The sequence below is a fragment of the Lissotriton helveticus genome, chromosome 11, assembly GCF_964261635.1.
Source record: "Lissotriton helveticus chromosome 11, aLisHel1.1, whole genome shotgun sequence".
NCBI classification, from domain to species: Eukaryota; Metazoa; Chordata; class Amphibia; order Caudata; family Salamandridae; genus Lissotriton; species Lissotriton helveticus.
This window is the reverse complement of record NC_136072.1, coordinates 188993606-189137784: the sequence shown is the minus strand read 5'-3', so window position 1 is coordinate 189137784 and position 144179 is coordinate 188993606. Positions and strand designations below refer to the sequence as shown.

The window sequence follows — 144179 nt, the reverse complement described above, 5'->3', positions numbered from 1 at the left end:
GTGGTGAGATATTTTAAAGAGAGACACAATAAAGATGTTAGTTTGTGGAAGTTTTACGTACTGAATAGAATCTCAGTGTTAGAGAGAGGGGCAATCAAACTCAATTGTTGTATAGATTGGAGTCCAAGATAATCAATAAATATGACACTAAGTTTCCAAATGGTTTAAATAGGGATGAAGAACTATCCGTACATTTGGGATAAACATTACTGTTCCAGGAGGTTGTTAAATTTCAGAAATTGGAGAAGTATTTCGACATCAGTTGTATGGAAAAGAAGTTTACAGGTTTTTAAGTAAAAGTGTAAGTTGATCTAATACTGTTTTATGTTTTTGTAGGTTATACAGGGCATGAAGAATGCAAAAGAGCTTATCTTTGGGAAACTGCCCCACAGCGGAGCAGTGTAGTACCCGCTTCAAGAAGGTGATGTTGCATACTGTTAGTGATGTTACGTAGCCCACTGGGGCAGAAATGGATTTCAATGTGGATTGCATAAATTTGCATATGGCCATTTGGGCAGAATTGTAAGAAAATATTTTTGATAGAAAATATTTTTGAGGATGGTACAGAGTAGTTAGTTTGCACAGTACCCACATGGGTTAAAGTGTTAAAGTCGGTTAAATATTGACAGCATCATGAAATTTAAAAATATTGTATCACCTGCTTAATAATGATTAATGTGAATTGGTTGAACGCCAATGGTATAAAGGTATTGGGGCAATATAAGGAACTTTCCCACCACACAAGATGGCAGCCACAGTAAACACTAAACAACAAGTGCCCTGTAAAATGCTATCTTTATGGTGATGGATGATCAAATATATTTATGTTGCAAAATGGTGTACGTAAACTGACCCGTGAACAAGAAGCTTTCGCTTCTAAACGCATCGGGACGTTTTTCTTTGTGTTGCCTTAAAATAAAATTACGCTGAATGAAAGTGTGCCCTGACCGTCTTGTACAATTTTTACGGCAATGTGTGCGGAGTATTGAAGGGGTTTGCCATCAGGGCAGGGCCGCCTGCATAAGTGGCGAGGTAATCAGCATTTTGAAATAAGAATATATATATATATATATATATATATATGCCACGAACTCCGCCAAGTCCCGAAGAATCACCCTCAGAACAACAACGAAACCGGATCCACACGGATAGTTTTACAAAAATTAAAGTTTATTCCATCCTTTGTGCAGAGAACACGCCGCCATGACGCGTTTCGGGACCTCCGCCCCTTGATCACCCATCATTTTTAAAGTGCTAATACACAGTCAGCTGACACCATAGCCTGTGGAAATAAAAAACAGACTTCAGCCTGGTTCAGTAGCACTTATAAAATAAGATTTGTCCATTTCTAAACATCGTTCTATGGTCCAAATGTATTTCACATTCAACTATGGATTTAAAGATATACAACTTAACACTTTAAAAGGGAAAGTAGTTCCTTCTTTGCGTTTGTTCAATTCAATGTTCCCACTTATACGATAAGGTCATTTCCATATAAATAAATTGATTAAAATACATCATCAATTAAGAGACTAAGCAATTCATATATAGCAGGTTAAAATCGTATAAAAGAATATATATATATACAATTTCTACATATTGTGCAAATTTGCTGTATTGTGTGCAAACCGCGCAAATGGAAAGACCTCGTTAATCTAGTAGGGAACACATAGTATGGACCATTTTATCAAAATTGTGCCCAAGTGGGCATTTCGTGCTACAAATAACCACTGCCTCCACACTGCCATATCATGGGTTCAACAGCTGGTGCACTGAAAAAAGACTTTATCACAATCATCATTGTGATAAACAAAACCCTATTACCCAGTGAAACAATATTTTGTTGTTGTTCCCACCACCATAAAACAGAGTTAAAAATCGGAGGACGACTATCTACATGTCCGACTCATTTGCATCTTAGTTTATTTGCAGTAGCTCATAGCCTAGAGGCCCAGACGGTTTGTATAATTAGATCCCTAATAAAGACAAGAATGTAAGTCCTCTGTTTGATTCAAACCGTTCGGGGTTTTGGAATTCAACTCCAGTATATAACGAGTTTCTAGAACTCGCAGCTGGGCCTCTCTATCCCCGCCTCTACGCAGGGCGGGACCATATCAATGGCATAGTACTGCAAACATCCTATGTCTCCCCCATGATCAGTGTTAACATGCCTAGCAACAGGGTAAGCCTCATCCTTGTTAGTAACCGCTCTAAGGTGCTGAAGAATGCGCTTGTGAACCTGCAACTTCGTGCTGCCCACGTAGCGCAGGCCACAAGCACATTCCAGCACATAGATGACGAAGTCTGATTTGCAGGTGATTTTCTTTTTGATTTCTTTCACCTCATTATTAAAGGCAGTAGTATAGGTGGTTCTATTTTTGCCTATCTTACATGCCTTGCAGACCGCACATTTGAGGAAGCCCTTGCTCTTACCTAGCCAGTTGTCATTGGCTACCTCCGGGCTACTCTTCACTAACATGTCACTCATAGACCTGGCTCTACTGTATGTTATGGCCGGTCTATTGGCAAGGGTCCCCCCAAAAACCGGATCACCCTTGACTACCTGCCAGTTTTTGCGAATGATGTTTAGTATTGCTTTGTGCTGTCTGCTATATGCTGTTATCAATCTAGGTTGACCAGACTTCCTCTCCAAAGTTAGTGCAGGATCAGCATCCGCTGATTGGCTGTGCCCTGCAGTTAAATTTGCACGCCTCATGGCACTCTCCACCATTGGTTGCGAATAGCCTCTTTCAATGAACCTCTTGCTGCTGGCTTTCTGTGCTCTCTCACAGCTTTCGTCTGTGCTGCAGATTCTCCTGATTCTCAGCATCTCCCCATAGGGGATGCTGCGAATCAAATGTGCTGGATGGTGGCTGGTGGCGTGTAACACTGTGTTACCTGCTGTTAATTTGCGATGTAGGTCCGTCACTAACCTGCCATTCATGATGCTCACCTCTACATCCAAAAAGGCAACCTTCGTGCTGCTAATATGGCCCGTGAATTGTAGGTTCAAATCATTAACATTGATATCAGTTATGAACCTAGTTGCCCCTTCCTCTGACCCCCTCCAAATAATAAAAAGGTCATCAATGAACCTGTACCAGGCTATGATGTTATTAGCCATGGTACTCTCATAGGTTCTTGCTAGGACCTGCTCCTCCCAAAGCCCCATATGCAGACAAGCATAGCTCGGGGAGAAGCAGGCCCCCATGGCAACCCCCCTCAGTTGCTGGAATACCTGTTTTTGAAACAAGAAGAAGTTGCTCTTGAGGCAGATTTCTGTCATCTCACTGACCATATTATTGTGCTGTAACATGCATGCAGGTCTACGCTTCAAATAGTGTTTCACCGCCCTCAGACCATCATCATGATTAATACTGGTATATAAGGAAGTTACGTCTAGCGTTAGTAATAAGTGATCTTCCTTCCACTCCATGGTTCTGATCTTATCCAAAAAGTCACCAGTATCCCTGATATACGAGGGAAGCGTCCTCACATGCTCCTGCAGGAAATGGTCAATGTATTAAGAGGTATTTTCAAAAGGACCCTGCCTGGCGGAGATAATGGGCCTCCCTGGTGGTTTGGTCACACTCTTGTGGATTTTTGGGATCATATAGAATACAGGGATCACAGGATAATTTGATTTGAGAAATTTTTGCTCATCCCCACTTAGTAATCCCATACCCTTCCATGCATACAGTCTGGTGTGGAAAGCCTCCCACGCCTGTTTAGCTGTTCGCCAATCGCTCCTACAATAACAATTCCTATCATTTAATTGCAGTAGAGCCTCTTCCATATACATTTGTTTAGGCCACAGGACAATGTTGCCCCCCTTATCTGATTGCTTAATGATCACATTATTTTCCCCCTGTAACTTCTTCATTAGACTTCCATAGGCATTATTACACTTTTTACTGTATTTAATGTCCTTTGTCTTAGATGCCTGATGCAGATCCTTTAAGTCAGATATCACCAGATTGTTGAAGACTTCTATGTTGTCATACACGGATATGGGGTTAAATGTCGATTTCGGTTTAAAACCCGTAGCCCCTGGGGCATTTGTTGTTAACACCTGTGCTATCTCAGTGTCCACCAGGGTTCCCCCTTCTATGTTCAAATCAACCAAGTCCACGTATAGATCCACCTCTCCTGCTAAACATGTACCCGTATCCAGATCAGTTCTGATGTTGTCTTGCAATGGTTTGCGCATCTTGAGTTTGTTCTGCAAGAATAGCTTTCTGAGTTTCAATTTTCTTATATACTTAAAAAAGTCCATTCTTGTTTGCGCATAATTAAATATACATGGGGGCAATAGGTCAAGCCCAATGATAAAGTTTTAACCTCATTGTCAGTTAAATGAACATTTGACAGATTAATCACAGAGAGTTGGTCGCTTACTTGTGCATTCATTTGCGGTTCCAACGTTTGCGTCCCCGACCCTTCGCAGGTGGTTTCTTCGTACCGGCGTGCTGCTCGACTTTTCCTCCGCCACTTGCGTTTGAGGTTTTGTTTCTGCCTGTTTTCATCCCAGCGGTGTGTGATCTTAGGGTCTGCCTGCGGTCGTTTCGTAGGCACTCCACCTCCTCTCCCAACGACCGCTTGGTAAACCCCACCGCCTCATTCGCATTGCGTTGATCATTTTCAGATTCACTGCCCGGTATAGAGCTTAAATTTGATTCAGATGTTGACGGGCTTATGTTCCTACTGCTGCTTTGCCCTGCACCTGCTGAGGGAGCGCCGGTCGATACCTTTGGTTGATCGTACTTTTTCGAAAAGGTAAAAATGCGGCCATTTTGGTAATCTAATTTGTCCCTCTGAAATTTGAAGGTTTTCCTTTTCTTGATTACCTCCTCTTCTTTGGTGAGTCGTTGTGTCATCATCTCACGCAAACGTTTTTCCTGTTCCGCGTCATTCAATTTTTTAATCTGTTCATTCAATTCATTTATTTTCACCCCCAATTTCTCTCCATCGCTCTCCGCATATTTGATCAAGATTCTTAATAATCCGCTCGAGTAGTCCAAGTTACATCCTGCCCACTCGATTAACATTTCTGGGTCCGGGTTTTCAAAGCTAGGGGCTAACAAACTCCTTAAGCCACGGGGAGCACGACCAACCTCTAAGTAGCGGGACAGTGATTTCTTCTCCCACCACTTCGACTGTTCCGTCCGCATGGCTTTTTCCAATTTTTTGAAGAGTTCTTTCATTGCGTTGGTCCCAATATTTGATGGCGTCACCAGTCCCTTGGGGTCGTTGTCAACAATAGGGGCTTTGTCGAACATTCCGATAGCCGCCTCCTCGCGGTTTCTGACCACATCAGCGGCGGCCATGATCTCTGCACTTCAAATGTTGGTAATTAACGGATGTGTGTTTGCACCCGGCTGTGTGTCACGAGGCTGTGAATAACCCCTCACACAATGCCGCTTCCTCCTTCAGTCCCGAATCCGGTTTCTTGCGACCCCTCACAGAGCCGTTGACTGCTCTTCGCGGCGTCGGTTCTACCACGGCCGTGGGAACTGCCTCGCCTTGCAGTGCAGTCGCTGCTCTAGGGGATTTCCGCTTGTCGGGGGCTGCTGCGGTTGCTCTTACCAGAGCTGTTGAATTTTGCTGGAAACCCGCAAACCTGCTTCCTTCCGCTTTCGCCCAAGTTACTGAAGGGGTCCGGTAAACACCCAGAAGCTGTCGGTGTAATAACGTGCCACGAACTCCGCCAAGTCCCGAAGAATCACCCTCAGAACAACAACGAAACCAGACCCACACGGATAGTTTTACAAAAATTAAAGTTTATTCCATCCTTTGCGCAGAGAACACGCCGCCATGACGCGTTTCGGGACCTCCGCCCCTTGATCACATGACATGGTCCGATTGTACACCCATCATTTTTAAAGTGCTAATACACAGTCAGCTGACACCATAGCCTGTGGAAATAAAAAACAGACTATATATATATCCAACTCCGTTGCTTATTCCTCATAGATGAGAGAAACGACCACGAGCCACCATTGATGTGCCTGAATAGTGGTTTATTGGGGATTGTACCCCCATCACGGGTTTCAGCCGATACCGGCCTTGATCACATGACAGCGCTGTGCTCTATAATCAACCCCGTTTAAAGTGACACATGCTGTGCAAAACACGAATATAGAAGAAAGACTTTCCGCATGGGCAATCGAGTAAATATGCTCATACATAAATTCAATGCAATACTTTGCACGTAACCCCTAGCCCTTCCTGACATTTGAATTTGAATATATACCTCAATGCAAAAGCACAAGATGTAATTTGTTTCCATTGTCAAAATTAAGGTAGAATACCTTTACTGTCTTTTCCCACAGTATTATTCTATCAATTCATGCAAAAGGTTGAAATTGTGAATAAAGTGCTAATGTGCGAAATTCAAAATAAACAACTGTGCTTTTTTTGATAAAGGGCATAAATGCATAACAGTATTTGTTTCAAAATTATAGCAGCAGAGAAAAAAAAAGTAAAAACTATACTTTTGTTCATAAAGTGTATAAATGCCTAACAGTACTTATTTCGAAAGTGTAGCAGCAACTGGAGAGAGGTCAATACTGGTAACCCTCCAGGAGGAAAAACACGATAAAATAGTTTTTTAAACCGTTTAAAAAAAAATATTAGCAATATTGGACCAAGTCTTGACGTACATACATCGCCCAGTATTAAGCTTAGTCAAGTGCAATTTTTTCAGATGAACCTAATTTATCTAAAATCATTTAAACACAAAAAATATAAATATTATCAAGACCCAAATGCAGGAGTATTGTGCTGCTAATCATCCGTAATGACCCAAGAATGTTGTTTCATTGTAGTATTCTCATAGACAAGGATACAGGTTCTCACTAGTATTTAAACCTTTCGGAATTTTGGTATCTAGGTTTAGAATAAAGTGAGTTTCTAACCTCCTGAGTTTTCCTTCCCTGTTTCCTCCTCTTTTGTCTACATGGACGGCGTCTATTAGAAAATACTTCAGATGTTTAAGGTCAATGTTGTGGGCTGACACCAACAAAAACCAACAGAGAGTCTGCACACACTAACAAAGTACCCAAATACAAATACAAGATACTAAGGAAAAGTTACTCATAAATGAGTTCCCATCAGTACACCATCGAGACCGCCCTTCATCATCTGGGATCTCTTTTGACACTTATGCCTACTGCTGTTAGAGGTGAAAAAACCTGCACTGGCCTGTAAACAAGCCATGTACCAGGAAAAACCACAGCAATTGTATAGGATGTGAAAGAAGGCGTGTCAGGTGGAATACTGAATAGCAGTGCAGTGAAAAAGTGTGGGTGAAAAGAATAAGAAAAGGGGTTCTAAAATTAGGTAGTGTTCAGGGACAACAAATTTAATAACCACCGTCACACTCCTAAATCAATAAAAACAGTGCAAATAAATGGCATAACAAATAACCAAATAACCACTTAATAGATGTATAAGGTCGACATGTTTCTGCAGTCTAAAAGAGTCTCGAGATCTCCTGCTGCTTCCTCAGGACCAAATAGTGCTACTGCTAGATAAGATCAAAATGACCCAAAATAAATGAACCATATCACCTGAATAGTGTAGGTAACTGTGTAAACATCTTCCCATCCTAAATATAAGAAGAAAATGTATAAGTATTCAAAAATAACAGGGTACTGTGTGAGGTATATACATAGCATGCAAGTAGTGCATACAAAAACATACAAAGCCAGTCACGTGTAATTAATGACCGGCACAGGGACTGTATAAGTCAGTCACCACTCAACAAATTGAGTATCCAACATAGGTTCACTCACCCACTCGATGGGAAGGAAAAGTGGGTTAATAGTCAATAATGCCCCTCGCCTGTTCCTTGATAATAAAGACTTCTGTAGGGACTGGTATCTCATCGCTTGGAAGTGCACAAGGGATTGGCTAGTTTTGATTATCAAAACTGCCAAAAAGAAAGCTGACGAAATAATGGTCGAAATTCAGACCCTGGAAGGTCAGATCAGGACTACTTTGTCTGGCAAGCTGTTTAATAAAGGACAAGATGAAGGGAACAAAACGAGCAAGGAACTGCGGGATTCCATCCTGGTGCAGAAACTTGAAAAATTCAAGAAAGACCTGGCTAAGTTTTCCGCAGAGACAATATATCCCTACACTGGTGACAACTATGTCCCTGTAGCTTTCAATAACAACGGACGTAGAGGGGGTTCCACCTATGGTACGTCTAACTCGGATGAGACATCTACCGATTCTGACTCTTCCAATCAGGGAAGCTATAAAGGGGGAGCGAGAGGACGTGGCAATAATAGGAGAAACAGAAGGGGTTACAATTCCTACTATAGCCAACCGCCCTGTCCCACTTGGTGGCAACCATCACCATGGGGCCCACCGTCATTTCCTCCGCCAGGCCCTTACGGACCACAACAAGCATTCCCAGATTTTAACCAGCAGCCTTTTTTAGGACAGGGCTTTGGACGCCCGAGAGGCCGGCGGAGAAGCCAATCACAAGGCCAAGTGCGTTGGAACCTTGCCCCAGCAACAATGGAACTGAGGGACGGCAAGAAGAACCCGCGGGAACAGGCGGGAACATCAGCCTCGTGATTAATTTGAGTAAACATCCCTTAACCCACATTGAAGAACAAGTCCTAAATAAAGGGCTGGGATATGTACAAACAAACAAGGGTGATCCTTTCCTCATACAAACCGAGATGGGGAAATTCTTTAGGAAAATCAGGCTCCACTATTTGTTTGCGAACAAAACCTCTATGTCTCAGGGAGTAGATACCAAGAACACTGGCCTTAAGAGACCTTCTACTTTCAACCCGAGTCTAGTCGGGTTGCCTTCGAAGGTACAGACATTTGAAGAGGCTGTGGACCATGATCTCAGACAGTTGTACCTCCAACCCCAAAACTGTTTTATTAACCTTTCCAAATTGGAACAGGATGCCGTTATGACACTGGCCAACTTGACGTCCGTGGTTATTAAACCAGCGGACAAGGGTGGGGCAATTGTCCTCATGGATATTGACACATACCGTGATGAATGTATGCGCCAATTGAATAATACCAGGGCGTATTGCCAACTGGATTGTGACCCTACTGAGAGACTAACTGTGGTCATCGGCCACATAGTCGAGAAAGGTCTTGCTGAAGGGTGGATTACACAGAAGGAATCAGAATACCTCTGCACTATCAATCCTAAGATGCCGTACTTTTATACATTGCCAAAAGTACACAAAATACAACGCCCCCCCCCCCAGGAAGACCCATTATTTCGGGCATTGGTTCGCTGTTGGAACCTTTGTCTACATTTGTAGATGTCTTCTTGCAGCCCATTGTGCGAGAAATGCCTACTTTCCTTAAGGACACTAACGATGTCCTTAGGATCTTGCCAGACATTGAGTTCAATACAGATCTTGACCTCCTAGTATCCTTTGATGTAGAGAGTTTGTACACATCTATCCCCCAAGCAGAGACACTGGAAGCTATTGAAGGTCTTTTGACCAATAGAGAACTTAATTCTATCACTCCAGTCAGTTTTATCATGACTTTGGCAACTCTTGCCATGACTGAGAATTTTTTCGAGTATGAAGAATCCATCTATCTGCAGGTTAGCGGGACGAGCATGGGAAGTGTTTTTGCTCCCAGTCTCGCTAACCTGTATGTCCATACTTTCGAACAAACACACGTACTCGCAGACACTAATCCCCATCTACAGTGTCTGCGAGTATGGAAAAGGTACATTGACGACATTTTTGTCGTATGGCGGGGAACGGTAGACGAACTACGTCTCTTTCATACATGGCTGAACGAAAGGAATCAATTCCTTAAATTCACGATGGAGTTTCATAAACATCAACTGCCATTCTTGGATTTGCTAATTTCTGCATCAGGAGGAGGCCTGCAGTCCGAACTATATCGGAAACCAATGGCAAGGAATTCCTTGCTTAACTATGAGAGTTTCCACCCAAAATCATTGAGGGATAATTTACCCTTTGGGCAATTTCTCCGTATCCAGAGGAATTGTTCAACCAAGCCAGCTTTTTGTGAACACTCCCAAACCCTTGAAGTCCACCTACGGGAAAAGAAATATCCAAAACATCTTATCAGTCGTGCGAGGAAACGGGCAGCTAACAATAACAGGGAAAGCCTGTTAGAAATACTACCCCAGAAAGTACAACAAGAGAGGATCACCTGTGTGAACACATACAGTACTCTGTCCAACAAAATCAAAAATATTGTTTCCAAGCATTGGAAGATCTTAAACACAGGGATGGATACAATACCTCCCCCCTTGTTTGCCTTCAAGAGAGGCCGTAATTTGAGAGACCAGCTGGTTCACACTAGACCGAAAACTGTAATTCCCCGAGCGGTCGGCACCCTATGGGACTTACCCGCAGTTAATGGACACCATCCTTGTGGTAGCTGCACGGCTTGTCCACAAACCAAGAAAACACTCACCATTGACATTGGCACCGACAGACCTTGGCAATTGAGGAGGTTCACCAATTGCAATAGTGTGAACCTAATTTACCTAATAACATGCCCCTGCAAGTTGAATTATGTGGGGATGACCACCAGAAAAATCAAAACCAGAATTTCTGAGCATAAGAGTTCAATACGTTGTGGAAAACAAGCAACGAAATTGACGAACCACTTCCTACAAGTGGGTCACCAGCCCTCAGACATCTCGTGGACTGTTTTGGACCAACCTTGGATACCTCCCTCTGTAACTGACATTTCTAAATTCCTCTTTAAGTGTGAACAGAAATGGGTTTACAGGCTTCGGAGTGATGTATGCGGGTTAAATGATGAAATTCCGTGGATGTCGCTATAGACAGGAGGCATCCTCCCACATACTATAGTTCTGTTTGAACACATCTTTATGAACTTTTTGGTCAAGTTTTGAACAAGCACCTGCACATAACGAGCGGTTGAGCCCGTGTGCATGTGTCATCTGAAACATATGTTTGAGTACGTCTCTAAATACTTCTCTAAATACTTCTTTAACACACTACATGTGGCATCCCTACCTGATGTAAAAATTTGCATTATTAAATTTGCATTGAAACTCATGTAATTAATGGTGGAAATGAAACTTAGTTTTCTTACTCATACATTGCTTTTTTACTCATACATTACTCTTACTTGTACACTCTCTACAATTGTAGTGGTGTAGTGTTCAGCTGGTTCTGAGAGTTTAGCCTGATGGTGCAACTTGATGGGTTGCACTTGTTGTGGGGACTACTTGCCCTGCTTCTTTAATTAAGGATGCCAGATCGCGCTTTTTACACCATGACGCTGACAGCGCCTAATATTGGGCTATAATGACCATGTAGGCAGAATTTATGAAGACCCGTTTTGCAAGGCGATAATGTGGGTCCCGGCCGGGATTCGAACCTATCATTATGCCTGCAAAATCCCTGTTGAACTACATTTCCCTAAGGGCAAAGCGCGCAGGTCGCGCTGCGGGTGATGTCACCGCGGCAGGCGGATGCCTGCACACGCCCCCAGCCTGACGGGGAAGCAGGCTGTTTACATTTAGACCACCCGGTACACCGAGTCGGTTCCTCCCTAAGACAGAGCTTGGAGGGACGACCGGTGTACCGACGGATAGGTGAGTGGTCCCGCATTTATTTATTTATTTACTGGTAACCTCCATTGTAGAATCTGAATGAGGCTAACTGGGTGCGCAGCGGGAGGGATTGAACTAGCAAGTACAATCTCGCCGCCTGTTCAGTGAAAATGGCTGGGGACAGAAACGAGTGCCTAGAGCTCTCACATCTAATACACTGAAGCGTTTCTGCCCTAAGACTAATGTGGAGTATGGCTAACGTTTGAATGGTGCAGGACCAGGGATAACAGTTGTGAGTGTAACTGTACTGCTATCGCGCCTAAAATATCAAATGCTGTAATCCTGAATGAGTGGCTGTGGCAGCTTACAGCTCCTTTGAATACACTCTTTGTAAACAGAGATGTAATCAGCCAGATTGTTGACTGCTTGGATTGTGTTGTTTGGCGCTAGAGGTGGCGCATGTCTGGACTGGTTTGCCCGGGAGTACCAGCAGGTGCTATTTACATCAATGATTATTTGTGTTATCTTCTTTGTAGTGCGGTGCATCCATCTACCTGAGCTCGCGCCAGGTGAGGTGGGGCTTTTCCTTCCCATCGAGTGGGTGAGTGAACCTATGTTGGATACTCAATTTGTTGAGTGGTGACTAACTTATACAGTCCCTGTGCCGGTCATTAATTACACGTGACTGGCTTTGTATGTTTTTGTATGCACTACTTGCATGCTATGTATATACCTCACACAGTACCCTGTTATTTTTGAATACTTATACGTTTTCTTCTTATATTTAGGATGGGAAGATGTTTACACAGTTACCTACACTATTCAGGTGATATGGTTCATTTATTTTGGGTCATTTTGATCTTATCTAGCAGTAGCACTATTTGGTCCTGAGGAAGCAGCAGGAGATCTCGAGACTCTTTTAGACTGCAGAAACATGTCGACCTTATACATCTATTAAGTGGTTATTTGTTATGCCATTTATTTGCACTGTTTTTATTGATTTAGGAGTGTGACGGTGGTTATTAAATTTGTTGTCCCTGAACACTACCTAATTTTAGAACCCCTTTTCTTATTCTTTTCACCCACACTTTTTCACTGCACTGCTATTCAGTATTCCACCTGACACGCCTTCTTTCACATCCTATACAATTGCTGTGGTTTTTCCTGGTACATGGCTTGTTTACAGGCCAGTGCAGGTTTTTTCACCTCTAACAGCAGTAGGCATAAGTGTCAAAAGAGATCCCAGATGATGAAGGGCGGTCTCGATGGTGTACTGATGGGAACTCATTTATGAGTAACTTTTCCTTAGTATCTTGTATTTGTATTTGGGTACTTTGTTAGTGTGTGCAGACTCTCTGTTGGTTTTTGTTGGTGTCAATTCTGTTCAGGGGATTCAACAGCTAGAGTCTTTAAACTACCCCTGGGACCTCCCTTCTGTGTTTAGCAATGTTGTGGGCTTCCTTGAAATGTCTGGTTACAGGGTAATTGGGATCTTGGTTGGTTATAGCCCTGCTATGGGGTAGTATACTTTTGTGCACCTGTAATTTTATGCTTCCTACATATTGGAGGCCACATGTGCACTCCAATATATGGATGACAAAATCTGTTTTACACGAAAGATGTTTACTACTTATCTGCATTTTGTCACTAAAAGGTGTTTAATATGTAGTTATACATATATCTATATATATATATATATAATATATATATATATATATATATATATATATATATATATATATATATATATATATATATATATATCCTCCCTCTCTGAACCTCTTATACAGAGATACAAAAGATTTCCCACAGAAAGTACAAAACTTATACTGGGGGAAGAACATTGGATGGGGTGCCTTAACGTAGAAAGCATGTACACTGGCATAAGATCGATTGGAAGCATGCAAACTTTTTTTCGAAGCATACACATGTTAGAGCATACATACATAATCTTAACACTGATCGAGATTTGTTTTAGCGAGAATGTTTTTATGTTAAAAAATGAGTGGTTCAAATAGCTACAGGAGACTTTCATGGGCACCTGCTTTGCACAGAGCTACGCAAATCTAATGGTGGGCTGATGGAAAAAGCAGGTGCTGTGGAGTAGGGAGATGGAACAATGGACCATTAAAGTCAATGTTTGGCTCTAGTGCATTGATGTTTTCTTTATATGAGAGGGCGGCGGACCTGACCTTAAAACTTTTATTACAAAGCTGAGCAACAATGATGTGAATCTAGGATTTACCATGCAACATAGTTAAAAAAACAGAATTGCTAGAGCTAAAACTAACAATAGTGAATGAGGCCTTGACCTCTGAACTATATAGGAAAGAAACCGCTGGGAATTCAATATTACATGCAGCAAGATGTCACCCACTTAGTTTTAGTTGGAGCATTCCATATAGTGAATTCCTCCGATCCAAGAGAAATTGCAGCTCAGAGGAGACATACCAAAGAACAAAAAATGAGATGATCGGTAGATTGAAGGCAAGGCACTATCCCTGCAAAGCGGCACAACAAGCTAACCAGAGAGCTAACACGATCAACAGCGAGGATGTCCTCTCCCAACCCCCACACTCCAAGAAGAACAGTGAAGGGGTGGAGATCCCATTATATTCATAACTAAGTACAATAGTCAATCTGGGAAACTGAAACTAATTCTGAAACGTAGATGGGACATACTGAGACAAGACCCCATTCTTAAGGATAAGATAGAAATAGTTCCCTCTGTCACTTTACAGAAAAATCTCTGTCTAACAGACATGTTGTTACAAAGCCATCTCACACCATGGGAGACCAATTGGCTCTGACAGGGAAAAGGATTCCGTTGTTGTGGACAATACACAGAATGTAAACATAGTGAAAATGTCCAAGAAGTCACTCTTTAGAGAATAAACAAAAATGGCGGATTCCCAAATTGATCAACTGTGGAAACAAATATGCTGTGCATGCCATAACCTGTCCACGTGGTAAATGGTACATAGGTTTCACTACTTTTACAGTAAAAAAAAGAATCCTGGAACTCTGGAGAACCATTTAAAAAAAAGACTACAGTTATAACACTGCTAAACATTTCCATGAAACAAACAATGGAGACTGGACACTGGTGAAATACTGTGGCCTAAACACAGTCCCCAAACACCTGAGAGGCGGGAACCACCTGTCTGCTTTACGCAGACAGACTAGAATCATGGTTGATCCTATAGGCTGGCTCCACTTTCCCACAGGGAATGAATAATGACGAGGAGTTAAATTCACACCTATGAATTTGAATTAGTTTCTCCCAACCCTGATTTGAGAAATTGTTTTAATGCAATGTATATATTCAGATTTTTAGTTTTGGAAAAGATTGTTCTGATAATCATTGGTTGAGGGACGGTTATTGGCAAGTCAATGTATTGATAAATCTTGATTATTATTGTGGGATATTTTGAACTTAAAGTTGATGTCCAACTGGTCATATTTTTACATATTTTTGTTTGATTACAGGACCATAATGACAAGAGTGACATGATCTTGAGTATACCCACTTATAGGGAGTTAAAGAGCACCAGGGAAAGTGGCTGTTCTGCGCAACAGTCACCTCTCCTTACCAAGAATAGTCTATGGTGGTGGGATAATGCAATACCGAGACAAGTGGCCGATTGCATGTCTTAATGATTATGTAAATTGAATAGCTACTACAGCAGTATGTCTTGTGTCATTTTGGATAATAATTGTGGGTACTTTGAAACTGTGAGACATTATGGATAACAGGTGCAATCTTGGGGTACTATACCTTGATTTATTTTAACTCAAGCCATGCAACATCTAACTACTAAATACCGTAAAAAGGAACACCCAGGCCAACATCACAGCAATTAAATAATTAAATGTCATGATGTTTAGATATCTAACAGCAACAAGATTGCGCAATACTTGATTGACTTCCACAATTGTTTAAAATGCCAATAGGCCATAGAAAAATTCAGCTTAAATTATTGATGAAATTAATTCTGTGATGTTATATAAACAGAAAGAAATTATTTGCTGAACAGGACATACAAAGGTAGAATCTTTTGCTTATGTTATTTTAGAGTTACGTTCTGCGTGGCGCTCAATTTCCTTTAAAGACTCGACAAAAAAGTAATGGTCATGTGACCAAGACCCAGTGTGAGGTCGAAAGCGTCTTGTTTTCTGCCAAATAAATACCTTTTCAATTTGAAATCTGGAGTGGTTTGTAACTTTCGCCGGACTGGTGAAATTGTACCTACTGGCAGTCGCCAGTAGATAGTTATAGTTACATCCTAGTTTCCATAGGAAAAGCATATTTTGTTTTGCCAATACCTTTGGGGCCCTTTAACAAATTTTCACAACATTTTCAAAACTAATACGACGCTCACTTCAGCTGCTATCTTGAAAGTTTCGGGAGATCTGTCAAGCAGGAGCCTAGAAGAATGGGGTGCTTTAAAGTGTGTTTTCACCATGTTAATTCCAATAGTACCTTTAGAAACTGCTACAGTCTGAACTGCACTGAACAGAATGACACCATATTTGATGGCAGAAAGGTAGATGTTGGTTCAAGGAAGTGTCTTTTTGTGATTTGGTGTAAATCCGTTCAGTAGTTACTAAGAAAAGCAAAGAAATTCCAAGTTGTATATATAGGGACACAGGTGATCCACGACCCCTCATGATCTTGTGTTGAGATCTGATTGCTGCCAACACTACAAACAACAGAAAATGTTTAAAAAAAAAAGAAAAGGAGGCAGGATAGAAACCCACTGACACCCTCGCCTCTTGGGGGGGGGGGCAATAAAGCACTTTTAAAAATAAAATTCAGACGGAGTCACGCTGGTTCTGCGACTGCGAAAATTGATTTTAAAAATGAAGCGCGATCTCCCACGCTTCGTTAAATATAGGCCTCCGGGTGGGCCAGGTCCCGGTGGCAATGTGGAAATGGAGGAAGGAACTGACACCGCCCACGGGCATTGTTGTATACAAATGTGGGGGTCCGCTCTGCCCCCCTGCTGCCCCGGGACTACCCCCTTCCACGGCACATACATTAATTAATACATTTAAGAAAAACAATACGGGTGAGGCCCTACAGCCTTGCAAACAAGTGCTCTGCTTTCAGCAAGTGAGAGCAAAAAATGCTCTTGTTTGCGGAAATCGTGTCGGTTTCCCTGCCCGCTGTGAAGTGAACAGGGAAACAGACACATTGCTTTGGTTCCAGGGAACTGCATATTCAGCAGCTTCCTGGGTCTCAAAGCAATGCAGGCTCCCACAGGAGGCGGGGAGCCGGCAGGTCCCCAACGAAATGGCCAGGCCCCAGGGGATGGCGTCCCAGGGGTGTTATTGGCCCGGGAAGGGGGGCCGCATTGGGGATGAGGTCTCCTTGCCTCCTGAGGGCTTCAAAACTAAAGTGGACTTTTCCCCCCAACCAGGAGTGCGCCAGGAGGCGTGTTTCAGAGTGGTGGAGAAAGGGTGTGTGGCCACAGACGACCTCTCAGCAATCCAGCTGTGTGGGTCTTACTGGAGGTAACAGGAGGGGTAGTTGGCCCCCAAGGACATCCTTGGAAGCCAACTACTCCTCCTGTTGTCTCCAATCAGTCCCACACAGGATTGCTGAGACATGGTAGGAGGCCACTCCCCCTTTCTCCACCACTCTGCAAATGCAAATTGTAGTGCACTACTAGTTGGGCATGAAGTCCACTTTACTCCTGAGGGACCTTGGGACCAACTTCCTTGTACTGCTGGTAAGTCCTACATAGCGGGATTCCTGAGAGCTGGTCGGAGGCCCAGCCCCCTTTTTCCTCCACTCTGGAAACGCAACTACTAGTAAAAAAAATCATAGACATTCCCTGGAAAAGACAAAGGTTACAGGGACGTTATAGTTCGGAATTAGCATTTAAAAAAACTCAGAAATTCACTGAAAAAGCCAACGGTTACAGAGACGTTCTAGTTAGACTCAGATTTCACTCGTACAAAACCAGAGAAATTCAGCAGTTATATTTAGCTGGGCTAACTATAACTCGCACCCCCGCAATGCACTGCTTATGACCTTACATATGCACAGCATCTCTGACGAGCCCATTCACACCGCTATAGAATCTTTTATACACCCACTGCCACTCCTACTCCCACACAAGTATTCACAAACTGATTCACAGAGCCATACCAGTACTTACATACCCATCCACTGATTCATAGATCTAAACATATCCACTGGCTCACCCATACAGCCACTCATACACCCACTCACTCACTAATACAGACAGTGACATAGCCACTCATACACCCATACAAATACTCACACTGAGTGAGTCACCCATAGAACTACTCAAACACCTAGACCGCACCCATAGTAAATCACACCCACTTACTCATACAAATTTAAACACGTAATCACTCACCTATACAGTCACTGTCAGAAGCATGCGCTCATCCATATAGCCACTTTCACATTCACTCACTCATGCATACAGTCACTCATATACCCACTCACCTATACTGCCTTTCACCTACCAAGTTACTCACCCATACTGACACAAGCACTCAATCACCAACACAGCCATATAGATACTTACTCACCCATACAGCTTCTCACACACACACACTCACTACCCCATACAGCCACTGACTCACCCACTCACTCATCCATACAGGCAGTCACACACTTCCTTACCCACACACATAGACAGCCAACCATAGAGATAGTCAACCAATCAATTACCCATATAGCCATTTGCATACCCACTAACATACTCATACACCCACTTAGACATCAACTGAGGGATACACAAATTCACACAACCAGTTACTTACCCATACATTCACTGAGACACCTATTCACTCACTTTTACAGTCAGTCACGTACCCAGACAGACATCCAGTCACTCATACACCCACGGATTCACCAATACACCCAAGTATATATATTTAACACTCATAAACATTTTAAAACACTCACAGTCACTGGATGATGTCATCAGTGATGTCATTTGAGATGTCATCAGTGATGTCACTGACCATGTCATGAATGATGTAATATTTTTTGTATGAGTAAAATCTTACCTTAACTATAACGTCCCTGTAGATTTTGTTTTATTTGTGAATTTCTAAGTTTAAAAAAAATTCTATTTGTTGACTATAATGTCCGTGTAACCTTTGTTTTTTTCAGTGAATTTCTAAGGTGTTTTAAATGCTAATTCCTAACTATAACGTCCCTATAACCTTTGTTTTTGTAGTGAATTTCTAAGATTTTTTAAACTAGCAGTCACGTTTGTAGGGTGGTGGAGAAAAGGGCCTGGACCTCCGACCAGCTCTCAGGGAGAGGACTTAGGAATTGCGTGGGACTTACCAAGAGGGGTTCTTGTCTCCCAAGGTCCATCTGGCGCCAAGGGGACTTTATCCCCCAACTAGCAGTGCACCGGGAGGCACATTTGCAGAGTGGTGGAGAAAGGGGACATGGCCTCTGACAACTCCTCTGCAATCCTCCTTTGTGAGACTTACTGGAGGTAACGGGAGGGGTAGTTGGCCCCCAAGGATGTCCTTGGGGGGGCCAACCACCCCTCCTATTACCTCCCATAATTCCTATACAGCTGGATTGCTTAGATTTGATATCAGGCCACACCCCCTTTCTCCACCACTCTGCAAACACACCTCCTAATGCACTACTAGTAGGGGGATGAAGTCCCCTTGGCTATTGCGAGTCCTTGGGTGTGAACTACCCCTCCTATTACCTCCAGTAAGTCCCACACGGTGGGTATGCTTAGAGGTTTTCGGTGGCCACGGCCTCTTTCTCCTCCATTTGCAAAAGTGCCTCCTGGCGCACAACTATTTGGGGGATGAAGTCCCCTTGACTCTTGAGGGTCCTTGGGGGCCAACTAGCCCTCCTGTAATCTTCAGTGAGTTCCACACAGCTGGATTGCTGAGAGGTGGTCAGGGGCCATGCCCCCTTTCTCCACTACTCTGCAAACGTGCCTCCTGGTGCACTGCTGCTTGGGGGATGAAGTCCACTTCAGCCCTGAGGCCCTCAGGAGGCAAGGGGACCTCATCCCCCTACCAGCAGTGCATCAAGAGGCATGTTTGTAGAGTGGTGGAGAAAGGGGCATGGCCTGCGACCACCACTCAGCAATACCACTGTGTGGGGCTTACTGGAGGTAACAGTTCGGCTAGGTGGCCCCTAAGGACCCTTAGCAGCAAAGGGGACTTCATCCTCCAACTAAGAATGCGCCAGGAGGCGGGTTTGCGGAGTAGTAGAGAAAGGGGGCAGGGCCTCCTGCGAGTTGACGACTTTTGATTTTTTTTCTCGTAAGGAAGGGGGGCTGTGTGGCCCCCCTTCCCATGACCCTTTTGGGCCCGTCCCCCGATGCCTGGCCCATTAATTTACATTTCAATAAAATAAAACACAGCCCCCCTCCCCAGGCTGATTGCGGCCCAAGAACCCATCGCCTGAGGCATGGCATGTCGTTGGGGACAACAGGGAGCTTAAAGGCCCCCACGGTCCCGGCCATTACATTTTACATCTAGGGAGCTGTTTACATGCAGCTTCCTGGTTGTAAAAAGCAAAGTGTACTCCTCTTTTAACAAGCAAGAGCAAAATGCTGGAGCCGGCCCTGGGGTGTGGCTGTCCCCAGGGCCATTTACGGCTACAGTAGGGGGACCGTGCAGCCCCCCTCCAATTTTGAAAATAGCCCCAGGAGGTGGTGGTCCCCGGGGCAGCGGGAGGCGTGTGCCCCCCACTCCTCTTATTTGCATATAGCCCCAGGGAGGTAGTGGTCCCTGGGACGTATTATAATTAAAAATAGCCACAGGGAAGTGGCGGTCCCCGGGGCTGCAGGGACCTGTATGGGCCCCCGCATTTTTATTTTTTATTGCCCCGGGACCTGGCCCACCTGGGTGCCTAAATTAAACAAAGCGAGTAAGCCCGCACTTTTTTTTTTTTTTTTACATTTTCTGCAGGATTAGTGGATCAACCGCAAATCCTGCCAAAAATAAAATAAAAAATGCTGTGGGACCCAATACATAGGACTAGGGGGTCAGGGTGTTTCTGCCCTGCCCCCTTTTCTTTTCTGTAAACGTTTTTGCTTGTGATTCGGTTCAACTGAGTCACAAGATGGCTGCCAACACTTCCTGGTTTGAAGTGTTGGCAGCCAATCAGATCTCAGGCACGAGATCAGGAGGGTTTGCGGATCCATCGTGGCCACAGTTGTATATCTGAGAAATCTTTACATTGCTCAGGAACTACTGAACAGATTTACAGCATTTAACAAAAAGAGTGCTTTCTGGACCAAGAGCTAACTTTTTACCAAATTTAGTGTCATTCCATTCAGCAGTTCAGGCTGTAGCAGTGTCAAACGTTTCCTATAGAAATTAACAAGGAGAAAAAGCATTTTGTGACCCCCCTTTTTTTCTGCCCCACTTGACGGATCACCCTGAAATTTTTAAAAGAGCAGCTGACGTGACTGGCCCATTGGTTTTGAAAATTTCGCAAATATTCGCCAAACGGCGCCAAAGTTATTGGCAAATAAAAACCCGCTCTTCCTATGGAACTAGGTCCTAACTATAACTACCTACTGGTGAACGCCAGTAGGATTTATATATATATATATATATATATATATATATATATATATATATATATATATATATATATATATATATGCACCAAATAGGCAGACTGCAACTCCAGTTCCCAAGAACGGAACAGACGACCAAACGAATCCAATATAAGGCAAAGAAGATTTTATTGAGGCAAACTTAGCAGCAAAGCGAACTGACGCGTTTCGGGCAGATGCCCTTGATCACAGTCAAATGTTTACCCACAATGCCTGGATTTTTAAAATGCTAGTGCACACCATGTATTTTTTCTATGTATTTTTTCTATGTAATTCAACATAGAAAAAATACTACTATGTTTGTATGGCACATCGGAGTTCAGAGGTAAGTAATAACCAAATCCAATGTTGATATCACATGGATATAAATTCTCAACTGAATAAATTCATTGATTATAGCAAGATTGTTTCAGTATATATATATATATGTATAGGGATGGGGTCCACAGGACCATTATAGGCTCAGGGAGAGGCCACATGGCGTCCGACCTTTAAAGTATAAAAACGGCTCTGGGGATGGGGTCAGCAGAGCCTACAGAGGCTCATAGAGAGGGGCCTGTGGCTCCCATTTATATAAATATAAAACAATCCCTGGGATCCCCAGGGCCTTTAAACAGCATGTGGAGGGGGTCCATGAGGACACCCTCTCCGTTAAAAAACAAACAAATACTGCCCTGGAGGATGGGGTCCCCAGAGCCTAGAGAGGCTCAGGGAGGAAGGCAAAGTTCCCCCTCCTCTTTATAATGTATATGGCCCTGGGAGATGGAGTCACCAGTGGCTCAAAAATAAAGCTCGGAGAGGGGGGAGGCATGCAGCTACCCTCCCCTTAAAAAACTAAAATATGCCCTAGAGAATGGGTTCCCCAGGGCCTTTTCAAGGCATGTAGAGAGTGCCACACAGCCTCCCTCTCCTTTACAAAAAATACAGCCTAGAGGGATGCGGTCCCTAGGGCTTTTTAAGGCTCGGTGTGGAGGGCCACGTGGCACCCCCCACATTTAAAAAATGTAAGGTCCCAGGGTATGAGGTACACAGGGCATAATGAGGCTCTAGGGTGGGGCGCCAAATTGCTCTTCCTCACTTTTTCATTGGTATCGCCCTCAAAAACTGGATCCCCGGGTGTCGGATACCACAATTACTGAGCAGAGAGTGACCAACCTGTGATAACCGGCCTGACAGGAATGATGCACAGTGCTTGTTCTTCCACCCCTCCTGATGCTCAACCAAGCGAGTTTTACACAGCACTCATTCTGGAGGAATACCAAGGGAAATGGGCCAATATTAGAAAATAGCCAACTGCTGACTGTATGACGGCTTCATCGTATCATCCTTTGGGCTCATCTGTCATCCTACTCTCAGTGTGCAAGTGCCTGTTTATTCGCATAAGAATACTTTAACACATTAGTTCTTTTTCTTCTAGTGGTTTATTCATGAGAATTAAACTAGTCTCTGTATTTGGAACACGCTGTGTGGTTTCCTTAATGTCCCTCTCTGGTTAGCACATACTGTGCGGTTACCGAATAATAATTTAAGTACATCATAATATAATATAGTATCTTGCATTTTTGTCCACCAAGTTATTTTACTGACATTCAATCATCATTCCTTTGTCTCAAATTCCTGACTTGCATGGCGCATGAAGGAGGTAAACATTAAATGTCCTTAGCTTTCTCTCTTTAATCTCTTGCTGATTGTCGAGAACTCTCACTGGGAAGTGTTAGGTTCACATAGGAGGATGATTTCCTGAATGCGCAGGGAAGCTGGGTGGTAGGAGAAACACGGGTTATGTCTTCACTTAGAGCTCCAATTGGCTACCAAAGAGTGTGATCCAAGGGAGTAGTATTTACACCCTCCTGAAATCAGAGATGGCTGCCACCATCGCATGGCTGTTTTCAGAACCTTCTGGCTAGTTCCAGATGGATTGCCATGTGATGTCAATGTCTATTTACTGGCTTGTTCCAGAACCTTCTGGCTTATTCCAGAACCTTCTAGCTTATTCCAGAACCTTCTGGATTGTTCCAGAACCTTCTGGATTGTTCCAGATAGATTGCAATGTGTTTTCAAAGTCTATTTATTAGCGATTAGTCGACAACCTTGCTTCCTTTTACCAACAGTCTTAAATTATGTTTGTTTGTTACTGTTCTAATACATTTGAACACTTGTGACTCCCCCCTGCCCTCAAAGCTTTGGGAAACACATTTTTCATATTCAAGAACATACGCAAAAAGACTAACCTCCTGGGATATTCTGTAAAACACCTGATTGTAAACTGGGTGCCACGGCAGTCCCCCCTTCCCCCCTCGTAATAAACACCATCTCAGAAGGTGACTTGGCTTGGTGGGATTCTGCCTGTGCAAGTTGCAAAGTAATTGTGGTGCATGGAGATGACCAGTTGGTTCTCAAGACCTTTCCTCTGGACCGAACTCTTTCCAGTCAATTAAGTAGTGGACCTGACCTCATATTTTCTTAGAATCAGGTTTACTCCTGAGTTGTGAATACTCAAGGTGTTTTGTAGCAGATTTTAGAATGGACTGTAGGTTCATGAGATGCTCCTGCACTAAAGGGTAATTAAAGGATGCTGGCCATTCATATGGAAGAATGTTGGGATGATAAACATTTGTACAATAGAAAGGTGAATAGCCCAAGGCAGTGTGTTCTGAATTAATATAAACAAACGTGTGCATCCACAAATGGCTGCTCTAACCTTCAGTATACTTGATTGCTAAATATCTAAGATACTGTTTTAATGTTTGATTTAAGCGTTCTGTTTTACAATCAGTTTCTGGGTGAAAGTCAGTAGATACGCGAGCATCTATTTTCATCACTGAACATAACTTTTGCCAATAATGTGAAGTGAATGAGTGCCTCAATCATTTATGATCACACTAGGAATGCCATGCAAACGTATAAAATTTTGTGAGAACATGTGTGCTTATTCAATAGCAGTATGAAATTCAGTCAAAGCTATGAAATGCCCCATTTGGTAGGGTGATCCACCATTACTAGAATGAGTGTGTTTTCTTGACTGCGAGGCATTTCTACGAAAAAATCAATGCAGACAGTATGCCACAGGCTAGGTGGAATGGGGATGGGGCATAGTAACCCGGCTGTTTTTTGTGTTTTGCCTTATCTTGAGCGCAAACTGCACAAGTTGTGATACGTTTCATATCAGACTTGAGTGAGGGGCACCAAAAATATAATTGTGCAGTAGCTATAGATTTTTGGATTCCCGTATGCCCCCGCCGCATTTTAGGATCATGTACCCAGGATAACACTTGACATTGCAAATCATGATTTGGGACATAGAGATTACCTTGATGGTATAATAGCCCATTGCACTCTTCTCTGACTGGGTCTGCATTTAACCACATCTCCTTATCAATATTCCATATGCGCTCTTTTAGTTTGGTTAAAAACTTATGAATGTTGTCAATGCGCATCACCTTATTACAAACCATTCCTGGCTTTGAGAGAATTAATGGTGGTTCATAAATTGGACATTATCTGCCTTCTACTTAAGTGACACAAGACCTTAAAAAGGCATCCGCCTTCACTTTCTGAGAACCTGGATGGTATTTTATGACAGTCAAAATACGAGAAACATAAGAACCATCAAAGCTGCCCAGGAGTAAGGGCCCTGGCTTTTTTAAGAATTGTAAATTCCGGAGTTTGGAATAAATTTCAATGGAATCCATTAAAACATTAGTTCTTTTTCTTCTAGTTGTTTCTTCACTAGAATTACATTAGTCTCTGGATTAGGCACACACTGCGTGGTTTCCTTAATGCCTCACTCTCGTTAGTACATATTCCGTGATTCACAGAGTAATAATTAGGTACCTTGTAAATAATAAAGTATCTTGCATTTTTGTCCACCACGTTTATTTTTTACTGATGCTAATTCATGATTCCTTTGTCTCAAATTCCTGACTTGCATGTGCGCATGAAGGAGTTAAACACTAAGGGGGAGATTTACTAAGCTTTTGCGCTGTGTTAGTGTCACAAAAGTGACACAAAAAGGCGCAAACTCTTTTTTTTTCTAATTTACTTTCCAGAACTTAACTTGATTAGCTCTGGAAATAACGTAAACCTAATGCAAAGCAGCTCATAGCGCTGCTTGGCATTACTTTGTGCCATGGGGGCCTGCCAAGGGCGGTGCATGGGAGTTCCCGTGCAACCACCAGAGGTTTCTCACGATAAAGCCAATTTACTAAACACAGTAAATTGGGTTTAGCAGGAGAAATCAAGGAAGTAGAAATGCTTTCATTTCTCCTTCCTTTTCCGACTTTGTGCAGCACGCATACAAAGTGGGAAAAGCTTTCCCTTGTGCCTAGGCATAGAAGTTTGTACAGGACGGGTATGCTTCCTGTACAAAACCTATGCTGGACTCAAGCACACACACACCCTAACGCTATGGTTTGTGGGTGGTGCACAGCAGCTGTAATCAGCACCAGGGCAAGGGAAAGGGGAGGAGAGAGCAATATCTTTGAAAATATGGTGCTATCATGCACAACACAGTGCAGTCTCGTGGGGGCTGCGCTGCACAATTTTTTTTTATAAATCTCCCCCTAAATGTACTTAGCTTTCTCTTGCCTCTTTTATCTCTGAACCAGACGGATTCCAATTTGCTGTCAATGTTTATTTACTGGCTTGTTCCAGAATCTTCTGGTTTGTTCCTGATCCTTCGGGATTGTTCCAGATAAGATTGCAATGTGCTTTCAAAATCTATTTATAAGCAATTAGTTGATAACCTTGTTTCCGTTACCAACAGTCTTAATTTGTTTGTTTGTTACTGTTCTATTACATTTTAACACTTGTGACTGCCCCCTGCTCTCAAAGCTTTGGGAAACATCATTTGGCATCTCCACGAACATACACAAAAAGACCAACCTCCTGGGGTGTTCTGTAAAATACCAGACTGTAAACTGGGTGGCCACGACAGTTCCTACCCCTTAAAAATCTCCATTTTAGCAGGTGACTTGGCTTGGTGGGATTCTGCCTGTGCAAGATGCAAAGTAATAGTGGTGTACGGAGATGACTAGCTGGTTCCCAAGACCTTTCCGGTAGACTAGATCGCATATTTTCTTAGAATCAAGTTTATGGTTAATTTTATATTCTACTTCACCATCTACTTCCATGGAAGCTGAGGTAGATTCTAGATGCATTTCCTCCCAGGTAGGATAACACAAAAGCTGTCTTGGTCTGTTCATCAGGGAACACCGTTTTGTTTACACAAAAAGTTAAGCTTATGTTGAATAATAAAAATCCCAAATTTTTTGGGATCCCCATAAAAACTTTGGGGGTGGCTAATGGAACTACAGATAGCTGAAAAACATGAATAGAACTCGTAGTCTGTGCAGGAGAAGGAAAAGCAGATTGAGATACCGCACCTTGAATTCCACCCCTTGAAGGAAACGTTGTGGTGTGATTAGACAATGTTTCAGAATCTACCATGGACGAAGGCAGAGTCTACGTTTTCGAGGTACCCCAGCTCTCCCACTACCTGTCTCTTTTACTCTGATGGGGTGAACCTGCCACTTCTCTTCAAATTATTCATAACTCCTCTCTTAAATCCTGACTTTCAGCCTATAGACTTGTACTAATTTTTGCAAACTGGTGATGGTTTCGAAAATAGTACTTAAAACTCATGGTGTCCATCGCTCAGGCTGGGAATATCAACGTGGTCAAGGCAATCTGTCAGATACCACAATTGCTGAACAGAGAGTGACTAACCTGTGATAACCGGCCCAGCAGGAACAATGTATGATGATAGTTCTTCCACATTCCCTGATGCTCAAACTAGTGAATTGTACACAGCACCCATTCTGGAGGAACACCAAGGCGAATGGGCAAAATAAGAAAATAGCCAACCACTGACTGTATGACAGCTTCATGGTATCACTCTTCAGGCTCATCTGCCTCTTAGTGTCTGAGTGCCTTTTAATTTACATTAGAATCCTTTAAAACATTAGTTCTTTCACTTCTAGTTGTTTCTTCACTAGAATTACACTAATCTCTGGATTAGGCACACGGTGCATGTCTCACTCTGGTTAGGGCAGCTTGCTCGATTCACTAAACAATAAAGTATCTTGCATTTTTGTCCACCAAGTTTGTTTTTACTGATGCTAAATCATAATTCCTTTGTCTCAAATTCCTCACTTGCATGTGCACATGAAGGAGGTAAACATTAAATGTACTTAGCTTTCTCTTGCCTCTTTTATCTCTTGCAGGTCGTCAAGAACTCTCTCCACAAAGCACAAGGTTCACAGGGGAAGATTTCCTGAATGAGTAGGTAGGCTGGGTTGGCAGGAGAAACATGGGTGTTGTCTTCACTGGAACTCAGATTGCCTAGCAAAGGGCTTTGTCCAAGGGAGTGGTATTTATACCCTCCTGAAATCAAAGATGGCTTCCATATCACATGGCTGGTTTCAGAACCTTCTGGCTTGTTCCAGAATATTCTGGCTTGCTCCAGATGGATTGCAATTTGCTGCCAATGTCTATTTACTGGCTTGTTCCAGAACCTTTTGGTTTGTTCCTGATGCTTCTGGCTTGTTCCAGAACCTACTGGCTAGCTCAAGATAAGATTGCAATTCAGTTTCAAAGTCTAGTTATAAGTGATTAGTTGACAACCTTGTTTCCTTTTACCAACATTCTTAATGTAAGTTTATTAATTACAGTACTATTACATTCAGCACTTTTACTCCCCCTTGCTCTCAAAGCTTTGGGAATCATCTTTTTGCCTCTCCACAAACGTACCCAAAAAGATCAACCCCCTGATATGTTCAATAAAACACTCGACTGTAAACTGGGTGTCCATGACACCAGGGCCTAATAAGGGTCAGGGAGGAAGGCTGCATGGCCCCTCTCCCTTTGTTACTTGTATTTGACCACACATGGGTTTCTCTGGGCTCGCAGACCAACCTTATGCTGCACACTGCAAATGCCGTGCGCAGTGTGGTGTTGGCTGCCTGCTAGGGATTTGACCGCAGGGACTAGTCACCCCCTGTGGCAGGGGGTTGGCTTTCATATGGTAATAAAATATCAGTTTACGTAAAAAAAAACCTTAAAAATGCACTGAAAACACGGATAATACGGCCTCGGTGCGGGTTGCGGGAGCGGTGTCGGAGTCGTTTCAGATTAGACGAGGGACCAGGCAGGGTTGCCCGCTCTCCCCCTATTTGTTCGCTCTCCTAGTGGAGCCGTTGGCTGCATGGGTGCGTATAGATGCGCAAATGAGGGGCTTTGTCTGGAACAACAGCTTATCGGATAGGATCGCACTTTACGCGGACGACGTCCTTTTCTTTCTCACCGATCTGCGGCGCTCGGGACCGCGTGTCCTGGAAATTATGCGAATCTTTGGGGAAGTCTCGGGCCTCTATCTGAACCTGCGTAAGTCTACCCTTTGGGTGCTGAATGGAGATACTGAGACAGACCATTGGTCGATGGGACTACAGGTGGCCACGCATGGCATAAAATATCTGGGGGTGTTTCTGTCCAACTTACCTAGCGTTGCCTGGGAACGCAACATACTGCCCGTTTGGGACCGAGTTCAGTCGGATATCAAGACATGGTCTCGAATGCCCCTCTCTATATTTGGTAGATCTGCAATCTTTAAGATGGTTGCGCTCCCACGTCTCCTCTATCAATTGCAGAACCATCCCTATCCAATTGCACCTCAGTGGTTCCTGCAGGTCAACTCGATCTTGGGCCGCTTTCTATGGGCTGGGGGACCGGCCAGAGTGGCACTACGTACGTGCTTCTTGTCCACCTACTGCGGAGGCCTGGCCACCTCAGATATATTGTCCTATTACCAGGCTGCTCATCTACTTATCCTGAACGATTGGTGGTATGGTGACAGTGGGGATCCAGCCTATGCCCTGGAACGCACGTTGATGGGTGACAATACACTCCACACGATTCTCTACTCGGCTCGCCTGCGCCGGAAGCTGCCGAGGGTCACGAGCCTCGTGTTTGCTGTCTGGCGGCAGGCTTTACGCCGTATGGGATGGTGGGGCTGATTGACCGCGGAGACTCCGCTGTGGCACAATGGCCTTTTACCCGAATTGTCGGCCTTATCTGGTTTTGAGGGCTGGGATGCAATTGGGATCTCGCAGCTGGGACACGTGATGTCTGGTACGACGCTCAAGTCCTTTCAAACGCTCAGCATCGAATCTAATATGCCCCAGTCTCAATTTTTTCGGTATCTACAACTCCGGCACGCACTCACGGCCAGTATTGCTGATGTGGATTCGCTCCCTGACTTTAGTCCTGTTGAGGCGAAAGTCTTTATGGGTGATCTGGGGGATAAGAAAGTCTCTCGCATCTACCAGACACTAGTCACTCATTGTTCCTCCACCCTTCTTCCACTGAAGACGACTTGGGAAGCTGATGTGGGCCCCCTTGATGAGGATGACTGGAGGGAGGCTCTGGAATCCCCTAGGGGAGCAGCCATTGCTATTCGATTTAGGTTAATCCAATTCAAAATTCTCCATAGGGCTTATTTCACCAGTGAACGACTGTGGAAAGCAGGCTTGATTGGATCCCCGGAGTGTTTGAGATGTGGAGCTGCGGTGGGCACTTTGCTCCACACGGTATGGTCTTGCCCTAGATTGGTGGGCTTCTGGAGGGGTGTGTGGGACTGCCTGTCTGAGGTACTACACTGGACCCTTCCTCGCACTCACCGGCTGGGCTTGCTTCACGTCCTTGAGGGGGTTGGTGGAAACACTTATAAACGTCACTTGCTACTCTTGGGATTGGTGATGGCCAAAAGAGACCTGGCCCGGGCTTGGAAAGATGTGAGAGCCCCTCCCCTGTGTGCCTGGAAAGCTGGAATGGACTTTTGTATGGGTCTGGAACGACCGATTTTTGAAGCACGTGGCTGCCCCCGCAAGCATTACAAGATATGGAAGGGATGGGCTGAATATAGAGGATTGATGCTAGACCCACCGGCAGAACTGGAGGAAGATCTTTAGTTGCAGGTTACTTGCAAGTTCTTGCATTGCGCCACGAATATCGCATTATGGTTACACGCTGAAGCTATCTGTACACACGTGCGTGGGGGGGGTGGGGGGGGAATGGGAATGTGAGGGTTGGGTAGTTTGGTTAAGTGGGGGCAGGGGAGGGAATAGCTGTATTCCACTTATAATTGTTTTGTCTTGACTGTTTAGCTGGACGCTTGGATTTATGCTGTACATGTGACACAATGCTTGGTGGTGTTCTCCTGACTGTGGGGAGCCACGCGTACTTTTTGCCCGATCCTGCTAATAAAATTGTTGTGAAAAAAAAAAATGCACTGAAAAAAACAAAGGTTAAAGTATTGTTGTAGTTGGGTATGATAAAAAGATCTGTTTTTATTACCCAAAAAACTTCGGGCATATTATCAAGCCTGGGCGATAAAATTATCTCCGCTTTATCGGCAGGAAACTGCCGCTAAAGTGGCTTGATAATATGCCCTGGAGAATTCCCATAGAAGCCCAGGTTAGATGTCTAACCTGGGTTTCTATGGAAAATCACAAGGGCATATTGTCATGCCCATTATCGCCACTTTAGCGGCAGTTTCCTGCCGATAAAGCAGCGATAATTTTATTGCCCAGTCTTGATAATATGGCCCTTAGAAATTCACTGAAAAAGGTTAAAGTAAAGATATAGTTAGGTGAATATGCCATTGACAATGTCAATGTTTTGAACCAATTTGTTTTAATTTTTAGTTCAGCAGTTATCTTTAGCAGAGCGAACTATAACTTGTAACCCTGCCTTGCACTGCTTATGACCTCACATACTACATTGACACTGTAGTTTGTCAACAGCAATGAACTTCCACGTTTGTGAATGCATGTTTTAATTAGCATGTCTATTAGACTTGGCATCTTTGGAGTGTTTTCTCATGTCTTTTTGGCTCTATCTCCTGTATTTTTAATGCTGTGCTGGATTTAGTTTTTGCTAGCTTAGATGCTTTGGGCACTTTGCCACTGCTGATCAGTGTCAAAGAGCAAGTGCTCACTGTGTAAATTATCACAATTCGTTCTCCCTGATAGGAATATTTGATTTACTGGTAAGTCCCCAGTAAAGTGCACTGAGTGTGCCAGGGCCTGGAAATCAAATGCTACTAGTGGGCCTGCAGCACTGATGGTGCCACCCACCTGAGTAGGCCTGAAAAGGTATCTCAGACCTGCCACTGCAGTGTCTCTGCGCATTATTAAACTGCCATGTCGACCTGGCAAGTGCACCCACTTGCCAGGCCCTAACCTTCCCTTTTCTTACATGCAAGGCACCTCTATGGTAGTGTGGAAAAGTAAATTTTGCCATGTTCTGTGTCCCTGCGTGTCCTCCATCTTATGTTATGTGTGCATGATTAAATATGCATATGTATCCCCCATGTTTGATTAAAGACGCAATTACAGTTGTGTCCATCACTAGTATGCCAGTTTCCAGTTCTCGTGAAAGCTACGAGTATCAGGCCTATGTAAAGTTACGTTGCCACGTTTCTCAGTGTGCACGTTATTTTATTGTAAAGTCCCCGTTTCTAGGCCTCAAAAGGGCCCGGACACCAGATTCAGCTCCTGTCTTCTGAGTCCTCGCTGAGGAGCGATACAGCCCCCACCTGTATCCTCGACCCTTCACTTACTTCCTGCCTCGCAGTGCCCGGCTCAGCCTGGCTCTGCCTCTGAGTCTGCCAAGAGTATGTTATGATTCTAGTTATCAGTCCAGCCCTCCTTCTCTGCATTCCTAAGCTACTGAATCGCATCAATAGTTTCCGTCATTGTCTAGCCTTTACGTCTCCATGTAAGAGAAATACTGCATTTAATGGTCATTTAATATTCTTCATCACGCACTACATGTAGAGTAATGCATGCACCATTCTTAGAGTCTGTTAGCCTTTACCCCGATAACTTTTGGATTCTATCAACATGTTCTCTAAACATCAGATACTAGATACTGTTTAGGTACATGTCGCCCTGACTCTCCAGACTTCAGTCTCTGCTCCTAGCACAGAGTTCATAGCCCCCAGCTTCTCCTAGTAACACGTCATTGTCAGTTTGCGCGCACCATTAGGTTAGAGGTCCCGGCTCCTTAGGTAGCCCCCTCCATGTTTCCGCCCCATTTATGACATATTCTGTTACGTTTGCATCACATGTCTATGTATACGCCCCTGTTACACCCATTTTCACCCTTATCTTTCGCGACTGCTATTGACCACACCCACTGCTCCGCCTACTGTAATTCATTGTAATGTAACTGTTTTAGTATATATATATTGGTGCACTGCTATTAAATGTTACCCATTCCCTTACGCCGATTCTGATCCTGCCCCCGGCAGCGCTGCCATCCTGTTCCCGTGCAGGTTGTCCTGTTCCTGTCCCTTATGCTGTATTAAACCTGCAAACTCCTACTACCTCGAATCTTGACTCTTATTTATTGAGCTATCTGTTATTGCTATGTCCAGTCAAACCTAGATCCGGTATTATTTATTTATATACCACATAATGGCGCCCGAATAGGGACTTGCCCTTTCCCCACGCGCCGGTGAAGCCACGCCGGCCCCCTGACCCTCTGCAGCCGTGACGGAACCATACCGTGCACGTGCAGATATTTCTGCTTCAAGTATCCCTCAGGCCCACGGAGGAGACGGAGGTGGCGGTCCAGCATCCAGACGAGGCGGTGGAGGAACGCGGCGAGTCCCGACCAGAGCCCAAGCCTAGAGTCCAAGGTCCGAGGTATCCGGAGGCCCACCCGTAACAGAAGTCCGAAGTTCATCCGTCCGGCGTCGAAGCAGTCCAGTCCAGTCCGAGGCCTTCCGTTCTTGCTGCCCGGTGAGTACCATTGCTGGGGTAGTATCTAGACAGGGTCAATCTAATTGACTCTGGTCCGTGGGTTGGTGGTACACAGACCCAAAAACGAAGTGTCCACTTCGGTGGATGCGGGTCCTGACGTGTCTCTTTATGAGACCGGTAAGTTTCGTACTGTTTTAGCAGTACATCTAGTTCCTGTTCTAGTCAGTTCTGTTCTCGAGAAATTCATGTATTCTGTTTTCAGTATTCCAGGTAGTATTCTGTTTGAACTGATATTTTAAATGTTCTTCATGTATTTTAATGTCGTGGTATGAATGTGGAGTAATTATCGTGTTCATTGTGTATTGTATTGTGTCTAGATTAACAGTTCAGTCATGCCGTTATTTTCCAGACTACGTCAGTTAAGAACTAGAAAGGGTCTGCTAGAAGCAGCAGTTCCTGTCCCGCCTAGGGACAGTCCAGGTCATTTTATGTATCAGAAGCATGGCATAAGTGCCATATTATATCTAGATTTATGGGTAGAGTATACCAAACAGTTAGAAGAAAAGTATAGATGGCCTGTATCAGGCACATGGGATGCCGAGTGCATCATGAGAGTAGAAGAAGCATTATGGAAGAAGAAAGCCAGACAGTCACAGAAAGATGCCATCGAGTTATGGCGCAAAGAATCTCATAAAAGAACCGAAAAAGAAATCAGAAAGTCAGAACTAAGTAGAGAATCCTTAGAACGAGCCCAAGAAAGGGAACTAATCGAGATAGGTGAACGAGTTAAAACAGAACAGTCAGACAGACAGAGGCATGCCCTTATTAAGGGTATGTATCCTCTTCTTGCCGAGGGCTTGCCAAAAGCGACCCCGGAGGCATCCAGTAATTTTCCGCCACCACTAGTTCCGACTAAGCTACGTCACAAACCGACCGCAGCTGATATTTTCATCTCGTCCTATTTGGACGACACAGTCCCAGAATATGCGAATCCTGTTCCGCCAGTCCCTGTAAATAATGTAAATCTAGCTCCTCCAGACACCGGGGCACCTCTTGCAGTACCTGCTACGGTACCCCCGGTCCAGCCTACATTACAATTTCCCGCCGCGCTAGTACGAAGAGTATCAGTCGACGATTCCAGTTTAGGGGCCGCAGGAGGAGGTCCTCCTGGTACCCCGCCACCGCACCAACGTAGAACGTTGGCCGAGTTACATGAATGTGCGTTACAGCGTACGCCCAAATTTAAGTCCGTTGCAGAAATCCGACGAGCTCTTACTGAATGCCGCTATGATCCAGTTGCAGGTGATGATAGTACAGTAATATATTCCATCCGTGTAAGACGGGTGACCGGGTATTTAGACACCCTACCAGATATGAAAGGAGATCTAGACAGAATATATCGTTTCATCCGTACAGGGGATGATCCAGAAAGTATTGGCGAAGCCATGTCTCAAAGGAAAGCTGAGATCCAGCTCATGTTATTAAAGTTCCTGATTAATTGTCTAATAAGAGAACAAGATTCCCCGACTAAAGATCAGGCCGAAATGAAAATCCTGACAAGGTGGAGTGATAATATAGCCGAGGGTAAACACAAGACTATCAGTAGTATAGAGAGTATGTACAAGAAAATCCGTAAAGAAATAATAAAGTTACACGAACAACGTAAAGCAGCACAAGTAAACGAGAAAGAAAATGACTCTTCTACTGAAGAGGTAGAGGACGAGAATCCCGCCAGAATAGCGTATGTAGGAAAATCTAGATTTCCAGACCGACATTCACGTCTAGACTACAAGAAAACTGTTCCTCATCCGGCACCAGAACAAGGTTCTCTAGAACAAGTATTTCAAGCTACCGATCACATTCTGAAATCACGAATCGGTTATAGCGAGTTAAGTACTATGCATGAACAAGAACTAGTCCGATCAGCGGTCCGATGGATTACTGATTCTACCACTTTTCCAGACGAAATAGTGGCACAAATGTTTCTGAAACTGCCTCCAGCCGAGCAACGACTGGTGGGTATGTATATGATCCAGCACCTCATTACTCTGTATGAGGGTCAACATTCTGATCCAGGTCCGTTACACGATGTCCTGAACGAGTTACTCCAGTATAGATGGAAAGGTTTAGGTACCGATTTAATTAGTGTTATTTTAGAACAGCGCCACAAATATAGAACGTTTTTGAACCCGCATTTTGTTCATGTCTCACCTCCAGAAAGTAAACCCTTTTACATAGACAGACAGAATCCGTTACGAGAAGTACACCCAGTTAGGACAACAGATGGTGAAATGCAACGAGTGTTTGTTTACACTCCGATTACAAAGATGGAACTCTTAGAGATGAAAAAGTTAATTCCCTGTCATGATAAAGATCCAGCAGGGTTCCACCGGGAATTAAAAGACATGCTCCGTATGGGAGAATACACGTATCCAGATATAATTAAAATGTTAAAAGTCTTATTGCCCGCAGGGGTATACGAGAAACTCAAGGAAAAAGATTGGGAGGTGGGAGAGAAAAAGATCGATTGGGCAGTTCTAGAAGCTGAAGATAAGGCACGAGTACCAGGTACCGGTCTAGGAGAGAAATGTAAAGAATTACCAGAATTGTTAATACAAGTTTTGCCAAGATTATTAGCCACTAAAAAGGAAGACTGGGATGCAATCTCAGCCTGTAAACAGAAACAAGACGAAGACACTAGTGATTTTTATTCTAGATTCGAGAAATGCTTTAGTATCAACAGTGGCCTCAAGACAAGTAGCGAGTCATACCCTCATCTTTTTGTTACTAAATTAGTCGAGAATTCAAGTCCACAAGTTAAGAATCGAGTTTTGAAAGTCGAAAGTACCTGGCAAGCTAATACCCCGTCCCAGATGTTACAGATGCTTCAGTATCACCAGAATAGAATCAGAGAAGAGCAAGATCATGAAAGAAAACGTATGAAAGACACGAAAATGAAAGTACTAGTTGCACAATCTATTCCACAAGACAGTCAGAAGAGGGGTACGAATCAAGCCAGTCATCCTGCAGTTCCCGTTAAAGGGACATGCAATTATTGTAAACAGCCAGGTCATTATATAAACGAGTGTGCAGTTCTGAAACACAATATAGCTACCGGTAAGACTAAAGAAAGACCACGTCCGCCTAGACAAGAACAAGTTTCACAGACTTCTCAGCCACAGAATGCACAACAGACAGTTCCAGCACCGCAGCCTATTGCTGCAACACAGCATGCTACACAGCAGATGTACCAGTATGCACAGTCCGAGTATCCAGAGTATCAGCCATATTCATGAAACAGCCTAGAGAGGGAGGTAGGCTTGCCTCTCATCGAGATACCTGTAGATCAAGAGGGTCCCTATGTTCATAGTCAAGTACTAGGGAAAGACAGAAAGTTTTTGATTGATACAGGGGCAAGTAGGACCACCATCAGCCACGCCGAAGTTCCAGGGGCTCCGCTCTCAGGCTCAAGAAATGTTTCCCTTGGATTTTCAGGAAAGCCTATTGTAAACGAGATATCTAAGCCAGTTACTTTAGAAGTGGGTCCATTGTCCCGCACTACTGATCTGTTACTTACGAAATCATGTCCAGAAAATTTGTTAGGCATTAAGACACTGAAAGAATTAGGTGCAGTCATATGTTGTTCCCCCGAGGGAATACGTTTGTTCTTACGTGACTTCAAGGGTCACTATGTATTACGAGATTTTGATCCGAGATTGTCCAATGTTCCGCAGCATCTATGGGCACAAGGTCCAACTGATGTTGGTTATATGCAAATCACACCCCATCGTGTGACTCTCAAGCCAGGTGTAGTGTTACCACGAATCAGACAGTACAGACTGCCACCTGAGGCTGTAACAGCCTTATCCAAAATTATTGACGAGCTCATGGCTCAAGGAGTAGTTGTAGAAACTGACTCCAATGTATGTAATTCTCCGATCATTCCAGTCATGAAACGTACTGATCCAAATGCACCCCCAGTATATCGATTAGTGATTGACCTTCGAGAACTCAACAAATGTATTATTCCCCAGTACCCAGTTGTCCCAGATATCTCTTCCCTATTGACAGCCATTGATTCTGAAGCCTCATTTTTTTCAGTCATAGACCTCAAGAACGCATTTTTTAGTGTCCCCATTCATCCAGACAGCCAGTTCCTTTTCGGATTTTGTTTAAATGGAAGGAGCTATATGTTCACACGAGCTCCTCAAGGTTTCACAGAAAGTCCTAGTATTTACAGTCAAGCACTTAAGAGACAACTAGACAATATTCACATGCCAACTGACACTGCCCTGCTCCAGTATGTCGATGATCTACTGATCACAGCCCGTTCTGAACGTGCTTGCGAGCGAGCATCCCTTACAGTCTTGTATTTCCTAGCAGAGATGGGGCACAAGGTGTCCCCTTCTAAGCTTCAATTCTGTGTCCAGCAAGTGATCTATTTAGGCCACTTACTGTCCAAGAGGGGTAGGCAGTTGACACCTGACCGTATCCAGTTAATAGCGAGTCTTCCTCAGCCCAAGACCCAGAAGGAGGTACGTGCTTTTATCGGCCTCACTTCTTACTGCAGACAATGGATTCCTCAGTATGCATTTCTAGCTAAACCACTGATACAGTTAACGACACAGGAGGCAGCCGTATCGACTGTCCTCCCTTGGACATCTGAACATACACTTAGTTTTAATGAGTTAAAGAAAGCTCTATGCCAAGCTCCAGTTCTAGCAACACCGAACTACAGTAAGCCTTTTACACTTTTTGTCACTGAACGGGAAGGTACAGCATTATCTGTTCTCACACAAGATCAAGCAGGACAATACAAGCCCTGTGCTTATTTTTCGAGCACATTAGATCCAGTAGCCCAGGCTCTGCCTGCGTGCCTCAAGTCAGTTGCAGCCACAGCATTAGCTATCAGACAAAGTGATTCCATAGTATTAGGACATTCCTTGACAGTACAAGTTCCACACTCCGTGGAAGTTCTTTTAAACCGAACACAGACTCAGCACTTGACAATTGCACGTTTAACAGGTTATGAACTGACACTGTTCCAGCCACACATAGAAATCAGACGCTGCAACGTTCTAAATCCTGCTACACTGTTACCGTCAGTTAATTCAAATCCTGCCACACACGACTGTGTGGAAGTAGTTAACATTATGACTAAGCCAAGACAAGATCTGACAGATATTCCATTACCAGATCCCGACCTGACACTTTATGTGGATGGTTCATGTATGAGAACAAGTACAGGAGAACTAGTAGCCACGTATGCAGTGACTACTGACACTGAAGTTATTGAAACACACCGTATTGACACCCTGTCTGCTCAAGCAGCAGAGCTAGTTGCTCTGACACAAGCCTGCATACACGCCAAGAACCTGAAAGTTAATGTTTACACAGATTCACGTTACGCATTTGGAGTCGTACACGACTTTGGAGTGCTCTGGCAGGAGAGAGGTTTCATGACTTCTCATGGACTCAAGATTCAGCATGGTCTCCTTATTCAAGCTCTGTTAGATGCCATACACTTACCGACATCCATTGCTATCATGAAATGCAAAGCACATACGAAAGTTACTGACATTATTTCTCAAGGTAATGATCTAGCAGATCGCACAGCCAAGCTTACAGCACAGACTCCAGACATTTCAGTTAATCCAACACAGACACCTACTCCAGATCCGACTACCTGTATGACAGTTAAGGACCCTACTCAAGATGTCATAGATATTCAGTTACATGCTACTCCCGATGAAATCAAGAAATGGTCCGAACAAGGAGGGGTCCAGACAGATCAGGGATGGGTAACGAAGGGTAAAGCCACATGGTTTCTCCCCGATTCTATGGTTCAAGTCATTATCAATACCGCACATAGTCCAGCACATTTAGGAGAAAAAGCTATGTTAGACAGTATCCAGAACATTTGGTTCAACACGCATTTACGAGCTGCAGCCAAGCAGAAAGTCCGTACCTGTATGATATGTTGTCAGTTTAATCCAGGTAAAAGTGTTCCGGTGGAACAAGGTGGATTCCAGCCTCCTGACCACCCTTTTGAAGTCCTCCAGATGGATTATATTCAGATGGAGCGATGTCGAGGTTTCAACTATGTCCTTGTAGTTGTATGCGCTTTGTCCAGGTGGACAGAAGCATATCCAGTCCCAGATTACACAGCCGCGACCACTGCCAAGCAGTTGGTTCGTGAATTCTTCCCCCGCTACGGACTCCCTAGGGTCGTGTATTCTGATAACGGCCAGCCATTCTCATCTGATCTCATGAAACATATTTCCCTTTTGTTAGGGTACCAGTGGAAGTTCCATTGTGTACGCCATCCAGAAGCAGCCGGTCTCGTAGAGAGACATAATCAGACCCTGAAAATCCGAATTGCAAAAGTATGTAAAGAGAAAGGTGTGGACTGGCTAGTAGCTCTGCCAGTTGCCTTATTTTATATGCGCATGGTCGCACATTCCAGATCAGGTCTGTCCCCTTATGAGGTCGTATTCGGCCGCCCCCCTAACATGTGGGGTACACCTAGACCCCGAAGTATTACCGATGTTTCAAGTAATATGCTGACAGATTACCTAGCTTCCTTGATGTCTGCCCTCAACTCTTGTCGTTCACAGGTTGCTGCCGCATTTCCAGACAATACCGAGGTGGCACCGCATGAAATCGTTCCCGGATCCATGGTTCTCGTCCGGAATTTTGATAGTTCAAGTCCGCTGGAGCCTCGCTGGAAGGAACCCCGACAGGTCCTCCTGGCCACCCGTACTGCCGTCAAGCTGGAAGGCAGGAAGGGCTGGGTCCATTTGTCACATGTGAAAAGATTTTTTGGATTGAAACCTGTTTCAAAGAACATTTCCGAGGATCTTAAAGACTGCCAAAGTACTATTCTTAAGGACTGTCTCGCAAAAGACATTGCTACGAACCCTTCCCTGTTAGAGAAAACTCCGCAACAGGAGTATAAGCAAAAACTAAGGTCTAGTAAAATAAGTCAGCCAGTTTGATTGTCTAAGTCCTCCCCTAGGTGAAACGGTTAGACCGGTTTCTGACATGTATATAATAGACCCCCACAGAGAGAGAGTTAGTGAGAACTCTAAAAGTTGCACTATTATTTTATGTTTTCTGCTATATTTTAGCATTATGATTTCCTGCACCAGTTATGCTTTTTATTTGTATTTTTCAGTTTCTCATGTAAATAAGTCTGCTAATGTTACAGTAGAGCACACGTTTAGTGATCTGCCTCCTCATGAACTCTCATATCGTCTTGCTATGCGTAATAATTCTTTTATCCGCATGTTACATTATTCACACCAGACCAGCAATGCCACAAATTGTTGGGTGTGTGGTCGACTCCCCCCTTTCCAGACACCGAAGGGAGTTCTGCCACTCTTTCCTTATCCATTTTCACATAACGGTTCGTGTGGAGCATGGTCCACGTTAACGTCATCCTCAACAGATATGTCTTTTCTGAACAGTACATGTTTCCCAGACAAGCAAGGTCTTCCCCACAGAACAGGGTTAGATCTAGAGAATGAAGTTTATAATCTAGGTAATTATTCTTCGAATTTCATGGTCCTGAATGTTCAGTCTGATTCTACTCCAGACTTACCTGCTATTTCAGTACTACCAGTCAAAGGTGAATTATGCGTCCGAAATAATGGTTCCGTACATGTAGGCCATAGTGATTGTACTACTATTGTCAAGTATAGTGACAGTAGGAAATCTATTTTCAAAGCTTCACGTCATTCTTATTTTGTTTGTGGTCAGACCGCATATGTTCGTCTGCCCCTTGATTGGGAGGGAACATGTTACATTGCCTTCCTACTGCCACCAGTTTTCCTAGCCCCACCAGACTATCATAGGAATTCCCACCTAGTACATACTAGACACAAGAGAAATTTCCCGATTGTCGATTATACTGAAACTACTCTAGAACAATACATAGATATCAATAAAGGTGTCTTCCCCTACTTAGGTACTGTCGTGAATAGTAAACTGATACGTAGATTAACCAGAACACTTGAAGCAGTAGTGATTGAGACTACTTCTGCTCTAGGTAACTTAACCGAAGAACAATCCTTTATGAGAATTGTCGTGCTCCAGAATCGTCTCGTCCTTGACGTCATACTGGCCGATAGGGGCGGGGCCTGTAGAGTCATCGGATCTAGTTGCTGCATTTTCATTCCTAATAACGCACCGTCTGTTTATTCAGCTATAACCAGACTCCATAAAATTGCCCATATGTTACACCAAGATCCAGGCACCTGGACATGGTCCGGTTGGTTCTGGAATATAATTTCCGCCTGGGGATGGAAAGTATTGTTATTTCTAGGTATTGCAGTAGCGATCATATTCAGTTGCTGCCTCTGTTTACAATGTGGCCCTGCGATTTGCGGCATTTGTGCTACATCTTGTATTCCTAGTCCCGAGTCCCGTCCTAAATCCCGTTCCAAGAAAATTCGAGACGAGCAAATGATACTGTATGAAATGATAGATGGTATCATGAATATTGATGTTTCCTGATGGAAACGTAGTGACAAGGAGGGAATGTGGAAAAGTAAATTTTGCCATGTTCTGTGTCCCTACGTGTCCTCCATCTTATGTTATGTGTGCATGATTAAATATGCATATGTATCCCCCATGTTTGATTAAAGACGCAATTACAGTTGTGTCCATCACTAGTATGCCAGTTTCCAGTTCTCGTGAAAGCTACGAGTATCAGGCCTATGTAAAGTTACGTTGCCACGTTTCTCAGTGTGCACGTTATTTTATTGTAAAGTCCCCGTTTCTAGGCCTCAAAAGGGCCCGGACACCAGATTCAGCTCCTGTCTTCTGAGTCCTCGCTGAGGAGCGATACAGCCCCCACCTGTATCCTCGACCCTTCACTTACTTCCTGCCTCGCAGTGCCCGGCTCAGCCTGGCTCTGCCTCTGAGTCTGCCAAGAGTATGTTATGATTCTAGTTATCAGTCCAGCCCTCCTTCTCTGCATTCCTAAGCTACTGAATCGCATCAATAGTTTCCGTCATTGTCTAGCCTTTACGTCTCCATGTAAGAGAAATACTGCATTTAATGGTCATTTAATATTCTTCATCACGCACTACATGTAGAGTAATGCATGCACCATTCTTAGAGTCTGTTAGCCTTTACCCCGATAACTTTTGGATTCTATCAACATGTTCTCTAAACATCAGATACTAGATACTGTTTAGGTACATGTCGCCCTGACTCTCCAGACTTCAGTCTCTGCTCCTAGCACAGAGTTCATAGCCCCCAGCTTCTCCTAGTAACACGTCATTGTCAGTTTGCGCGCACCATTAGGTTAGAGGTCCCGGCTCCTTAGGTAGCCCCCTCCATGTTTCCGCCCCATTTATGACATATTCTGTTACGTTTGCATCACATGTCTATGTATACGCCCCTGTTACACCCATTTTCACCCTTATCTTTCGCGACTGCTATTGACCACACCCACTGCTCCGCCTACTGTAATTCATTGTAATGTAACTGTTTTAGTATATATATATTGGTGCACTGCTATTAAATGTTACCCATTCCCTTACGCCGATTCTGATCCTGCCCCCGGCAGCGCTGCCATCCTGTTCCCGTGCAGGTTGTCCTGTTCCTGTCCCTTATGCTGTATTAAACCTGCAAACTCCTACTACCTCGAATCTTGACTCTTATTTATTGAGCTATCTGTTATTGCTATGTCCAGTCAAACCTAGATCCGGTATTATTTATTTATATACCACAGTAGGCCCAATGTACCCCACTGGGCAGGGTGAAGAATGTGAAAGGTAGGATATGTACTGGTGTGTGTGACATGTTCTGATAGTGAAAAACTGGCAATTTAGTTTTTTCACTATTGAAAGGCTATCTACCCCATAGGATAGAATAAGAGATACTTTGCAACATCTTACACATATTACTTCCCATTGGGACAAGATAGAGAAATAACGTTTAGGCTCTCTGAACTAAGAATTTAATAAAACATGTTTTTAGTAAAGATGGTTTTAAATTATGTGTTTGAAAATGCTACTTTTAGAGAGTATAGTTTAAATGAGAAAAAAACAGTGGATGGTGACCTTTGATGTCACCTCCCTGTATACTCAGATACCACAAGATGAAGCTCTTGAAGTGATTGAGTTGTATCTAGACAAAAGACCAAGACCACATAGAGTCTCTACGGAATGTATCCTTAGTCTAGCCGAGGTAGCCCTTAGAAAGAACTACTTCAAGTTTGATAATGTCTTTTACCTGCAAATGAAGGGGACCGCCATGGGATGTCCTTTTGCACTGGAGATGGCGGTCCTCTTCATGGCCCAGTATGAGGCCAAATTCATTTTTGACAATAATCCCTTCTCGCACAATGTCAGGCAGTGGCTCCGCTATATTGATGATGTCTGGTGCCTGTGGTCCGACCCAGTTGAGACTTTGAAAAGTTTCTTCGGGTGGCTAAACTGCAGGCATCCAGACATCAAGTTCAGTTACACCAAAAGTAAGACTAGAATAACATTTCTGGACGTGAAAGTTGTCCCTAAAGAGAAGGTACTAACAGTATCATTACACCAAAAAGCAACAGACAAGAACACAATTTTACACTATAATAGTGCACACCCAAAGAGTTTAAAAGACAACTTGCCTTATGGCCAACTGCTACGCATTTGTAGAAATTGTTCTACGAAGAGAGATTTCGACCAATATGCAGGTAACTTTTGTGATCAGATGTCTGTCAGAGGTTACCCAAAGAAAATGTTAAAACACGCAAAGAAGCGAGCATGGTTTACACCACGGGAAACATTGTTAGAAAAAAAGATAAAACCACCATGAGAGAGATTGGTGTGTGTTTCAACGTTTGGATCGGACACAAATAAATTTAAACAAATAGTGCTAAGAAATTGGCAATTGCTTGAAAATTTGGAATGTCCTTTCCCCAGACCTTTATTCGCTATGAAAAATAACAAGAGTATAGGTCAAGAGATAGTTAGATCTGACATTTTTCCAAAAGAAGCCAAAAAAGATTTGCGCAGCCAATGGAGACTTAAACCAGTGGAGAGCCACCATAAGTGCGGCAATTGTGTCGCTTGTGATTCCACAATATAGGGCATTGAGTTTACGCACAGAGAGGTTAAACGGAAGCACACAATGTTCACTAATTGGAAATCAAAGAACGTTGTGTATGCAATAGTATGCCCTTGTGGTAAATTGTACATAGGGAAAACAGATTAATCAGAGGATAACACAACACAGGTCCAGGATAAAAAAAAAAAGGTGGTAACTGCTCCAATGGTAGAGCACTTTATGAAAGCGCAACATTCCGAAAGGGATTTCAAATGCACTGTGTTGACTGCATTAAATATATCCAAGAATGTGGGAGATATGAAGTCTCTTTTGTTGAAAAAAGAGGCATATTTGATTATGTGATTCAACAGTGTCCCGTCAGGATTGAACAAAATGTCGGAAATATTGAGGTTCTGATATTAGTTCGTTATAAATATTATATACACTGGCATGTAACTGTAATCTTTATTGTGCATTCACTCACAATTGGTAGTGTGTATTTACAAGTGTTAGTATAAATGTTATGTTATGTTAATATTTTTTATTAGGCGCACAGCTACTCCAGCGAAGGAGCGTCCTGGCGCCCGACAAGGAAAAACATAACACTACCAACAAAAAGCAGAGAAGGAACGACTACAAGGGGATTAGAATAAAAAAGTCTTGATGGCTTTCCGAAAATGTAAAAGATCCTCCAGCATACGAATTTCAACCGGAAGGGAGTTCCAGATAGCCGCAGCCTTCACACGGAAGGATCGGCCACCGGCACGACACAACTTAAATCGAGGGACCACGGCAAGGGCCTGGCCCAAAGATCGGAGAGAGCGTGCCGGGACATAAAAGGACAGGAGATCAGACAGGATCTGAGGGGCGGTGCCTTTCAGGATTTTAAAAGCCAAACACAAAACCTTAAAATGAATCCTCATCTTCACCGGCAACCAGTGCAGGGAGCGAATAGCATTGGAAACGGAGCAGCATCTTGGCAGGCCTACTATTGCTCTAGCTGCAGCGTTTTGAACCCGCTGCAAACGGGTAATTTCTGCCTGGTTAGCCCCCACCAGGAGAGAGCTGGCGTAATCAAGCCGGGAGATTACCGTTGCCTGAATCACCAACTGCCTGGTCGGGGCATCAAAAAATTTAAGAACCGGTCGTAGGCCCCGGAGAACGCCGAAACAACAGGCCGCGTTTTTTTTGGTGTGGGCAACAAAGTTAAGGCTACTATCCAGCCAGACTCCCAAGTTTTTTAATTCTGAGACCGGAGTAGGGGATGGTCCCAGTTCCGAGGGCCACCAGCTGTCCCCCCAGAGCTCCGCTCTCTTTCCGACAATCATAACCTCGGTCTTTGATGCGTTAAGCTGGAGACAGTGCGCCGTCATCCAGCTGGCCACCGCCTTCAGTCCATTCTGAAACCTGGGGGCATCAACATCCGCATCCCCGCTGAGGGTAACCGCCAGCTGAGTATCGTCGGCATACAAGACCATAATTAGGCCCCACTGCCTTGCGACCTCAGCCAGCGGTCTCACGTATAGATTAAATAACATGGGGCTCAGCGAGGATCCCTGCGGAACCCCCATGGCCAGAGGATGGAATTTGGACTGAAATCATTTGATCAATTTGCGATCATGCTTAGGTTAAAATAGAATACGAGAATGGGGATTGTTATCACTTTATATTGCTTTGTGGTATTTGCTGTATAGAATCTTCAAGTAAACAAAGAGTGCAGGGGGTTGATTTGATAAGTACATACATGTCCCCTGGGTGTTCGGCAGTCATTTAGAGATGACTAGAAGTGGCAGGTCATTGAATCATGAACTACAATTCGCAGTAGCGCACGGAGGGTCTCCCCACATGCGTTTCCGGTAATTATTCCGAGTGCGGTAGAGATTGCAAAAAGAGTTTGAATGATCAGTAAAATAACATCATGTTTTGGGTTTTAAATTTATAAAATAATAAGTTTCACCACTGCGGTATTTTTTATACGGGCACCTCATATTCAGGACAAGAGTTAGAAACTGTAGTACTGTCGGAAATGGCACCAATACTACAATTCCCAGCAATACTAGCACTGCTTGATAGGCTTCCGGATGGCTGCGGTTCTCTGCGCCTTCTGTTGTGAGATGGTCCGGTCAAGCGAGGAGAGACGAGTGAAGCGACTAGAAGTCAGTCAAAGGTGAGCGTTGTGTTAAAACTGCCGCCTAACAATTAAACCGGCACAACGAAAGACGTTCGTTTTTTTAACAAAGACCCGAATTTTGATTTGTGCTCCGCAGGAGTAAAGAAATATTGCGAAGCAGATGGTAGCTGAATGTTTTTGGGAAACACAAGTGTTTTTGCTGAGAGGTATGTTGTAGTATACAATTTCTCCCCTTTTCGAATGCGCTTTAAATAAAGGTCACTTGTTTATGGGGATGTTGATTTTCTTCAACAGAGCCAATGTATGTATATGTGCCCAAAGAAAAAGCAGGCTCACAGTAACAGTGTATCGCCACCGCAGGTATGTCTGCTTATTATGAAGAGCTGTTCCACACATCGTATAGAGTATCTGTTCAGTTTTTGAAATAGAACTTTATTGTTCACAGACAATCACGAAGAGTAGACCTACTAATCCATATTGAGAGAGACGCATGATCACTGCAAAAATAGAAGTGTTCACGACATTGGCAGGTAGGTGCACAAGTGCCAGTAAAGGGTACAGGAAGTAGTAGGAAAAGGGTTCAGTCCAATAAGTTATAGTTTGTCCCATTTATGTTGTCAATGTGTGGAAAGTAAGATGCCCTGATGAGAGCCCATAGAGAATCCGTGAGGCTTGAAACGTGTCTGCAATGGCTATTAAATTAGCAGAAAGTGGATAAAGGATCAAAAAAAAGAATTATAATTGATTCAGGATCAAGTTGAACGTCTGAAAACGCTTAATGACATCTACATTGAGCTATTGTGGTTCTCAAAATCCGGACCCCGTTGTTCTCCCGATATCGAGGTCCAATACCCGTGTCACGAAACCTCAACGTACCGAGACGATTTTTGTGTCTACGAACCGATAATGATTAGGACATCATTCCTATGTATTTGCGTTACAATCGAGGGTTGCCAACACCCCTAAATCACAGTTTCCGTCCCATCCCTTAAACTCCATTTTGTGAACGGCATCCATCTTGCATCTTGCCCTCATGATAAGTCAATTAAAGGTCGAGCTTGATCCAAATAGACACGTCCACCTTTCGTGACTTTCCCCTGACCTGTCCCAACTGACTCCACTGTCTTCGGCCAAACCTGTTTAGGCAGCTCCTCGCCCAGTGGCCGAATGCGATAGCATCTACGCATAACATTCCACGAACCATTCACTACATACAGACCATGCTTTCTGCAAACATGCACCTGTCCACGTTCCTTGTTTATGGCCAGGTTTATGACTGGGTTACACCTTTCTTTATTGAGGTTTCATCGATATCTGATGGGAGTTCCAGGCCTAACTGGGTAATCTATCAACGAACTGGACATCTAAAATATGGGCTTGCTTACATGACTTCGCTCTTTGTATTATTGTAGAAATATGTATATTGCCATACCATAAACTCAAGAATTCTTGCTTAAAGCCATATATCTTGTATATAAGGAGAAGGCTGGTTCTGTAAAAACGAACAGTCTCCCAAAACCTACTCTCCGTGTGGTGTACTTCTGGGACACGTGTTACTTGGTAGCTACCAATAAAACTTGATCTTTGACTGCGATAGAAGACTCATTGTTTCTGTGGTCCGGAACAAGGGAGAACTCAGAGGTCTTCGGGTGTTATCCCCTGACACCAGCGGGTTCCTAAAAACCTGTTACCTCACTATAACTTGTTTATATGTGGCACATTGGTCTGTTTGATGTAGTTTTGTCTGTATAAAGTCAAGTGCAAAAATATTGTGTATGTTGTAAAAAAATGTTGGTTTTGTACATCATTGTAAGTACTGTGTAAATTGAGATGTGTGTAAATATGTGTATGGTATTTATGTGTTCTACATGAAGGACAAAGTCCTTAGAAAAGAAAAGAGTTGTTTAAAACAGGGTGAATAAATAATCCAATCACCGAAAGAATATAGTGTGGTTGTTGAAAAGTATTGTCTAAATAACTAGGATACCAGGTTTGTTTTCTCTTTTAAACTATATAAGGCCCTACCTGGGTCCTGTCTATTGGGCCTATCCCCCCCTTTTTTGTAACTTTTAGAGAATAGGCATTTTCTTGTTTAACCATTCTGTATGCTTCTGCCTGTTTGCGGATTGACTGTCTGCTTTTGGAATGACAGGGGTTGGAGATGTGCATTCACTGTGGACAGCCACTGGGGGGATTTAGGTTTGCCTGGCCCTCCCTGGATGACTCGGAGCTGAGCTGAATGGGGCTTGGCTGCATTTAGAGTAGTGGGAGAAGTTTTCCTTGCACCTGAATAGTGCCTGTCTCCCTTGCAAAATGCTGTCTCCCCCATCCTGTGGTCATTCTGCACCAGTGATGACAGAACTGGTTTGACTGGGCTCAGAGACCCTTGCACAAAGAGAACAAAGACAAAATGGGGTATAAGTAATAGACCTTCAACCCCAGAACTTGAGATCACTTCTGGACTCAAGAGGAACCTTGGCCAAGGAGAAGAGCTGAAGAGCTGTGAGGAGGAGTACTGCCCCTTTACTGTGTGCTGTTGGCCTGCAGTTGCTGTTTATGACAAGTAAAGGACAAAGACTGGAACGTTGCTGTGAACCTGCTTGAAGAATCTCCAAGGGCCTGAGTGTGAAGGCTTTCTGTTCTGAAGTCTTAGGGACACAGACTTAACCTCCACCTCTCCTGAACTCTATTGCTGAGAGTTTTGACCTGCCAAGAGGCGGCTGCTCCAGTTATGGGCCTCTGGAGGTTGTTCCTGCTATTGGGGGCTGGAAGAAACCTAAGAGAAGTATGAAACCCTGTCTCCAACGCCAGAAGTGATGCTGTTGTGATGCCACGACCTGTATCGAGGCCAGGGGCACCGCTTGTGAAGTGCTTGACGTACGCCTGGCCTGCAACGCAGCTTCGACGCCTGTAGTTATCGGCATTTCCCGAAGCCAGTGCTCACACCGCCTGCATCCTGTTATCGCAGCACTGATAACTGCCAAGGGTGACTCCACAAACTCGCTGACTTTGCACCATCACCGGAACCGATGCCTCACCTCTGATGCAATTGTCTTCCCGTCCTGGACTCGACACGCCGCCTCCTTGCGGACACGATGCCTCACCTCCCCTGTGACAGCCAGGGAGCCAGCCTCGACCACGGCACCGACAACTCACCTCCACAACGCCATGCATCGTCATAGACTTTGTTTCCAAGGTACTGTTTGTTTACGGGTCCATGTGACTTCGTGCCAACGCTGCGCTCCTCGCAGTTGGTGCCGTACTTTGGATTTATTGTTGGCACGACATCTCAATAGACCCAGGTGGAGCGATTTGTTTTCTACAAGCTTTATTTTTGCAATAACATTTCTAATGTCATATCTTATTACCTGTATGATGGATTTTTGTCGTTTTGGTCTTGTTGAGTTTGGATAAAGATACTTTATTTTTCTTAACTGGTGTGGTGTTCATTTGTGGTGCTATCACTGTATTACTGCGTGTTTCGAGTACAAATACTTTACACATTGCCTTTGGGATAAGCCTTTCTGCGCACGGGTTATCGAAAGTGTATATCCCCCTTATTCTGAAAAGAAGCAAGGGTCCCTATTTGGGCAAAGGTGCCTTCCTGTGCCAACCAAAGACCCCCATTTCTAACAATGTCCCTTCCTAAACCCCTCCTTAAATTTCCTCATAGGCCTCGCATTTAGTAAGCATTCACAATTTTCAACCCACTCTGCCTTGTCCGTCCAACATTTACTACTAAAACGTATAACTTCATATGTAGAGATCTCTGCAACTGTGGTGGAAATCTCCACACAGAAAAGAGGAGGCAGTGGTATGGGCCCCCAGGTTTTAGGAGAACAATTTGTGGTACGTAAAGTAGTACTACTTTAGATTCTACAAAATGCATTTTGTGAATATACCAAAAAGTTTAAATGCACAAGAATTATTCACAATAAAAATAGCCTCAAACTCTGTTTTCGAGACCTGATAGAGACAGTGAAGTCACGCACTGTTGAAACCAGCTCTGAAATGTTGCGACAAATAGCAGAGGCACCTTGATTTGGGGGACGGGTAGCGGGTCCATGTTTTACTGTGCTTCAGTTCATGAAGTAAAAAATCAGCAGAGCCCAAAACACAAGGAGGAAGATTTACTAATAATTCATGCAAATCAGTGCAGCAAGGCTAGTTGCTGCGATGCGTTGCGTGAATAGGAGACTGCTGAAGAGCGCCATATTTACAAAGATATGGCACTCATCAGCTCTCTCCCAGTGTGGGTGCACTTGTGGCTGACTAGCGCAAAAGCATGCACCTTTGCACCATGCTGAAAGGGTGCCTGCATTACGGGAAGGATTGTTTTTTATGCAGGAAGGGAAATAACGAGGAGAAATAAACATATTTCTCGTTGTTACACCTCTGTGTGGTAGGCGCACCAATTTCACACAATTTCAGCTTTACAAACCTTGGTAAATATGAAATTGCATTAAATGCAGGGGTGGATACATAGAACGCCCGCGCCCCACCCATGGAACGCCTATCACTAGGCGCAAGTTCTTGACAGTGCATGTTGCAAAGATTAAATCCAAAGCACTTTAAAGACACAGTCATGTTGCTTTCCTGCTCAAACTATCCAATGCGATTTAAAACATTCCTAAGGAAGAGTGGTCTATCACTTTAAAACTACTCCTCCCCTGCTTAAACCTCCTGAAAAGCTGTATGATCAGAGGCTCAAATCAGTAAGCAGTGGAACTTCTGAAATATCAATAGCCTACCACCCCTCCCCACCCCAAATCAATAAGGTTGGAAAGTACTGTAACAGAGCAGAAGTTGGCAGAGGTTCTGCTCCTACTGCTGACTTCTTGTGGAGTCACAGAAAGGAGCTAATAACCTTATGTTTCCTATTATGGGGCAGCAGCAATTGTACAGTCCATACTCCCTCTTTACTGGGATTCTCCAGCAACATAATAAAGCTTAAATATTCTACTTGCAATGAGCATACGCATACAAACACCACCATTCTTCAGGTGCAGATATTTCGGAGTGTATTTTCAGTAAATCAAGGCAAAATAACATAACATGATAGAGAAATCATGAAATCATTGTTAGCGGCTTCCGGACCCATTAAATATTTTAGTTTAAAAAGCAGTTCAGGTAAAACAAACATAAATCAGTGTCAGCAATAATTTACAACAGTAATTCAAAATAAGTCTACATAAAAAATGTGTTTTCAAACCGTATGGAGGTTAAAAAAGGTAAACAAACACTATTTCCAAAGCACAGGCAATGTTTTATAAAAACAGAGGGCTTGTCATACTAAAATATTATAGTGTAGATATTATTCGACCATAGTAGAAATGCGAAGCTCTTTTGCTATAAACTTAATAAGCAATACAAAGTCAAGTTCATTTTCAGTTATTAATCATAATTGAATGAAGGTACAATACACTTGTAATGTTCTAGTTAATTCTTGCCTCTAAAGATGTAGGTATAAACATGTTTTCAAACATCCCCATAAAAATAGGAAATACATTTCTGCATAAATTTCAAGGACACATCAAAACTGTAGTCCAAAGTTGATCTTGTGGCCTGCACCTTTACAAAGGCATAGTCAGACACTGACTGCATAATATCTGTGATGTATAATAAACTGGTTTCGCTTAAAACTGGAAATGTAACAGTTGTGTCAAGCAGAATCATCATCAATATCATCAACATGGGAAGAAAAACTGCTGTTAGGAGAAGGGTCACAATGTGTAGAGCAACTCTTTTTTTCTTTACGTTACTTTTCTTCTCCGCCTCTTCTTTCGAACAAATTTCAATCTTTGGAATGGTAAGTTTGTCAATTTCCCCAATTTCAGTTTTCGACCACTGATGATTCAAAACATGTTCTACACGTGGATATAGTTCGACCTGATTTACTGAAAGGAGTTTTTGCTTTCTTAAGCTTTTTACTCGGTGACGAATATCATTAATCCTCTCTAGAAAAATAAGTGGGGAATCCTCTTCTTGAATAGAGCTACAAAGGGACACTAGCTCAAGCTGTTCTTCTTTGATTTCCTTCATCTTCTCAATTTGAGTGTCATATTCTGCAACCATTCTTGTATTAATGTCATTCAGAGAAGCTAGCAAATCATACTTTTTGGTCTCTATTGTTTCATTTATCTTTTTAAAATACTGTAGAGCTTCTTTCTTTTGCTCTTGTACCATGTTCATGCTTTCTGATTTTCGTTCTTCCAGATGATCAATCAAGTCGCATATTTTGGTCCACTGTTTATCACGTAACAATTCCATAAGCTTATGAGGCGTGTCCTTTTCTTTAATATAGGCACTCTGGAGGTCATCAATGGGGTGACCCTGATGTTGTCCCACTGTAAGACAGTGCCCACAAACTAACTTTCGGTCCAAGAGACAATACACATTTAGTGGTTGGCGGCTGTGTTCTGAGCAAGTCAAAATATCTTGGTTATTTTCCTTACTGTATTTTTCAATTATGGAACGCAATGCAAAGTTGGCTGGCAGAGCTCCAATACCTGTAGGAGGTAGTTCAGCAACACTTCTGCAGGTTGGACATTTTAGAGGTAATCGTATTGGTCTCCAAATAGAATAGTTACTGGACGACTGAACCACACTTTCTAGACAACTTTTACAAAAAGTGTGAGAGCATGGTAATACACGAGGGTCTTCATATAAATTATAGCAAATACAGCATGTCAATTCTTCTTCCAAGTTATTCATTTGCTGTTGGAGAAAAATAAGAAATGTTAGCAAATATATTTAGTTATTAGCTAGCATTTTGCGATAAATTACTGTGTGACTGATAGATCTACATTGTGATTTGGGCTTGTTAGGGGCATGGAAAGTGCACCATAAATAGCCATACAACACAATACCCATAAAAACCTCTGTAAGCTCCAGAATGTGCAGAACGCCGCAGCCAGACTGGTCCGCAACCTCCCACGGCACAGCCAGATCACTCAACACCTCTGCAAACTACACTGGCTCCCGGCAGACAGAAGAATAACCTTCAAACTCCTCACCCATGCTTATAAGACCCTCCACAACGCCAGACCAGCATACCTGAACAGCCGCCTTTCCTTCCATGCACCCAGAAGACACCTCCGCTCTGCTCAGATCACACTGGTCACCGTCTGAAGGATTAGCAAGACCAGAACCGGGGGAAAGTCCTTCTCCTTCCTCGCTGGTAAAACCTGGAACATCCTACCCCTCCACCTCAGACTATCTCCCACGCTACCCCAGTTCACGAAGGACCTCAAGACCTAGCTCTTCGAACGACCAAAGAACTTAGACTGATCTGCTCGCCACCTCCTCCCAGCGCCTTGAGACCCTCACGGGTGAGTAGTTGCGCTTTACCAACCCTTGATTTATTGAATACTTTCAAACTAAAATTCTTCAAGTTAAGATAAATTATGGGAAGTTAGCTTTGGATGGGAATATCAGTACTTTCTAAACACAAAACTATCTGGTTTGCCCTCATGTAAGAAATATGATGCATCTGCAGGGAATATTGGAATTACCTCATATTCCATACATTTTAGTAGTCCTAGAAATTCAGCAACTTTTACATATCCTTATTTTGCTTAATTTCAGACTCTTACAAATAGCCATGTATTCTTACAATTTCCAACACATGGGTTTCAACAGCTGGCTCTAATTCAAGATTCAGTGAACACAATTCGCTCTAGGACAACAACATTAAAACCAAAAGGTGCTTTAAGCGGAAGAAATATGTATTAGTATAAGCACTTTCCTGCTGTTAACCTATAAAATTAAGTAATTTGTGAATATGGCTATCCTGTTCTCAAAACAGAACGAGCAAATACTCAGCACTGAAATCTGTTGCATGGTAAGAAAGTGTTAGGGGAAAGTGCGTACCTACATCCCCCAATCGGTTGTATGATGTTACAACGCGGTCAAAATGATCGCGGTACATCACAACGCATCTTTTACAACGCTGTAGGGTGCCTGACTTAGGAATATTAGGATTTACTATTCCAACTCCAGCCTACATACAGTAGGGAAGGTGTTGAGTAAATCTACTATTCCTTAGTCTAGAGCGCCCTCCAGCGCAAGTCGTGGTAACAACTTGCGTTGTAAACGATGCGTCGTAATAGCACTGCGGTGTTTTGACCATGTTGTGATGGACGTTTACCCCCCAATCTGTTCTCAGTATTTATACTTTGTTTTATTTCATACTTCTTCTGTTTTTGTCTACCCCCGCATGACTGCTTCGGTATCCCATTCCTCAATCCTGCCACTGCTCCTTGTTACTATTTACCAACTCAACCCCTTTCTTCATTTCCTAACTCCCCCAATCGTGTCTGACACTTTTACCAGATCAGATTCACTCAATGCACTTCCAGCAGCTTCCTATACCACAGCTCCACGTTTCGACGTGGCAGTGCTACTTCCCAAAGAATGACACTGGACAGACCATACAAGTGGTCGATAAAAAGAATGATTTTCCTTCTGTTGATGATTCTCTGATATAAAAACTGTCTAGGTATCACATGTATCTTTGAAAACTATTGAGGAATATAAAAATATTAGGTGACATCCGTCAAAATTAATAACAGAATTACAGAAAACTTGGAAATGGACGTAAATTAAGTATATTCATTTAAAATATTCGGAAGTGTCATTTTTAGTGAAACGTGAAAGCGCGTAAAGCAAAGGTAAAACATTGCACTTTTCATTTAATTTATGCACTGTATATGTAGAACTGTATCCACCTAAGTACAAATTATACATTACAAAGATAGGATAGGTTGTACACCCATGATTAACAAACATGTTCTACCCAGTGTATAATCCCAAAAAACAAGTACCGGTTGTACACGCATAACAGAATATTTTTAATGTAAGCAAAAATATATATAAAATGCATGTATTGTTATAAATGCAGTGAATCGGTCCCTTGGTCGTCTACAAAAGCAGTTGTGAGTATGAGAAGCAGTACTACTAGTGTACCCTCTTAAATGCCTTTGAGAATTGGCCTTGAAATAGCCAACTCCCTATTAGTACAAGTGCAAAGAGGGCACAGACCTTTCTACTATCTTTACATGAATATTCCCAGTCCCAGGATATTCTCATTTTAGATGTTTGGAGTCAACTCACACAGGCATGCAAGAGTTTGTAAAAGTACTATGAGTACTATTTTTCGGTACTCTAAAATGCTTTTCTGAATAGCCTCTGAAGTTATTATACATCTGCATAGTACAGCCATGTTGTAAACATGGACTTTCTCTGGTACCATAATGTTTGTTTTCACATAACTCTGTACTTATGTATCCAGCAATAAGTGAACTTTTCCTACATTCTATGACAGTTCATGACTATGACAGAAAGGATGGAGAAACAAACTCTCCGAATCTTCCTCCCCTTGCCCAGGACAGTGTTAAATGCTTCTCCTGCAACTTACAAGAAATAGGCATTGACTATCCCAATAGCGAGGCATTGTCTGCCAGCCTTGTTTTGTCATGATTTTTGTATAACTTTATTGCTGGGGACATGGTGGGCATTTAATCATATTTTTTTTTTTTACTTAAAGCAATTGGCTAAAAGCACAATTAGAAGATTGGAATGTTGGGAGCTCCATTGAAAACAATGGAGTGCTCAGGGCTTATAATGGCTGGTATAAGCCTGGAGCTCCAACATTCCAATGTTTCTTTGTTCACAGCTCTGTCTGTGAACAAAGGTTTCAGGGAGCCTGAGGGGATTCCAATCCACTCACGCTCCCATAAGGCTTTGTTATTTTTTGTTAGAACATTCTGCCCTCTGGTGGCAGAATGTTGTAATAGCCTTATAGCCCTTCATAGCTGGGCTATACTGGCTATTAAAGTCCCTCTCCCTTGTTAACGCTGCAGAGGGCCTTTAATAGCCGGTATAGCCCTCTACGGCAGGCTATAGTATATTTTCTCCCTTAAAAACACACATTCCTATAGTAGTCCCTGGTAAGGAGGCAGGACTACTGTGTACACGGATGAGCTCCTTGTGAAACAGTGGAATGCCGTCCCTCACTTGAAGTTAGCCAATAGCTGAACTGGCCCAACGCCTCATGCTTTATGCTGTATTGAATGGAAGAAAAACATGAATGAACAGACCAATGGATGAAGGGGGCTCACTAAAAGTCCCTATCAGTATATTATATACATGATTTTAGTACAATCAAAAGACATGGCTAACGTCAAACCCGTCATCTCCATCCACACAACAGCGAATACTATTAACTAAAAAAAAAAAAGTACAAATGATCGGCCAAGTTCAAAGTAAGATTGCTGTATACCTGCAAACTGCTCCATTTAAAGCTTAAGGGAAATCTTCCTCTTATATGAAACGTTTAACCTATGACAGGGGATCTCTAGCCGAGCATGGGGAGAGATGATAAAGAGGTGAAAATGGTGCGCAAAGAGGTTCCACACATCGGCAGGGATTGTAAGCGGTATATACGCGCAATTCTTCATCACTGTGCTCTCTTGCCGAGCCAATGGCATCCTATCCGTGGAGACACACAATCCTCAGTTACGAGCTGTGGGCCCACAACCTTCCTTTTGGAAGAAGGGATGGGTGGGCCACCAAGGATTTGGATTGGCTGTCCAGAGGTTGGCCCCCTGCTCAGTCAAGTGAAGCAACGAGAACCACATGAGCAGCTAGGAACAGGGAGGACCTTTAGAATGCTTGCAGTGTGAAATGCCTCAAAAGCTGCAGGCCATCATGATGTTGCCTTGAGGACGAAATGTACAGTCTCTTCGATGGAGGGTAATATTTTTGGAGTGGTGCACACTCTTGCCAGCCAGTGAGCCACACATGGCCCGAAAAATTGAATCCTCCGTGATGGAGTAAGGCAGGATTTTGGGAAGACGACTAAGAATTGAAGATTGAAGAGGGCCCCAAGATGATTGTAGTTAGGGCTTCGAAGAATGCCCTTCCAAGACAGTACTGCATATATTGGGATCGCTGTGGGCATTTTGTAACCACATTGAAGTTGTTATTGGAGCCAGAATCTTGATAGACTTGCACGGCCACAATGACAGGAAAGGCAGTATTTTTACCAAGTAGTAATCTGATACTTCTGGAGGGAGAAGAAGATTGGACTTTGCAAAATACTTGACCTGTAATATCACGCTTTCACTTTTTCTGGATGAAAAATGTGAGAGAGTAGTAAAGCTGAAATGTCTGTAGGGCCCCCTAGCAGAGAAGCATCTCCACTGTCTACAGAAGTTCTGAAGTGACCAGCAGAGGTAACCACAAGACAAGGGCTGAGGAAGATGTACCAGAATAGTCATAAGGTTACCAAGGAGGGGGTGTTGATTGGGGTTCACTGATATTAGAGAAGGGAACATCTTCCCTGTGAGAAGTGGTGTGTTACCCTAGAGGACGTGGATGAAGAAAGTGGTTTCATTGGCCCCTGAAGGGCATCCTACTGAAATGAGAAACGGATGAAGAGAAAGTGCTGACTGATGGCATTGGGCAAAATTAGCTCCCGACTGGAAGCAGTGGCTGGTTAGGAAGAAAATGTGTCTCTCCCACCTTTTCGGTCACAATGGCACTCACCAATTTGGGCCTGACTAATCCCATACTACACTTGTGCCACACTACTAAGGGATAAAATACATTATTTCCTACTTAAACAACAAGGTATCCCTTATTTGCTGTTAATTCGTGGTTCACACTATAATCAACAAGCATTTGCAATGCAATAGGTCTCGTTTTAACGCAAATTTAAGCTATAGGCTTTGTAAATGACAAAGCCTTTTATTTATGTTCTAAAAACCAGAACGCAAAAATAAAGGGCATTATCATTTACAATGCTAATAGTTCAGACTCGCGTAATTGCGAGACCTATTGCATTTCCAATGCTTGTTTCTGTTATTTCTGTTGCAGTGAGTTTTTTTCATTGTTAGTTTTGTGCATGAGAAAGGGGATGTTGTTTTTGAAACAATGGTGTTTGTGTTGGTACAATTTCTTCGGAGGAGGAGAAGGGACGATGTTTGTCTCCCTGACAGGGGGTCCTTTAACCGACCAAGGAAGTCATCCTAGAATACGTAATGAGATTTAAACAGTAATCCATTGGTGGGGTCCTGCAGGGATGGGATGGGGGTTTGAGGTAGGGGCATCGTGAAGGGGGCGGGCGCACAGCTGCTTTCAAAGGGCTTCCTATTTGAAACTCAAAAAACAATTATTATAGAAATGAATTGTGGAGAGGAGTAACTTTATTTCCGGTAAAGCGGATGTTTCCGGCTGATGTTGAAAAATCCTAATTATAGCGTCCCGGAAACGTGCATGTAATCGGTTGGGAGCCATACAGCGCTCAAATAGCAAGAAACGCTATTTAGACAGTCGAAAGACAAGCTAATCTGCATGTGAAAGAGACCGCGCCGCTATTCACCGTAGGAAAAAAAGCCTGTTATTCACGCCGCTGTGGAAAAACTCCACGCGGATGTGAAAATCACGTGACTCCCAGCAAGCCTGAGCGATGAGTAAATATGGCATTGCGTTAATTATATTAGTGAGATCTTCACCGATGTCTTTGAAACTATTTTGTTTTATTTTCTTGTTATAGTTCACCATTTTTTCTGGTCCTGATTTAATTGGCTTTCAAATGTTCTCTGTCTGTACTTTTTGTGTGATTTTCATACTAAGTAAAAAAAAAGACAAAGATGTGTCGAAAACGTGCTCGAGGGAGAGGTGGGGGGAGGAAGCGACAGGAGCTGAAAACGTGCTCGAGGGAGAGGTGGGGGGAGGAAGCGACAGGAGCTGGGGGAGTGGAATACATGTACGTAGAAAGGCTGTGTTTGCGAGGAGAGAGAGGGGAGGTGCTGGTGTGGGAGGGGGGAGGTGCTCGTGTAAGAGAGGGGAGGTGCTGGTGTGGGAGGGGGGAGGTGCTGGTGTGGGAGGGGGGAGGTGCTGGTGTAGGAGGAGGAGTGCTGCTAGGGCAAGGCTGTGTTTGCGGGGAGGTGCTGGTGTGGGAGGGGGGAGGTGCTGGTGTGGGAGGAGTGCTGCTAGGGCAAGGCTGTGTTTGGGGGAGAGAGAGGGGAGGTGCTGGTGTGGGAGGGGGGAGGTGCTGGTGTGGGAGGAGTGCTGCTAGGGCAAGGCTGTGTTTGCGGGGAGAGAGAGGGGAGGTGCTGGTGTGGGAGGAGTGCTGCTACGGCCTGGGGGAAGCTGGCTGGGGAGGGGGAGGAGAAATGCTAGTTTATGGCCCAAAAGCGCGTGCCTGTGGCCACGTGAACTTCATGAAAATGCCAGCAAAAAGCTGGTGGTTTCATGAGGATTTTGAGCACTTGAATTCTCGTTCCTCAATGCGCTTGCGCGCATTTAAGGTCACGAGACCTAAAAACGAATACACTGAAGCAAATCCTTTTTGTATAGTCAAGATGAGAAATATATTCAACTGAATCCAATGAGTAAACAATACCTAGATTTCCTCAGTGCATTAAAAAAGATCATTATTCATTTTTCAACAAACAAATGTTTTTTTAAATTACACATGTATAAAAATACAATCAATTTTGTTACAAAGACAAACAATTTGTATTCCTATTACACAAATGTAAACATTTGTTAAAAATATCTGCATATAGTCTAATCAAATGCATTTGTAAAACAAGCATTTGCAATGCAATAGGTCTCGCATTAGGAAAGTTTGAGCTATTGGTATTGTAAATGGCAAAGTTTTTTTTTTTTTTTTTAAATAGCTAAATTAATAGCTTTGTCATTTACAATGCCAATAGTTATAACTTTCGCAAATGTGATACCTATAGCATTTGTAATGCAATATGTTTTGTATTTACATGACTTAGATGTATTGATATTACAAATAACAATGGCGTTTAATTTTTTTAAATAACTAATACTTAAATAAAAGTTATTGTAATTTATAATGGCAATAGCTTAAACTTTTCTAAAGAACTTTTGTGAAATTATGTTCAGTGTATTTTATTGTGATGAAAATTCAAGAACAGAAGTGAAATATTAACATTTTTTGTGACATTTGCAATAAAGCTTGAAACATTTGATAGAGCAAGCATCGCATCGCGACTTGCTCGAGTCAAGAACCTCGCCCGTGTGTAATCAATTAATAAATTGTACGTCTTACTAATCTTTTATTTTCATATTCGAACAAGGTAGAGGAAGCTTGCATACGTGTATTTCTAATACAACTAAACAATGTCTCTAAAACATGGCCGCCGCTTGAAAAGTGCTTCTGCGCATGCGTCAGTCACACTCACGTGACTTGACGTAGTTATAAGTTTTGGAGGGAAAGGGTGCGCATGCGTAATACACAGCTTTCGTGAATAACGTGGTAATGCTCTTGTGAGCGTGTATATGTTGCTAACATTTAAACTGCATAGTATATTTTTATAATGATAAGTTTGAAGTACAAGACCAATGATGTGTTTACATACATTTATTTCTATGTATTAATTTGTTTTCGCTTACTTTTCATGTATCCTCGACTCGGAGGGGTGCTGGGCTGGGGAGTCCATCTTGGAGGGTACTTCTGCGCAAACTCGCCAGAAGCTGCTATGGCATTGAACTCAGGCCAAAGAAGGTTGATGCCAGAGCCACCCTGGGAAAGGGACACCTCACCCAGCCGAAGCATCATGATTATGTTCAATTGTTACTAAAATGTATTCTCTTCATTGTATTCTGTGCGGCTTTCTCATGGGAACCCCAATCTTGCTAGGCGGTACCCAGAGATGTAAATTAGGCCTCCAAATAGTCTCTTCTGATTGGTGTGTTACCCAAAGCCTACCTTAGGACCAATCCAAATTGAGGGATTCTGACACTTTGCAACATTGGGGGGTGGTACACCGTCCCAAAACAGTATAACTACCCTGGGTTTACCTAGGGAAGTCGTCCGACTTGTCTGGTTTAGCTGACCTGTCACTGACCCAACGCACTCAATAGGTGACTGAAGATACAGAGTACTGCGGAGCACTCTGTCCGAAATTGACCATAGACTAAGGTTTTACTAAACCTTAAAGTGCTGGCGGAGCACTTTGCTGGGAGTTCGCTGACCCAATCGGGGTCTTGATCGATAGCTGCAGAGAGGGTGGAGCGCAGGCGTTGCTTCCGAACTGCGGGTGCTGGTCCTGTCCTGAGGGTCCTGTCCGAGAGGTCCTGTCCTGATTCCTAATCTGAGGGTTTCCTGTCCTGTCCTGGGTGTCCATTCTGCACCTGCTGTCCTTTGAGGGGTATCCTTCCTTGAGGGTTTCCTGTCCTTAACTGACCCGTGGCCAGGGTTTGGTTTCCACACCAGTCTAGGTAAATATTGCTCTAAATCTCCTGAAACTGCACCTTCCTATATTTCTGTCTTTTGCTTTAATAAATTCTGTCTTTTGCTTTAATAAAGACATATCTTTGCATATGTTAATTTTCCATGCTTTTTTCTGCAACCATTGAATCATAAAGTCATTTTGCATTTGTTCCATAACGTGTTCCTATGTTATCCTATCTGTTAGAAATTATATTTTGCATTGCAGTTTGTCATTTCCTGATATGGTCTAGAACCACAGTACTTAAACTGTCTAAAGAACTTTTGCCTTAAAGCATAGCGTGTCTCTCTCCATAGACTCTCCTATAGATATAAATGTCCCGAACTCCTGTCTCATTTTCTCTGAAATAAATCTAGAATACCAGTCCTAATCAAAGCCTATCCCATCTTTAGTGATTCATCTTAAACGTTCTAATTCCTGATCCTGCATTTTAAGTGTGTCCTGGGTTCCATTAGTTTATAAATGGTTGCACTGACTTATTTGCTATTCCGCTATGTACTTTCTGTTCTTCGGATTATCGATTGCTTAATTACTGTGAATTTGATGATTTCTGAATTTTACTAAATTAGATAAAGACTTTAAAACTTCCAGTTGTCCGTGGTCATTTTACAAAAGGTATTGAATATTATTTTGTTGGGTTTGTATTTTGCTGCCTTTCCTTTTACAGCTAGCTCCCTGATCCATTGTGGTCATAGGTACCCGTGTCGGTGGATGGTAAGTCGGGTACGCTGATAATAACGAAAGGAACTCACAAATATCTGATAGCAGAGCGTGAGGTCATCTGATCAATGTATATGGTGATTTGAAATATATGGGCCCGAAGCCAGAAGTGGCGAAATTATTGGTCGGGTGACCCGCGCGCTCTATCAGTATTTTCTGGTAAGCAGAGGATGGTTAGGGAATAGTTAAAGGTTAGGTAGGACTAGTTAAAGCTAAGTCAAGTCGGTAGCTGCTAGTATATTGATGCTGCTATAAGAGCGGCCATTCCGAGGGACCTGATCACTCTCTTGAGAAAACGCTGCTTTTGAAATTTATGAATTGTTTTAAAATTTTCATTCTTGTTCTTATATTGTTATATGTATTAATCCAAGCGTACGTAAAACGTGTTGTTCAGTGTTGTCAGAACTCCCCGGGGAATTGAATAGGCAAGTGGTGAATAGAATCCATTGCCTTGAGGTCGCAGGCTCAAGGAAAGTTAGGTGCAGGTTAGGTAGAAAACCAGAAGCACTAACTAGGGCTTTTTCTGAATACGTGTGTGAATAAATGTTAGTAACGAGGTTCATTGGCAAAATTCCAATAGTGGCGTAACCTAGCAAGGGTCATATCGGAAGAGTAGCAGGTTCATCGGAGCTTGAGTGAAAGCAAAGGGGTCCGCTGGGAAACCTTAGACTCGGATATATCCCGGAAAAGAGTGGATGGGTCTAGGGAAGTAACAGGTTCACTGATGCTAGAGTGAAGGGTAGGCGGAAGAGATCTACCCGCAGCGTGTGACAAGTAAATGGAAGTAGTTTACTTGCAGTAAAAGACATCTTTCCTGTCTAGACACTTGAGCACTGTGGCGAATGTGTATTCGTTGTAAAATAACCAAGTACTAAGCACTTTAGAAAGAAAGAAAGTTTCCGTTACCTTGTGAAGGGAGGGAGTCAGTCGCGAAGCGTCTCGGACGTCACTCCGTGCCGCGCTGGGATTGGTAGAAACAGCGGGCGGGTAGCGGGGCTGGAATTGTGAAGGAGGGGTGAGCGCCGAAAGCGTGAGAACTGTCTCGCGAAAAGGCCGCGCACCCATTGGCCGAAAATATTTGAACGCGTGCACCCACTGGTCGCACGGAATTACAAGACGCATTCTGATTGGAGGTAATTTGTAAACAAAGTTAAGCGTATAAATCGTATGTGGCACTCGTATTCTCCAGAGACTAGACCCGATCCAAGAAACCAAGGGTTTGAAAGGGATCAGTGGAAAGCTAATAGATACGACATTATGTACGGAAATAAGCGAAAAATGTCCCTTGTAAATAAGGTAAAGAATTACTTCAAAAAGGACAAGCCGATTAAAACTAGAGAGGGCATTGTTATTCCACCACCAAATACTCCCGCCTCTTTCATGATGTTTGACAGAGGGTACAATACGTGTGTGTGGTTAGAAAATTGGGTGAAATACACAAAAGACGACGGAATAATGGCCTTTCCGTTAGAAGGTACCTTTAATGGTAGGATCTTGTTCAACTTAAGAACCCGAATGAATGAATTACATCCCAGACCGAGACTAACGCAGTATGAGGCATTAGAGGAATGGGAGATTGAGGCTTTCCAAAGAGAGAAGCCCCGAATGGACAAAGGGCTGACAAAGTATTACCCAAAACTGAGACAAGAATCCCGAGATAAAAAGATGAAACAATGGAGACAGAGCATGATTGTTGAGGGACTGTTTCCCATGATGCCAGCAGAAGATCCTCCTGGGAGGGGAAAAAGAACAGAAAAGACTAAACATTGGGGGCCCCTGGGAGAGTCAGATGACGAATTGTTAGATGACATGTGCATGAGAAGTCCGCCTCCTTATAATGAGGGACACCGACCTTCGAGTGCAGGAGATATTCCCCGGAGACCCCTACAAAGGGAAGAGGTCAGGTCCGCAAGTGTAGGAGGGGATTATATAGTTCCTCCTTATACTGAGAATCTGGGACCCATAGAAACCAGAAGTATATACCCCAGGAGACCCGTGGGTGAGGAGACAAGATATTCACGTGAAGGAGATTTTTTCCCTCGTCCCCCTTATGGAGGAGAGGTGAGGTCCGTAGGTTCAGGAATGCCGTTATTACAGCCCCAGAGTGAGGAAGATCCGAGAATTCTAGGCACAGGAAGTCTGTTTCAGAAGCCTAACTATGGCGGAGGGCCGAGTGAGACTCATCCCACTGCCCCGAGTTATGCTCCCATTCTGACCCCGCAGGTGTTACATGGAAACTCCTTGGACAGGTTATTAGAAGAGAAAGAGCGAGAAGCGCTGGGGAATCAGCGAGCTGAAATAATACGGAAAATGTCACAGCTAAATGCAAGTCCTGAAGCCTTGACGATCCCAGTAACAATCGGACCGGTGGTTCCGCTGTACGGGGACCGTCAAGGGACTCCAAAAACTCCCGTAATTACCCCTGTCATTGCACCGACCAGACCAGAACCCTTAATTATAGATGATCAGACTAGTGAGTGCGAGTCGGAGGTCTCGCTGCTAGATCTGCCCATTAGAAAGACTGGGAAAAGGATCCCGAAGCAGCACACGTTTAGTACGAGGGCAATTCAGATGGAATCGACCTCGGGTACTAGGAGTGTCACATTGGTGACTCCTGAAGAAATCGAAAGATGGAGTCAGGAATTGGAAAAGCAAACGTCCCCAACGAAACCTTTAGATCTTTACAAGCTGAGAATAGAAATAGAGGAATTGATGGCAGGAAACGTAGGATTAGACAGATTAAATACCTACTCCGAAGACGAAATGCTGTTTATCTGCAAAAGTCTCACCCGAAATACCCGAGTACTTCATGAAAAACTGACAGACACTGCTGATAGCATGGGTATAGATATTTCAAGATCGAAACCGCTGCAAAAACCATATAGAGCAGATTTCTCAGACAAAGATTTGGAAAACTTGAATGCTTCAGGAAAGAAAGCACAGGTCAAGGAACTATTGTCAGTATTGCAAAAATGGGGAGATGTGGAAAGGTGGAAAGCTAGATGGGCCAAGAAAAAGGATGAGGCCAGGTCTAGGCAGGCAACTCCCGAATTTTTGCTAAAAGAAGCTGAAAAACCAGAGCAGTTATGCCCTATGCGCGAAGTACCAGGTGGGAAGTATGTGCACGTTCCATGGTCCAGACAGGATATTGTGTCCTTTACTAACGATTTCCCAAAATTGCGCGAAAAACCAGTAGACTGGTACCGGCAGGTGGAAAGGTTCGTAAAGGTGCAAAAATGCCTGTGGAAAGACCTGGATGGGTTTTTCGACATTGTGGTCCCGGTAGATCTGTGGACCGAGTGTAAAATAGCCATAGCTTGGCCTAGTGAGGAATACCCGAGAGATGGCAACACAGGGGAACCATCGAAAGAAGTGATGAAAAAATATGAACAAGTAATACAGCATTTGAAAGTAAAGGTGCCAGCAAAGGAAACTGATTGGACCAAGATAGATAGAACAACACAGGAAAGAGACGAGACAGTGCACTCCTTTTATGAAAGGCTGTTGCAGGTGTTCAAAACATACAGCGCTATAGACAACATCGAGATGAAGGATATGACACATTTTATTTACAGGTTTGTAAATGGTTTAAGACTAGAAATTTGTCAGTGGATAAAAGATAACAAAATCTGTTGGCATACTAAAAAGATGGATGAGGTCCTACGGTACGCCAAGTACTGTGAGGACGAGATGGCAGAAAAGAAAAAGGCTCTTAAGGAGAAGGTTATGTGGGCTCAAGTGAAGCTCGCAGAACAGCAGGAAAAACAATTGAGTAAAATGGTTAAATCTAATGAGAACAAAAGTCTTGGGGAAGGGGGTGGAGGAAAGCCCCGGCCCAAAATGAGCAGGGAGGAGGCAAAGAAGAAATTTCCCTGCCACCAGTGCGGGGAAATTGGACACTGGCGAAACGAGTGTCCTTATCTGCAGGATGATAACGCCCAAACACCTGATTTAACTCCACAGACGCAGAAAGAAAGACCAAGAAAGACCCAACCACAGGTAAAAACGATTCAGTTGCCTCGAGCACCAAAGCAAGTATTTAAGGGAAAGTCCACGCAGGGTGATGACGTAGAGGTCTGGGAAAGCAATGAGAACAGAAATACAGCAACTTCGCAGTATTTACTAAACGATACCTTCCTTTGTGATGACCAGTACTGACGGGGCCTGAGAGGGGAGGACGAGGAGTGCGTACTTGGCGCCTCCTTGCCGGTAGACCAGTCCGGACCATACATTGAAGGAAAGGTTGACGGAAATGATGTCACTTTTCTGTTGGACACTGGCGCTACCCGTTCTACTGTGAGAACAGTGGACGTTCCAAACCTACCCCTCTCGGGAGAAGCCATCCAAGTAGTGGGTGTATCTAATCAATTGATTAGTACTCCTGTTACCGAGCCCATGGAGATCTCAATTGGAAACTTTAAAGAAATGCATAGATTTGTCGTTTGTGACACCAGTCCAGTGAACTTACTGGGACGTGATTTGCTGTGCAAAATGAACTGTACCATCTTTTGCACACCAAAGGGTGTTGAAATTCAGACCCCAGATGAAGATGGCATTTATAAATTAATGTTAATCAGACCAGACTCAGAAATTAAACGAATGACTATGCAGGATTTGCCCAAAGAACTCCAAGAAACAGTGAAGCCAGAGGTATGGGACTTTACCGGAAAAGATGTAGGATTAATGAAAAACGTAGACCCCATACAGATAGCCATCAAGGACAATGCAGTATACCCTAATACTAAGCCCTACAGAATGAATGCAGAAGTGAGAGCTGGAGTGGCCCTAGAAATACAGAAATTGCTAGAAGGAAACATCATACAGGAAGTAATGAGTAGTCCGTGCAACTCCCCGATTATGGGCATCAAAAAGCCTAGTGGCAAGTACAGAGTAGTGCAGGACCTAAGAAAGGTAAACAAGATAGTGATTCCTTGCTGCCCTATTGTCCCGAACCCAGCAGTGATTCTGTATCAGATTCCCTGGGATGCTGAGTGGTTCACTGTGATAGACCTATGTCATGCATTCTTTTCCATTCCCTTGCATCCAGACAGCAAATTTCTTTTCTCATTTGCCTTCAACAGTCACGTGTATGTCTGGAACAGGGTCCCCCAGGGGTACACAGAGAGCCCCTCTATCTTTAATCAGATCTTGAAAAAATGCTTGGAAACTTTGGTCTTACCTGGAAATTCTGTCTTGGTGCAATACATTGACGACCTCTTGGTGGCGTCCAAAAGTCATAGGGACTGTGTGATTGACACCATTGCCCTACTGAATCACCTGAGTGAAAAGGGACATAAAGTGGCCCCTGAAAAATTACAGTTCTGTGCAAAATCAGTGAAATATCTGGGGCACCAGCTAGAGAAAGGCATCAGGAAAGTAACGTCAGAAAGAGTAAGAATAATTCAAAAGATGCAGTTACCCCGTACTCAGAAAGAAATCAGAATGTTCCTTGGAGTAATAGGATACTGCAGGCAATGGATTGTGGGATTTGCAGTCCTAGCTAGGCCTTTGATAAAAATGACCAAGAGAGGAACACCAGATGTCGTAGAATGGGATGATGAAAGCTTAACAGCCTTCACAAAATTGCGAGATTGTCTGTGTACAGCCCCTGCGTTGGGAATGCCAGACTATTCCAAGGAATTTGCCCTGTTCTGTGACACTCGCGATAATTGCGCGTTGGCAGTTCTAACCCAAGAACATGGCACAACCAGAAGGCCTGTGGCATATTTCTCTGCCACCCTGGATCCAGTGGCTGCTGGATTACCAGGATGTCTGAAAGCAGTAGCTGCTACTTGCACAAGTTTAGAACAGAGTGAATCCATTGTCATGGGACATCCTGTAACTGTGTATGTTCCACATGGAGTGGTAATTTTGTTAACAAGAACGAAAACTCAGTATCTCACCCCTAGTCGGCTGACTAAATACGAGAGGATTCTCGTGGGTGCGGCGAATATAAACATTGTCAGGTGCAACATTCTGAACCCCGCTACTCTGCTTCCTGACTCAATGAATATGGAAAATGGGGAGGAAGAGGAGCACAACTGCATTGATTTAACAGAATTTAGCACAAAGCCACGCCCAGACATTAAAGAAACACCTTTGCCTAAACATGACATGGAATTGTTTGTGGATGGTTCATGCCTAAGACATGAACAAGGAGGCCTGAGTGCTGCCTATGCGGTAGTCTCCTTAACAAAAATTGAAGAGGCAGGTTATTTATTTGAAGTAAAGTCTGCACAAGTAGCCGAATTGATCGCTATGATAAAAGCTTGCAAATTGGGGAAAAACGTACGCCTAACAGTGTATACTGACAGTCAGTACTGTTTTGGGGTTGTGCATGACTTTGGCCAATTATGGCTACAGAGGGAGTTCCTGACCTCATCAGGTACCCCTATTCGAAATGGAAAAGTTGTTCAAGACCTTTTAGAGGCAATCCAGTTACCAAAGGAACTGGCAGTGGTCAAGTGTGTTGCCCATAAGAAGGACTTTGACCCTGTATCTTTGGGAAATGATTTTGCCGATCGAGTGGCACAATTATGCGCCAGGGATCGATTGATCATAAATCCAAAACGGGGGGGGGGGCCTGGAACCAGCTGCCTACTTCGAGTGTTTGAAGAATTGCCTACATGGGATGAAGTGAGAGAATGGCAGCAGGCGGCACCCTGGCAGGAGAGAGAGAAGTGGAAGGAAGACGGGTGTAGACCAAGGCGTGAGGATGGTGTCATCTTGGGCCCAAATGGTATGCCTGTGTTACCCAGACACTTGCTTGGCACAATGGCGAGATTGATACATGAGGGATCACACATTGGTAGGGACGCCATGATTCTGGTATTCCAACAGACTTGGTATAGCAAAAAGTTCAGGAAAGTAGCAGAGTCCCTCTGCCAGAGGTGCCTGTCATGTCAAAAGATGAACCCAGGCAAGAGAACAATGGTGGAACTAGGGAAAATTGGGAGGTCAGCGGGTCCCTTTGTAAGAGTACAAGTTGATTTCATCACCATGCCACGTTGTGAAGGGAAGCGTTATGTCCTTGTCATTGTCTGCCTATTCTCAAAGTGGGTGGAAGCTTACCCTACTCCCCAAAGTGACGCACTGACAGTAGCCAAGTGTTTACTGAAAGAACTGATACCTAGATTCAGGGTTCCAGTCACTATTGAATCAGATAAAGGCCGACATTTTCAGAATGAGGTAATCGACCAACTCTGTAAGGCATTTGGGATCTCGCAAAAACTCCACTGTGCATATCGTCCAGAGGCATCTGGAGTAGTGGAACAAATAAACGGGACTATCAAAACAAGATTAGCGAAATTGTGTGATGCATCTGGCATGACCTGGGTGAAGGCCCTGCCTCTGGTTCTGATGGGACTCCGAAGTATTCCAGACCGAAAGACAGGCCTGAGTCCTCATGAAATCTTGATGGGAAGAGTAATGAGACAAGCATGGGTACCAGGAAGCAAACTGTTGAGTATTACTGATGATTTGGTGCTTGAATACTGCAAGAGATTAGGTGACCAAGTGCGTTATATCTCTCGCCAGATCGGAGAAGACGCCGTCGCCAATCCAACGACTCCTCTCCACAAACTGGTTCCCGGAGACTGGGTCAAAATAAAGAAGCACACTCGGTCGAGCTGCCTGGAACCGAGGTGGGGAGAGAAGCGACAAGTGATCCTGGTAACGACCACAGCAGTAAAGTGTGCAGGTGTTCCCCATTGGATCCACGCCAGCCACACCCAGAAGGTACAACCCGACAAAGAGCCTGGAGAAGAAGACGGTCCAGCAGAGGGGCCTGCAGAAGCAAGACCAGAAGTAACTGACAGCGCACAGCCCAGTACCAGTCAAGCTGAGGGGTCTGCAGACGTTGGTCCAGGAGTAGTTGATGACGAGCTACCAAGAGTCCAGACTGCTGAAGGGTTCCCAAAAGTTGGTCCAGAAGTAGCTGATGACGAGCTAACAAGCATATGGCCAGATGAGTGGATACCATTGATTGACCTTACCGAAGACCCCATCAGAACAAGCGAACGAATTTTGAAAGGTAGAGAGTGGAATAGAGAGGAAAAGCAAGGCACAGGCGAAGAACCTTAGGGTATTGAGATTCACATCAAAACTGAGGAAGGAGAAGGTCAGACAGGGACAGAACAAGTGATCGATACTCCTCCACTGACTCCTGATATCGAAAAGGGACAGATTAGACCTAGTAAAGAGATTCGCGCGGAAGAAAGTCAAGAGATCGAAGTGCTCGAGCAGGATCAGATAGGGTTAGGAGAAAGTGTTCAGGAAACAGAAACAGAGACATTTGAAAAACAAAAACAAAATTCTCCTGAACAAGGCCAGATTAGTAACCAGGCAGAAGAAATAGATGCAAGTCCTGGAACTAGTGAGTCAGGAAGGGAAATAGAAGAAGCAGAATTGCCACAAACTAATGAAAATAAAAGGGCAAGAGAAGAGAACGAGGTCTCAGTGCCAACTAAAAGACTTAAGAAAAGAAAGCACATTGAGCCTGGATACATAAAGAAATTGAGACTGAGAATAAAAACATGCAGAAGAAAGGAGAAGTGCTCGCATAGCAGAACAACCAGAAGAAACTTCCAAAAGAAGGAGCGATCGAATAAAAAGACAAAACAAAAAGTACAAGTCTCCTGAATGGACGCTCGTTTTGGAGGAATTTGAAGAGCTTGATATAACTGACGAGAGCGACGGAGAACCAGTCGCTGAGTACTCTGCCGAAGAAGAAGACGAGCCACCGTGAATTTGCACAAAGTAAGCTACTGGTGTAAAGACACAAAGAGGGGTCGAGAAACTTCTTCTGAGCCAAAATGTCTGATTCAAACGTGAATGGTAGACCTAGTTGCAGTCGTTGCAAAACATGCTGCAAGGTATGTGTATGTAGTATAGTTATAGTGATATTACTTTGGATAGGACTAACAGTTTTCATTCCTTTTGCGGTGAGCAAAAATACTAATATTGACCCTACTGAGATTGTAAATACTGAGACTGAAGAACTAACAACACAAAGTGTAGCAAAACATGAGAGAGCACTCAGACAAACAAAACAAGACCTAGAAGCATCAGATGAGGGAGGACTACATTATCATGGAGTAAAGAATAAAACACATTTAAATGTTTTCGCAAACTTGTTAATACACTATGTAGAGACTATGGAAATTGAAGATTGCTATGTCTGCATGAAGCTACCTACTTCTGTGGCTGAAGGCGTGACATACCATCACCTGCCCCTGACCTATGAAATTTCCTGTAGCATTTTAGCAAGCTTATTTTACAAAAGAGGACCGTTACAGTACTATTACTCTAACAATGACGTGATCTTTTCTGAACTCCCTATACGTGGGAACTTGAATCCTGTACATACTAAAAGTGACGTTACTCGCTACATGGGCGAATACTTTCTGACTATAGGTAATATAGACATAGGTGACGCACACAGAGATAACTTGACCTGTTCTTTGCGTGAGCAGGAAAAGATGTTCCTGAACATGGCAGAGAAGAGGAGAATAAAAATAAAAAGAAAGGCAGATGACGAAACACAGAAAAGGCCAAAATGGGCTGAGAACATGGAAGGCACCTCAAATGGTGGAGCGGGTCCTGCTCTGTTGCTGGATTTTGAAAAGAAAGGAAAGCTATGTCTTCACCGCGAGAAGACTAGCTATTATAATAACATTTTCATTGGTTCCAGTGAATGTGAACATAATTACAAGGAAATTGGAGGTTGGGGTTTCAAAAATGGGTCAGAGCCTGTGTTTCCTGGAATCTATTATATATGTGGAGACAAGGCTTATTTCAAATTGCCGGATCACTGGTATGGAAGCTGCTATTTTGGCATTGTCTTCCCGAAAATATACCATGTGAACAAAGTTGCTGGAAGCAGTGAAAATACTAATGGCTTAGTGCGTAGTAAAAGAGAAAGCGTAGGTGAAATAATGGGTAGTATTTTCAGTGCACTGATACCTGGAGTGGGAGTGGTTCTGAACACTCACAGAATTTGCAAATTGTCCACCATAGTGGATGTGTTGTCTACTGACACAGCTCATGGATTTCTGCTGGTCAATACCGAAATGGTTGCGATCAGATCAATGGTTTTGCAGAACAGACTTGCTCTTGACACCTTATTAGCAAAAGAGGGCGGAGTCTGCCGGATGTTGAAGGCGCAACATTGTTGCACTTATATTCCGGACAAAAGTGTGCAGCTCAAAAGATATGTGAAAAACATTACTAATTTGGAAAGGGAACTCAAACCACTCGAGGTTGACAGTGCCTGGAAGAGACTGGTAGATGGTCTCTCAAATGTAGGTCATTGGTTTGCTAGCTTAGGTAAAAGCTTGTTGTTTAAGGTACTGATGCCAATTGGAATTATAGGTCTTATCCTATTTTTCATATTTGTCTGTTGCAAGTGTCGTAAACACACCGGAAAGCATCAAGTGAATGCCAGAGGAGTGAAACGAAGTGTGGATGAGCTTGAATTAGAGGAAATGAATAATCAGATATACAAAAAGGTGAAAAATTCTCACCTTACCAAAAATGAAAAAGAGAAGCTAAATCGCTTGTTGGAAGAAATAGAGATGTATAAGGTGTGAGAAGTTGGCATCTGGTTCCATTATTTTTGTGATGATAGTAAATATCATCAAAGAGGGGATTGATAGAGCAAGCATCGCATCGCGACTTGCTCAAGTCAAGAACCTCGCCCGTGTGTAATCAATTAATAAATTGTACGTCTTACTAATCTTTTATTTTCATATTCGAACAAGGTAGAGGAAGCTTGCATACGTGTATTTCTAATACAACTAAACAATGTCTCTAAAACATGGCCGCCGCTTGAAAAGTGCTTCTGCGCATGCGTCAGTCACACTCACGTGACTTGACGTAGTTATAAGTTTTGGAGGGAAAGGGTGCGCATGCGTAATACACAGCTTTCGTGAATAACGTGGTAATGCTCTTGTGAGCGTGTATATGTTGCTAACATTTAAACTGCATAGTATATTTTTATAATGATAAGTTTGAAGTACAAGACCAATGATGTGTTTACATACATTTATTTCTATGTATTAATTTGTTTTCGCTTACTTTTCATGTATCCTCGACTCGGAGGGGTGCTGGGCTGGGGAGTCCATCTTGGAGGGTACTTCTGCGCAAACTCGCCAGAAGCTGCTATGGCATTGAACTCAGGCCAAAGAAGGTTGATGCCAGAGCCACCCTGGGAAAGGGACACCTCACCCAGCCGAAGCATCATGATTATGTTCAATTGTTACTAAAATGTATTCTCTTCATTGTATTCTGTGCGGCTTTCTCATGGGAACCCCAATCTTGCTAGGCGGTACCCAGAGATGTAAATTAGGCCTCCAAATAGTCTCTTCTGATTGGTGTGTTACCCAAAGCCTACCTTAGGACCAATCCAAATTGAGGGATTCTGACACTTTGCAACATTGGGGGGTGGTACACCGTCCCAAAACAGTATAACTACCCTGGGTTTACCTAGGGAAGTCGTCCGACTTGTCTGGTTTAGCTGACCTGTCACTGACCCAACGCACTCAATAGGTGACTGAAGATACAGAGTACTGCGGAGCACTCTGTCCAAAATTGACCATAGACTAAGGTTTTACTAAACCTTAAAGTGCTGGCGGAGCACTTTGCTGGGAGTTCGCTGACCCAATCGGGGTCTTGATCGATAGCTGCAGAGAGGGTGGAGCGCAGGCGTTGCTTCCGAACTGCGGGTGCTGGTCCTGTCCTGAGGGTCCTGTCCGAGAGGTCCTGTCCTGATTCCTAATCTGAGGGTTTCCTGTCCTGTCCTGGGTGTCCATTCTGCACCTGCTGTCCTTTGAGGGGTATCCTTCCTTGAGGGTTTCCTGTCCTTAACTGACCCGTGGCCAGGGTTTGGTTTCCACACCAGTCTAGGTAAATATTGCTCTAAATCTCCTGAAACTGCACCTTCCTATATTTCTGTCTTTTGCTTTAATAAAGACATATCTTTGCATATGTTAATTTTCCATGCTTTTTTCTGCAACCATTGAATCATAAAGTCATTTTGCATTTGTTCCATAACGTGTTCCTATGTTATCCTATCTGTTAGAAATTATATTTTGCATTGCAGTTTGTCATTTCCTGATATGGTCTAGAACCACCGTACTTAAACTGTCTAAAGAACTTTTGCCTTAAAGCATAGCGTGTCTCTCTCCATAGACTCTCCTATAGATATAAATGTCCCGAACTCCTGTCTCATTTTCTCTGAAATAAATCTAGAATACCAGTCCTAATCAAAGCCTAACCCATCTTTAGTGATTCATCTTAAACGTTCTAATTCCTGATCCTGCATTTTAAGTGTGTCCTGGGTTCCATTAGTTTATAAATGGTTGCACTGACTTATTTGCTATTCAGCTATGTACTTTCTGTTCTTCTGATTATCGATTGCTTAATTACTGTGAATTTGATGATTTCTGAATTTTACTAAATTAGATAAAGACTTTAAAACTTCCAGTTGTCCGTGGTCATTTTACAAAAGGTATTGAATATTATTTTGTTGGGTTTGTATTTTGCTGCCTTTCCTTTTACAGCTAGCTCCCTGATCCAATGTGGTCATAGGTACCCGTGTCGGTGGATGGTAAGTCGGGTACGCTGAAGAATAACGAAAGGAACTCACAAATATCTGATAGCAGTGCGTGAGGTCATCTGATCAATGTATATGGTGATTTGAAATATATGGGCCCGAAGCCAGAAGTGGCGAAATTATTGGTCGGGTGACCCGCGCGCTCTATCACATTGATAGCGTATGTTTGAACCAGTTGTTGTTGAATGGTTGCACAGATTGATTCTGTGAGGAAAGACAACGCCCTTCCAGACAATGTATTTCACAAAAACAGAACAGTGCTTAGAAGCATTAGGGAGCCAAGTGAAGCATTCGTTGCAGTTTTCTCTTACCTTACAACAACTGCGAGGGCAGGGAAATCTTCGCGAGAGCGCGTGCTGCAGTCCATCCAGAGCTCGCGCCGCCGGCCTGCGACCAGGAAGTCAGGCAGGCCGGGCGGGACAACCGGAAACAGGAAGTAGGAGGGCGGGAGCCTACCCAGCCTCCCACGGAAGAGCCGCGATTGTTTGGAGCACCGGAGCAGGCAGGAGCCTACCCTGCGCCCCGGTGCCGAAGAAGGGAGGAAGAGTCCTGCTGCCAGTGAGAGCCGCTGCACCAAGGAAGCCGGTGAGTGGGGCTTCGCTTTGTTGCTGGCCTGCGAGGGCGGGGGGCATGTGTGTGTGCGCGCGCGGCGGCGGGCTGTGTATGTGTGTGAGCGTGCGTGTGTGTGTCTTGGAGTCTGTGTGTATGCGTGTGTGTGTGTGACTGTGGGGGGGGGAGGGTGTGACTGTGTGTATGCGTGTGCCTGTGTATGCGTGTGGCTGTGTATGCGTGTGGCTGTGTGCATGCGTGAATGTGGGTGCGCGTGCACGCAGTGAAATCCAGCCGGAGAGAAGCGCGTGGCAGTTTCTTGTCCTTCATTCCCCCGAGTCAGCTAGCTATAGTTCTCCACCTGGACGCATCCTTCAGATGCGTATTTCCAGGCTCGACCTAAAAATGTGTGTGAGGAGGTGAGAAAGTCACTCGCGTGGGCTACACCAGAGGAGCTACTGGCAGGCTCTCTCCCACATTTTTCATCATCGGTAACTTCTCACCTACAGAAATGAAAGTGTGCCTAGCATAAAGATAAGAGGTGTAAATAGTGATGTGTATACAAAAAAAGTCCCTGTGTTGTGCAAGAGATAATATACATCTCTAATTAAAATTGAGTTTTGCCCACTCCGCACTATGGGAGTATAGCAAAGTTCCAGCAAAGCACTGCTGAGTGCCTCGTGGTGGAGCCGTTTTCTTGGGCATGGCTCAACAACATTAAGTTAGCGAGCGAGAATTTAAGTCTTCTAGTGTGATTTACGGGCACTACAACGCCTCCCTGTGATATTTTCTCAATGCGGGCGGTCAAGACCGTTTGTGGTGCAAAGCTGCATAAGTAGAAGATCTACTGGAGCGGCAAAAAAGCTGAGCCTTCTGGTGTGTCGCGTGGTGCTGATTTTACAGTGCTAAACAAGCTCCCAGCGCTATGTCGAATTCCACCCACGCGTGGAACTTCGCTGAATGTCAGTTTATGATATTCTGCAGACTAAAACCCTGCGAGCTACGCCTACCCCTAATTACAGTTTCTGTAGGTTAAGCAAACTTTATATCATCACGGTCAATCAACAGCGTAACTTCCTCATCAAAATATTCTTTATCTGCTAAACAGAATTCTTCTGGAAACGAATCCAGAATACTTGTGGACTCTCCTCAAACTCACATTCTGTGAAACAGACAACCTTATCTGATTCCAAAAAACAACGTAGTACTGCGGCACCAACTAACAATTTTAGCAATCGAGTTTATTCCTGTCAAAAAGGCTAATATCAGGAGATCTCAATTCTATCCTCTCTGTCGACAAACAAAAAGGTACAGCACCAAATACATTTTCAACTAAAATAAAGTGATTTTGTGTTTTTCGTCAGAGGACCTTCTTTTGGAACAATCTGAACAGCTTTTCGTCAGAGGACTTTCTTTTTGACAATCTGAACAGCATCTGTCCACTATAGCCATGGCAAGCTTTATTCAATGATAATAATCGTAGACCCTCATCTATCCCACAACAGCTGTTCCCCCCCCACACAGGCCAGGGCTAGAGTTACATACAAATTGAATAAAAGGTTTGAACTTTGGAAACATAGGAACATTTGTAGCTCCCTCTATATTCGGTCTCAGTGTTTCTGCTGATCGCGCGCAGTGAATGTACTTCAGAGCACCCATGTTGGCTGACCCCTTCTCGGTTTCAGTTTTTTTCCTTCATTCCACAAACCTTAAAATGTTTATTAAATGTCAACATTTGCAAAAGGCATCTCCTCTGCGAGGCCTGTTGTCTAAATGCCTCTGCTCGGCTGTAAACAGAATTGCTGATCTCAACAGGTGATAAAAAGGCCAGAAACGAACTGCATAGTTCACCACAATACACCCGAGATGAAAAGAGCACAGTGTATGCTGAGATGGGCTAAACGGCGCACACAGACAATGCAACGACACAAGCAAACTGACCGTAAAACCACCAACAATAAAGGAAACACAAAGTTGGAGTCATCAACAATGATATTTTAATAGGCCTTCTGTGACAACTGTCACTGGAACCTATGCACACACGTTTACATTTGTCAGTAGCATATTAAACCAGAGTACGCTCCTCGTCACTCAGCCGGCCTGCGACCAGGAAGTCAGGCAGGCCGGCGCGACAACCGGAAACAGGAAGTAGGAGGGCGGGAGCCTACCCCGCCTCCCACGGAAGAGCCGCGATTGTTTGGAGCACCGGAGCAGGCAGGAGCCTACCCTGCGCCCCGGTGCCGAAGGAGGGAAGAAGAGTCCTGCTGCCGGGCCCTGCAGCTGAGGAGAGCCACTGCACCAAGGAAGCCGGTGAGTGGGTTGCTGAGCTGCGAGGGCGGGGGGGGGCATGTGTGTGTGCGCGCGCGTGCGGGGGGGGCTGTGTATGTATGTATGTGTGTGTGCGTGTGTGTGTGTATGTGTCTTGGAGTGCGTGTGTGTGACTGTGGGGGAGGGGGTGTGTGTGTGAGCGAGTGTGTGTGTGCCTGTGTATGGCTGTGTATGTGCGCATGCGTGAGTGTGGAGTGTGTATGCGCAAGGGAATGAGGCAGGAGAGGGGCGCAGCGCCGTGCGCGCTCACGAGGTCAAAACTGAGCAAATCTGCGCTCGTGCACCCTCTCCTGTCCACATTCCCAAAAACGGGTGACATTAGTTGTCGAAGCAGACTGCAATCAATGCTTACGCATTGAATGCAGGTCGTGCTTCGACCTAAAAATGTGTATCACTTAAAGCCGGATCGTAAAAAGATCTGAACCTCCTATTACAAAATACTTTACTGTTTGTTGTAATTGAACAAGTGTCAAGTAAAATAAGTTATTCTCATCAAAGGGCAAACAAATTACTTTATTCTTCGCCTCATATTTTAACCCCCAAGACAGAAGCCACACTTCCTGGCACACGGAGAAACAATTGTTCCTGACACTGGCACCCCAAGAGAGAATTAACTACTCAAAGAAACGTGATGCTATGTTCTACCAGGTGGTCACCAACATTTTGCAGAGTATGGTGTTGAAATAAAACGAGGGAGTCTGCTGAAATAAATAAACAAAGTTTATTCATGTCCCAATATAAGGGCCCACTAGTGCGGAAGATGACAGCACGTCCAGCCATCACCAGATACTAACCATCATTCTAAATGACATAGCAGGTGACATACCCCGCATTCCAACACAGACAAACGCATGACAGGTCATGACATAGCTTACATTCTGCTGACAACGTCACGAACCATCATACCACAGGTGCCTCCAAAGAGTTGCTAAGGACTCTGTCCCCACTGATGTCACCTCTACCACCAGTGTTGCAACTCTCATCACATGGATATACACCACTAAGGCGACCCCTGGTAAGGGCAACTGTCTGACAGGGTGGGGGAGCACCTTGCTAACCATGCCATGTTTATTAAAGAGTCAAACAGAGTTATTAGTGAGGATGTGTCCAGGTCCATAAAAATATTTTGGAAGTCATTGGCTGGGGTTCTACTGGAGAAAAGATGGGCTGTAACCTGACCTACTGCAACCTCTATCAACCCGTTCTTCGGTAAGGAAGAGCATTTAAATTTTAACTCTTCGAGTGAGTGCTTTCAGAAGGGCCCGGATATACATTACAGTTCACCTTTGCTTTCTGAGCTCTACATTCAACAGTATTACCACGAGGCACCGTTGCCTTCTTTAGATCTCAAACACACCCTATCAAAGCACGTCCTTCTGCTTCACTTAATGAGGTATCTTTACAGCCTAGTAACATACTTTCTCATTCTAAATCTCCAGAAAATTAAATTTCTGTTCTAGCCAAGAAGGGTCAAATTAAGTTTTAAGATGGCTTATGAAAACATGACTTTTAAAGTCCTTGTGTAACTTTCTCCTTCACAGACTCTGACTGTTAACTGAATATGCAGGCTATCATACAGAGTTTCTGCAGCCATCAGGTTTTGTAAGGCCATCTTTTCAAGTACAACATCTTGTTCTCCCTCTGCACAAAAACCTTGCTTCTTTCCTGCCACAGTCTCTTTCCTTTATAAAGAAGGCTCTTCTACTCTGTCATCTTTTCACAAAACTACATCATTACTATTTTATCCTGCAAAACGGTAGCACTAACCTTGTAAGTAATGATTGATGTTTTCTTTGCACTCTCAGACTGGTTGACTTTGCAAGTGGGAAACATCACTACTATCTTCTTTCCGCTTCCAGTGTTGTAGTTCTGAAGGCAATTTATTTCCATTGTTTTACTCTTCCAGGGGGCTCTAATGTCCACGGGATGTCTCACCAGCATCTTTTTTTTATTATTCGCAATGATGTGTTCCTTAAGTCCGCTGACCATCACCGTCTCAGTGCTACCCTTGGAGGGCAACCTGCAGAGTCTTCTCAAAGTTTCCCGAGACTGAGAACAGATGTGACCATCCACTAGATTTCTTGTGCGCTCTTGAGAGGCAGGGGATTGGTGGCAGCCTTTGGCCACCAACTTCAGGCTGCTCCGAAGAATGAGATGCTGTGGGCAGTCCTCTGTGTCGACCTTGCTGCCCTTAGTAAATTGTTTCAGGGATGCCATCTGGCCTTTTCTCTGTTTACATGAGCAGCCACGTCCTTCAAGGATGCGCTCCATGAATGTCAGCGTTCACCAAAAATTTCACAAAATCTTCTGATTGCTGTCATGGTACAGTTCAGTATTCAACTAAAGGAAATGATGGAGCTATATCAGTAGGCCTAGCAGTTGAAACTTTTCAAGGTCATGGCAAGGTCTGGATGAAAATCCACACTATACTCCCAAGTATGAGTAAGCACTGATGTCACAACTGCTCTATGACATGGTATGCTCATTAGCTTGAAATCCTAAAACAGCACTGCAGGAAGCTGGGTAAAGGGTCCAGGCAAACCCCAGTTGGTTTACAGAGGTACAAATGATAACCCAAATGCTATCTTTTGTGGTGGTGGACCAGTTATTCAAGGAAGAGTTAGATTAACAGAATTATCAACTTATTTGAGCTTACATTAATCAGCTCACAAACGTCTGTAAATCGTGAAAATAATTAAAACAAACAGATGTGCAGAAAAAACACTAGGTATTATTACAATATATTTATTTAGTCATTTAAAGGAACAATTTCTAGAGGGTCAAGAAGGTAGGAAAATGTTCTAGGGAACGTGTAAGAAAGAGTGCTCAAGTGTATATAAAGGAGCGAAGAGAGCTCAAAGTGTGTAAAAAAGAAAAGGGCATATATTTACAAGACTGTACTAAACTGATATCCAATAAATAGTTAGATGCAACCTGGCCACATGCAAATTATTCATTTGAATTATATTTTCTAAAGTTGTAAGGAGAGTTTCCTTAAGGCTGTAAACAGGGGTAATGGAAAAGTGGAAATTGGTCCAGGTACGGTGGGGGATAGGGTGGTTTCGATCCGGCTTATCGGCATCCGAGAGACATGGGGATCTTGCGGAGGACAAGGGGACAGGTGAAGTGACCCTCATCAATCTTACAATGCTCTATTCGAAAAGTCCAAAACCTGGTTACACCAATGCCCGTAAAGTGGCAAGGGGCAACTAAGACGGTGGTGCCCAGACCATCAATGGAAAGTAATATTTAGGCCTGTATGTGTGGCAAGAGTTGACTGAATGAATCAGGCAATCCGGGGCACAGCGTCATCTATACGACTGGAGACGATCTGATCGACATCCTTACTCCATCGCGGTAGGGGTAAGGACGTCTATCAGATCGTCTCCAGTCGTATAATGGATGGTCTGCTCATCACCGTCATGGTTTATATCTACTGAATAACGGAATTTGTCCTTAGTTGGCCCTTGCCACTTCACCTGTCCCCTTGTCCTGAGGAAGATCCGCATGGCTGAGGTAATAAAGTCCCTCGGTTGCCGATAAGCTGGATCGAAAGGTTGCCGCTATCCCCCACCGCACCTGGACCAATTTCCCCATCCCCGTTACCCCTGTTTACAGCCTTAAGGAAACTCTCCTTACAACTTTAGAAAATATAATTCAAATGAATAATTTGCATGTGGCCAGGTTGCATCTAACTGTTTATTGGATATCAGTTTTGTACAGTCTTGTAAATATATTTTCTTTACTTTTCTACACACTTTGAGCTCTCTTGACTCCTTTATATACACTTGAGCACTCTGTCTTACAAGTTCCCTAGAACATTCTCCTACCTTCTTAACCCTCTAGTGATTGTTTTTGTTTTAATTATTTTCACGATTTACAGACGTTTGTGAGCTGATTAATGTAAGCTCAAGTAAGTTGATAATTCTGTTAATCTAACTCTTCCTTGAATAACTGGTCCAGGACCATTGTTTCTTTAAAATAATCAATACCCAGGTCCAGGGACCATTTGGGAATACCCCATTGTTTATAATGACTATCTTTTGTGGTGGTGCGGGCAAGCAGTTAGGCACATCAGAGGGTAGCGCTAAGCATTCATTGCACATACGAAGGTAATAAGTGACACATATTCTCAATAAAGAAATCCAACACCTACTTATAAAAAATACACATACTTTTCTAAGAATTTGGATACTAAGATCATCGGAATCAGGTAAGTACTTTTTGAGTTATGAATTTTTACAGTTCCAAAAGTTGACAGTGCAATTCTTGGAAGCAGTAATGTTATACTATGGGGGGGGGAAATATGTACTGCATTTGGGCACTTAACAGCGACTTACAGGACCAATCTTCTGGACTTAAGGCGAGTATGGGGCAAGGTCAAAGGCAGCACCAACAGGTCACCGGCACTGGGGCGGCTGAGTGCAGAGGTGCTTCACAGTGTTGGGTGTCCCGTTCACTTTAGTGGAGATCAGGCCAATTGGAAAGAGGCTGTAAGTAAGGACTCGGGCTAGTAGTCTGGGTGAACCCACAGCGGGCTCGAACCTTGAGTTTCTTGGACACATAGGGACACAGGTAGTCCGCTTCCCCTTGGGATGTGGTGATTAGGTGCAGTTGTGTCTTTTGGCATCTAGTCGCGTTGCTGGAGACACTCGCTGTTGGAGGTGGCCTGAAGAAAGAGGTTGAAGTCCAGTCTAGCCAAATCCAAGGATTTCAAGTTTCAAGATACTGTGGGCACCGTCACCTACCCCAGACTCAGGCTGTGGGGTGTGGAAGCAGAGGTGCTTTGAGGTGTCGGGTGGGGGAGGCCCACTCTTTGCTTTTGGCTTTGCAGAGAAGGGACAAACAGGTCAGCTGGGCCACTCTCGGTGTGGATCTCACTGTCCCTGAAGTCCCTCGACGTGCAAGTTGGTCTTCCTCTAAATTGGTATCTGGGCTGGACACTACAAGCCTTGGTTGCTGCAAGGGACCCAAGGCCCCAGGTACTGGTGTTGTGTGGCACCAGTCGGTCCTGGCATTCCCACACTTGGAGGGAAGACCAATCTGAACTGTAGGAGCACGGCTATCTCTTTGTGGGCGGCTGCTGCGCCAGTAGTCCCGGGGAGCGGCTGGTTGGTGTACCAGGTAACTGGCAAAGAATTACCAGCCCACCGGGTTTCCTTGATTCTACACAGCGGCAGGACAAGTTGGTTGCTCCATGAGAGTCGGGTGCAACAGGGTGGCAGGGTTGATGCCAAGTCAGTTGTGCTCCTAGGTTTAGCACTATTCTTTGTCCACTCCGTTGAAATCTGAGATCCTAGTATCAGGGGGTCTCCTAGAAACTCAATTTAGGGGCGTTAAGGGGAGTGAGGGAAAGTAGCCAATGGCAGCCCTGTCCCAGAATTCCTAATTCTACAACACACAAGATGGTGAAATTCCTAACTTTGTGTTCACTTCAGGCTGTTGATGCTAGAGGTGTGTCCAGCCTGGCAGTGCAGCACGCCTCCTGCATAGCTACTCTTCCCACCTGTCCTGGGGTCAGATGGATCCAGGGTAGAGGGTGGCATTTCCCCCTTTGTGGGGAAGCCTTGGGATGCATATTAAAGGTGGCAGAGGTCTTTGAAGCCTCCTTGGAGCAGGAGGTGATAACACCTCTCTTCAAAATCAGGCATTGTTTCTGACCCCTTAGAGCATTTTTCTCATCTCCTAGGGGCTCAGAAACTTGTCTCTAGTGGCAGGTTGGACAGGAACAGTCAGCCAGCACACTAGAGTGCTAGTAGGGTTTAAGGGGGACCTCTAGGTACCCTCTGGGAGCATGTATTAATAAATCCATCACTGGAATCAGTTTGGGCTTATTAATACAAAGTGTTTGATACTCAATACCATAGGTTTAAGTGAAGCTATTATGTAGCTGGGAACCTTGTTTTGATCAGTTGCCAATACATACCTTAAGATGGTTTTCCTGTTCACTTGTACTGTCAGTAATTTAACTGGCCAGTACAAGGGCAAGTTTGGTGCTGGGTCTCTTAGAGTGGCACAAGATATGCTGCATCTCTTAGGTAGCCTCCTTAGTACAAATACCCTAGGTACTATGGGTTCCACTTATTAGGGACTTGCAGAGGTGCTAAGGGAGTAGTCAGTTGAGAAACAACTGACCAGCTGTCTTGTCTTAGGGAAAGAACACTGGCACTGGAGACCTGGTTAGCAGGAACCCAGTGCACTTCAATCAAAGTTGCATCAAATACCAGGCAACAAGTGTGTGGGGGGAGGGGGGGGGGGGGGGGTCAATCGCTATGACAAATTTAAAATATCTCTGGTAAAGTGGATTTAATGAAAATGCATCTTTGTATTTTTATTTATTTAAGTTTTATATAGCGCTGGCTAGACCCGGAGGTATCAGAGTGCTTTACACGAGGAAGGACATTGTTTCAGAACATAGTTACACAGTTACATCAATTGCTGGAGCATCGCATAACATAGAAAGGGAACAGTATAATGTAGTAACATGAGTTACAAGAGCATGGCATAAACATTAGAAGAAAACCAGCAAGGGGGAGAGTAATTCAGGGAAACAGGAAAGTCAGGCTGGAACAGGGGAGGTAGACAAAGAATCGTGGAGGGAAGAGGAAGGGGAGGGGAGAGAAATACAACGGGGAGACGAGGAAAACAATGTCCGATGTACGTCTGGGTAGGTGATGGCTGATGGGTGAACCAGAGCCTAACTCCTCTATAGCTGAAAAGGACAGCTCCACCGGTCGTCGGCCAAGGTTGCTCGGGCACCGCAGTACATATAGAAGGTTCTGGATCCCGCCTAGGTGGCATCGTCAAAAAGTTCCATCAAGAGCGCCGGTCACGGTGTACGGTGCTGTGCTCCGAGTGGTAGTGAGACCATTCCCCATCCTCTACTGAGTGTGACTCCCTTATCGCTGTGGTCTCTCTCAGAGGGTCTCTGAATCTCCAGGAATAAATGCTGGATCCCTCCCCAACAAGGGGAGAAGCAGTGCTTTTGTGGAAGGCCCACTCATGGCGGGCATCTTAGAGACAGTAAGACTGCTAAAGAATGACCCTCAGAGCTGTAGGGGAATTGATAGTTGGGTCGCTGGTTCAGTTGCCTGATAGTCAGTTGCCCCAATACAGCAAAATATTGGTGGACTAATATTGCAGGTAAAGTACAGAACATTAAGATGTGTTGGGGACCATTTTGATCATAGCTTTTCAATAGTAGCTACCCTCGTTGACTAAAATGAGTGAGAGAGCAGATTTTAGCGGGTCAAGAGGCCATAGGGTGAAGAGAGCGCTGGCAAACTTTGAGATCCGCAATTACACAGGAAACACATATTGCGGGGAGATGAGGGTGGACGCGGATTGCAGGAAATTTTGGCTGCCATTTTAAAGTCAGGCAGGTACAGGTAGTGTCTCAGGTGCCATCGCCGCAAAGGGCAAATACAGCACAAAAATGGGTAAAACCAAAAGGGTACCTTGAGCGGAAGGTCACAAGTGGATTTCTTCAAAGAGAATCAGCCAATTCAGTGAAGAATACAGAAGAACATCAAGGCCTCGTGATCGGGAGCATTGGCCATTTTGAAGCCGATGCGAAGTTCCAAAACTGTACTATTCGGCACTATGTAGACACTTAAAACAACATGAAATGGCCGGTATTTTTCTCTTGAAATGGTGAACCTGAAAGACGTCATTCTGCGTACAGAGATCATTATTTGTTTTGTTATTGTACACCTTGAGGGATTGTGGGGTTTAAGAAACGGGGTTGATGGCTTCACACGGAGAGCCGACTGCAGAAAATGTGGGTTACCCTTCCACCGTTGCAGGTTTCATTCAAGCGTAGCGCCGGTTCTTGTTTTCCCTCCCTTACCAGCGTGTTTTCCTCTCCGTTCATGCTTCATCCCCGCCCTCCTCCTAGCGGAGTGCTGCTCTTGGCAGGTCTCAGGAGCTCGTACAGATTGAACCGGAGGAATAGGAGGAGGCTTCTTGATCAAGTAGAAACGGCTCCGTGGGTGAGAGAGGACGAGGGCGTGGGCTGCGCGGTGGACGGGCGCAGGTCAGGCTACCAGAGCTCCGAAGGCAGTTCAAGTTGACTGTGGGTCCAGGCAGCAGGGCCCCAGGCGCTAGCAGCGCCACCGGTGGGGGAACAGAGCAAGAATACCACTTGGGGTCCCTTCAGTATCAGCGATTATGAGGAAGAGGAGACGTCCACCCCAGAGGTAATTAGTCCGCAGTGAGCGCAGCAGAGTGTCTGGGGGTGGTGGCGTCTTATCCCGGCCAGCTCATCGGGCTTGATTCTGGTGAGGAGTGGCGGTGCAGGCGAGGTGGAGGTGCTACGAGTTAGTGGTCGTTCTGGAGGTAAGCCGCATTGCAATGGCGAGTCCGATGTTATGGACAACGAATTCTAGATATTTTACTTAGAAACTGTGTTTATTTTAACATGAATAATGTTAAAATAAGCACAGTTTTTAAGTAAAATATCTAGAATTCAAAATCAAAATGGCTGTTGCTGCTTGTCGCCATCTTATTCCTGAACACAGTCATCTTTCTGTCCTTTACACTCTGCGCACCCAGTGTAGAAGAAATATTTTGTAGGCAATGTTTTGAAACACAATGTCATGCTCTCATGTACAACATGATACTTTGTTCTCAAACGTCATTCCCATGCTGTGTTAGCAAAGGGAATGCTTTCTTAAGACCTCACCTATTGGGACAGTATGTAATTCTCATGAAAACGTAACTCTGATTTGTAACAGAATTTGTACTAACTGTAAGGAGTTACAGGAGCACTAACTATGGTAACTGTACTGTAAAGGTATGTGGGACATTGGTGACAAATGTGATTTCAAACGGAAAATCGTTCTTTCTCTAATAAGATTGGGTGGGGTTTATGGACATTTGCACGTTCACACCAAAATGTATAATTCTATTGGATTTTACCTAATAAAAATGGGCTTCACCAAGAGGGTGTTTAGTTCTCTTCCCCCTGATATTTGGTAGGCGTCACTGTTAGACTGATCTCTAATTTATTACCTATCCACTGAGCTGAATTATATACGGTTCTGCTATTTCATGATTTGCATTTTATTCTGAGCTTCATGCTTTCATATGACAAGTGATCAATTAACCGACTCTTTGCCACCTTTTTTTTGCTTTCTGAAATGTCTTTAAACCAGGTGTCTCCAATCAGTCAATTGCGAGCTACCTGTAGCTCCCAGACACCTTCAGAGTAGCTCACAGCCTTGCGTTCATTTCTAATAAGCAGAATGTAACATTTTCCTTTTAAACTTAAGGGAAGGCAGTGTTTATTTTACATTATTATCAGGCTGCACATAGCAGGGACTGATAGTGAGCAGTGCTCAGTCAGATGTATGACCCAGGCTGGGGCACAGAGGTGAAGAACCTGAAGCACTTTGGTATTATCTCTTAAATAAAAGTCCTTGTCAACTCAATATTTGAATCTGAGAACAAAATGATGATTCTGAATGCTTTTAAATGGTAGAAAGTTCAAATGAAAAGTTACCTACTGGTTAAATTAACACCTCATTGTAATTTTCGCCCATTTCAAAGTGTTGATTTGCAAAAAGCAGGCCTCTTGCCTTTAATGGCCAATAGACACTGTGCCATATGTAGAACTGAAAAATGCAATTTAAATGGGAGAAAGTTACAGTCTAGCAAAATGTTGAATATTTTGAACATTTTCGCAGAACATCTTTTTGCACTTTAAATTTCTCCCATTTAATAAAAGGTTCTATGCTTGTGTTATACATGCAACAGTGCCACATATGGCGTAAGGTATATCCTGTGCCACAAGTACATATGACTCACACATATATCCCATTCATGCTCACACCAGTGCATGCATTCCCAAAGACCACACTCACTGACACACATGGCAGCCCTGTTATAGTGCCCGTAATAAGAGTATTTTTTTCAAATCATAGTATCTGGCTCTATGGAAATTCGCCTTAAATTCAATAAAGCTGGGCCTCGGGTGTCCGGTAATAATTTGCGAGTTGTTTAGCCTTTAGTAGCTCACGATGATCTTCACTGATCAGAAGCAGCTCTCACTACAAAAAAGGTTGGAGACTCATGCTTTAAACGTTTCATAAACCTTCAAGGATTTCATACTTGTCAGCGTTTATTGTGAAGCCGAATGTGCTTTACATTTAATTCTTGAATGTTATTTGATATTGAACTTTCATGTTGACCAAGTCTAGTTGTGGAGGAACAAAATCCAAAAGGGGATTAACACTGCTCCCAGGTTCACCAGTAGAGATTGAAGACTAGAGTAAAAGCGCTACATTACCACTAGGAATGTTTACATTGGATAGTTTAGTCCCGCTTAGATGCTCCTTATCTGATCATGGTGGTGGAGGAGTGGTCATCTCCAGTGGAACCAGAAAACCTCAAAAGTTACTGCCTCGTTGTTATCTTTCTCTGTATGGATGAAATAGTAGAACATTAAGTAGCAGATCATCTGCAAAAAGCAACTAAACAGCCATTGGCCTCATCTATCCTTATTCCATCATTTCTGCAGTACGAAAACAGAAATGTTGCAAATCTATATGCTTGTCGTCCTCGGCACAATGAGGAAGCCCAGCAATTCCTAGTGGACTTTTTTGAGGCTCTATAACTACATTCTGATGAATCGTGATGATCGAAACCTGTATGTCAATGGATTGAAAGGGTATACCATTGTGTGGATTTGGTTGAGGAGTCCACCATTTGTGAACAGGTGAAGGGTTTGGTGAAGATGATGGTTCCTATTATCATTGGCCACTGAAGCCATTTTTCTTACTTAGATTCTTGCCAGAGGCAATGAAAGGCAAAAGATCATTAGGCTAACACCAGACTTAGGTAGTAATACAATAAGGATGTGTAGCATGTTGTCTTGTACAGCAAGGTAATGCGTAGTTCGCTCCAGGCTAACATGAACTTGTGAACAGCATGACTTGGGCTGTTTCAGAAAGGCCTACAGTGACTTAACAGGCTCCAGAACCAGGACACCACGTGAAATTACTGTGCTGGAAAAGATTATCTGGCCAGTGAGCGCTCCAAATAAGAAAGTAAATGCAACTGAGCAATCTAAACATGTGTAGCAAACACTGTGATCACAAGACGAAATCCAACTATGTAATCTGTTTGTGCCTTCATTTTACAGAGGGGGATCTCAAATCATGCTCCAGTGATGATTAAGTTTGGCATTCCCAACTCAGGAACCAAACCAATGTGGAGGCTTAGCGCCTGGCACTTCACTGACTGGGAATTTGCTAAAATACTGACCCATACAGTTCAAGAGTATCTCAAGGCCTGAATGTCCTCTCCGCAAGTGCTCTGGGAGGGCGGGAAGGCAAACATGAGAGGCGAGGCGCGTTCATATATTAAAGGGAAGGAGAGGGTGCAGCGTCTGGAGATAGTATCCCCAGAGAGACTTTTCTGCACCTGGAGCAATCGTACAGTGATCTTCCTAGTGAGCAGACAGTAAGACAATTGGAATCTGAGCTAGCGACAGCTCTCCCTAGATCGTTATCTTCAATGATGAGGGTCTATGCGTGGGGCAATAAGTCAGGCAAACTGATTTACTGGTTGACGACCTTGCTTCATGCTTAATTAATTCTGATCGGGTGTTGAAGGCTAGAGACATAGGGAGGACCTGCAATGCATACTATCAGACTCTGTATGCCCCCTGGAGTTGCCCAAGAGGGAGACTTATACTCCACTCATTAGGGACCTCCCTTTGCTGGTGCTGAGCCCAGCTGCTCGTCTATTCCTGGAGCACTCTCTTTTAGTGTAGGAACTGGCTGAGGCTATGATGGGGATACAGTCGGGGAAGACGCTAGGGCCCAATGGGTTTCAATAGAATAGTATCACTGAATCTCTCCGCTCCTTATTTGATCTCCTTCTGGCAATGTTCCAGGAGGCAGTGGAGAGAGGACTCTTTTCCCCCGAGCTAGAACTTACCACTATTGTGGTGTTTCACAAACGTCGGTGTCCACTGAAGAACTGCTCTTCTTATCGTCCGATATCCCTGATCAACACTGAACTTTAAATATATGCCAAAACATTGCCCAACAGAGTCTAACAACTGCTACAGGTGGGTTTGCTGGGGATCAATGTGGCTTTATGCCACAACGCAGCACACTTTATTGTAGCCACAGAATTCAGATGGCCTTGGCCAGACCTGGACAAATGTGGTTTTATGCCACAATGAAGCACACCTCATTGTAACAACATAATTCAGATGGTCTTGGCCAGACTTGCTGAACTGGGGGCCCCCACTGCTTGGTTACTGGTATACTTAGAAAAAGCATTTGATTCGGTTGATTGGGACTATCTGGGGACATTTTGGTGAAGATGGGTTTTGGACCCCACTTTTGATCATACATTCAACTCCTCTATGCACAACCAAGGGTACAGGTCTGCATCAACAGGACTCTATCGGACCCCTTTCCTGTTCAACGGGGCACCAGGCAAGGTTGCCCACTGTCTTCTTTCCTGTTTGCTCTGGCAATAGAACCCTTGGTGGTCTAGCTAAGATGTGACATCCAAGTGTGGGAGTTTGATTAGGGGCTGGATATGGACCATATTGCACTATACGCAGATTAAGTCCTGCTTTCTTTCCAGGCCCTCTGTGTCAGGTTCCCACCTTCTACATATGCTGACTTTGTACTGGGGGTGTTGGGCTTAAGGGTCAATTGGGATAAGTCTTTCTTTTGGTTCCCTTGAAGGGAGATGGAAGTGTGGTGGACTGGCAAACCCGACTTCTCTATTAGGAGACTCAGCGTCCCTTACCTGAGGGTTCATATAGCATTGGAACCGTACCTCAAGTGGTCCCTAAATTTGTGGCTACTTAAGTCTAATCTCATGTGGTTACTGTCTGCCTGGACTAAATTCCCATTTAACATTTGGGGCAGGATAGTCTTATTCAAAATGAATTTCCTTCCAAATATATGATATATAACTCAAACTTTACCCCTATGGATCCACCAACGCTGGTTCCAAACACTATTCTCCAAAATCAGAGCATTTTTTTGGGCCAACCGTCCATCTCTGGTAGCGTTTGGTAAATGCACCTGGTTGACCTTCGATGGAGTGCTGGCACATATCCAACTTTATTACCGGGCCTCACACCTAATAGTGATAAATGACTGGCTGACTGTGAGTTTGCGTGACCTGGCATACTACCTTGGACTGGGAAGGATGGTATTGTGGACCCTCATGAGTTACCTACTTGGTGACTGCATTCCTCAGAATGTACTGCAAATTACTCAAATTGTGTTGGGGTCGTGGCAGAATGCTTTGAGATGGACAGGCTGGGACCACAGGATTACCCTTAAGACCCCCTTGTGGAGAGAAATATGGTTGCACCGTACATCAGAGTTTGGTCCAGCTCTGCTGTATAGCGCACCTCAGTGGCCCTGGGAGATGTATGGCGGGGTCCTACATTAAATCCTTTCCGTAACTCCAGGTGGAACTTTCACTACACAATTCGCAATCCTACAGATTTGGCTTGCACTTTCTGCCCACCGCACAACCTTGGTTAATGTACAGATCACTCGGCATCACCCTTGATAATCGTCTCAATCTTCACAGCTACATAGCAGCCACGGCCAACAGTGCATGCCACCAACTTAGGCATCCGACAATTGATTCTGGTTCAGGACATCAAAACAGTGGTGCAGTCTCTCGTTCTCTCTAGACTAGACTATAGAATTGCTCTTATCTCAGGTATTCCCAAAGTTCACCTAGGCCTTTTGAGAGCAACACTACATGCTGAAGCACGCTCGTCTTCGGTATCAAGAAATGTAACCACATTTCCCCTGCCCAGCTAACTTTCCAATGGATCCCCACTGAAGAGAGGGCCCAATTCAAAATACCTTGCATTACCTACAGAGTGCTACACTCGTCCTCACCTTCCTATCTAAACGAGAAACTGAAAATCTGCGGAGCTTCTAGAGGTTCCAGAAATGCCCAATCCGTGCTCCTGGAACCCTCCAACTTTAGTCGAGAGCGATACATGAACCAGTCTTTCTCTTGTAGCACCACAGGAATCTGGTACTCTGTGACTCCCTCACTCCATCTAACCACTAGCCTAGCAACATTCAAAAAGGTCCTCAAGCTCCTCCTATTTGACAGACATTTGGCTAATTCACCCTCGACCAGACTTAAGTACTTTCTCCACTGCGTCCAGATCTGAGTTCGTGTAACTGGGTATGTCCTCTGCCCAACTGTTGTAACGGTCTCTTCTGGTAACCTTTGTACGCATTTGCTGATGTAAGCACCCGAGTCTAACTACTATTACTGTAACCCTGTATTCTGTGTGTTGTAAAGCACTCTGATACCTTCGGCCATGTGCGTGCTATATAAAACTGCAAATAATAAATAAAATAAGAACTGCACTGAAGTGCATGTGATGGGCCTCTGTTTGCTTTGAGGAGTGCACAGAAATCGCTGAAATGCAAGTGGGTAGAACAAGTACCTTCAAAACAATTAAATATATTTTTAACTTAGACTATTGGATAAGTGTTGTAACAAAAGTGAAGCAGCCCTAAACCACTAAAGCAATCGACAGAGCCCTTAATGAAGCTAGCTAAGTGGCCTTACATTTGCTATATGCCCACAAGAACCCTGATTAAAGAGCACTAGGAGAATGTGAGGGGAACCACTCCCCTTTTTTCCGAGGTTCATCCACATCCAACCTCACCCTAATTGTCATTACGATATATCAAGTGGGGAAAAGGGTTAGTGGGCAGCAGGCCCGCTGGCGGCATGTACTGCCAGCTGAAAGTGTGTAGGGTTGGTCTTAGAATGTCTGCAGGGTCTATGAGCCGGTCTGCTTTTCTACAGTGTTTCTCACTTCAGGGTGACTTCCGGTTATGTGAGAGTCCCTGTAGGGCCTGTATTGTGTTTGTATGCACCTCTGCAAGGATTGCCTCTCTACAAGGTGTGTGTTTTTGGGGAAAGGGGGAGAGAGGGAAAGGGGGAGAGAGAGGGGGAAAGGGGGAGAAAGAGGGGGGAAAGGGGGAGGAAGAGAGGGAAAGGGGGAAAGTGGGAGAAATAGATTGAGAGAGAGAGAGAGAGAGAGGAGAGAGAAAGGGGGAGGGAAAGAGAGACAGGGAAAGAGAGAAAGAAGAGATAGAGAGGAGGGAGTGTGTGTGTGTGTATGCGCGTGTGTCTCTACAGTAGATACGTCCGATGAAAGCCCAAGAGGGCTGAGTTCGTTCCAGACATTCAGAATATCCATGCCCTGACTTCAAATGGCATTCATATAGTAGAAATTTGTCCTGAAAATCTGGAGTGAATCAAGCCCTTCTGGTCTCCATTAAGCCAGGACAAATGGGGAATGTGGTGATTGTCAGATCACAAGTTTGAATCCTAGCAAAGTCGATTTACCTTTCAAGGCCAGTATAATGAATATCATTAAACTAGGTATAGTGAGACCTGCTACAGTGCTTAGAACGAGCTGAAGTGAATAATGAAGCACTACGTCAAAAATATTGTCTTCAGGAGGGCTTATGGGAGTTTATCTTTAAAGTGTGTGTGTGAAGAGGGTTTATGCGATTGCTTACAATTGCGTATATGCCTTCAAGTGGGGTGAAAAAGTGTGGGGGGGGGGAGGTCTCAGAAGCGAGGGGTGGCCTTTATAATTAATAGCGTGGCTTTAAAGTATACACTAAAATTCCCATTGAGTACCACCGTACCCGTGACTATTGCCCAGTGTGCCTCCTCCATTGACAGGAACTGCCAGAAACTTGCACTGCCTTCAGCCACAACTTAACTGTGCCTCGCTATAAACACCAAGACGTGGTTCAATTCAAATTATGTACTAGACAAGAGTAATATGCTGGCTGAAGATTTAAAAAAAAAAATGTAACAGCATCATGGAAAAAGCAAACACTCATACGGAATGCAAGATTAAGTAAAGCATGTGAAATATAAGCAGGAACGACATGGATTACCTTAACATTTTTAACACCCATAATTTAAAATTACTCAGACCCGGCCCACTTAAAGCCCTGCCTTCAGGAGGTGTCTGCGCGTTACTCTGCACAGGGTGACTCTGCACACAGATGCACAGGTCCGTGTGCATGCGCAGAGGGATCCATACACACCGCTTTCAACCATATCCAGAACCAAAATAGGTAATACATGTGCTATCATGGCCATGTAGACGGTATTTTGTGTGTCATGGTACTCATGTGCCCAGTCATTTTTAGGTCTCACCTAGGCAGTGTGAATGTGCTGCTCTAGGAGATAACCTTTGGAAATCGGTCAGCTCTTTTCAAGCACTCGTGCTGGCATCCACCTTGCGGGAGCGAGAAGCGGCGCGCCGACCATCGATTTTAAATTAGCGTGGCCGCATGCGCCGCTCCTCGCTCCCGCAAGCATGAGTGCTTGAAAACAGCTTACCCTCCCCCACCCTACCTCACCTCCCTCTTCTGCAGTGTTTTCACCCGCTCCCCTGGCAATTGTGCGCGCCGCTCCTCGCCTGCAGCTGTGCTCTATCCTGCCGCGCTCCCATATCTCATCCCACAAGTGCAGTAACATGTCTTCCATCTTCCATTCTTCTCATATGTCCCACCTCATAAAAGCACCTTCCTCCACTTACGGTTTCTCATCTCTATTTTAGCTCATTCGCCTCGTTTCTAATTTGCGTTGCCGCACTGGGCACGGCCCCGCCCCTCGCCTTTCTCTCACCGGAGAAGTCCGTCCGGGTCCTCTTGCGCCATCCACAGTGGCACAATGCAGACTACTCCCCTGGCCACAACCGCCAAGAGTTGACTCTGCCCGCTCAACAAAGAAGCGGGGTCTGTGGGTCCAGCAGCTGGTGCCTTCTTCGGATTGCTGGGGGGGCCTTCGGATCCATTACGGTTGCCGGGCAGGACTCAGAGCAACAACCCGCTTGTTCCAACTCCTCAAGGAGCCATTTGTAGGCCAGTAGCAGCTCGGCGTGTCTTGAAGCTATCTCACGGCAGCTAGTGCAAGGTGACACCCTTTGCGAGGTAAGATTCTAAAGGGCTAGTTAATTACTATTGCACCCACTTTAGTGCATAGCAGTGGAGAGAAAATACATTTCCCTGTATTGTTTTCAAATTCTTTATCGAACTCTTGGCATGTATGTAAATATTATGGACTGGCTTCATTAACTACCCCAATAACGGGCACTAGAAAGTAAAGCCCATATTGCCTTCTGCAAAACACAGTATGTTAGTAATGATTAGAATCATACAAGGGCTCTGCATTGCCATGAGAAATTGGAGTATTGTGGATCAGTTTGCTGCGTCTGCCTCACTTTTAAGCGTGACCTAAGCCTCTCCAAGATAGCCGCCGTAGTTCAGAAGTCAGTTTCAGCCGAGCACGCTGCCATCTTTAAACAGTCACTTTTATTAGTTTACAAATGCATCCTCATTGTATGGCCACGTCTCTGCTTCGTTTCGGCTGCTTCAGACACATAGAGCAGAGCTGAAGACGAACTTCGCAGCCGCCGGATTTGTAAGTATTTAGTTGCTATCGATCAAATGCTCCATTTTGCATCAGGGTGCTACATTTGGATTGTTTACTTGGTATCTCTTTATTCTGCTTCTTGTGCTACCTGTGATCTTATTTTATATTTCAGCAGTACTTCTGAATTGTTTTAAGAGTGTGATGGAGCAAGGATTCGCATATGAAGCGACTTGCTCGTATTCATGAACCTCGAATAACCCTAGATGTAATCAACCTGTTTGTCTTCAATATTTGGGTATCCGAGTGAAGCTTGCTTATGTGTTTTCTAATCCTAATACGCTTGCAAATAAAATGGCTGCTGCTACGCGGGAACTTCTACTGCGCATGCGTCTGTCATACCCACGTGACATGACGTACTCGCAGCTTTGGAGGGAATCTGTTGCTTCTGCGCACTAGAGATAATATGGCTTCTCTGTGTTCTCACATGCGAGAAGCTTGCACTGCTGCTTTTGCCAAGCTGTTCGTTCTGCTTAATCTTAATGCTATGGTTTATTATAAAGTAATGGGTACAGTGTAGAGATTCATGGTATACAGTGTATTCATTTTATTCTGTGTTCTAAAATTGTTTCCTTTACTTTTCATGTATCGTGATCTTTGGGCCTGGGTGCTATTTACTCCATTTCGGAAATCCTTTCTGCGCATGACAGTCTGCAGCGAGAGGATGAACTCTGTGTTATTGAACTCGAGCCAGATGGCAGCCACAGCCAAGATGTGCCTGGGAACTCACGTCTGACCCCACTAAGAAGAAGTCAAAAGACTACAATGTATTTGTCAATAGAACGTTCATTGTTATATGAAATGAAGATATCCTGAGAACCTGAATTTGAGGGGCGTGAACATAAATTTGAATAGGAGACGGCAAAAGTCCAAAATTTAGGTGGTGTGATGACCTCTCCTCTTCCTTTGTCCAATCGAAATTGGGGATCCTTACACTTGCAACATTTGGGGGTGGTACACTGACCTGGAAAACAGTATAACTAGAGTAGGTTTAGCTAGAGAAATTGTCAGACTTGTCCGAATTGCTGACCGGTCACTGACCCAACGCACTCAATAGGTGACTAAGAGCAGAGGGCTGCGGAGCACCCTGTTAGACAGACTCGCTGACCCAATCAGGGTTCTGGGAAGGTGAAGTGCTGGCGAAGCACTTTGCTGGTATATGCTGTAACCCAGTCGGGGTTTTGGCCGATTCCTTGCAGAGAGGGAGTAGCGCAGGCGTTGCAACTGAACTGCGGGTGCTGGTCTTAGCCTTTGATGGTCCTGTCCTGATCCAAATTTGGTCTATCCTGTCCCGACTTCTATACTGCACCTGCTGGCCTACTGGCGACTGTATTCTTTGGGGTTCTTCTGTCCTTTAACTGACCCGTGGCCAGGGTTGGTCTTCACACCATTCTTGGTAAATATAAATCTGTGTGGGTAATTGTCATCATAATTTGCGTCCTTTTCTTTACCCTCCCTAATTTGCAAAGCTTTGATTATATATGTTCCCTTTCTCACCCTTCCCGTAGTAACTGAAAATCGTGTTTTCTGTTTATTAGCGTGGTCCATTTTCTTACCCTCCTTTTAGTTAAATGCTACACGTCTGAGTATTGCATAAATTGTGTCCTTTTTTCTCTACCCTCCCTTGAAAGTGATTTAATTTGACTAGTGTGTTCCTTTTCTTACCTTCCCAAAGTTAATGTGCTCAAACTGAGTTTCAATATTGCTTATAGTGTTCTTTTTCCAACTGTCTAGATTTGCGAAAACTGTTGGTCTAGTATGTTCCTTTTCTTCACCCTCCTTTAGTTAAGTGGTTAAAATCCGTTTCCAAAAATAGCATGTTCCTTGTTTTTTCTTCCCTTTAATTCAAACTTGCTAAATGGTTGGCATAATATATCTTTTACATAGTTATACACTGTTCCTAATCTTGGTTATCAATAGTCTAATTGCTTTTAATTTGTGGCTTATGACTTTTGATGAAGATTAGATAAAGAATTTAAAACTTCCCCGAGTCTGTGGTTATTATATTGAATGCAAATGTTATGGTATTTTTGACTGGTTTGCCTATTATTCTAAACTCCATGATTCATCGTGGGCTTAGGTATTGGTGATAAGGATTGGTAAGTAAATGGTATAGGAATTAGAGAAACTGAATAGACTGGTAGTAGAGTGTAGGTTACCCGATTGAGTAAAATATGGTGAATTGAATTATGGGCCTAGGTGAGTATTTGTAAAATTATAGTCGGTGACCTGAGCGCTCTATCAAGTGCAATGGGGGGCTGCCTGTGTTTGTGTTACTCTCCATATGCTGTTTCCTATTACTTGTTCTCTTTCTTTATCTGTATGATATGTTTGAAGGTATTTAACATGAACCCAGCTGCTACCCATGAATTGATCCAATTTACTCACAAGTGTAATAAGAGAACTGTTAATATCTCTGCTGCCAGCTCCCTCACAGATATCCGTGTTCTTTTTGCCTGCAACTGGCTTGAGCCTCTTTCCTAAGTCCTTCATTCACCACTGCCTGTCAACCACTGCACTCATTATACCATGCCAAGTCATTCCACATCCTGATTGTAGCACTTTTCCCTTTTTCACCTGCACAGTTTTCTTCATTGATATATGAGTTTGCAACATGCTGCCCAGCAGCTCCACTGCTCTACAACATAGCTTAAATACACTGGCAAAGACAATAGCTCATACTAAACACTTAAAAAGGCGAGACCTATTGGCTATGCCAATGCTTGTTACAACTTTGAGGCGATCGCATTTAAAAATCTCCCCGAGGCAATCAATGTCTATGTCACGATGTTCATTTGACACCTAACCCATGTGTTTTGGAGTCTCTGTACCACGTAATTCTGAGATGAAAAGCATTGGTTATCAAAGCTTGGAGTGTGCTGCCTTTGAGCGTATTTTTATATTAGCAGCGAAATCCTAGCTGCTTCATTAAAATTCTGGTTCTCCAATGTGCATAACATGATAGATGGAAACTGTGCAATCCGACACTAGGGAGGAAAGACATCTAATCATGAGCACAGACGACAATAAAGCCATGTAGTCATAGCAGAGGCCTGACCCACAGCCCACTCTAAATATATGTTATGTCCTGGAAACAATAGGTAGGTGACAAAATTCAGCAAATACCCAAAAAGAATTTCTGGAAAAGGCTCAAAAGCTTTCCTTATACATCACTACAAAGTACATGTTACTACACGCTGGCAAACGAGCAAAGAAATTATGTTGCTTACTAGAAGAGAGTGTCATGAATTATGTAATCAGCTAGGCGAGGTCGCCTGGCAACTTCACATTGAGCTATCTGCCAACAAACAAACTAAAGAAAATACAAATGGCTATTTAGCACACTATTGATGTGGGGCATATTTCATTATGCATTTTGTTGAAGTGGGATGGGTGCTGACTAGGCATTATTACAACTGTACTGGGCTAGTAAAAAATGTATTCAGTTTGCTTCGGTGATTTTAATATTGTGTTCTTTTTTTTTTTTAACTGTTGTCAAGGTCTTTCTAGGCGAGTTAACACACGAGCCATTTTTTGCCCTATATGTTTCTATAATATTATCCAGTGGTCTTCTCCAGTGGTTCTTCTACAGCTAGAGGAAGTTTGAGAGCTACCCTCTGGAACTTTTAAGGAAGTTTGAGAGCTACCCTCTGGAACTTTTAAGGAAGTTTGAGGGCTACCCTTCTGGAACTTCTACAGATGACGGACGTTAAGAAGCCCTAACACTTTTGTTTCTCTGTTTGAGCTGGCTTTCTAAATTTTAAATCGGCAAATTTCAGTACTGTGAAAATGTGTAGACTATCATAGAGATCTAGCTGTGGGACATTTATCAAAGAAGGCATCTGATCTATGCTACTTATTAAGGCAATACACAAAAAGAAGCATTGGCAAAGCCAACAGGTCTGGCCTTAGCAAGCCTGCAATATTTTTCACTTGTTTGTAAAAATATGCATTCTGAATTAAAATGTAAATGTAATAAACAGTAGAAGTGCTGCAGTTTAAACACACTATGCGTATGTTTACAAATAAAATGGTTCAAGTACAAAATGATCCATGACAAAAACATTCAAAATAATGGAATGAATGTGGGTACAAAACAAAGACTGGTCGACCTGCTCTAGCACTGAAGTGAACTATGGATTAGACAGATGTGCACAAAACGCCATCACTAACATTAAAGACAGCCACTTGCTACAGCGGGCTTACACATAACCAACAATGTCGACTCACAAGGGCCTAAATTGGTCAAGATTTACAACTGATTGATCTGATTGTGGTAAGCAATCCCTCACAACCATTTCCGAATTCTATAGAGATCCACTCTCATTGCTTTATGAGACTGTGAATAACAGCTTCTCCTTCATGAACTTAATTTGAGAGGAAGAGCAGCAACCTCCTGCCAACACACAGGCTTGATTGATTTGTATTCCTATAAGAATTGTGTACTTCAAGAAGCAAGTAAAGTCCCAAAGAATCCATTTTAAAAATGTTTAGAAAGGATTGAGAACACCTGACCCGTGAGAAGGGCCAGTAAAATATTTCCAGCATGTGGACTTCATTCCTGGCTCTTTGTCGCATTGGGACAGCTCAAACTAAAGAAGTCTTATCTACAGTTTTGCACTTCAAGAATCGAAGAGACCATCAGTCTGATTGCTGCTTTGAACCACCTTAATGAAGTGGGTTGTTCAGTCTGGAAGCAGAGTTTAGTACTGTTAAGAAGCTATACACACTCATGAGAAGCAATGTCCTGTCTTTTCCAAGAGTCAACTTGTGCCCAGATATTGTGGATCCTCAAAAATGATTTTGGATAACCTTCAGCTGGTTTGCAAATAAGCAAAGGTAGAGAACGAGACACTGGAATGAGAGTATGAGGAAAGTAGTTATGCTATCAAAGGTGTCATATGAGATGTCATCAATGACATCATCTGTGTATTATGAACTGTGTGTGTATATATATACATATATATATACATATATATATATATATATATATATATATATATATATATATATATATATATATATATATATAGCCAAAAGAGAAGGTTGCCCTCGAGTGAAGACGCCACTCGTGTGGAGTTTAAAACCTTTAATCGAAGACTTCAGGGTAACAATCTTCCCCTTCCACATCACTCTTCAGAGCCCAATGCGTTTCAAACATTGTGTGTCCTTGATCACGGGCTAAAGGAAAGGAGCAGCGGCGGGTATCATGCAGAGCACCTGATAATGACACAAAGTCCCACCCAGTGGGCGTGTGCTGAACCAGCATACTGGAACATGTAGTTCTGCACAATTCTTCCCCCAGTGGGTGCCGCCTTGCCCCTCATAATAATTCCAATACGATCCTCAGTGGGTAGACAGGAGCTTAGAAAAACTGCCACACTGTTCATTTATATACACATATATATCCTTTCAGGCATAGAGTGATGCATAAATTATGCAAAAAAGAAGCAGTGAACTCTGGGTAGTTCTCAAGCTTAGGTGGAAAGCAGCTCCAATGAGAGCGAAACATGTGTCAGTGGTTGCTTCTATTAATTTCAGGTTGACTTGGTTGGTATTTTACCAATTCAAACCTGTGATACTGTGCCTGGCGTGGTAAAAGGCTTTTGTCATTTTAAAGCTTGGCAAGGAAGGCACTGTGCTAGTCCCATGCTTAAACCTTTGATGTGGAAATGGCAAAAGACTTTAGGGGATATGTACAATGAAGTGGCGGAGCGTGTCGTTAGCCTCCTGGGCTTAACAGCACACTCCGCCACTTTGGAAACGCAAGGCTGCACCATATTTACAAGAATGTGGGGCAGCCTTGCGTTTCCCCCTGCGATGGCGCTAAGTTTAACAAGTTAGCGCCAACGCAGGCACCCTTGCACCAGAGTGCAAGGGTGTCTGTGTGCAAGGGAGGATTGGTTATGTGTAGGAAGGTGTCCCTTCCTGCACATAAACAATCCTAAAATGCCATTTTGTAACCTTCATTTGTGCTGATTCATGCAGCACCCATGAAAGTTACAAAATGGCATTTTTCAAATTTTTTTCTTTATGTACAGGAAGGGACACCTTCCTGTACATAAACAAACCATGGCATTTTGCCTTTTTCCATGTGTGCTGCATAAGGCAGCACACAACGAAAACGCAAAAACTAGGAGAAATAATGCATTCCTCCTCGTTTCGCCAACTTAAGACCAAGATTTTCCTGGTCTTATTTTTGGCGCTGCCTCCCATGTACGCCACCCTTGTACATAGGGGACAGCGTCAAATACAATGGGTGTTGCGGTGAGATGCCCACCACAACACCCACTGCACGTCCCTTTCACGCTAAACATAGCATGAAAGGGTGCCTTATGTACAAGGCAGAGTTAAGCCACGTTAAGTGGCTTAACGCTGCCTTGTACATAAGGCAAGGCCCCTATCGCCACAGGAATGTCACAAAAGGTGGCGTTCCCATGGCGATAGGGGCTTGTACACATGCCCCTTTGTCCCTTTCTATCTTGCCGTGGATGGCTCCTGCTAATCCTATGCTTAAAGACTTTGATAGAAAAGCAGACATTTGAGATGAGCAAATTTAGAGTATTGCTGATGTTGAGGGTGCTCTATACTGAAGCTGCTTTCCACATAAACTTGACAACTATCCATAGTTCTCAACTTCTTTTTTTGCATAATTTATGCATCACTCTATGCCTGAAAGGGTATTGTTTTGACTTATACTAGGTACTCCCTTGTGTCTGGACAAAGCTTTAACTCTCTGAAGAGCTCTAATTAGAGTGAAACACGTGTCAGTGGTTACTTTTATTCATTTCAGGTTGGCTTGGTTGGTATTTTACCAATTCAAAGCTGTAATAGTGTGCATGGAGTGGTGAAAGGCTTTTGTCATTTTACAGCTCAGCAGCATTATGCTAGTCCTATTTTCAAAACGTTGCTGTGGAAATGGCAATAGACTTTGCCCCTTTCTATCTCGGCGTGGATGGCACTGGCTAATCCTATGTTTAAAGACTTTGATAGAAAAGCAGACAGGGACTATGGACTTATGATGGTGCATGTCTTGTATGATGAAGCTTGTGTGGAGATCTAATGGATAGAAAGTTTGGAGGCCACAAGCCAGCCGCAGGCAAGAGTGGGCCACCAGAGGGTTCAGAGTTGTTTAGTGATGAAAGAAGGTCTTGCATAACATCTGAAGTTGTGTGTTGCCAGACCAAAAATTAATTTGCAAGAGTCATTAGTGAATAGTTTAAGCTTGCCACAAAGAGCTACCAGACTCGCTTCCTACCAAAAAAAAGCAAAAAGAACAATCGAGCAATTAAAATGCAAATTTGTCAGTAAGTACATCAAAGAATACACACGGACTCTGAAGTACAAGCTTCACTTCATGTTGCTTTTGCAGCCCAACAAAAGTGATACTTGAACACCATAATTTATGGGAACATAAATGGGACAATGTAACAACACACGAAATGCCCTGACCTTGAAGGACATCCCAACAAATCAATGGTAAATCATGAAAACCCTGAACCAAAGCCCACTCTCAGTACTACTTCTCAAGTGTGTATATCCTTAAAGTCCTGGTTATACAAGATCTGACAAACAGCGAAAGCTTCTACAAGAAAACCTAACAAAGAAGAAAGCCGGACGTCTCATCTTCATAATAGAGATTGCATTTTTGAAAGCACCTTCTGTCTTGAGATATGTACAGCTGTATTTAAAAAAAACAATTCATGATTGTTTTACCTCATGCACAAGTTCTTCAAATATGGACTCATTTTGATTTTAGGGCAAATGTTGGTGAATTCCCTCTACACTCTTGCGGTCCAACTCTTGGGCTGTACTTCAGATCCCTCATGTGAAGAGGGCTAGATGTGAGGTGGAGAGAATTCCATATTTGGGGTCCTGATTTTGGAATGAGCTACCACTAGCTCTATCACAGCCACTTCAGGAAAGAAATAACTGATCTTTTGTTCTGGCGAACCTTCTATTCTTACTTTGGTTACCAAATTTTTGATTCTCCGTTATTTTATTATCATTTTTTTGTTGTTGTTTTATCTTATTGCCCCTCTTGTTCAGCATCTAGCACTAAAAAAACTTTGGTGATTAATGCTTGCAAAAACAAATAAAGAAAATTAAATAATACAACGGTTTAAATTCTGGTAACTGGAATAACTGAAAAATATATTTGTAGGAGTCATTAAACATTTCCTTGTAATCCACCTAGAAATCTGTGAATTTTTGTATCCAATTCTTCACTGTTCTTAATGCATCTTTGCTTGGCTATAATAATGTAATTAACTTTAACTGTATTTTTGTTTTAATACTGTAAAAGCTTCAAAGAACAGGGAGTGGGAAGAAGAGGACTACGTCTTGGTGGATGCGGAACAGCAGAACAGTCAGTGAAGATGATGTTGAAGGGCAAACCTGGTCTTATACATCTTTGTTGGACTTCTTCAAGTCCAATAAAAAAAGAATTCTGCTGAACCCTATTTTCTGTTCTCGTACAAAGCTCACATTCAAGATGTATAAAACCCGTATAATAATGTGCAAAAAACAGGTCAGACCGAACCAAAATAGAAGCAAACATTTTAGATGTGGCAATCAGGCACATTTAAATTCCATATAGTTTCTATGACCTCAGATAAAGGTCTTCAAAAGTATGGATGTAAATATGCTGATGGATAGATGTGTTATTACTATTCTTTACAAACGTAAAACTTGGCAAATAATTCTTCTTGCGCAGAATCAGCCTTGCCTCAGGGAAGTACTGCAGTTGTGCCACGAGTTGTTCTTCACGCTTTGCCAAAGAGTTAGAAGACAAAAAACTATTCAGAACTTGCCAGAGAAGTAATAGACCTGAAAAGTGTGGTCTGCCAATAGATTTTGGTATGGCTTTGTGGAAAAGTAAATTTTGCCATGTTCTGTGTCCCTACGCCTCATCCATCATATGTTATGTGTGCATGACCAATATGCATATGTTATTCCCCATGTCCGATTAAAGACGCAATTATAGTTGTGTCCACCTCTGGTATGTCATTTTCCAGTCCTCGTGAATACTACGAATATCAGGCCTATGTAAAGTAATGTTGCCACGTTTCCCAGTGTGCACGTTATTCCATTATAAAGTCCCCGTTTCCAGGCCTCAAAAGGGCCCGGACCAAAGATTCAGCTCCTGTCTCCTGAAAGCCTCGCTGAGGAGCGATACAGCCCCCACCTGTATCCTCGACCCTTCACTTACTTCCTGCCTCGCAGTGCCCGGTGCAGCTTGGCTCTGCCTCTGAGTCTGCCAAAAGTATGTTATAGTTCCAGCTATCAGTTCAGTCCTCCTCCTCTGCATTCCTAAGCTACTGAACTGCATCAATAGTTTCCGTCATTGTCTAGCCTTCTCGTCTCCACGTTAGAGAAATACTGTATTTAATGGTCATTTAGTATTCTTCATCACGCACTTCATGTAGAATAATGCATGGTCCAGTCTTAGAGTCAAGTTAGCTTTTCCCCTCATGACTTCTAGTTTATATCAACATGTTCCCTAAACATTAGATACCAGATAGGGTTTAGGTACATGTCGCTCCGACCCTCCAGACTCTAGTCTCTGCTCCTAGCACAGAGTTCGTAGCCCCCAGCTTCTCCTAGTAACACGTCATTGCTAGTTTTCGCGCACCATTAGGTTAGAGGTCCCGGCTCCTTAGGTAGCCCCCTCCTATGTTTCCGCCCATTCATGACATATTCTGTTACGTTTGCATCACATGTCTATGTATACTCCCAGTTACACCTCTTTTTACTGTTATCTTTCGCGACTGCTACGCGTCACACCTTCTGCTCCACCCACTGCTACGCCTACTGCAATGTAATGCTATGTGTTCGCGCTATGTATATATGCCTGTGTTTTGTTATTGAATGTTAGCGCGCTCATCCCAGACCTAGCCCCAGCAGCTGCTGGGCCTCTTTTCCCCTGTTGGGCCCCAGTTGTCCTGCTGGGCCCTGTCATTCTGTTCCTATGCAGGTTGTCCTGATCCTGTCCTTATGCTGTAATAAACCTGCAGAAACTCCTACTACCTCGAATCTTGACTCTTATTTATTGAGCTATCTGTTATGCTATAAGTCTAGTCAAAAATAGGGTATTATTTATTTATTTACCACATAATGGCGCCCGAATAGGGACTTGCCCTTTCCCCACGCGTCGGTGAAGCCACGCCGACCCCCTGACCCTCTGCAGTCGTGACGGAACTCTTCTGCGCAGTGGCAGATATTTCTGCTCAAGTATCCCTCAGGCCCACGGAGGAGACGGAGGAGGCGGTCCAGCATCCAAACGAGACGGTGGAGGAACGCGGCGAGTCCCGACCAGAGCCCAAGCCGAGAGTCCAAGGTCCGAGGTATCCGGAGGCCCACCTGTAACTGAAGTCCGAAGTCCGTCGTCGTAGCAGTCCAGTCCCGTTCGAGGCCTTCCGTTCCGTGCTGCCCGGTGAGTACCATTGCTGGGGTAGTATCTAGACAGGACCAATCTAAATTGACTCCTGGTCCGTGGGTTGGTGGTGCCCAGACTCACAAACGAAGTGTTCACCTAGGTGGATACGGGTCTTGATGTGTCCCTTTATGGGACCGGTATGTTCCGTACTGTTACAGCAGTGCATCCAGTAACTCTAGTCTGTTCCGTTCTCGAGAAAATCTGTTCTATTTCTGTTCTCAGTATTCCAGGTAATATTCTGTTCGAACTGTTATTTATAATGTTCTTCATGTAATTTACTGTTGTGGTATGAGTGCGATGTGATTTCGTGTTTTTATTGTGTATTGTATTGTGTCCAGATTACAGTTCAGTCATGCCTATATTTTCCAAGTTACGTCAGTTAAAAACTAGAAAAGGTTTATTAGAGGAAGCAGTTCCTGTCCCGCCTAGGGACAGTCCAGGTCATTTTATGTATCAGAAACATGGCATAAGCGCCATATTGTATCTAGATTTATGGGTAGAGTATACCAAACAGTTAGAAGAAAAGTATAGATGGCCCGTATCGGGTACATGGGATGCCGAATGTATCATGCGAGTAGAAGAAGCATTATGGAAAAAGAAAGCCAGACAGTCACAGAAAGATGCCATCGAGTTATGGCGTAAGGAAGCTCATAGAAGAACGGAAAAGGAAGTCAGAAAGTCAGAATTAAGTAGAGAATCCCAAGAACGAGCCCAAGAAAGAGAATTAATCGAGATAGGTGAACAAGTCAAAGCCGAACAGTCAGACAGACAGAGGCATGCCCTTATTAAGGGTATGTATCCTCTTCTTGCCGAAGGTGTACCAAAAGCGACCCCAGAGGCATCTAGTAATTTCCCGCCACCATTAATTCCGACCAAGCTACGTCACAAACCGACCGCAGCTGATATTTTTATTTCGTCCTATCTGGACGACACAGTCCCAGAATATGCAAATCCTGTTCGCGCTCCGCTAGTCCCTGTAAATCAGGCACTTCCCGCTCTTCCAGACACCGGAGTACCTGTTACGGTACCCCCGGTCCAGTCTACAGTTCCATTTCCCACTCTGCCAGGACGTAGAGCCTCAGTAGACGACTCCAGTCTAGGAGCCGCAGGAGGAGCTACTCCTCAAACCCCGCCGCCACACAAGCGTTTATCGGCACTCGAATTACATGCTCAAGCATCACAGCGTACTCCTAAAAGTAATAAGTCTGTTACAGAAATCAGGCAAGCCCTTAACGAATGTGTTTATGATCCAGTTCCAGGCGAATATACTATGGTTTTATATTCCTTACGTGTAAGGAGAGTGACCGAGTATCTAGTCACCTTGCCGAACATGAAAGAAGATCTAGACAGAATATATCGTTTCATCCGTACAGGGGATGATCCAGAAAGTATTGGCGAGATTATGTCTCAAAGGAAAGCCGAGATTCAGCTCATGATATTAAAGTTCCTGATCAATTGTCTAATAAGAGAACAAGATTACCCGTCTAAAGATCCCGCCGAAATGAGAATCCTGACAAGGTGGAGTGATAATATAGCCGAGGGTAAGCACAAGACCGTCAGTGCCATGGAGAGTATGTACAAGAAAATTCGTAAAGAAATAATAAGGTTACACGACCAGCGTAAAGCAGCACAAGTAAGCGAGAAAGAAAGTATCTCTGATCCTGAAGAAGAGAACGAGAATCCCGCCAGAATAGCGTATGTAGGAAAATCTAGATTTCCAGATCGCCATTTACGCCTAGAACCCAAGTCTATTTTTCATCATTCAGCGCCAGAACAAGGTTCTCTAGAACAAGTATTTCAAGCTACCGATCACATTCTGAAATCACGAGTCGGTTACAGTGAATTAAGTACCATGCATGAACAAGAACTAGCCCGATCAGCAGTCCGATGGATTACTGATTCTACCACTTTTCCAGACGAAATAGTGGCACAAATGTTTCTGAAACTGCCCCCAGCCGAGCAACGACTGGTGGGTATGTATATGATCCAGTACCTCATTACTCTGTATGAGGGTCAACACTCTGATCCAGGCCCGTTACATGATATCCTGAACGAGTTACTCCAGTATAGATGGAGAGGTCTAGGTACCGATTTAATTAGTGTCATTCTAGAACAGCGCCACAAATATAGAACGTTTCTGAACCCGCATTTTGTTCATGTCTCACCCCCAGAAAGTAAGCCATTCTACATAGACAGACAGAATCCGTTACGAGAAGTCCACCCAGTCCAAGGGGCGGGTGGCGTAATGCAACGAGTGTTTGTATACACTCCAATTTCAAAGATGGAACTTCTTGAAATGAAGAAATTAATTCCCTGTCATGACAAAGATCCAGCAGGGTTCCATAGAGAATTAAAAGACATGCTCCGTATGGGAGAATACACTTACCCAGACATCATTAAAATGTTAAAGGTCCTGTTACCCGCAGGGGTGTATGAAAAGTTAAAGGAAAAAGAATGGGAGGTGGGAGAGAAAAAGATCGATTGGGCAGCTCTAGAAGCTGAAGACAAGGCACGAGTACCAGGTACCGGTCTTGGAGATAAATGTAAAGAATTACCAGAATTACTGATTCAAGTTTTACCCAGATTATTGACAACTAGGAAAGAAGACTGGGATGCAATCTCAGCCTGTAAACAGAAACAAGATGAAGATATTAGTGATTTTTATTCTAGATTCGAAAAATGTTTTAGTATCAACAGTGGTCTCAAGACAAGTAGTGAGTCATACCCTCATCTTTTCGTCACCAAATTAGTCGAGAATTCAAGTCCGCAAATTAAAAATCGAGTTTTGAAAGTCGAAAGCACCTGGCAAGCAAATACTCCGTCCCAGATGCTCCAGATGCTCCAGTATCACCAGAATAGAATCAGAGAAGAGCAAGAACACGAGAGAAAACGTATGAAAGACACGAAAATGAAAGTGCTAGTTGCACAATCTGTTCCTCAAGACAGTCAGAAGAAGGGTCCGAATCAAGCCAGTCATCCTGCAGCTCCCGTTAGAGGGAACTGCAATTATTGTAAACAGCCAGGTCATTTTATAAACAAGTGTGCAGTTCTGAAACATAATATAGCTACTGGTAAGACTAAAGAAAGACCACGTCCGCCTAGACAAGAACAAGTTTCACAGATTCCTCAGTCACAGAATGCACCACAGACAGTTACAGTACCGCAGCCTATTGCTGCAACACAGCACGTTACATCACAGATGTACCAGTATGCACAGTCTGAGTATCCAGAGTATCAGTCATATTCATGAAACAGCCTAGAGAGGGAGGTAGGCTTGCCTCTCATCGAGATACCTGTAGATCAAGAAGGTCCCTATGTTCACAGTCAAGTATTAGGGAAAGACAGAAAGTTTTTGATCGATACAGGGGCAAGTAGGACCACAATTAGTCATGCCGAAGTTCCAGGGGCTCCGCTCTCAGGCTCAAGAAATGTTTCCCTTGGATTTTCAGGAAAACCAATAGTTAATGAGATATCTAAGCCAGTCACTCTAGAAGTAGGTCCATTGTCCCGTACTACTGATCTGTTACTTACTAAGTCATGTCCAGAAAATCTGTTAGGCATTAAGACACTGAAAGAATTAGGTGCAGTTATTTGCTGTTCCCCAGAGGGAATACGTCTGTTCCTACGTGACTTTAAGGGTCACTATGTATTACGAGATTTTGATTCAAGATTGTCTAATGTTCCGCAGCATTTATGGGCGCAAGGTCCAACTGATGTAGGTTATATGCAAATCACACCCCATCGTGTGACTCTCAAGCCAGGTGTAGTGTTACCACGAATCAGGCAGTACAGATTGCCACCTGAGGCTGTAGCAGCCTTATCCAAAATTATTGACGAGCTCATGGCTCAAGGAGTAGTTGTAGAAACTGACTCCAATGTATGTAATTCTCCGATCATTCCAGTCATGAAACGTACTGATCCAAATGCACCCCCAGTATATCGATTAGTGATTGATTTACGAGAGCTTAATAAATGTATTATTCCTCAGTACCCAGTTGTCCCAGATATTTCTTCCCTGTTAACAGCCATTGATTCCGAAGCCATGTTTTTCACTGTCATAGACCTTAAGAATGCATTTTTTAGTGTTCCAATTCATCCAGACAGTCAGTTTCTTTTCGGATTTTGTTTAAATGGAAGGAGCTATATGTTTACACGCGCTCCTCAAGGTTTCACAGAAAGCCCTAGTATTTACAGTCAAGCACTTAAGAGACAACTAGACAACATTCACATGCCAACTGACTCTGCCCTGCTCCAGTATGTCGATGATCTACTGATCACAGCCCGTTCTGAACGCACCTGTGAGCGAGCATCACTTACAGTCCTGTATTTCCTTGCCGAGATGGGGCACAAGGTGTCACCTTCGAAGCTTCAATTCTGTGTCCAGCAAGTGGTATACTTAGGACACTTGCTGTCCAAGAGGGGTAGGCAGTTGACACCAGACCGTATCCAGTTAATAGCGAGTCTTCCCCAGCCCAGAACCCAGAAGGAGGTACGTGCCTTTATCGGCCTTACTTCTTATTGTAGACAATGGATTCCCCAGTATGCATTTCTAGCCAAGCCACTGATACAGTTAACGACACAGGAGGCAGCCGTATCGACTGTCCTCCCTTGGACATCTGACCATACACTTAGTTTCAACGAGTTAAAGAAAGCCTTATGTCAAGCTCCAGTTCTAGCTACACCGAACTACAGTAAGCCTTTTACACTTTTCGTTACTGAACGCGAAGGTACAGCATTGTCTGTTCTCACGCAAGATCAAGCAGGACAATACAAGCCCTGTGCTTATTTTTCTAGCACATTAGATCCAGTCGCCCAGGCGTTGCCTGCGTGCCTCAAGTCAGTTGCAGCCACAGCACTAGCTATCAGACAAAGTGATTCTATAGTTTTAGGACATTCCCTGACCGTACAAGTTCCACATTCAGTAGAAGTTCTTTTAAACCGAACACAAACTCAGCACTTGACAATTGCACGTTTAACAGGTTATGAATTAACACTGTTCCAGCCACACATAGAAATCAGACGCTGCAACGTTCTGAATCCCGCTACACTGTTACCATCAGTTAATTCAAATTCTGACCCACATGATTGTGTGGAAGTAGTTAACATTACGACTAAGCCAAGACAAGACCTGACAGATATTCCGTTATCAGATCCTGACCTGACACTTTATGTGGATGGTTCATGTATGAGAACTAGTACAGGAGAACTAGTCGCCGCGTATGCAGTGACTACTGACACTGAAGTTATTGAAACACACCGTATTGACACCCTGTCCGCTCAAGCAGCAGAGCTAGTCGCTCTGACACAAGCCTGTATACATGCCAAGAACCTGAAAGTTAATGTTTACACAGATTCACGTTACGCATTCGGAGTTGTACACGACTTCGGAGTGCTCTGGCAGGAGAGAGGTTTCATGACTTCTCATGGAACCAAGATTCAGCATGGTCTCCTTATTCAAGCCCTGTTAGATGCCATACATTTACCGACATCTATTGCTATCATGAAGTGTAAAGCACATACGAAAGTTACTGACATTATTTCCCAAGGTAATGATTTAGCAGACCGCAAAGCCAAGCTTACAGCACAGACTCCAGACATTCCAGTAAACATGACACATACTCCAGATCTGACTACATGCATGACAGTTAAGGACCCTACACAAGATGTCATAGATATCCAGTTACATGCTACCCCCGATGAAATCAAGCAATGGTCTGAACAAGGAGGGGTCCAGACAGATCAAGGATGGTTAACGAAGGGTAGAGCCACATGGTTTCTCCCCGACTCTATGGTTCAAGTCATTATTAATACCGCACATAGTCCAGCACATTTAGGAGAAAAAGCTATGTTAGACAGTATCCAGAACATTTGGTTCAACAAGCATTTACGAGCTGCAGCCAAGCAGAAAGTCCGTACCTGTATGATATGTTGTCAGTTTAACCCAGGTAAAAGTGTCCCGGTGGAACAAGGTGGTTTCCAGCCCCCTGACCACCCTTTTGAGGTCCTCCAGATGGATTATATTCAAATGGAGCGATGTCGAGGTTTCAAGTATGTCCTTGTAGTTGTATGCGCTTTGTCCAGGTGGACAGAAGCATATCCAGTCCCAGATTACACAGCCGCGACCACTGCCAAGCAGTTGGTTCGTGAATTTTTCCCTAGATACGGACTCCCTAGAGTCGTATATTCTGATAACGGTCAGCCATTCTCATCCGAACTCATGAAACACGTTTCCCTTTTGTTAGGGTACCAGTGGAAGTTCCATTGTGTACGCCATCCTGAAGCAGCCGGTCTCGTAGAGAGACATAATCAGACTCTGAAAATCCGCATTGCAAAAGTCTGTAAGGACAAAGGTGTGGACTGGTTAGTAGCTCTGCCAGTCGCTTTGTTTTATATGCGCATGGTCGCACATTCCAGATCAGGTCTGTCCCCGTATGAGGTCGTATTCGGCCGCCCCCCTAACATGTGGGGTACTCCTAGACCCCGAAGTATTACCGATGTTTCATGTAATATGCTGACAGATTACCTAGCTTCCTTGATGTCTGCCCTCAACTCATGTCGTTCACAGGTTGCCGCCGCATTTCCAGACAATACCGAGGTGGCACCGCACGAGATCGTTCCAGGCTCTCTTGTAATGGTCCGAAATTTTGACAGATCAAGTCCGCTGGAACCACGTTGGAAGGAGCCACGTCAGGTCCTCTTGACCACCCGAACTGCCGTCAAGTTGGAAGGCAGGAAGGGGTGGGTCCACCTCTCTCATGTAAAACTTTTCAATGAATTGAAATCAGTCTCCAAGAACATTTCCAAGGATTTCCAGGATTCGAAAGACTGCCAGAACATTGTTTTAAAGGACTGTCCCGCACAAGACATTATTACAACCCCTCCCTTGTTAGAGAAAACTCCGCAGCAGGAGTATAAGCTCAAATTAAGGTCTAGTAAAATAAGTCAGTCAGTTTGATTGTATAAGTCCTCCCCTAGGTGAAACGGTTAGACTGTTTCTGACATGTATAAAATAGACCCCCATAGTGAGAGAGTCAGTCGAAGTTCACTTCAATGTATCGTTTTTCTGAGTTTCGTATTATTTATCAGCATAATGATTTCCTGCACCAGCTATGCATTTTTCCTGTATTTACCAGTTCCTCATGTAAATATGTCTACTAATGCTACAGTAGAGCACACGTTTAGTGATCTGCCTCCTCACGAATATTCATACCGCCTCGCTATGCGTAACAACACATTCATCCGTATGTTACATTATTCACACCAGACCAGCAATGCCACTAATTGTTGGGTGTGTGGTCGACTCCCCCCTTTCCAGACACCGAAGGGAGTTCTGCCACTCTTTCCTTATCCATTCTCACATAATGGTTCGTGTGGAGCATGGTCCACGTTAACGTCATCCTCAACAGATATGTCTTTTCTTAACAGTACATGTTTTCCAGACAAGCAAGGTCTTCCCCACAGAACAGGTTTAGATCTAGAAAACGAAGTATATAATTTAGGTAATTATTCGTCGAATTTCATGGTCCTGAATGTTCAGTCTGATACTACTCCAGACTTACCTGCTATTTCAGTACTACCTGTCAAAGGCGAATTATGTGTCCGTAGTTATGGTTCTGTACATGTAGGTCATAGTGAATGTACTACTGTTATCCAGTATAGTGACAGTGGGAAATCTATTTTCAAAGCTTCACGTCATTCTTATTTTATTTGTGGTCAGACCGCATATGTCCGTCTGCCCCTCGATTGGGAGGGAACCTGTTACATTGCCTTCCTACTGCCACCTGTTTTTCTAGCCCCATCTGATTATCACAGAAACACACATCTAGTACACATTAGACATAGAAGGGAGTCCCCAATTGTCGATTATACTGAAACTACTCTAGAACAGTATACAGATTTCAATAAAGGTTTCTTCTTCTTTGTAGGACCTGTCCAGAATAGTAAACTGATCCGTAGGTTAACAAGAACCCTTGAAGCTGTAGTTAATGAGACTGCCTCTGCTCTAGGTAACCTAACCGAAGAACAATCTGCTATGAGATTTGTCGTTTTGCAAAATCGTCTCGTCCTTGACGTCATACTGGCCGATAGGGGCGGGGCCTGTAGAGTCATCGAATCTAGTTGCTGCATTTTCATTCCAAATAACGCGCCGTCTGTTTATTCAGCTATAACCAGACTCCATAAAATTGCCCATCTGTTACATCAAGATCCAGGCACCTGGACATGGTCCGGTTGGTTCTGGAATATAATTTCCGCATGGGGATGGAAAGTCCTGTCCTTTCTAGGTATTGCAGGAGCGATCATATTTAGCTGCTGCCTCTGTATACAATGTGGCCCTGCGATTTGCAGCATGTGTGCTACCTCTTGTATTCCTAGTCCCAAGCCCCGTTCTAAATCCCGTTCCCAGACAATTCGAGACGAGCAAATGGTACTGTATGAAATGATAGATGGTATCATGAAAATTGATGTTTCCTGATGGAAACGTAGTGACAAGGAGGGAATGTGGAAAAGTAAATTTTGCCATGTTCTGTGTCCCTACGCCTCATCCATCATATGTTATGTGTGCATGACCAATATGCATATGTTATTCCCCATGTCCGATTAAAGACGCAATTATAGTTGTGTCCACCTCTGGTATGTCATTTTCCAGTCCTCGTGAATACTACGAATATCAGGCCTATGTAAAGTAATGTTGCCACGTTTCCCAGTGTGCACGTTATTCCATTATAAAGTCCCCGTTTCCAGGCCTCAAAAGGGCCCGGACCACAGATTCAGCTCCTGTCTCCTGAAAGCCTCGCTGAGGAGCGATACAGCCCCCACCTGTATCCTCGACCCTTCACTTACTTCCTGCCTCGCAGTGCCCGGTGCAGCTTGGCTCTGCCTCTGAGTCTGCCAAAAGTATGTTATAGTTCCAGCTATCAGTTCAGTCCTCCTCCTCTGCATTCCTAAGCTACTGAACTGCATCAATAGTTTCCGTCATTGTCTAGCCTTCTCGTCTCCACGTTAGAGAAATACTGTATTTAATGGTCATTTAGTATTCTTCATCACGCACTTCATGTAGAATAATGCATGGTCCAGTCTTAGAGTCAAGTTAGCTTTTCCCCTCATGACTTCTAGTTTATATCAACATGTTCCCTAAACATTAGATACCAGATAGGGTTTAGGTACATGTCGCTCCGACCCTCCAGACTCTAGTCTCTGCTCCTAGCACAGAGTTCGTAGCCCCCAGCTTCTCCTAGTAACACGTCATTGCTAGTTTTCGCGCACCATTAGGTTAGAGGTCCCGGCTCCTTAGGTAGCCCCCTCCTATGTTTCCGCCCATTCATGACATATTCTGTTACGTTTGCATCACATGTCTATGTATACTCCCAGTTACACCTCTTTTTACTGTTATCTTTCGCGACTGCTACGCGTCACACCTTCTGCTCCACCCACTGCTACGCCTACTGCAATGTAATGCTATGTGTTCGCGCTATGTATATATGCCTGTGTTTTGTTATTGAATGTTAGCGCGCTCATCCCAGACCTAGCCCCAGCAGCTGCTGGGCCTCTTTTCCCCTGTTGGGCCCCAGTTGTCCTGCTGGGCCCTGTCATTCTGTTCCTATGCAGGTTGTCCTGATCCTGTCCTTATGCTGTAATAAACCTGCAGAAACTCCTACTACCTCGAATCTTGACTCTTATTTATTGAGCTATCTGTTATGCTATAAGTCTAGTCAAAAATAGGGTATTATTTATTTATTTACCACAGCTTACATAAAAGAACGTGCTTGACTAATGGCTCTCACCTCAGTTTGAAAAGTAGCCGGTAAGGACTTATTTCTGATGCCTAGGACATCAGATCTCGTCCTACCTTTGAGCTATGGGAAGCTTGAAACCAAAGCAACCGTCACCAGCTCAATCTCAATCAGTCTCTAACAGAGAAGAAAAAAAAAAGAATATGGAAGCAGACCAAGTAAGTCATGGTCCTGGGAAGCTGTTGCTGATAAACCTTCATGGTTAGGCAAGATTCGTAGAGGAAGTCACAGAATAAATATCACAGGTGACAGGAAAGGTCCCAATACACCCATTCTCCTCTGAGGATAACAGATAGAGCCGAGTGGGGCCCTTGTGGGGGAAGGTGGGACATGCCACTAGACAAATCCCAGCATATTTTAGATGCACCTTCAATGCTTTGAACATAGTAAGATGGAAATGTGCTTCTCAGCCAGTGATGGACTCTTACTACACACAAGGATAGTCGACTATGAAACTGGTGGGAAATAACAGCAGGTATTTACAGGCTTTTGATCCAGTGCACATTGAGACAGAAGTACTGAAAGCAATTCTCCTACCAGCCAGAGGTTATCTCGGCACTGTCTCTAGCAGCTTACCTTCTCACTGATCAGGAAACCTGGGTAACACTGGCTGACTAGCCATTTGAAGTCCGCAGTGGTTGTAGGCTGGGAAGATGAGGAAGAGTTGGGTACAAACAACCAGTCACACTACTACCTTTGTAGCTGTAAACGTATTTCGAAAAAACTCTAGAAAAACCCACAACCAATTAAAGGATGCTCTGGACGAGTTTAGGCCACAGAGCATTCCAAGACCAATGATCAACAAATGCACTGTAAAAATCAACTTGACTTGCAAGATGGAATAAATCTTAAAACTAATCTGGTAAAAAGAATTATTTAATAAAAGAAAACTAAGAGCTCTAAAATCAAGACGCAAATGGGCAGAAAAATAAACAAGCTGCAATCACACTGATCGCTGATTAAAACTTTAGAGGAAGCAAACAAAGAAAGTGATAAAAGGTTTGGGCGGAACAAAAAAAAACAAACAACCGCAATCTGAATTCTGAACTAAAAAAAAAGGGGGGGGAAAGGAAATTAAATAATGGATGAACATATGCACACTTAACAAAAGCTTCAGTAAGGGAGGACAGAAGTAGCAGAGAAAGCTTTGGCATATTGTAGGAGAGACAGAAATGTGAACCTTTAAAAGGAAATGTTACAAGGGCTGAAAACATCAACATAGTGATCTAGGCTACAGACGTCTCAGTTAATTTTTAGAGCAAATGTTTATTGTGATGGATGAGAAAAACAAGGACGGAGAAGATGACAAGCCCACAAGGGCCATGTCTCAAATACAATAAATGTACACCAATAAGACACCACACTGAGACATCCACTATAAGGGGAGGGCCTGGCTGAACATGCACAATCCACCAAGAAAACATAACGAGAGTCAACCATGTCCCAGATGGATTTTGGAGTGAAGGGAATGGAAAGTATTATGAAATAACCATTTCAATTAGTTGCATCTTCCACACAATGTAGAACTAAAATAGGTAAACACAAGAGCAAGTAACAATCAACGCTCGTTTATTATACCTCACTCTCATTAACCTTTAGAACTGTAAAGCGACTGACGATTTTTAATGCTTGCAACAGCGAGACATAGAATTGACTCACCCACACTGAGCTCCCTAGACTCTAAGCTTAAAGCTCTCCAAAATACAGGTACGGTAAATGATTGTGGTAGCACGGTAATTGTAATACTACCTCAGAGCATTAACAGATTGTACAACTATCTATGAGGAGGGACACCAGGGTGTTGGGGCATTTGCTGAAAAGCTGACTGTTACATTTACCATTGTGTGAATGCTGGTCATCAACTTGCTTTGATAACTTTAATGCAGGGTCTACGTGCATGGAATGAAATGTCCATCTAGCACTCCATCAGCTAATACACCCCAATAATGAGGTGCACAACATCATAACTGATTATACAGTGCAGGTCCAGCCTAGCTGGACCCTCGTGACTGACATGTTAGTTAAGAAGCACCAGGAAAGTCACCATGATCTCCTAGTCCTACATCTCATACAATGCCCCTTTCAAGCACTCGGCAAAAAGCACTTAGGGCTGTAATAATGTGTTAATGGTAAACAATCCATATTTAATACTGTATAATAAATCAAAGTTAAAACCAAAATACTAAAATGTATTAAACAATCCAAATAATCAATTGCAAACGTTTATCGGAGTTGATGAAAAGAGAAATGCCATCAGCATTGTTGCGGACCTTATCCTTTCCTCATGAAGTAATAGACATATGTATGTGCGAAGTGCTAGTCTCAATTCTGAGGGGGGCAGTGGTAGGGGACACATACACACACACGCACACATCCTGGATTACCGTTTTTCAGATTGGGCACAATCATTTTTGTCTTCCTGTCCCTTCCAGGACTGTGTCCTTAGCCAAAAGAAGACCACTCGATTTTAGATTTTTATCTAACTTTTCCTTCTAGATTGACCTTTGAAAAAAACTGGAGTGAGCCCATTGTTCCAGTCTGACAAATGGACTGTAGTCTCTTAATCGCCATGATCTTCCCTCATGTGGTCAGCTCTTTCCAACACTTGTATCCCCTTTTTTCACTCTCTTGTACAAGAAAACCTCCTCCAATCAATATCCATTCTCTCATTATGCACTACTCTCTCTAGTGTACATAGATCTTTACTCATGTTTCTTTTATATATAGAAAACATCAATAGAAAGCAGAGATACAGGACTGAGAAGCTAAAAAGAGATATGCAGAGATTTCAGCTTGAAGCTCAGTAGAGAATGAAGAGGTGAATGTGACTGATATCTAAAGGAAGCTAAAACTGGCTGTACCATGATACTATAACGGGAATAAAGTAAGAGTCCAAAGACAGAACCCTACATAACACCAAAGTGAACATTAAAAGGGCTAGTCATTAAACTCTTCAAGGACACTGAAATGGCACAAGATATATAAAAGTGAAACCAATATTTAAGAGAGTCAGTGTTAGGTAGTTTAAGAAAATGAGAAAAGGTGAAACCATAGGAAAGCTTCATGTGGTACACCTGAAAAAGAAAGTTTGATATACATAATAAAGCAGTTTCAGTTAAAAACAGCAGACTGTAGAAGGGCTGAAGAAAATGAAGATAAGTGATGAATTGAGATAAAACAAAATGATTCAGGATTTTTTGCTAAATAAAAAAAGAAGAGAAACAGGATGGAAATTAGACAGATCAGAAGCGTCAAGTGTAGTGTTTAACAGGGAGACTAAATGCAGATTCAAAGGTATCAGGAAAAATACCAGATGTATGCAACGCAGTAACAAATATGAAAATTTATGACAGAAGATTTAGGAAGAGAATTCACAAAGGCTGATGTGCATGAATAACTGGGGGGAATAATAAATGTGGTTCAAGCCTAGAAAATTACAATCGTATCCTTTGTGACTTGACAGAAAGAATCAAGAATCGGCGGAGGTGCAGATAAAGAATCACAGGATAAAGTAGTTGAGGGTAATGATCAAGTAATTATAAGTTTGAGTAGGGGGAAAGCAGGTTTTAAAAGGAAAGGCAACTTCAATGTTATTAAATATGGAGGAAAGAGAAAGATTAGGGGCAATGGGGAGAAGTAGACAAATAACAAGTGGTGTGGATTATCAGATAGACTAAAATTAAGTGGCTGAAAGTACGATATTTTATCTATCCTAAGTTTAGAGAGACAAACAAAGTAGGGAAGAAAGAGAGACAATCAGGGAATTGGTGCTTGTTCTGTAAACACCCTTAAATGGCGAAATGAAGGGCTTAGTTCGTAAGATCCCAGTAACACTTAAGAAAATCTACTAAGGTCATAAATTTCCTTGAGTACGCCAATGACGAAAATGGATTCAATCATAATTTCTACCAGGTGGAAAATTCTGCACATATAAAGATGATGCGGATGTTTGTGTTCACATTTCACTCTTTTTCTTTCTCCAGGAGGTGCATATATTTCTTATTGATGAAACTCATTCCCCTGCACTCTCATTCAATAAGGAGGGTCTACCCCCTTGCTCCGCCTTTCAAAGTCACTTAACCTTTCCCTTGACAGAGTAAATTTGGGTTTGAGTTGAGGAATACACACTAGATTACAAGCCTTATGTTGTCGACCTAACTTTTCTTGAAGAAATACAAGGGAAGACCCACAAACCTAACCATAAACCCAAATTAGAGATTGCAAAAGATTGCATATATTCTACAAAACCTGATTCTGTGACGCAAAACAGATTTTTTGTTGTTGTTGCCTATATTGATTCATTTGTGAATCTGGTCCATTATAGACTGTCTTGCCATGAATTACAATGTGAACTACAAAGTACGCTAAAGCCTATCCTACTTTTCAATTAAACATTCTTCAGATGGTGTCTGGTTTGTACAGCTCTGAAAATCTGAGAACCAAATTGTACATATTTCCAGGGTCCACTTATCCATCGGCACTACCCTTGGCCACATACTGTAAGATTACACAGCTAAGACAGAGGCAACATGAATCAGGAGGTAGAAGAGTGCTTTTCAGCCTCATCAGAGATGGTGAAGTACGTTTTAGCAGGTTTTTATGATGGAAAAGATTAACTGTGGACTAACAGATCAATCTAAGATGCATTCATTTATATGGTGGACCTATATGGAAAGCACTGTAGGAGGAAAAGGCATGCACAAGGTAGGATAATGTGGCCATGGGCTATATTAGCCAAAACATACAGAACATTATGTGGCAAAACAGCTATTGAACACAGTGTTGTAATATTAGTTGTAGTATTTATGGAATATGGCAGTGGTTCCCAAACTTTTTTGACCTGTGGCTCCCCTGACCTAATCGGCAGTTGGCCGTGGCTCCCCACCATTTTTTTTTACCGGTGGGTGGGTGGTGTGTCCCTCCTGTTATCTTCCTTAAAGTATTTGGGACGCAATGAAGGTATTATATTGGTTGGAATGCTTGAATTATTAATCTCATTCACTGGCAATCACTTTGGCTGCATCCCAATCCATCGTTTTTTCCCCCAACAGAGTCCCAAACCCTTATTTATGCCAGCTGCTGCTTTCAGTACCTTTTGGTACTGAGACCCGCTCTGAGAAAATGGAACATTGAGTTTGGTCTGTCGTAATCAGGATCGCCAGCCTAATTTTTACACTAAAAAGGTCTGTCCTTCCATCTGTGTGCCCATCTATATCCAAACATATTCAACCATTTGCACACCTATCCACCATATATCCTTCCGTCCATCATTTCACTCATCCATCCACCCTTTCACTCATCCATCCATTATTCATCTACCCACCCTTTCACCCCATCCATCTGTACAATCATCCATGCATCCACTCTTCCACCCAGCCATCCATTCACTTACTCATCCATCCACCCATTCACTTACTCATCCATTCACCCAGTCATTTATCCTTCCACCCATTCACCCTTTCAGTCATTCATCCTCCCTTTCTCTCTCCATCCCCCTTTCACTTATCCATCCATCTACCCACCCATTTACTCATCCATTCATGAATCCATCTATTGATCCTATTACTCATCCATTCTTTCACTTATCCAACCATCCGTTCACTCATCCAGCCATCCGTTCTCTCATCCATCCACCCTTTCACTTCACTCATCTATCCATCCTGTTGTCCATCTACCCCCTTTCACTAACTCATCAATCCTTACATCCACCCTTTCACTCATCCATCCATTCACCATTTCACTTATCAATTCATCCATCCACCCATTCACTTGCCCATCATCTACCCTTTCATTCATCCACCCATCCATCCTTTCACACACCCATCCACCAATTCACTCGCCCATCAGCTGCCCTTTCACTCATCCATCCATCCTTTCACACACCCATCCACACTTTTACCCATCCATCTACCCTTCCACCCATACATCTACCCTTCCACCCATCCATCCATCTATTTACCTTTTCTCTCATCCATACTTCCATTCATTCACTCATCCATCCATCCTTTCTTTCATTATCTATCCATTCCCCCTTTCATTCATGCATTCGTCCTTTCAGTAATCCATCCAGCCATTCAGACATTCCTTCACTTATTTACTCACCCACCTTTTCACATTATGAGATGAGCCTTTGTTTGCAGAGTTGCAGGCAGAAGAGTCCCATCAAGAATGAACTACAGCAAGGGGTGGGCTGGTGGAGAGTTCACTATGCCCCTGCACATAGGCTGAATGAAAACGTAGACGTCATGCATGATACACAGTGCCAGGATGTGAGTTTACTGTAACATGGTGTTGTTTCCAGGGCTTTAAGTGGTGTAAAAAAAACTGGGGGGTCTCTTCAAAGGGGGTGTTTGACGTAATTAAGAGCGCAGCTTAAAACACATAGGCTAAAAATCTGCACTTAGCATAGTGTTTCGCCTCACTGGTATTATGTTGTTTCTGTCATTGCATCCAGATATATAAATACAGCAAGTATCATTACACCTCAACAAGCCAGGACTATTGGCTTTGTCAATGGTTGCTAGTTCCTTAAAAAAAAAAAAAAAAAAAAAAAGGAGCAACCATTGCTTTGTTGAATACAACATTGAAAATACTTCAGTTCTAAAATGACAGGACAGTGAGAGAACGATAACCCGTTCTTTTTAACTTGTTTTACAAGCTTCTTTGAATGAAGTGTTTTCTAACGTTGCAGCGTGGGCGTTTTACTTTTTATCGTACAGAATGCCCTTCTGTACACTGAGGCAGGAGGAGGCCGCCACATGGTGTCACACCCCCAGACTTCCCCATTGTCATTCAGTAAGTGGCAATCAGCGGCATACTGAATGACAATGGGCGGGAGGGGCTGCTCTTGTGCTCCTGGAGGAGTGCGAGGCGCCTCCAGCAGCAGGGGTGAGGCCTCTCACAGGGGGGCAGCGCTGCTCCCTGTGATGGCCAAAATTACAGATAAAAGGCCCGTGGAATTTACGGACGGTTGGTCATCCTAGTGTGCGCGGCGCCCCTGACACCTCATTACGGCGCGCCGCGGCGCACAGTTTGGGAACCACAGGAATATGGGGATCTGAAAAACCCAGCACACTCTGTGATTGTAGAAAGTGGAAATAGAAACATTCATTCAGCACAGGCCTTCAAAGTAAATTTGAATATGCAATTATAGTTAACTAGTAAAAGTACCAGGTTACTAATCACATTCAGAGCTACATGAATTGAGCTGGAGTGCTGTCATTGTATATATCTTCAGAAAGTCAAATACAACTTTTACTCCCAGATACCACAAACATGTGCCCCCACTGTATTGTTTCCACCTTTCCAAGAGAAATAAATGCCAGGCATTTGTTCACATTTTAAAATTCTGCAAAGCCCGGACATGATTCTTAAGTAAAACGTTACAGAAAATTGACTGTCTTCATTTTTAGGTCTCGCCTAGGCAGTGCTTGGCTGTCTATTTGAGACATGCTGTATTCAGGATATGGGCATAACGCTCCGCCCACTTTCAGCACAGCTTTTTAATTGGCTCTTCTAATCCCTGCTTAGTACCGCCTTGTGTTTTCTTGTACCCTCCCATGAGGACACCCCTTGTTACATGTGTTGTTACTCCTTAGGTTTTAATTACAGCCTCACAGCACTATTTTCTTAAAGGGCTTAAGTCAGGACACACGCTTGATCCTAAGCAAGGCAGGCAGTGGTTACTTTACTCACTAGCATAGCTCACATTTATATGAGACCTTCTATAAATTCCCTTCCACAGCTCCACACAGAGTACAACCTAATCCGGAATTAATATAATAATTATTTTGTCACATTTCAAAGCTACTAATTGTATATATGGACATAGCTATTTGAATGCACTCGTGGTACTGTCTTGCATGCAATGCATTATGGGTAGGATGGATTTACAATATCTTCTTCAACATGGCTAGGTAAAAAAATCTGCCTTTATAATGCCAATTACTCCAAATTTGCAGGGTGCAGTACTATATGTGGCCAAAAGAGGTCCCTTGGGACCTCCTTTGGCCACATATGGTACTGCACCTTGCAGCATGGCTAGGTAAAAAACACTGCCATTTATAATGCCAATAATGTGAGACCGATTGCAATTCCAAAGCAATAGGTCTCGCATTTGTTAAAGTTAGCTGTTGGCGTTGAAAATGACAATGTTTTTTACTTTTTTATACTATTGGCAATAGTGCTATGCAAATATAATAACTTTACTGCAAATAAAAAAACAAGAGTAAAAAACATTATTTTCAAAGCTAACATCTCTAACTTTAACAAATGCAAGACCTATTGCATTGCAAATGCTTATTAACATAGCCTTTCTGCCTTTGTTTAATTATCACTCAGGGGTCATAAGGGCAGCTATAGGACACATTTTAAAATGTTTTCTTCTACCGATAAGGGAAAGAAATACTGGCATTAAATGATTTTTCTCATTTTGTACCGGCAGGCATTAAAATATTGTTCGTGCATGAAGAAAATAGGCCAGGTGGCGGCCCAAGACCCTTGTTGGGTATAAGTCTTACTTTTTTATAGAAGAGCCTCATTCCTTTCCAATTTCAATGGATCACTAACTTTATGGGTCTCATATTAGATAATCAATGGTTTCTGTTAAAGCATTAACTTTCGCTCAAACCCTCAAATCCCAGTCCTTTGGGATATTCTATAATTTGAAGTATTGTCTATTTATTTGTTTATGACCTTTGTTATAAAACATTCAATTTACATTTGTTTGCATTTCCACTATTAGTCCCTGCGATAGGTCTATTATAACCAACGCACGTCAGATACTTTTATCCTTCTATAGACTCGCAAATTATGCTACTCATTTACAGGTAGAATTTGGGTGATGAGCACAAGGAAGCATAGCGAAGAACTTGCAACAAAGCAAATAATTGTGTTGCATTGTCACTCCTTTTTTGCCTAGATCCAAGACCAGCTGTCCGCATTCTTTAGCTGCAGCTCTAGAGTAGAATAAAGAGCGAAGTCTAAATTAATTACAGATTCGTACAATAAGATTGATCTCAGTAAAAAATACTAAGGCTGACTTAAAGGCAAGTTACATATATATCATGTTACATCTGTTTACTATTTATTTTCTATCATTTGGTTTAAATGCTCTTAACTTACGTGCATAGTTCATACAGCCTGCACCGCCTTCTCTTTGCGTCTCTGAGGTCTGGTCTGCAACGAAAAGTACTGTACTACTAATTCAACAGGAATTACAAACGTCGTGCCGCGCTGCTCCTGGGAGCATAGCAGTAGCCGCCATCTTTGAAAGGACGCATTTCCTTTGATCACAAGGCACATTTTCAACTTAGAAGAAGATAATTGGCAAAACGATTGATTTATTTACTAATGTCTTTATAAAAACATGTAAGTATTAACTGGTCTTTTGAAAAGTGTCGTTTTTATATTTGCCACTGCTAAAAACTATAAAAAGAGAATGCGCTTAAGTTCATAAAATCAACTACGTATTTTTATTCTGAAATAGAAATAAGTAAAAATACATAAATTAATGATTAGTTCCAGATCGTACAGCAGCGGCAAATTTATTTTCGCAATCGCTTGAAGGTAGAGCATGTAGCTTGCCATCGAATCAGACTCTCACACAGGCTCCTCACTCCTTCCATTGGGCTGGCTAAACACACCCATTAAATGGGGCGGGCTCCTGCATGTTTCGAAACGACGTTTCTACGAATAACAGAAGTTCATTTCAAACATAAACTTGGTGTCAGAGCCAGTGTCCTCAACAGTTTTAACAGGTTTAGCAAGAAAGCTGTTGGTTTCCGAGAAAGTTCTTTTTGAAAGTGTTTAAATGCAGATCTTTCGGTGGCTGTGAGATTTGTTCAAGGAGTGGTAATGCTACAAATGTAGGACAGCCAACCGTCCTGCATTTGCAGGTTTACCCTGCAGTTGTAACCCTTGTTCGACTGCCCTTCCTATTTTGGTCCCCCTCCACTTTAACCCTCTTAATGGACCAGCAGTTGCATTCTATCAGCCCTGTAAAATCGTATTGGTGCCTGCACAGCTGGCAAGTTTTCCACTTGCATATATGTGTGACATTTCTATGTTTCAGTGCACTTATGAGTGACATTCAACTGCCAAATGTGTGACACTTAGAGTGACGCTTTCTCTCAAGTAAAGGCAACCAATGAAGTCCATGTAAAGAGATAATTATCAGAAATCACATTCTTTGGAGCAATGGGAAAATCTAGAAATATCTTTAAACAGCTGCAAAACCCCTGAAATCGAAGAACAGTTTCTCTCTGTATATATGTATATAAATGTTATATATATATATATATATATATATATATATATATATATATATATATATATATATATATATATATATATTACCTACTGGCGGTCGCCAGTAGGTATATATAGTTAGGATTTTTTCTCTATGGGATTTTTGAAAATTCTATGTCTAATAACTTTACAGATTGTGGACGGAATTGGCTGAAATTTTCAGGAAAATGGCACATTTTGTTTCTGAGCAGCCCTTGAAAATTTGGGGGGGGTTCGTCAAGGGGGGGCCGAGAAAAAAGGGGGGTCCCAAAACGTGTTTTTAACATTGAGTTTTCCATAGGGCGGTTGGCCTCACTTTTAGCCCGAACGGCTGAATGGATTTGCACGAAACTTGGCAAAATTGTAGGGACTGGTAGCCCGATGTGCCTTTTGTAGGTCTCAATATATGTGCTACAGTGGATTTTGAGAAATTAACGTTTAAAAAAAGATATATATCTGTAACAGCGGACCGGGCAGCGCTCCAGGACGCGTACTTTTCGCGCAACGGAGCTTTGTGAAGCGAAGCTGATTGGTTCTCCGGCGTCTGTCAACATTCCAAACAGTCCGTAGCGGCCGCCATCTTGTCTCTCGGTAGGATCGAGAGACAAGAGGAGGCCAAAGCGAAGGGGCAAATGACCATAAGGGGGAATAGTAGATCCTCGCTGACCCCCTAGGTTTGATGTGGAGGTTTTAAAAGGGCCCCGCGGGGCAAAAAAAAATAATAATAATAATAATCGAACGGCTGAATGGATTTGCACGAAACTTGGTAAAATATTAGGGACTGGTAGCCCGATGTGCCTTTGCTAGGTCTCAATATATGTGCTCTAGTGGATTTTGAGAAATTAACGTTCAAAAAAAGATATATATCTGTAACAGCGCTCCGCTTCGCGTAACGGAGGTTTGCGAAGCTGATTGGTCATTCTGTCACTGGGCTATAGTTGGGCTACATCTGGCTGATATTTGGGCTACATTTGTTTTTTTTGTCTCTGGCGGCCATCTTTGGGCTACATTGGGCTACATTGGGCTTCATTGGGCTACATTGGGCTACATTTGGGCTCCAACATATATATAGGCCAATGTAGCCCAATATATATTTTTCAAAGTTAATTTTCGTAAAAACCACTGGAGCATATATCTTGAGACATAGCAAAGGCACATCGGGCTACCAGTCCCTACAATTTTGCCAAGTTTCGTGGAAATCCATTCAGCCGTTCGAGCTAAAAGTGAGTCCAACCGCCCTATGGAAATGAAGGAAATGAATGGGTAATTTGTAATTAGCAAATAGCTAATCGCAAACTAGGAATGGTAAAGAATCGCTATTTATTCCTTAAAGTTCGCTATTTAGGAAATGCAAAAAACTTTAATGATACATATGGCGGTTCATCTCGAACAAGATAAGAAGCATAGGGATAGATTTATGATGACTGGCGCATCACCAGGGATGTGTTAGTCATTCTGTGCCGCTGTTCCGTCACCTATGGTGTGCTGCATTTACAATGCGGCGCATCATGGGGCAAAAACAGCACAGATGCGTGATGTAACTGTGCCGTAAAGGTGGCGCATTGCTGGAGTTGTATCGCAAGTGTGATGAAGCTCCAGGAAGGGTCGGGGGTGCCCCTGTCGCAGGGTTTCTGTTCTCACACAGAACTGTGGACAGAGGATTGGAACCTCGGCGAATTAGGGTGCCCCAAAACTCACCTTAGTACTCAAAAACCCCTTAGCAAGCTAGGTACAGTGTCACATTGGATATAACAAACTCTCAATGTTTAGACAATCCAGAATATGAACTTATAGTACCTCAGGATACGTGGAACTCATGAACAGTCGGTCGTTATATATTTCTTAGAAACCAGAACATGGAGTTAAGAAGAACACATGTGTATTTGAAATGTTTATTTACTAATGCCGTCTTCTCAGGCGTAGTATCTTAGATAATACAAGTACACATATTATCAGTAGCAAAATTACCAGCATAGTTACTAGTACATAAAAAGCGAATGGTGACAGTATGTTAACATGCTGTAAATGAATAAGAGTTATCAACACTTATAAGCAGCCACGGGCCGTGGAGGGAGTTACGGTGGGGCAGGGAGGCGGGGAGGGGGAGGGGCAGGGTGGAGAGGGCTCCACCCTGCCCCTCCCCCTCCCCGCCTCCCTGCCCCATCGTAACTCCCTCCACGGCCCGCGGCTGCTTATATCTCACCCTCCCTAATACACATATTATATTATTTGCTAAGAAGGTCTCTTTGTGTTGGTTTAGGGCGTGCCCATACTTTAGTGTCTTAGATTTGAAGGAATCACATCAGCATACACCAGCTCTCTCTTCATGTGAACCGCATCAAGTGTTGTGTATGTGTGTTCGGCAAAGCAATATAAAACCCGCCTCATGCCCAGAATTGGCAGAAGCTGCACTTATGTTATGAGTATGAAGTCGTGGAGATCAGACCTCATAACAATTCTGTATCGTGTTGTTCTTGAAACTTCAGCACTCGCTGTACAGATATAGTTTAACAAGTAAAGCAGATAGTAGAGCAATAACATATTATTCTCATGTAAATCACGATGAACTATTAGGTTGAAAGCTAAAGCAACAACTAAGTGTCGTGTGCAGAAGTTGCAAAAAAGGAAAAATGGCGTTTAAACCGGTAATGAGCCCATGCTAACTTAACACGGTGTAAAGATATCCAGGACCTAGATGACACCTCCCCATGATCCGGAAACGAACTGAATAAGATAATAGAAGTGCCATCTCATGAGAGCAGATTGCAACTTTATATGTGGACGGTCCGCAAGGTAAAATATTAAAAACTAGGAAAATTTAATGCTAAAGAAAAATAAAACAGCCAAGTACTTTATCGAGTCTTAAGCCAATAGGCAAGCTAAATAATAAAAACTTGACAAATAAGTCAATGAATTGTCAATGAAATGCTAGTACTCAGCATATCAAAAATGAAAAAGGTCTATGACATAACTGTGTATGCAAAATAAGCTGCAACAGCCTCCAATAGGAATTCACCGTCTTCATCCGAAAAGAGTTCAGCCATCCAATTTAAAAGCGGAAAAGAACATACGTGCTCTCCCAGCACCGGATCCTCTATCACCATCAGAGGACAGCTCGGTGGGTTTTCAAGAAAGCTCTGTTCCAAGAAAGACTGTGTTGCCGCCAGTAAATTCCAGGGACCAATTAGTCCATGCATCAATGCCACAGCCATAATCCTTTCGCCAGGACAAACCAACTCGTGAGTAATGATAGGAGTCATCAGCTGATTAAAGTCGACGTCAGGAGAAACCGGTCCGCAGAGGCACAAATCAATGGCCCAATCGAAATCACAGGTCAGGCAGTGAAATACAGGCTGGACACAGGTGAAGTAGGAGAATCGAAAAGATAATCCATATGCCGTGCTTAATATCGCCAACGGCATTGTGCCATAATATTCTAGCATGCGATTGCGGAACAGTGTCAGCAGCTGCAGGGCGGGAGGTTGCATAGGAGGGACATCCATATTTAAAAATTTAAAAAAGCACAAGAACGTCCGCTGGTAATGCAAGTAAAAATGGCAATCCACGAAGCAGAGTGGAAAAAATAGAATGAAACAAAGCAGGGATGACTCCAAAGATTTTCTCAAATGAAGTCACGAGACCACTGGTAACAACTTTAAAAAAGTGCGCCAGGGCCTTTGTGGAGGATGCGTTAAAGATAGTCCGAACCATCTTGCTGAAATGGAAAGGCAAATCTGAATTGAAAAGGGTCTGCACCTCTGTACGGGTGTTCGCTATGTGAAGCACGAAAGTTTCACGGGCCGAACTCAAGGCCACCTCTCTCTGAGACAAAAGAGCTCTTATTCTTGCCATGCCGTTGAAATCTGCTCCCAAGGTTGGTATTTGTGGCGAGATTGAAAACTCCCTATGTTCATGTGTGGGAGGAAATAGAACATTTCTGCAGCAAATAACCCGTTCACTTACTGTTACGATAAAAGGAATACTTTTAATTAACCCAGAACAATCTTCATTATTGAGCATCAAATAACTACCATTTTCCAACAACTTGAACGTGGGGATGATAGCAGGAACTGGCATGCCTTGCAACACGCAAGCCATATTTGGTCGGTGTTTGTTGCATGAACCGTGTAACTGTATGTGCCTACACATTAGTGAATGATCTGGCGTCTCAGTGCATTCCTCTCCATTCAGATAAACTTCTTGATCATCTTTGAGACATCTGTATGTGTATGGAAGCGACCAGACCTCATGAAGAAAAGCACTACCTAAAGGTTCATAACGACCTATTGGTATATATTTCATACAATTTGAAAACTTATATAAAGCAAAAGGCAGCGTTATTAAACCGTGGATAAGGCACGTTGCCAAAAAACCCGCAATCCTCTGCTGATGATGTCACTGAGCATGTCATGAATGATGTAATATGTGACATCATCAGCAGTGGATTACGGGTAATAGTATCTCTAGTTTACTCCCCTATAGCTGTCTTTCTTTTAACATAAGTGTCTGTTTCCTTCCCTTATACTTACTGTTTTTGGTTCGCTTCCGGTTCGCGTACCGGCGAGCGAACTGGGAAGCGAACTAAGAGAAATAGAGGTTGGCACAGTTCCAAATATTGTACCAATTTTTTAATAACGGGGAGGTAGTTCTGAAAAGAACTTTTTTTTAATTGTTTTTGTTGTTTTATATTTTTTTTATTATTTTCCGGAACATTTTTTTACTTTTTTTGAATTTTTCTGAACAGTTTTATATTTTTGGGGGGTTTTCTTGGAGGGGGCAATGAAAACGATTCATTGTAAAGGGCTCAACAGGAGCAACAAAACAAAAAAAAAGTATTTATTATTTTGGGCGTTTCGTACAAACTTGCATATGATAGTCAATAGCTCTGTTGATCAGAGTGATGCTTCTTTCTCCGTAGCAAATGAATCCATCGCAATATACGCAGATGTGTTTTACTTCACCAAATCTCATTTGTATATTTGGCACCATCTCCCTGCCCTCTGGTCCCGTTACTTCCGGTACAACAGATCTTCTGGCCATAATAGGGAGATTATCTAGGTCGTTCCGAAACTGTGCAGCACTGTAGTTGTTAGGATGCCACCTAGTCATATGGCGATGCATTGTGTAGTTTCCGAAACTGTATTTTTTCTCGGTTCCTCTGGACAGTCTATCTTGACATATAAGGCAAGTTACGTATCTTGCATTTACTTTTTTCTGACCTTTGGGAATTTTAAAAAATTGCCAAATGAAGTTTTCTTTCCGGTGAGACGTCCTGGGCTCCTCAGGCAAAAACTGCCTCTCTTCGTGCTCGTCGTTCTGTTCCTCTTCTTCCTCTTCTTGTTGAATTATAACTTGAGCAGGTGGTCCACTCTTCCTTGGATGTGGTGGAGGTGGTGGGGAAGCACCAGCTGAAGCTACTAAAGAAGCCATTGCTCAGTGATCACAAAGGGTCTTTCTCTCACAATGATGAAAGTCAGAGTGAGGAAAGAAGGAGGGATTTTCATCATTTGGGAAAAACAAGAGTTCTCAACCAATGAAAAGTGTTCATTTTAGATTATATGACCTAGTCTTACATCATTAGGAAACCAAAAGTGAAATGAACCAATGAAAAGTGTTATTACCAAGTCACATGACCTGCTGTGTTTACGTTAAGCGCTTTGCAGGGCCTCCCGGTTTGCTTCCAGAAACCTGCGCTTTGCGACTCGCTTCGCGTACCAGTTCGCTAACGTAGCACGTCATATGACGTATCACGCGACAACGTGAAACGTCATGCGGACGGGAGGCGTCACGATGTTGTTTTCTAACGCGGCAGTTGCGGTAAAGAAACGTTTACCGGCTCGCTGTCTATTTCGCGGCATCAAGGTCAGCTAACGGGAAGCTTCCCGATTCGCGAAGCGGGAACGAAGAAAAAAAAATATTTAAAAAAAAAATTATTCATAAACATATAAAATATATTTTTGGATTTAAAGAAGAATACATTTTACAGCTACAGATATTAGCTGTTAAAAAACCAATGAAATTCACTGAAAAAACCATAGGTTATAGACCATATATAGTTAGGAATTAGCATTTACAAAACCTTGAAAATTCACTGAAAAAACCATAGGTTATAGACCATATATAGTTAGGAATTAGCATTTACAAAACCTTATTTTACTCACACAAAACCATTGAAATTCCATATATAGTTAGTTGCACTAACTATGTATCGCGCACCCGCAATCCACTGCTGATGATGTCACATATTACATCATTCATGACATGGTCAGTGACATCACTGATGACATCACTGATGACATCTCAAATGACATCACTGATGACATCACTGATGACATCTGATTTGACATCAATGACCACATCACTGATGATATCATTCATGTGACAATACAATGCATCTCCTCACATTTTAATATAACCTCTGTTTCACCCAGTGTTAAATACAGAGTATAATTTTTGAAACCATTGACACACCAATACTAGTTACTACATACGCACTCACTGATTCCTATGTCTACACACACATTCACTCATTCACCCATACAATCATTCATACATACAATCACTCATCTTTACAACACTATCATATGCACTCATACACCTATACAGACACTCACAGTCTGCCACTCATCCATGGAGTTACTCACACACGTAGTCAGTCCTGTTAAAGAATCAATGACACTTCCATTTTCTTGTCTATACAGTTAAACATAGAGCACCTTACATTTTCAAACATATACTAACACATACTTACCTTCTTATAGAATCATTGATACAAGTACACATTGATCTGCACAGAGTCACACACCTCCCAGCCAGCCAGCCACACACACACTCAGTCTCCCATACAAATACTTGGACAATCAATCAGTAACCCATATAGTTAATCATATAGCTACTGATCAACACATGCAGCAGTTTACAGAACAACAGACATAATGATGCTCAAATTAAGATAGTTTAGTCACTAACCCATGCACTCAGTGAGACACATTTAATCACTCACTCATACATTCAGTCATGCACCTACTAAATCCTTTGTCCAGACACTTATACTTCCACTCATTCTTCAATATGTAAGACACATTTTAACTTTAAAGAAACACACAGTCACTGGATGATGTCATCAGTGATGTCATCAGTGATGTCATTTGAGATGTCATCAGTGATGTCATCAGTGATGTCATTTGAGATGTTATCAGTGATGTCATTTGAGATGTCGTCAGTGATGTCATCAGTGATGTCATTTGAGATGTCATCAGTGATGTCATCAGTGATGTCACTGACCATGTCATGAATGATGTAATATGTGACATCATCAGCAGTGGATTGCGGGTGCGCGATATATAGTTAGTGCAACTAACTATATATGGAATTTCAATGGTTTTGTGTGAGTAAAATAAGGTTTTGTAAATGCTAATTCCTAACTATATATGGTCTATAACCTATGGTGTTTTTCAGTGAATATATATATATATATATATATATATATATATTCCAACAAAAGCTTCACCAAAATTGAGGCACCACACACGTGCGTGTTCAGTCCTTTTTATTTGGCAAGTTGCAGGGGGACCAGGCTCACACTCACAGCAAGGTAGCATCCAAACATGTTTTGGGCTTCCTAGCCCTTGTTCACTGGTATCATAAGGGAGGCACGGCAGCACATCTTACGCCGTACTTGCAGCGTCTCAATTATAGTCCCGCCCAGTGGGCGTGCATCGCAACTGCATTCTGATCACAGTAGTTAGCGGCTTAATCTCCTCCATAGTGGAATGCCACAATGTTTCCCCATAGTCTTAAAAAACCTCTAGTAGGTTGCCGTGCCTACCATATGATACCAGAGAACAAGGGCTAGGAAGCACGAGACATGTTTGGATGCTACCTTGCTGTGAGGGTTAGCCTGGTCCCCCTGCAACTTGCCAAATAAAAAGAACTGAACAAGCATGTGGGTGGTGCCTCAATTTTGGTGCAGCTTTCGTTGGAATATATATATATATATGTATATATATATATTCCAACGAAAGCTGCACCAAAATTGAGGCATATATATGTATATATATATATATCCCAAAAAAGTTGCTCTTTCATTTGAAGCGCCACACACGATGTATTGATTTCACCTTCTTTATTCACAGAGCAGCAATGAGACACAGCGCCCTTGTCCCCACAAAGTTTCTTCTTGCCAATTTCGCCAAACGCGTTTCTGGAGGCAATCTCCCTTTCTCAATGGCTGGCTACAAGGAAAAGAAACAGCTGCCTTGCATCTTTTGCTCGTTTTTCAAAGTCTGTAGTCCCACCCTTCAGGGCGTGTCATACCAGGCATTGTGGTTCTTGTAGTTATGGGTTGATTTAGTATCCTTAGTACCCACAGCTGTCTTTGTGTTTTCCTATTCAGATTAAAAATCCGTCGGGTTGCGTGTTCCAAATGCGCCTGTCTCACCGCTTCTTTATGCCCATGTGAACAGGCAACATCGTTCCCAGTGAGTGTTCGTATTTTGAGCACCCGGATTTGCTGGCTTGGCAGTGGGGCAGCTTTGTGACCAGGAGCAGGCCACCAAATATCCCAAACAAAATGCTCTTTCATTTGAAGCACCACACACGATGTATTGATTTCACCTTCTTTATTCACAGAGCAGCAATGAGACACAGCGCACTTGTCCCCGCAAAGTTTCTTCTCACCAATTTCGCCAAACGCGTTTCTGGAGGCAATCTCCCTTTCTCAATGGCTGGCTACAAGGAAAAGAAACAGCTGCCTTGCATCTTTTGCTCGTTTTTCAAAGTCTGTAGTCCTGCCCCTCAGGGCGTGTCATACCAGGCATTGTGGTTCTTGTAGTTATGGGTTGATTTAGTATCCTTAGTACCCACAGCTGTCTTTGTGTTTTCCTATTCAGATTAAAAATCCGTCGGGTTGCGTGTTCTAAATGCGCCTGTCTCACCGCTTCTCTTATGTATATATATATATATATATATATATATATATATATATATATATATATATATATATATATATATATATATATATATATATATATATATATATATATTACCTACTGGTGGTCGCCAGTAGGTATATATAGTTAGGATTTTTTCTCTATGGGATTTTTGAAAATTCTATGTCTAATAACTTTGGCGTTTGTGGACGGAATTGGCTGAAATTTGCAGGAAAATGGCACATTTTGTTTCTGAGCAGCCCCTGAAAATTTGGGGGGGGTTCGTCAAGGGGGGGCCGAGAAAAAAGGGGAGTCCCAAAACACGTTTTTCCAATGTTAATTTCCATAGGGCGGTTGGCCTCACTTTTAGCCCGAACGGCTGAATGGATTTGCACGAAACTTGGCAAAATTGTAGGGACTGGTAGCCCGATGTGCCTTTGCTAGGTCTAAATATATGTGCTCCAGTGGATTTTGAGAAATTAACGTTCAAAAAAAGATATATATCTGTAACAGCGGACCGGGCAGCGCTCCAGTTCGCGTACTTTTCGCGTTACGGAGCTTTGTGAAGCGAAGCTGATTGGTTCTCCGGCGTCTGTAAACATTCCAAACAGTCCGTAGCGGCCGCCATCTTGTCTCTCGGTAGGATCGAGAGACAAGAGGAGGCCAAAGCGAAGGGGCAAATGACCATAAGGGGGCATAGTAGATCCTCCCTGACCCCCTAGGTTTGATGTGGAGGTTTTAAAAGGGCCCCACGGGGCAAAAAAAAAAAAAAATTATAATAATCGAACGGCTGAATGGATTTGCACGAAACTTGGCAAAATTGTAGGGACTGGTAGCCCGATGTGCCTTTGCTAGGTCTCAATATATGTGCTCCAATGGATTTTGAGAAATTAACGTTAAAAAAAAAGATATATATCTGTAACAGCGCTCCGGGCAGCGCTCCACTTCGCGTACTTTTCGCGTTACGGAGCTTTGTGAAGCGAAGCTGATTGGTTCTCCGGCGTCTGTAAACATTCCAAACAGTCCGTAGCGGCCGCCATCTTGTCTCTCGGTAGGATCGAGAGACAAGAGGAGGCCAAAGCGAAGGGGCAAATGACCATAAGGGGGCATAGTAGATCCTCCTTTTGGTGGGGTGCGCCCGGTTAGCGTAACGGGAAGCGGACTGGGGAGCGTACTACAAGGAAAGAAGAATGATTGACTTTTAACTTATTGTATGTTTATAGACTTTTTTTAAACTTTTTTTTCTGCTGAGTGACGTCTCGGCCTATCTCCACGGGATGCAGTCCCTACCATCTCGGCGTTTAAGCCCAGGGGGACCGGTAGTGTGGGAGAGATAACGGGCATATTATCAAGGGGGTTTATCTCCGCTTTTTTGGCTTTAAAAGCCAAGAAAGCGGAGATAAAATTATCTCCGTATTACCTAGCTGTCGCTAACACCAGTTAGCGACCGCTAGTAGGAGATAGCGACCATCTTGGGCCTCACTTTGCATGTCAGTGATATTTATCACTAATGACATGCAAAGTGGGCATTCCAAGATGTTAGCGACTGGAAACAGTCGCTAACATCGCTATCTCCTATTACCAACTTTTGGAGATATTCGCGCTAAGCGCGAATATCTCCAAAAAGTAACACCTGCCCTGAGCAGTTCTTAGCCATGTTATCCAATGGGAGGTGGATAACATGGCTAAGAGCATTAGCTCGGTAATGCATGAATATCGCTGACTTTTCAGCGATATTAATGCATTGCGGCCGTTTTTTATCGCATTTGCGATAAACCTTGATAATAGCAAGGTTTATCTGCGATAATTTCTGACGATGCTTAGCGGTAAAAAATTCGTTGCTAAGCATCGTTAGGGATAAATATCGCTTAACTTTGGTAATATGCCCCAACGTCTGTTAACGTTCGATTCGAAGGAAATCAGGAAGTGTTGAAAAAGATTGTCTGCGCCATCTTGCCTTTTTTCAAATGCCACACTTTTGTCGTGCACGGCAGCCATTTTAGATGCCTTGACCAGACCCACTCTCTGCACGCTGTCGATCCTTAGCATGGCTCCCCACCCTCGCAAGCATCTCCCCCAGGCACTGGTCACCCCCGCTCTCTGTCTTATGCATGGGCAATAAACCTCCCCCCATCTGCGCTGCTCTTCCCTGAGAATCACACCCTGTGCCCGCCCGACACCTCCCTTTCGCCCTATTCACTACCGCACCCTCTGACACTCCTCTTCCTCTGTGTCCGATTGTCCAGGCCGGTCCCAGGCTATCAGCTAGCCTTGCAGATGTAGTTTATGGCCCCAGCTGTAAAGAATCACCCCTCTTCAAAGGAGTTATAGTAGATCAAGGCCCACACCCGATGAGATCCGTCACACCACACGCGTTCCTACTATCTGAAAACCATCCTGTATTGTGATTGGGGAGGGGACCGAGCCTGAAGCGGAAGATTCCAGGGATGACTCTTTGTACATCAAAGTTTTTACAATTATGTGTCACATTAAAAATATATAGCACTCCAACAAAGTAGTAGGATTATAAAACTTTAATAACTTATAAATATATACAACAAAACAAAAACAGTAAAAACATTTAAACATTTTTAGGGAAAAAGAAGGAACAATGGTCAGTAGCGGTCGGTTGTGCGAATAGTCCCAAGGCAGCACAACGCCCAGATTTCTGGACGGCACCCAGGTGATGTTGCGTGGGTGGCGCACTGATTTGGGTATCCGGCGTGGGGCGTCCCGGGGGGTGGGTCGTCAGTAGCGGTCTGTTGTGCGAATAGTTCCAAGGCAGCAGAACGCGCTGAAATGTGGATGGCACCAAGGTGATGTCCAGTAAGTTGCCGCCCTCCGAATAACGGCGTGGGGCGCCCCGGGGGGGGGGGGGGAGGCGGCGTGAACGGGCCTCCCCAGGTGGAGCCTCGTCTGCTGTAGTGGGGCGCCCCTTTACCGTTTCAGTTGCCATTCCGTCCGCTTTTGGTCCACTGTGTCAAAATCCGCAATTCAGCTGAGTTGCGCCCACTCTTGCGGTGCAGCGATAGGCGGCTGTCGCAGGACTCTCAAAATGGTGGCAGGCTCTTTCCTTTTTGGGCCTGGTCCACTGAAATGGCCCTGGGACACCTTGGAAATCGGACGCTTGTCTGCTAGGTCTTGGACCCCATTCTCGAAAGCGTCCCCTCCGCCTTGAGGATTCTACAAAAGTCTTGGGGGCCCCCGACTCCTGCAGGCTTCCGGTGGGGAGCGGCTGCCATGATTGTTCGCGGAATGACCACGACGGAGCCACGAGATGGTGGTGCTTTCATGCTGACGCCAGCTTCAGTCTGAAACATCCAGAAACAAGGTGGGGCTTTCATCGTTTGGGAAAAAAAAAAAGTTTTCATCCAATGAAAAGTGTTATTTTTAGGTCATATGATCAAGCCTTCCATCATTAGGAAACCAAAAGTAAAATGAACCAATGAAAAGTTTTATAAACAAGTCACATGACCTGTTATGCGGCATAGGGTATAAAAAGCGTAGAAAATCCGTTGGCACGTGAGGCGGCGTCAGTAGCGGACCGATGTGCGAATAGGCCGAAGGCAGCACAACGCGCCAAGATCCGGATGGCACCGAGGTGGTGTCCAGCAAGTTGTCGCACTGGTGTGGCCATCCTACAATGCTGAAAGTCGGCGTGGGGCGCCCCGTTGGCCTGTGAGATGGCGGCAGTAGCGGACCGATGTGCGAATGGGGCCAAAGGCAGCGCAACAATATTTTCTGAATAGAAGACACCACAAGGCGCTGAGATGCCAAGATCCGGATGGCACAGAGGTGGTGTCTAGCAAGTTGCCGCACTGGTGTGGCCATCCTACAATGCTGAAAGTCGGCGTGGGGCGCCCCGTTGGCCTGTGAGATGGCGGCAGTAGCGGACCGATGTGCGAATGGGGCCAAAGGCAGCGCAACAATATTTTCTGAATAGAAGACACCACAAGGCGCTGAGATGCCAAGATCCGGATGGCACCGAGGTGGTGTCTAGCAAGTTGCCGCACTGGTGTGGCCATCCTACAATGCTGAAAGTCGGCGTGGGGCGCCCCGTTGGCCTGTGAGATGGCGGCAGTAGCAGACCGATGTGCGAATGGGGCCAAAGGCAGCGCAACAATATTTTCTGAATAGAAGACACCACAAGGCGCTGAGATGCCAAGATCCGGATGGCACCGAGGTGGTGTCCAGCAAGTTGCCGCACTGGTGTGGCCATCCTACAATGCTGAAAGTCGGCGTGGGGGCGCCCCGTTGGCCTGTGAGATGGCGGCAGTAGCGGACCGATGTGCAAATGGGGCCAAAGGCAGCGCAACAATATTTTCTGAATAGAAGACACCACAAGGCGCTGAGATGCCAAGATCCGGATGGCACCGAGGTGGTGTCTAGCAAGTTGCCGCACTGGTGTGGCCATCCTACAATGCTGAAAGTCGGCATGGGGCGCCCCGTTGGCCTGTGAGATGGCGTCAGTAGCGGACCGATGTGCGAATGGGGCCAAAGGCAGCGCAACAATATTTTCTGAATAGAAGACACCACAAGGCGCTGAGATTCGGTTAGCACCGAGGTGGTGTCTAGCAAGCTATGCAGCTGAGTTGCGTGCGCACTTGCGGCGAATAGGTCGAAGGCAGCACAACAATGTTTTCTGAATAGAAGACACCACAAGGCGCTGAGATTCGGTAGGCACCGAGGTGGTGTCTAGCAAGTTGCCGTACTGGTGTGGCCATCCTACAATCCTGCTCCGAATAACGGCGTGGGGTGCCCGTAGGGGGGGGGGGAGGGGGGAGGCAGCGTGAACGGGCCTTCCTAGGTGGAGGCTCGTCTGCTGTAGTGGGGCGCCCCTTTACCATTTCAGTTGCCATTCAGCTGAGTTTCGGCCGCTCTTGATGCTACAGCGACAGGCAGCTGCAACAGGACTCTCAAAATGGCGGCCTGTTCTTTGGATTTGGGCCTGGTCCACTAAAATGGCCCTGGGACACCTTAGAACTCGGACGCTCGAATTTTTTTTCCTTTCCTCTACATGCAAAAAAAGGTAAATGCCCGGTACGTTACACGCTTCATCTGCCACGATGTACTCTCCAGAGGAACCGAAAAAAAATATAGTTATGGTAACTATACCATGCATCGTCATATGGAGAGGTGGCACCGATTAATTATAGTGCTGCATAAAAGAGAGATTTGGAGGAGAACCCCCGACCTGCCAGTACATTCATCAAAGAAGTGGCACTGACAGCATCAGAGGCAAGGGAAACGGTCCCAAATATTTAAAAGAACTTTGGAAAGATTAAAATGACATGTTTAGATTGTGGCAAATTAATTTCATGTGGACAGATGAGTGTTACTCTAATAAATACAGCATATGAACATCATCATAGTCGATGGTTGGTAGAGACATTTTGACTATATCCTGGACCTGCCCGTCCTCGCCCAAAATGGCGCCGGAATAAATGGGACTCATAACTCCTTGTTGTGTACTGGTTGCACAACTTTGATATCACGAGATACGTATGCAGTTTTGAAGCACATGGCGGGCGGGGACGAGAATAGATTGAATATTTCGATATCCCTATTGATATTAAGTTCTGATGTGTTATTGATTACTGTACTATTGAAAGTTCGAATTAACGTCACCCATGGTACTTGCCCGCAAATGTATATCTAGATAATTTTATTGTAACTGGCCCTGTCGTATTTTAATTATAAAATGTACGTCCACTGATTCCGCAACTGTTAGACACCTTAGTTCTTGCAACCTAATGGCCCGCCCGTTACGTTCCTCTACAGTGTAAATGTCTACTCATCATATACGATTACAGTTTGCTCCGTGGCCGGCCCACGTGGTTATAGGCCCGTATTTGTATAATGACATTTTCACAATAAAGGTTTTTAAAAGAAAACATGGTAGTAGTATATACATTGGTAAAGTTTTTAATAATAGTCACTGTTTTAGAATCAGTAAAAGGCAAGTGAAATAAAGCAGACCAATTACATGAAGGGTAAAAGGTATAATACGCAGGAACGCAGTAAAGATAAATGGTCAAGGGCTTTTGTGTTTTCTACTCCTGCAACATAAAGTGATCGATAAGAATCTCATATTCAGGCGTATCGGCGACTAAGACAGCAGGCCGACCCTCTTTTGCTCAACGGCTCCGTCATGGGACGAAGAAACGCCCTTTTTCTCGAAAAAGGAATATATTTTACTTGCAGGACAGTTGTAAATTTTCCGGGAAAGTACATTAGCCTGGAACATTATAACATATATTTAAGAAAAAATAATGTTCGAAAGTAATAAAAAGCGTAATTTTTAGGTCATATGACCAAGCCTTTCATCATTAGAATAAGAAAAGTAAAATGAACCAATGAAAAGTTTTATTAACAAGTCACATGACCTGTTATGCTTACGTTACGCGCTGCGCGTCGCGCCCCGGATCACTTCCGGATGCGCTAACGAGGCGCGTCATATGACGCATTACGCGACAACGCAGGTCCAGAATATAGTCAAAATGTCTCCACCAACCAGCGGTCGGAACACAACCCCTTTCAGCAGGCTAAATAGTTCTGTTAAATGACAACAGAAGGGACAGGCAACAAGAACCATCAGTCAAAGAGGGGAGGGCTAGTTCTTCTCTACCGGGTCACGTTGGGGCGCTACCGGAACTGATCGAATTGGTAGTCTACAGTGTTTCTGGATGTTTCAGACTGAAGCTGGCGTTAGCATGAGAGCACCACCATTTCGTAGCTCCGTCGTGGCCATTCCACGAGCAATAATGCTAGCCGCTCCCCACCAGAAGCCTGCGGGAGTCGGGGGCCCCCAAGACTTTTGTAGAATCTTCAAGGCTGAGGGGACGCTTTCGAGAATGGAGCCCAATCTCTAGCAGACAAGCGTCCGAGTTCCAAAGTGTCGCAGGGCAATTTTTGTGGACCACGCCCAAATCTGAAGAGCCGGCCGCCATTTTGAGAGTACTGTGGCAGCCGCCTATCGCTGCACCGCAAGAGCGGGAGCAACTCAACTACATGGTGAGCGAGACGCTGTAGTCGAAAGAGCGGGCGGTAAACAGCTGAATAGCGGAAGAGGCACAGTGTAGCAAAAGCGGGCGGAATGGCAACTGAAATGGTAAAGGGGCGCCCCACTACAGCGTGTCTTTAGGTGAAACGGATTGTGGGACAAGGTCAAGAATGGAAGAGTTACCAAAAGGCAAAAAGTTCCGCTTGATCCCGGGAGCCGGCCACCTATGTCGGGGGCGATCTCAGGCTACACCAGGAGAACACGACTTGGGGAGGGAGCCGGAGCCAAGCGCCCCCTCCGAGTCCGCGCCATCACACCGTCCCTCGGGGGCCTCCGTCAAGCGGTTCAGGGTGGCACCGCATCACATTGTTCACAAATGCAGTCACGTCCTCAAACAGCCCCCACTTTACTTTGAGAATAGTGAAGCTGAAGCAAGTGCAAATAGGCTTCAGACAGTGTTACAAGCACTCCTCAAAACTTTGAACTATCAGAGTGCATGAGTTTCATGCTCGATCGATTGAGCTAGCCGGATCGGGCAACAAAAAGTATAAAATAGTTATGTAAATAGTTGTTTAATAAAATGTTTTACCCTGTTACTTTGCTGGTGTGTTGTATATATTTGTAATATTTGCATAGAGTTTATCGTTATTTTGGGCGGGTGGGTGGCGGTCCGAGCTGTATTGCAGCCATCATGGTGTGGAGTTCAGTTCATCTCACTAGTTTCGTGTTTGTCATGAGGGGTTGTTCCTAATGTTTCTATTTTAGCGAGGTCAAAAAGAGATCCCATTAGTGGCCTACTGATTTTGCTCGATTCCTTTTGTTTTTTTACACGATTTTTCGCTATCTGCAAAGACTAAACAGAGTATTGCGACTCTGTGCTTGTGTGTAAATAGAGAATGAACCAAAGAGAACCAATTCTAAAACAGTAAATGCTTGGATAACAATCAATCAAATGGAGAGAGAAGCAGGCACGACGGATTACAACGGGGGCAAAGGCCTGCCTTAACTACCTTTCACTATCTGCAAAGAGAGAGTACTCCTAATAGAAATGAGGGGGGGGGGGCAGCCTTCAAAGCAGATCAGTGTGCATAAACACGAAAATGTTTTTTCTTACCACGTACTTGACATTCGACAGCTTATGATATTTGCTATTAAAAAACCATTGAAATTCACTGAAAAAACCATAGGTTATAGACCAGTGTTTCCCAAACTGTGGTCCGCGGACCCCCAGGGGTCCGTGACACATTCCCAGGGGGTCCGTAGGCAACAGTTTTAAAATCACAGAAGCGTTTCTTGTATGATTAGCAGCTTTCCAGCAACAATAAAAGTGTCAAGAGAATGCCAGTGATTAATGTACCTGCTGGAGAGCAGGAGAGTTTCGTTCAGTGGCAGCTTTGATTTAACTAATGTAGCACAGAGGGTTAATGTGCCTACTGCAAAGAACGTGTAACATGCATCTTAAAAAGCAGTATTTTATGTGCATAGGTTCGTGGTTACTGCTTTTCTCACAGAAATTCTTTTTTTACTATACACTTCATAAGTGACAATCATAATCTAGCATAGGGACTTTTAAACTGTCATCAAAGAGTTGCTTGCAAACTGCATGGTACCAGTTATTAACTTATATTTTTTCCCAGTTATTCATTATCCTGATGCTGCTAAAAAGATTTATTTGGGTGGAAATGCATTTTTAATGTTAAAGTCAGTGCTAGCCACTGTGTTATGTTCTGAATCCTTTTCCAGACAAAGCACTCTTTAAACATTTTATATACACACTGATTTACATGTATGATTCAATGTCTCTATATGTGTGTGATGTAAAGTGCTCTGACATTCTACAATGGTATGAGAGATGCTATAAAACAAATGAAATACATGTGACAGAGGGGCTATTACTTCAATGTAAAATACTAAGTGCCAGATGTACGATCTGTTTTTATATGCGCGAACGTGTTTGAAAACCCGTTTATGCATGCAAAAACCTATTGAGCCATGTACATAGTCTATTTCGCGAGTCGCAATTTGTTTCCGACTCGCTAAATAGGTTTTGCAACTTGCTGTTTGGAAGGGGCATTCCCTTCCAAATAGGGAGTCTCAAAACCATGTACAAATGTTTTGAGGTCGCAAAACAGTCGCAATTACCACCTACTTCAAGTAGATGGTAATGCATTCGCAAATGGGAAGGGGTCCCCAGGGGACCCCTACCCCTCTGCCTGCCCTTACAAAATTAACCGAAAACGTTTCATTTTCTTTCTTATTTTAAATGCATGGTAAACAGGCTGCATTTTTTTTTAAACTGCTTTATTTAAAAGTAGTCCGAGACATGGTGGCCTGCAGAGCCTAGCAGGCCACCATCGCTGGGAGGGCTGGCATTCCCAATAGGCTCGCAAAATGTGAGAGGGGCATTAATATTAATGAACCTCGCAATTTGCGACCCCATTGGAAATCCCAAACAGTGTTAAACACACTGTTGTACATTTCATTTAGCGACTCGCAATTGCGCTAAATGAAATGGTCGTACATCTGGCCCCAAAAACCTTGAGTATTTGTTTTGTGTGCACACATGTGTATTTTTTTCGAATTACTGTTTTAATTTTGAAATTTCACTCATATAAATCGCTTGGGGGTCCCCGGCTACCAGTGGTGACTCAATG

General features: G+C 43.6%; 1 protein-coding gene across 1 annotated transcript; it reads right to left on the bottom strand.

The window, feature by feature from the left end:
• Positions 1-51109: 51109 nt before the first annotated feature.
• On the bottom strand, positions 51110-124527 carry TRIM59 (tripartite motif containing 59). Its single transcript, XM_078666778.1, has 2 exons — positions 124429-124527; positions 51110-52824 (listed from the first exon to the last, which is right to left on the bottom strand). The coding sequence occupies exons 1-2, from the start codon at positions 124432-124434 to the stop codon at positions 51586-51588; spliced, it is 1245 nt and encodes a 414-aa protein (XP_078522904.1). The 5' UTR covers positions 124435-124527; the 3' UTR covers positions 51110-51585.
• Positions 124528-144179: the final 19652 nt, after the last annotated feature.